This window comes from Triturus cristatus, chromosome 5_2 (assembly GCF_964204655.1).
Source record: "Triturus cristatus chromosome 5_2, aTriCri1.1, whole genome shotgun sequence".
In the NCBI taxonomy this organism is placed as follows: domain Eukaryota; kingdom Metazoa; phylum Chordata; class Amphibia; order Caudata; family Salamandridae; genus Triturus; species Triturus cristatus.
The window spans coordinates 5,992,067-6,136,245 of NC_140588.1; the positions used below are offsets into that span (position 1 = coordinate 5,992,067).

General features: G+C 45.1%; 1 long non-coding RNA gene across 6 annotated transcripts; it reads right to left on the reverse strand.

The window, feature by feature from the left end:
- Positions 1 to 35,128: 35,128 nt before the first annotated feature.
- Positions 35,129 to 99,520, reverse strand: LOC146822579 (uncharacterized). Of its 6 annotated transcripts, XR_014962055.1 has the most exons (9): positions 99,466 to 99,502; positions 99,088 to 99,161; positions 98,732 to 98,995; positions 76,561 to 76,659; positions 76,351 to 76,431; positions 66,234 to 66,332; positions 58,602 to 58,700; positions 58,392 to 58,472; positions 35,129 to 36,627 (listed from the first exon to the last, which is right to left on the reverse strand). It is a non-coding gene; the product is annotated as an uncharacterized LOC146822579 (long non-coding RNA). The 6 variants fall into 6 exon arrangements; XR_014962054.1 differs by having other exon boundaries at positions 98,732 to 98,829; positions 98,938 to 99,520; XR_014962051.1 differs by adding an exon at positions 66,024 to 66,104 and having other exon boundaries at positions 98,732 to 99,520.
- Positions 99,521 to 144,179: the final 44,659 nt, after the last annotated feature.

Sequence of the window (144,179 nt, forward strand, 5' to 3'; positions counted from 1 at the left end):
GTGAAATAAACACAAATATTTTTTATGTATAAATCTGGTTAAAAGGTGTACAGGTAAACCATAGGTTAAGCAATAGATCACGAAAAAAGGGTCAAATCATATCCACATTTCATGAGAAAACATCTATTTCAGTACATTTACACAGAGATATATCTCATTCATGAGAAAATAATCAACTGTATATAACAGATATTGTGAAAATAGATGATGAAGTCGACGTTTCGGTCTTAGGTGGCATCAATCCGTCAGACCATCTTCAGGACAGTTATTATTGCATATAAAAGACCCTTCATGAATTATAGATGTCACACGATATTTTTTATCCAATGCTTTTTTTATCATGGAACAAGCGTTTCTCGCTGTTGCAGATATTCTTTCAATTTTCTGGCAGCGAAAGCATATAGAGGGGAGAATCCTTCCTCGTTTGTTTTCCAAAAGTGTCTTATTTCATTATGGAAGCGCAGGGGTCTATCCAGTTAGAAAAAGCCTTAGGCTTGAGAATGAGATATATCTCTGTGTAAATATACTGAAATAGATGTTTTCTCATGAAATGTGGATATGATTTGACCCTTTTTTCGTGATCTATTGCTTAACCTATGGTTTACCTGTACTCCTTTTAACCAGATTTATACATAAAAAATATTTGTGTTTATTTCACAAAAAAGATTTCCCGTGTTGTGTGCTCTTTATATCTAATGATTGAATCACTTGATTGATATCTCTAATTGGTGTTAATTTCGAAATACACTTATCAACTAATGTCTATTTGAACTATATAACTAGATAGTTTGTTTGAAACGAAATCCCTTGTTGGCACCTTGACCTTTTCAATCCTTAACTGGTAGTCACGTTTGCAGAGTGGTGGAGAAAGAGGGCTGGGCCTCCAACCAATGCTCAGGAATTCCGCTGCGTAGGACTTACAGGAGGTTCCAGGAGGGCTTCTTGGCCCTCAAAGTCCCTCAGGAGTAAAGTGTACTTTATCCTCCAACCAGTACTGTGCCACGAGGCGCGTTTGCAGAGTGGTGGAGAAAGGGGGTGTGCGGCCTCCGAAGACCTCTTAGTAATCCCACTGAGTGGGACTTAATGGAGGTAGCAGGAGGGGTAGTTGGCCCCCAAGGACAACCTTGGGGGACAACTACCCCTCCTATTACCTCCAGTAAGTCCCACACAGCAGCATTGCTAAGTTCTCATTGCAGGCCACGCCCCCCTTTCCCCACTACTGTGCAAACGTGCTCCCTGGTGCGCTTTTGGATGGGGATTAAAGTCCACTTCACTGCTACCTGATACCTCCAGTATGCCCCAGATAGTGGGATTACTGATAGTTGGACACAGGCCATACCCCCATTGTCCACCACTCTGCAAACGTGCCGCCCCTCTCTCGAGGCCGATTTTGGCCCCGGGGACCCCATCTCTTGAGGCATGGCCTCGTTTATTTTATATTTTTTAAATTATTTCTTAGGGAAGGGCATGCACGTGGCCCCCCTTCCCAAGGCCATTTTCGACCCTGGGACCCCATCCCCCGGGGCTTGGCCATTAGTTGTTTTAGATTTATTTTTGGAAGGTGGGGCCACTTTCCTGAGGCCAAGTTTGGCCCCGGGGACCCCATCCCCTGGGGCCCAGCCTTATTTATGTATTTATTACAAAAGGGAGGGGGGTGCGTGGCCCCTCTCCCGGGCCACTTCTGGCCCCAGGGACCGCATCCCCCGGGGCCTGCCCTCACATTAGGGTCCGTGGGGGAAGCCCCAATGCCACAGCGGGAGCCGGCATGGCTTTTGGGCAAGGGGAGCTCCCCTTGCCCAAAAGCAATTATGCTTTGCTTTTTGGAAGTGAGAGCAGGTTTCCTGTTCTCGCTTCCAAGAAGCAAAGCAGTGGTGGTATCGCAGGGCGGGAGCCGTGCTCTATCCCTGCCATAGAAAACAGCAATGTCCCAAGGGTGGTCACCCCGGGACATTGTAGGAGCCGACCCTGGGGGGTGGCGGTCCCCAGGGCCATCGAGGGCTCCAGGAAGGGGGCCGTGCACCCCCCTCCCAACATGTAAATAGCCCCGGGGAGGTGGTTGTCCCCAAGGCCAGGGAGCCACTACGGACCCCCGTATTTACATATTCAATGCCCCGGGGAGGTGGTGGTCCCCGGGGCAGTGTGGGGGGGCTCGAGTGCAGCCTCATGAAAAGCCTGTGAACAAGGAGTTCTCACTCCTAAACGCGTAAGGCTTGCAAATTGTCTGATCAAAGAATGCTGGTTGCCTGCACTTTAATTCATGGATTCCTCTGTTCTATAGTGCGTCTTCGAGCTGGGGATAAATTGTTCAATGTGTGTGTGTGTGTGTGTGTGTGTGTGTGTGTGTGTATGTATATATATATATATATATATATCTCCTAGCGGTCGCCAATAGATAGTTATAGTTAGGACCTATTTTCCATAGGAAATCCGCAACATTCTATTGGGAATTTCTTTGGCGCCGATTGACTAATCTTCACGAAATTCTCCAAACTTTTGGCCAGCTCCGCTCCGCTCCTACCCTGAAAGTTTCGTGGTGATTCGTCAAGCGGGGGCCGAGAAAAAAGGGGGTCCCAAAACGCGTTTTCCCCATGCAATTTCCCATAGGATCTGTTGTCGCAGCTACAGCCCGAACCTGAGGAAATATGAATTTTTATGATCGATTGTGTCCCCTATCTTAGACCCCAACGGCTCCATGTACATACTACAAGTACATGTATGTTCCCTCCACTTCCAGCTATGAAGACGCAAATACATATGCGTCCAACGTTAACATGTCCTCTTTCAGATCCACCATGAATGGATCGAATATTCCGTTCCTAAGTATGCCTTGCCACCATCTTCATATGGTATACTTTTCACGTTTCTCAGTTCTGGCAAGGTAGGCCCTAAATTCTGCCATCGAGCCTTTTCCTGCTTTCTACCTCTGAATGCTCCAGCCTGGACCTGCATCTGTATCCATGACCTTTGTCTTACTTCCTGCGCGGCTAACGGTGCCTGGCCCGGCCTGTTGCCTGCCAAGACTGTATTCAGCCTTCAAGTTATCTGCTCCGCTCCTCGAGAAATACATTCCTGTCTAGTAGTTTAGGTAAACATCCTTCCAGCTACAGAGCAAAGGGCCCGGCCTTACTGTCTCCGTGCAAGTAATTCATGGCTCCTGTTGCCATGGTAGGCCCATGCCCCCTCGCATCTCATGTAGACACGTAGACTCTTATACACGCACTAGTAGTCAGTATAGGATAGCCTCTGCCTGAGAGACCTTTCCTTCCAGATAATACAGTTCCTTAAACACAAGATATTAGATACGATTTGGGATTAGGTTGTTCTGACATCCCAGACTTCTGTCTCCTCATGTAGGGCTAAATGTCAAGTCCCCTTCACCCTCCAGTTACACGTCAAACACACGTCATACTACTGCGCGCACATCTCTGCCAAGTATTTCTGCTGACTTTGCAGGATTCACTTATGGATCCACCCACCTGTGTCATCATCAGAATGACGTTTCTAGTACACGCCCTTATGCACGCCTATTGTAACGCCTTTTTTCATTACGTATGTGTATTCTTATCTCTCTTCTCAGCTGTTACGCCTTCTGCATATGTCTTTACTGTAATGCATTGACTATATATATGACAACCGGTCAAAGTGGCGCTCTATCCCTTCCCGAACCTTAGTGGTGATGGAATACGATTGCCTGGTTCGAACCAATTCCTTTGTAAGGAATAAACCCATTTTAAAACCTCAAATACCACGGATTCTGCCTCTTATTTTTACTGAGCTATTCTTATTGACTTTTACCGCATAAATTAAGTCTAGGTAATTAAATTTACCACATAATTGGCGCCCGAACAGGGACACCTCTCACACCCCACGCCCCGGAGGTGCGTTGCAGACCCGGTCTCCTGCCACAGCCGGACGGACAACTACGCGTACCCGCAGGATTTCCTGTATCTCCCTCAGGCCAACGGAGGTGACTGAGGCTGCGATCAACACCCAGACGAGGCGGTGAGGAGTGCGGAGGATCCCGACCAGAGCCTAGCTGAGAGAGCAAGATCCGAGGTATAAAGAGGCCCACCAGATTCCGAAGTTCCGAAGTAACTAAGTCACGAGTCGAGTCCAGTCCAGGTTGGTCTAGTCCAGACCAGACTTTCCGAGGCCTTCTGTTCCGTTCCGTGCTTCCCGGTGAGTACCGTTGCTGGGGACGCATCTAGACGTGCGCATTGGTTTGTGCCGGTCAAGACGGGTTTGGGTACACAGACCTGGTCTGCACTGTTTCAGCAGTGTATCTGTACTGTTTAGCAGTAATATCTAGTATTATGCAGTTAACTAGTTTTTTCTAATTATTATTGTCCGTTCTAAAATGTTTTAATATGTTTTAAATGTCGTGGTATGAGTGATTGTTCGACCTTCATTATTGTGTTTATTGTATTAATTGTGTTCAAATCCGAGTAAGAACCAAGTAGCAAGGTTCAAGATGCCGTTATTCTCGAAATTAAGACAGATAAAAACTAGAAAAGGGATACTCGAGGAAGCCGTTCCCATTCCACCTAGGGACACTCCAGGGTACTTTATGTACCATAAGCATGGCCTAGATGCCGTATTATATCTCGAATTGTGGGTAGACTACACCAAGGATTTAGTAGAGAAACAGAGATGGCCCGTTGTTGGGACATGGGATGCAGATTGCATCATGAGAGTAGAAGAAGCATTATGGAAAAAGAAAGCCAGACAGTCACAGAAAGATGCCATTGAATTATGGCGTAAAGAATCGCATAGACGCACAGAGAAAGCGCTCAGAAAAGAAGAGAAAAGTAGGGAGGATTCAGACAAAGCCCGAGAAAACGTATTGATTGAGGAAGGTATCCGAATAAAAGCAGAACAAGTAGATAGGCAACGAAACACTCTTATGAGTGGTATGTATCCTCTTCTGGCCGAGGGTTTACCTAAGGCCACCCCGGAAGTACCGAAAGATCTGCCACCTCCATTGCTTCCGACTAAATTGCACCCCAAGACTGCAAAGGACATTTTCCTTTCTTCCTATTTAGATGATGTAGCCCCCGAATATGTTAATGCTCCGCCGCCACGCACACCGCCTGCTAATGGCGCTCGACCCCGAGAAAATCTGTCCCCACTCCCGCAGCAACATACTCCTCCGTCCGTTCAAAACCTTCCGCCCGTTCTTTCACTTCTCCCTGCATCTATTCTTCCTACCTTACACCCAACGAATCCTTTTGGACCTAGCACCTCAGGAGGTGCGACAGGAAGTTTTCATACGCCGCCATCAGTGCGTCGATTGACTTATAGGGATTTAGCACACCAACGTACACCGCAAACAGCGAATTATGACATATTTAAAGAGCCTCTTACAGATTGTAGATATGATCCAGTACCAGGTAAAGACGACAGAATGATGCTATCATCAGTACGTCTACGACGAGTTGCGAACTATTTAATGATACTACCAGGAATGATTGATCATCTAGACAAAATATATCACTTTGTCCAAACAGGGCAAGGTCCTGAGAGTATTGGCGAGGCCATGGCATACCAGAAAGTGGACACGCAGAAACTGTTGTTACGCTTCTTCATAAACTGCCTGATAAGACACAGAGATAGGCCAGGTGTAGACGCGGAAGAAATGAGAGCCCTTAACAAATGGGGCCAGAATATAGCAGACGGAAAACATGATAAACAGAATAGTATAGAAAGTATGTACCGAAGGATCAAAAAAAAAGTAGAACAAATATGTGAAAAAGAACAGCCTGAAAGAGAAACAGATGCAGATAAAACCGAGTCCTCAGGGGATGAGGAACAACTAGAAATGACAACAGGACAATTACAATTACCAGCTAGAGAAACGATAGCTTATGTAGGTAAAGGAAGATCCTTCAATAATCCAATACGTCCGATACGTCCAGAAAGTAAGAGAAGTTTTCAAGCAGCCATGTCAAACCCAAAGACCCCTGAACACTTATTTCAGGCTACTGATAAAATACTTCAAGAACGAATGGGGTACCGTGTACTCGATTCTATGGATGAACAAGAATTAGCCAGGTCAGCAGTACAATGGGCTGACAGTTCTGATAAATATAGTGATGATGCGCTAGCACATACGTTTTTGAATCTTTCACCAGACTAACAGCGATTAGCTGGTATATACATGATACAACATCTCCTCATATTATATAAAGGCCAACACTCCGATCCTGGTCCCCTACCTGATATACTGATAGAACTACTTGTAAATAAATGGAGAGGTCTAGGTACAGATCTAATTAAAGTAATTCTAGAACATCGACACAGATATAGTGCCTTTCTGTGTCCAGAGCACGATCCAGCTCCCTCCATGGAAAGAAAGACGTATTACATAGACAGACAGAATCCCTTACGCGAAGTGCACCCAGTTAGAAACGATGATAATACTTTTAGACGCGTGTTCGTGTACACGCCTATAACTAAAATAGAACTATTGGAAATGAAAAAAGTAGTGCCCAGCCATGACAGAGATCCAGCAGGTTTTCACCGTGAAATAAAAGACATGTTACTCATGGGTGATTATACCTATCCTGACATTATGAAAATATTGAAAGTATTATTGCCTGCCGGTATTTACGAGAAACTCAAAGAAAAAGAGTGGGAGGTGGGAGAACAAAAGATTGATTGGACAGCATTAGAAAACGAAGAAAATACCCGAACTGCAGGCCTAGGGCTTGGAGACAAAACTAAAGCGTTACCAGGATTATTAGTACAAGTGTTGCCACGTTTATTAACTACGAAAAAGGAAGACTGGGGAGCAATCTCAGCTTGCAAACAGAAACCCGATGAAGACACTAGTGATTTTTATTCCCGATTTGAAAAATGTTTTGGTATTAATAGCGGCCTGAAAGCAAGTAGCGATTCATATCCACATCTTTTTGTAACAAAATTAGTCGAGAATTCCTTGCCCCAGGTTAAGAACAGAGTATTAAAGGTAGAGAGCTCTTGGCAAGCTAATACCCCGTCACAAATGTTACAAATGTTACAGTACCACCAGAATAGAATTAGAGAAGAACAAGAACACGAACAAAGACGTATGAAAGACACAAAAATGAAAATGCTCGTCGCCCAGTCAGTTCCAGCTGACAGTCATAAAAAGGGTGCGACACAGTTCAGTAATTCAGCAGTTCTTGTTAAAGGGACATGCAACTATTGTAAACAGCCAGGTCATTATATAAACGATTGTGCAGTTCTGAAACATAATATCTCTACGGGTAAAACCAAGGAGAGACCACGTCCGCCCAGACAGGATCAGATCCAACAACAAGTTCCCCAGAATGTACAGCCTATGCAAGCTGCACAACAGACCGTAGCGGTACCACAGCCACAGCCTAGTGCCGCAACACAAAACACGACACAACAGATGTACCAGTATGCACAAAATGACTATCCAGATTATCAGCGATACACATGAAACAGCCTAGAGAGAGAAGTTGGCTTACCCCTTATAGAGGTACCTGTAGATCAAGAGGGTCCTTATGTACATAGTCAAGTATTAGGGAAGGACAGAAAGTTTTTAATTGATACAGGGGCGAGCAGAACAACTATAAGTCACGACGAGGTTCCAGGGGCACCCCTCTCAGGCTCACAAAATGTTTCCCTTGGATTTTCAGGACAGCCTATTGTAAATGAAGTATCGCAACCTCTGCCTCTTGCAGTTGGTCCATTGACACGGACTACAGATTTATTGCTTACAAAATCATGCCCAGAAAACTTGTTAGGTATAAAGACACTAAAAGCTCTAGGAGCCGTAATATGTTGTTCCCCGGAGGGGGTACGACTATTTTTGCGTGACTTTAAAGGTCACTACGTATTTAGAGACATGGATCATCGGTTACAGAATGTCCCTGCACATTTATGGGCGCAAGGCCCCACTGATGTAGGTTGTATGCATATTACACCATATCGAGTCCCACTCAAAGCAGGAGTGGTATTACCACGAATCCGACAATACAAGTTACCTCCAGATGCTGTAGTGGCTTTGCTGCAAATCATTGACGAGCTCATTGCACAAGGAGTGGTTGTGGAAACGGACTCCAATGTGTGTAATTCTCCTATTATTCCAATTCTTAAACGAACTGATCCAAAAGCACCTCCAGTTTATCGATTAATTATTGATCTGCGCGAATTGAATAAATGCATTGTACCACAATATCCCGTGGTTCCAGATATCTCTTCACTATTGACAGCTATTGACTCAGAAGCAACGTTCTTCACTGTAATTGACCTCAAGAACGCCTTCTTTAGCGTCCCAATTGATCCAGAAAGCCAATATTTGTTTGGATTTAGTTTAAATGGACGAAGCTTCAAATTTGCACGCGCACCTCAAGGATTCACAGAAAGCCCCAGCATCTATAGCCAAGCGCTGAAAAGACAACTTGACAGTATCGACATGCCTGTTAACACTACCCTGCTTCAGTATGTCGATGATCTGCTGATCACCGCCCGAAGCGAACCCGAATGTGAAAAAGCATCACTGACGGTTTTACATTTTCTGGCCGACAAGGGGCACAAGGTGTCCCCTTCGAAGCTGCAATTTTGTGTTCAGCAAGTTGTGTACCTTGGGCACTTGCTGTCCAAGGGGGGGAGACAGCTCACACCTGATCGCATCCAGTTAATTGTAAACATGCCACCACCCAAGACACAAAAGGAGGTGCGGGCCTTCATAGGTCTCACTTCGTACTGTAGACAATGGATTCCCCAATATGCATTTCTAGTAAAGCCACTCATTCAGTTGACAACCCAGGAGGCAGCGACTTCGACTGTCCTCCCTTGGACACAGGCACATACACAAGCTTTTGAAGACTTAAAGAAAGCCTTATGTCAAGCACCTATTTTAGCGACACCATGTTACAGTAAGCCTTTTACACTCTTTGTTACAGAACGCGAAGGTACTGCCTTGTCAGTACTCACTCAGGAACAAGCAGGTTCACACAAGCCGTGTGCTTACTTTTCTAGCACATTAGATCCAGTAGCTCAGGCTCTGCCTACATGCCTGAAATCAGTCGCAGCGACAGCTTTAGCAATCAGACAAAGCGATTCCATAGTATTAGGACATCAATTGACAGTGCAAGTTCCACATTCCGTGGAAGTTCTTTTAAACAGAACTCAGACTCCGCACTTGACTATAGCACGACTGACAGGTTACGAATTAACATTGTTTCAGCCACACATAGAAATCAGACGCTGTAGTACATTAAACCCTGCCACACTTTTGCCATTAAGTGGAACAGACCCATTGGCACATGATTGTATTGAAGTCATTACTATTACGACGAAACCCAGACAAGACTTGACAGACATTCCATTACCAGATCCAGACCTGACACTTTATGTGGATGGTTCATGCATGAGAACAAGTACAGGAGAATTAGTGGCCGCTTACGCAGTCACGACAGACACCGAAGTTATTGAAACGAATTGTATTGACACATTGTCAGCTCAAGCAGCAGAGCTCATCGCTCTGACACAAGCCTGTATTCAAGCCAAAAATAAAAGAGTCAACATATACACAGATTCACGTTATGCATTCGGAGTTGTACACAACTTCGGAGTCCTTTGGCGAGAGAGAGGCTATTTAACTTCTCACGGGGCCAACATTCAACACGGTCCCCTCATTCAAGCTCTGTTAGATGCAATACATCTGCCTACTTCGATATCTATCATGAAGTGCAAGGCTCATACAAAAGTCACCGATATCATTTCCCAGGGTAACGACCTAGCAGACCGAACAGCTAAGCAAACAGCACAGAATCGGATTCATGTAACTGACTTGACAAAGACAATAGTTCCGACACCGACACACTGCATGACAGTTAAGGATCCCGCCCTTGATGTAATTGACATACAGACACATGCTACACCAGAGGAAATCAAGAAATGGACTGAACTAGGGGGGATCCAAACAGATCAGGGATGGATGACGAAGGGAAAATCTACATGGTTTCTCCCCGACTCCATGGTTCAAGTTATCATTAACACAATACACAGTCCAGCACATCTAGGAGAGAAAGCTATGTTAGACAGTATTCAAAACATTTGGTTTAATAAACACTTACGAGCTGCAGCCAAACAGAAAGTCCGTACTTGTATGATTTGTTGTCAGTTCAACCCAGGTAAAGGCGTTCCTGTAGAGCAAGGTGGATTTCAACCTCCTGATCACCCTTTTGAAGTCCTCCAGATGGATTATATCCAGATGGAACGTTGTCGAAGATTCAAATATGTCCTCGTAGTTGTATGCGCTCTTTCCCGTTGGACAGAAGCATATCCAGTCTCAGATTACACTGCCCCGACCACTGCCAAGCAGTTGGTTCGTGAATTCTTCCCACGGTATGGTTTGCCCCGTATCGTGTACTCAGATAATGGCCAACCGTTCTCATCCGAGCTAATGAAACACATTTCACTCCTGTTAGGCTATCAATGGAAATTCCACTGTGTCCGGCATCCCGAGGCAGCAGGTCTCGTGGAACGTCATAACCAGACTCTGAAGATTCGACTCTCTAAAATCTGTAGAGAGAAAGGCGTCGACTGGATAGTAGCCTTACCAGTTGCACTATTTTACATGAGAATGATAGCACATTCTCGAACAGGGCTATCCCCGTACGAGGTGGTCTTCGGTAGGCCACCAAATATGTGGGGGACGCCTATACCTCGTAAAATCACTGATGTTGATTGTAATATGCTGACAGATTACCTTGCTTCCTTGATGTCTGCACTACAATCTTGCCGTTCACAGGTAGCTGCAGCCTTTCCCGACAACACCGAGGTGAAGCCCCATGAAGTGGTTCCCGGAGATCTTGTTTTCATAAGAAACTTCGACAGGAGGAGCCCGCTGGAGCCTCGTTGGCAAGCGCCGAAGTTAGTACTTCTGACGACGAGGACAGCAGTGAAGGTCGAGGGTCGCAAGGGTTGGCTACACTCGAGCCACATCAAGAAATTTCATGGACTACCTTCTGATTTGAACTCTCAGCCCTGCCCCCCTCCACAGACTGATTCAAAACTCCCCCTGGTCGAGAACACTGCTTCCCAAAACTATAAACTGAAACTAAGGTCTAGCAAGTCAGACAATTTGATTGTTTAAGTCCTCTTCTAGGTGAATCGGTTAAATTAGTCTCTGACATGTATCCTCTAGACCGAAATCGAGAGAGAGATAGACAAAAACAGCTCAAGAAACGTGCATATTGTAAATTACTTCATAGTCACTGTATAGTGACATTGTTGATTATGTTTTTTCTAAATCTTCTGATTATTGCTGCAAGTATACTGTTGCACATATACTATCCTATTTTCAAGCGTGCTCATTCTGCTTACAATGTTACTGCCGAACATTCTTTTAGCGAATTACCTTCACATGAGTTGCCTTATAGACTTGCGCTGCGCAATAACACATTCATTAGTATGTTACATCATTCCCATCAGGCCAACAACGCTACAAATTGTTGGATATGTGGCCGACTCCCTCCCTATCAGAAATACAAGGGAGTTCTGCCTCTCTTTCCTTATCCATTCACACACAATGGTTCCTGTGGTGCATGGTTTAGTTTGATTAATTCTTTAGATTCAAATACCGTAGTTTACCAGAGCAACTGGGTATGGGGAAACCTGAACTTAGTTTTGCTTAAAGCCTGCTACCCTAACAAGGAGGGACTTCCCAAAAGGACAGGAACTGATCTAGAAAACGAAGTATATGGATTAGGTAACTTTACACTTAACCTCATGATTCCGAATGTTGAATCTGAAACTGCACTAGTCTTGCCTGCTATGTCCGTATTACCAGTCAAAGGTGAATTATGTGTAAGAAAGAATGGTTCAGTACACCTGGGTCATAGTAAATGTACTACTGTGATCGAATTCAGTGATAAAGGCAAGTCTACATTTAGAGCTTCCCGTCATTCCTACTTCATTTGTGGTCATACCGCATATATACGCTTACCTCTAGATTGGGATGGTACCTGTTACATTGCATTCCTTCTGCCACCTGTTTTCCTAGCCCCTCCTGATTATCATAGAAATACCCATCTAGTACACAATAGACCCCAGAGAGATCTCCCGATTGTCGACTTCACTGAAACAGCATGGGAACAACATACAGACTTCAATAAAGGTCTCTTTCCCTACATAGGAGTTGTCTCTAACAGTAAACTGATACGCAGATTAACCAGAACCCTTGAAGCAGTAGTGAATGAAACTACCTCTGCCCTAGGCAACTTAACAGAGGAGCAGTCTGCGATGCGGATTGTTGTTGTCCAAAATCATCTTGTCCTTGACGTCATCCTGGCCGATAGGGGCAGAGCCTGTAGAGTCATCGGATCAAGTTGCTGTGTTTTCATTCCAGAAAACGCGCCATCCGTATATAAAGCCATAACTCGTCTTCATAAGATTGCAAGCCAGATACATCAGAATCCAGGCACCTGGACATGGTCCGGTTGGTTCTGGAGCGTGTTGTCAGCCTGGGGATGGAAAGTCCTATCCTTCCTAGGTATTGCCCTTCTCATAGTATTCAGTTGCTGCCTGTGTCTACAATGTGGACCAGCGATTTGCGGCCTGTGTGCCACATCATGTATTCCACACTTAAGTTCTCGTTCAAAATCCCGGAAGAAGAAAGAAGAGCAAATTATGTTACATGAACAGATTGATGGATTCCTGAGGATCGATATCTCATGAAGGGTCCGTAGGGGACAAGGAGGGAATGAGGAAATATGAATTTTTATGATCGATTGTGTCCCCTATCTTAGACCCCAACGGCTCCATGTACATACTACAAGTACATGTATGTTCCCTCCACTTCCAGCTATGAAGACGCAAATACATATGCGTCCAACGTTAACATGTCCTCTTTCAGATCCACCATGAATGGATCGAATATTCCGTTCCTAAGTATGCCTTGCCACCGTCTTTATATGGTATACTTTTCACGTTTCTCAGTTCTGGCAAGGTAGGCCCTAAATTCTGCCATCGAGCCTTTTCCTGCTTTCTACCTCTGAATGCTCCAGCCTGGACCTGCATCTGTATCCATGACCTTTGTCTTACTTCCTGCGCGGCTAACGGTGCCTGGCCCGGCCTGTTGCCTGCCAAGACTGTATTCAGCCTTCAAGTTATCTGCTCCGCTCCTCGAGAAATACATTCCTGTCTAGTAGTTTAGGTAAACATCCTTCCAGCTACAGAGCAAAGGGCCCGGCCTTACTGTCTCCGTGCAAGTAATTCATGGCTCCTGTTGCCATGGTAGGCCCATGCCCCCTCGCATCTCATGTAGACACGTAGACGCTTATACACGCACTAGTAGTCAGTATAGGATAGCCTCTGCCTGAGAGACCTTTCCTTCCAGATAATACAGTTCCTTAAACACAAGATATTAGATACGATTTGGGATTAGGTTGTTCTGACATCCCAGACTTCTGTCTCCTCATGTAGGGCTAAATGTCAAGTCCCCTTCACCCTCCAGTTACACGTCAAACACACGTCATACTACTGCGCGCACATCTCTGCCAAGTATTTCTGCTGACTTTGCAGGATTCACTTATGGATCCACCCACCTGTGTCATCATCAGAATGACGTTTCTAGTACACGCCCTTATGCACGCCTATTGTAACGCCTTTTTTCATTACGTATGTGTATTCTTATCTCTCTTCTCAGCTGTTACGCCTTCTGCATATGTCTTTACTGTAATGCATTGACTATATATATGACACAACCTGTCAATAAAGTGGCGCTCTATCCCTTCCCGAACCTTAGTGGTGACGGAATACGATTGCCTGGTTCGAACCAATTCCTTTGTAAGGAATAAACCCATTTTAAAACCTCAAATACCACGGATTCTGCCTCTTATTTTTACTGAGCTATTCTTATTGACTTTTACCGCATAAATTAAGTCTAGGTAATTAAATTTACCACAAACCGCTGAACGGAATGACACCAAATTTGGCAAAGAGGTAGTCCTCAGTTCGGACTCGTGCCTTTTGCATATTTGGTGTGAATCTGTTCAATAGTTCCTGAGAAAATTAGGGTAAAAAAGTTAGTGATATCTATGGCCGCGGAGGATCCGCGGACCCTACCCGCACAGTACGCGAACCCTCCCCGAACGGAGCGCGCACCCTCCCGATCGCACGCTGAATGCTAATTGGCTGTCGAGCGTTTCTACATTCGAAACCAGGAACTGTTGGCGCCCATTTTCTGCCTCAGTAGAAGCGAGGCTGAAGAAGCAAGGGGAATAAGTGCGTAAAACGTAGAAAGGGGGCAGAGTGGAAATACTCTGACCCTCTAGAGGTGCTGCCCCCCCCCCTTTTTTTTAAAAAAAAAGCGGCGAAATGCGCGCACGGTGCGTGCATCCTATCGCGTTGGATGCACGGATTCTCTCGCGGTGGGTGCGCGGATCCACGGCAACGTTTTTTGAAAAACGACAAGAAATCATTGGTTGTATAACAACTTTCTACCCTGAAAGGTAGGGTGTATATTTTTGTTTTTTAAAGGTATGATTGTTATTGATTAACAAAAACAAGCTGATGTGTTGAAAAGTCAAGCACACTTCCTGTCTTGTGTAGGAACATTGTGTGCTGAACTTGTGACCTGTGAGCTCAGTGCAGTGTTCCATGACCTGTTTCTATGGTAACAGGCAGAAGGCAGATTGGGGGAAGGGTTGAAATGTATTTCAGTTGGAAAGGGTTGAAATGTTTAACCAATAGAAATGTGTGTTTGCTTTTGAGTTTATGTGCGAAGGATTGTGATTTGATGTTTACATGTATATGTGTGGAAAATGAAAGGGAAACTGTTTCATTCTTTGCTTTTGCTGAGAGGTGCACAGTGCAGAGATTCTGTACAAGAAAATATGGTGAGTGATTGATCTACTCCTTAATCTACAAAAGAACTTGAAAGATGAGTTATTTAATTGTGAGGGGATGTATGTAGACTATTTTGATTTTAATCAGACTAATGTATTTTTCCTGCTAAAGTGTAGGGAGTACTTTTTTTCTCTACAATGTGTGTGCATGTAGAAACCATTCTGTGATAGGCATTTGTGTTTTTCATGTGTTTGTAGACAGATCACTGTGCAGTTTTTATATTTTGATAGAATTAGAAACCAGTCATTGTTTATGAATTTGTGAAATGAGTTATGTTATATTTCTATACTAAAATGTAGTACTACTTCTAGATGAAGAAATGTGTTTTGATATAGTGCAAGGGATAGTGTTGTTTGTCTAGAATCACACAGTGAGTCTGTGTGCATTTGGGAACCACTTTGAGAGAAGCATTTGGTAACATTGTGTACTTGCTGACAGATAACTGTTTTAAAACATGTTATGTTGTCAAGTTTTAGTAGCATTAGAAGACAGTTATGGCTTATGCTTTCATTAAATGAGTCTGGCTTTGACATAAAAGTGCAGTCCTGAAATATGTAGATTGTGTGCAGTTCCCTTACCACTTGCACTGTAGTGGAAGAGTTTTGGTAAACTGATAGGGATAGTGTTGTGTGTCTAGAATCACACAGTGAGTCTGTGTGCATTTGGGAACCACTGTGAGAGAAGCATTTGGTAACATCATGTATTTGCTGACAGACAACTGTTTTAAAATCTGTCATGTTGTGAAGTTTTAGTAGCATTAGAATCCAGTCTTTGCTTATATGGTGATTAAATGAGTCATGCCTTGACACTGATGTGCTGTACTTAAATATGTAGATTGTGTGCAGTCCTCTTACCCCTTCCACAATAGTGAATGATTTTTGGTAAAGTCCTAGGATAGTGTTGATTGTCTAAAATCACACTGTGAGTGTGTGTGCATTTGGGTAAGGATTGTGAGAGAAGCAATTGGTAACATCGTGTATTTACTGACATAGTAATGAGTTTTGGTAAACTCCTAGGGATAGTGTTGTTTGTCTAGAATCACACTGCGAGTCTGTGTGCATTTGGGAACCACTGTGAGAGAAGTGTTTGGTAAGATCGTGTACTTGCTGACAGATAAGTGTTATAAAACATGTCATGTTGTGAAGTTTTAGTAGGATTAGAATCCAGTCTTTGCTTATGAGTTGATTAAATGAGTCATGCTTTGACACTGATGTGGTGTACTTAAATATGTAGATTGTGTGCAGTACCATTAACTCTTCCAGAGTAGTGAATGAGTTTTGGTAAACTCATAGGGATAGTGGTGCTTGTCTAGAATCACACTGTGAGTCTGTGTGCATTTGGGAACCACTGTGAGAGAATCATTTGGTAACATCATGTATTTGTTGACAGATAACTGTTTTAAAATCTGTCATGTTGTGAAGTTTTAGTAGCATTAGAATCCACTCTTTGCTTATATGTTGATTAAATGAGTCATGCCTTGACACTGATGTGCTGTACTTAAATATGTAGATTGTGTGCAGTCCCCTTACTCCTTCCACAGTAGTGAATGATTTTTGGTAAAGTCCTAGGATAGTGTTGATTGTTTAAATTAACACTGTGAGTCTGTGTGCATTTGGGTAAGGATTGTGAGAGAAGCATTTGGTAACATCGTGTATTTGCTGACAGATAACTGTTGTAAAACCTGTATTGTTGTGAAGTTTTAGTAGCATTAGAAGCCAGTCTTTGCTTATGCGTTGATTAAATTAGTCAGGCATTGACATTAAAGTGTAGTCGTGAAATATGTAGATTGTATGCAGTTCCTTTACCACTTGCACTGTAGTGAATGAGTTTTGGTAAACTCCTAGGTATAGTGGTTGTTGTGTAGAATCACACTGTGAGTCTGTGTGCATTTGAGAACCACTGTGAGAGAGGCATTTGGTAACATCGTGTATTTGCTGACAGATAACTAATTTAAAACCTGTTATATTGTCAAGTTTTAGTAGCATTAGAAGCTAGTCTTTGCTTATGCATTGATAAAATGAGTCAGGGTTTGACACTAAGGTGTAGTACCATGTACTATTCTGTTTACTGTGGCAGAACTGAAAATTTTAAAGTTTTACCTAAGCACTGTCCTAGAAGTAGTCTGATTATTTAGTCAGAATCTAAGTACCAAATAGACTGCTTCAAATGTCTATGCAGTATGCATGTAGTGTTCTAACATACTATACACTTGTCTTTTACACCTTCAATTCCCTAGTCAGTATCCATACACTTCCAGGAAACATCCTGTCACTTCCTTTGCAGTCCTCTAGAGACCCATTCAACAGCATGTACTAATCCATTCATTGTGCCAAAACCCAAACACTTATAAATTCACCCAGACACTCTCTTTCCAGTACTCTAATGATTCAGTCACTGCCTAAGTATTCATGCACAGAGCCAGGTCTTTGCATATGGACTTCTTCAAACCCCTATCCACTATGCATGCAGTCCTCTAAGCACCTACACACTTGTCTTTCACTCCTTCAATTCCCCAGTCAGTATCCGTTCACTTCCAGCAAACACCCTGTCACTCCATTTGCACTCCTCTAGTGACCCATTCAGCATAATGTACTAATCCATTCACTGCGCCAAACCCTAATAAATTCACCCAGGCACTCTCCTTGCAGTACTCTAATCATTCAGTCAGTACCCAAGTACTCATTCAGTGACCCAGGCCTTAATATATGGACTGCTTCAAACCATTATCCACTATACATGCAGTCCTCTAACCACCTACAGAATTGTCTTTCTCACCTTCAATTCCCTAGTCAGTATCCATACACTTTAAGGAAATACCCTGTCACTCCCTTTGCAGTCCTCTACTGACCCATTCAGCATCATGTACTAATCCATTCACTGTGCTAAAACCCAAACACTTATAAATTCACCAAGATACTATCTTTGCAGTACTCTAATCATTCAGTCAGTGCCTAAGTATTCATACACTGAGCCAGGCCTTAGCACATGGACTACTTCAAACCCCTATGCACTATGCATGCAGTCTTCTAACCACCTAGACACTTGTCTTTCACACTTTCAATTTCCTAGTCAGTATCCATACAGTCCAGCACTTGTGACTGCCTTTGCACTCCTCTAGTGAGTCATTCAGTACCAAGTACTAATCCATTCCCTATGCGAAAAGCCTAGCACTAATAAATTCACCTAGGCACTCTCTTTGTTGTAGCCTAATCATTCAGTCAGTACCCAAGTAGTCATGCAGCGAGCCAGGCCTTAGCACATGGACTGCTTTAAATGCCTATGCAGTATTGATGCAGTCCTCTAATCACCTACACAGTTGTGTTTTACACCTTGAATTCCCTAGTTAGTATTCATACTCTAGCAAACACCCTGTCACTCACCCAGTGTGTCTCCTTATAGTACTGTAATCATTTAGTCAGTTAGCATGTAGTCTTTTAGTGAGGTAGGCTTTAGGGCATGAACTGCTTCAAAGTAGTATGCACTATGCATGTAGTGTTTTAACGATCGTCACACTTGTGGTTCAGGGCTATAGTTTCTTAGTCAGTTTTTATATAAAATGTGTTTGTACAGTAATCGGATAGTATAAATTTGAAAGTTATTAATATACATTTATTTGTGATTCTTTTTTACAGATACAGAATAGGAGTGTTTCTCATCCGTTTGCACTCTTCTCGTGCAAGATTGTTTGGATGAAGGGTCCTTCAGTGTATCATCATACTTGCCGTGCCTTACGAGTATTTCTTGTTAGGATCCCCTCGCAACAGAACTCTTTTGCAAATCTTGCACGTGACCAAGGTGGCATTGATCTTTGTTTGCCCCTTGGGAAAAGTAAAAAATTTCCACACCACTGAAGGAAAACGTTGTGGGCGTGGTGCCTTCTGCAAAAAAAAATCCTCAGATTCGGTAAATATTCTAAAGCGGCAACAATTACAGTTTTTGTAAGTTAAACTTATAAAATTTTGTTAGCTGTATACATTTTATATATCTGTGATTTGTTTCTTGTGGTATTTTGTTAAGAATACCATGTTGGGATTTTTTTTAACAATCTTTTTGATTTTGCAGGTCTGTCATCGACATCCGTGGTTCCCACAGGAGTGTTCCGCTTTGTTGTTTTGTATTATGGTTGTTACATTTTGTTTATTAGTTTATTGTTTATATTTATGTTAATAAAAATATAAAGTTTGAAAATAGTTTAACGTTTATATATTTATTATTATAAAAAATAAAGTTTGAAAAAAAATTTGATAATGTTTTTGGTTGTTCTCTTAAGTGCTGTGTGACTCTTTCTTGTTCTTATCACTGTTATTTGATGGAGTCCACCATGGTGTTAAATTTTGGGGCACTTATCGCTGGAATACTAGTGATATCTGCAGTTTGCACCAACTTCTGAATAGTGTGTTAGATTTTTCTGAACTTTACTTCCGTTAAAGTGCTGATAATGAAATAGAGAGTAGCCGTTCCCGTGCAAAAAGACATGAGGTGCACGTTTGCGATTTATTCTAAATACTAAAATCCTGTATTGTATTGCACTGAGGTATTGGCTGCACTTACAGTATACACACGAAATCTATTAAGAAATCTCATTGTATTTATATTGATTGGGAATAGTGCGTCAGCTGCTGGATCTGGACAAGATACACTGCTCAGTTCGTATATTGTTCTGCACACGAAAAAAATCACATCACAACTTTCACAGCAATTGCAATGCAAAACAAATTCCGGCGATAAGACACGTTAGCACCAGGGATTTTACACCTGCTTTCTGCTGGTGTTAAGCAGGACAACTACCTGCACCATGAAGGGGAACACAGCCAAGAGCCACACCAGAACACCCACAGGTGCCATAGAGTAAATGAGCATGATACAGGGATACCCATGAGGGCCAGAAGACTCATCACAACAACTCCAGGACCACCAATGCCCCCCAAACCCATATCTTAGTAAGTGTGTCCCTGTGGTCATTGTCTTAGCATGATAGGCATGAGCCCTGCAACATCACAGTGTGCTGTCACCTCAGGGTTGGCAGTGAGCCTGGATGTGTAGCTACGTACGCATCCTCCTGCATGCACAACTGGCGTGTGCTGGTCTGGGGTTCACAGGTCAGTGCAGGGGTGTGCCTATCCAGCAAGGGGAACGGGGTGTCTCGGACATGTCCGTGTACAGGAAGTGCGGTAAGTGTGTCTCTGTGTTCTGGTGTGGCCTGTTGCAAGAGCTGCAGCAGTCGATGTTGTAAAGTGGCATGCACCACCTCCAAACGGCACTGTGATGTTGTAGTTGGAATGTAGCAGGACATGCGCAAATGGGCATTACAATGGCGTGCCATACGAGTGCACGAGATACAACAGCTCACCGTACAAAAGTGTGGGGGCTCATGTGAGGGAGGAGCAGCCGTTTGGCAACATAACACACAGTGAACTCGACCATGTGCCACATGCTGGCCATCTCATCTATGATGACCACGGTCGCAGACATCTCACAACACCAACAACTGGCCTTTGTACTCATCCTGTATGAATGCAGCGTGGTTTTCACTTATATGCTCGTTCAGTGGTGTGATGTTGGCGGGTTGTGTGACTTGTGCTCCTTGTTGGTGTGTTTCATTTTGGACATTGTTAGTCTATATGTGTGTTGTACTTAATTGTGCATGTGTGCCATTCTGCCCCTCTCCCCCCCTCCCTGCTTCTTCCTCTTCCTAGTGCTGTTGTGCCTATAATTTTGTTGCTGCACGCATAAATACATGTAAACAATAAATTAGAATAGTTCCTTGATTCTTTTAGGTTTGAAAACTTCTCTATTGGTTTCTTTTTAATTTTCCATATGAACCGTTTTTTAAATATTCAACACCACATAGAAGTCAGAAGTGCAATGTATTCTATCAACACACTTTCTAGAACATTCTACAACACGTGCAGGTTAAAAGTTCATCAATTTTTTTAAAACTGAACGATATTTTTTTGTAACATTTTCTTGAATATTTAACGACATGTGCAGGTTAAAAGTTGATGATTGTTTTAAGTTCCAACAGTGCCTTCCAAATGCAAGTAGCAGGTGTGGTTGATCTGAACAAATGTTATCCTATGATATGTACTCCACGTTGAAACTGCTTTTTCTTAACCAATCACAAAGATGCTTTTCCATAAAACTAATTTGCACCCTACTTTTAAAAAAGAATGCTTTTCATGATATCTTTAGAGATAAGTTATAGATAGGAATTGGCATTTAAAAAACCTTTGAAATTCACTGAAAAAACCATAGGTTTCAGGGGCGTTATAATTAGGAATTGGCATTTAAAAAACCTTAGAAATTCACTGAAAAAACCATAGGTTTCAGGGGCGTTATAGTTAGCTGGACATTTCCCTCATACAAAACCCTAGAAATTCCCCTGTTATAGTTAGTTCAACTAACTATAACTCGTGCCCCCGCAATGCACTGCTGATGACGTCACATATTACATCACTCATGACATGGTCAGTGACATCACTCATGACATTACTGATGACATCTCAAATGACATCACTGATGACATCACTGATGACGTTCTCCATGTGATAAATTACCGCATCTTCTCACACCCTAATATAACCTTTGATACACCGACTCAAAATTTCAGACTTCCATTCTCAAAACCATAGATACTCAAAAACCAATATCTACATACCCACTCATTAACTCTTAGGTCTACATACACCCCCACTTATTCACCTGTACAGTCACTCATACTTATAGTCACTCCGTACAAGACTATCATATGCATTTATACACCTACATAGACACTCGCACACCACCAATCATCCATAGAGGTACTCTCACACCTAGTCGTCATGCAAATAATTAATTACACTCCCATTTACTCACCTATGCAGTTATACACACTCCAGTTCAATTACTCCTAAAAATAGTACCACATTCTTACGCTCTTATACAATCATTGATACAAGCACACACTTATCCATACAGCCACTCTCACAATCACACACTCTTACATATACCCACTTATATACTCTTACACGCATATATACTGCCTTTAACATATGTAGTTAGTCACAAATGTACCACTGAGATATACATTCAATCCCTAACACACCCATACATACACTCACTCAACTATACAGTTCATCACAGATGCACTCTTAAAACCATGCACCGATAGAATCACCCACTCACACATCTATGCACAGAGTCACACACAGCCTACGCACACAAACACTCAGGCACCCATACAGATACTCAGACAACCAATCAATAACCCATATAAACCCTCATATAGCTATTCACAAAACCATGCAGCCACTTATACACCAACACACAGACACATACAGACATTCACAGAGTTTAGTCACTAATCTGCAGTAAGATACATTTAATGACTCACTTATAGAGTCAGTTACGCACCTAGAAAATCATCCATTCACACACTTGTACACCCACTCATTCTTCAACAGGTCTTTCAATATATATATTAAACATATTAAAACTTTACAGAAACAAAGACTCACTGGATGACGTCATCAGTGATGTCATCAGTGATGTCATTTCAGATGTCATCAGTGATGTCACTGACCATGTCATGAGTGATGTAATATGTGACGTCATCAGCAGTGCATTGCGGGGGCGAGAGTTATAGTTAGCTGAACTAACTATAACAGGGGAATTTCTAGGGTTTTGTACGAGGGAAATGTCCAGCTAACTATAACGCCCTTGAAACCTATGTTTTTTTCAGTGAATATATATATATATATATATATATATATATATATATATATATATATATATATATATATATATATATATATATATATATATATATATATATATATATATATATATATATATATATATATATATATATATATATATATATATATATACCACCAGAAACCTTCCCTTTCAGAAAGGAACAAGCCCACACATGGTCGCAGGGATATTCTTCTTTTATTCAGTGTCACAGGTGCGGCATGACCGGTTTCGGCTCCATTGCCTTTATCAAATGCCTCCATCACTGTTTCTAGCTAACACTGTCCAATTTAAAATGTAGAGTGCCCCGCTTCAATTGGTGCAGACACTCTAGCAGGCAGGCAGAAGTTTTCCAAACTCGGTGCTCCGAGCTTTCGCGCTGCAGGTACACTTGCGTAAGTACTCTCCCCAGTGGGCGGTTCCTGCAGCTTCGCCTCACCTGCCTGGATGTCATCATGGAGCAAACAGAAGAAGCCCTGGATCATTCATTCAGCCGCCGTTATTCCACAAAATGCCAAAACGCACTGTCCTTGAGTAAGTAATTGCGTTCGTTTGTGTAGTCACAATTTGAATGAATCGGCACAGTTCTTTGGTGATTCGCGGCGGTTCGGCGTTTCCCAATACCATTGAGTCTAACCAAGCTTTGCCACTGCTACCGCCAAACTCTTTTAGAATGGGGGCTCTAAGGTGCGCGTGGCCGCACACCAACATGTACCACCAGAAACCTTCCCTTTCAGAAAGGAACAAGCCCACACATGGTCGCAGGGATATTCTTCTTTTATTCAGTGTCACAGGTGCGGCATGACCGGTTTCGGCTCCATTGCCTTTATCAAATGCCTCCATCACTGTTTCTAGCTAACACTGTCCAATTTAAAATGTAGAGTGCCCCGCTTCAATTGGTGCAGACACTCTAGCAGGCAGGCAGAAGTTTTCCAAACTCGGTGCTCCGAGCTTTCGCGCTGCAGGTACACTTGCGTAAGTACTCTCCCCAGTGGGCGGTTCCTGCAGCTTCGCCTCACCTGCCTGGATGTCATCATGGAGCAAACAGAAGAAGCCCTGGATCATTCATTCAGCCGCCGTTATTCCACAAAATGCCAAAACGCACTGTCCTTGAGTAAGTAATTGCGTTCGTTTGTGTAGTCACAATTTGATTGAATCGGCACAGTTCTTTGGTGATTCGCGGCGGTTCGGCGTTTCCCAATACCATTGAGACTAACCAAGCTTTGCCACTGCTACCGCCAAACTCTTTTAGAATGGGGGCTCTAAGGTGCGCGTGGCCGCACACCAACATGTACCACCAGAAACCTTCCCTTTCAGAAAGGAACAAGCCCACACATGGTCGCAGGGATATTCTTCTTTTATTCAGTGTCACAGGTGCGGCATGACCGGTTTCGGCTCCATTGCCTTTATCAAATGCCTCCATCACTGTTTCTAGCTAACACTGTCCAATTTAAAATGTAGAGTGCCCCACTTCAATTGGTGCAGACACTCTAGCAGGCAGGCAGAAGTTTTCCAAACTCGGTGCTCCGAGCTTTCGCGCTGCAGGTACACTTGCGTAAGTACTCTCCCCAGTGGGCGGTTCCTGCAGCTTCGCCTCACCTGCCTGGATGTCATCATGGAGCAAACAGAAGAAGCCCTGGATCATTCATTCAGCCGCCGTTATTCCACAAAATGCCAAAACGCACTGTCCTTGAGTAAGTAATTGCGTTCGTTTGTGTAGTCACAATTTGATTGAATCGGCACAGTTCTTTGGTGATTCGCGGCGGTTCGGCGTTTCCCAATACCATTGAGACTAACCAAGCTTTGCCACTGCTACCACCAAACTCTTTTAGAATGGGGGCTCTAAGGTGCGCGTGGCCGCACACCAACATGTACCACCAGAAACCTTCCCTTTCAGAAAGGAACAAGCCCACACATGGTCGCAGGGATATTCTTCTTTTATTCAGTGTCACAGGTGCGGCATGACCGGTTTCGGCTCCATTGCCTTTATCAAATGCCTCCATCACTGTTTCTAGCTAACACTGTCCAATTTAAAATGTAGAGTGCCCCGCTTCAATTGGTGCAGACACTCTAGCAGGCAGGCAGAAGTTTTCCAAACTCGGTGCTCCGAGCTTTCGCGCTGCAGGTACACTTGCGTAAGTACTCTCCCCAGTGGGCGGTTCCTGCAGCTTCGCCTCACCTGCCTGGATGTCATCATGGAGCAAACAGAAGAAGCCCTGGATCATTCATTCAGCCGCCGTTATTCCACAAAATGCCAAAACGCACTGTCCTTGAGTAAGTAATTGCGTTCGTTTGTGTAGTCACAATTTGATTGAATCGGCACAGTTCTTTGGTGATTCGCGGCGGTTCGGTGTTTCCCAATACCATTGAGACTAACCAAGCTTTGCCACTGCTACCGCCAAACTCTTTTAGAATGGGGGCTCTAAGGTGCAGGCAGGCAACTATAACTCACGCGACCGCAATCCTCTGCTGAGGATGTCAAATATTACATCACTGTATTTAGACACTTATTTACCCATGTCTTCTTCCATTAATTTTCAGCTATACATATATTACAAATATTTTTTTTTCAGAAAGACACATATTTCATCAGTGATGTAATATTTGACATCATCAGCAGAGGATTGCGGTCGCGTGAGTTATAGTTGCCTGCACTAACTATAACGGGAGAATTTCATTGGTTTTTCACGAGTGAAATGTCCTGCTAACTATAACATGTGTGAAACCTATGGTTTTTTCAGTGAATTTGCAAGGTTTTTTAAATGCTAATTCCTAACTATAACGTGTGTGAAACCTATGGTTTTTTCAGTGAATTTGTACGGTTTTTTAAATGCAATTTTTTTTTTGTTGAGATTTTTGGTAAAAAATTATATCCAACCTATGTATAAAATAATATATGTACTATATCCTGCATTATGGAATGGATAATTTTTTAAAAATTAATGTTTACATACAGTTGTACAGCTGTTTAGATCGCTCAGACCGCGCGGCTTCAGCTACTTTTGTGGCCCCGCCCGCTCTCTCTCCCCGTGGGGCTGCCTCCTGCATTCGGGATTGATTGCTCTTGCCTGGGGCTAGTTCCTCTGCCATCGGAGCGTCGTCTGAGCTGGTGGCTCGGGATTGAGGTTGCTGGGGTTCTGGGAGCTCCTCTGTTCACTTCCGAGGTATCACCAGGAGCATCACCCGGAGCTTAAAGGCTGCGGTGGGAAAAACAAAAGACTAACAGTGCAAGAGTTCAAGAGTTGAAGCAGTCTTAGGCAGGTAAAGAACCGGGGAGGCACTTGAGAGACAGTGGCGGTAGCCTGAATGTGTGCAAGACTTACATTTCCCCTCTTCAGGGCAGCAGGGGCGCTATCGATCAGCAGACGCGCGCAGTGTTATAATCAAGGACAGTTTGTCAGCTGTTCTACACTTGGAATGTTAGGTGGGCTATGCATATCTCCTGAAAAGCTGCCCCAAATATACAGAGATTGCGACAGAGGTGAAATTCATTCCGGGCAGTGCTTATACAGGGTTCAATCTTCATATAAACAGTGCAAGCCCTATATTATATTCTCTGAGGCGGTTAAAATAAATAACGAGGATATTTGCTACTACATGGGGTGCCGCTCGCCGGACTAATTTCTTGGATACTTCGTGGCTGCTGCTTGTCCCTGCCTGGGTCTGCTGAACTTACCGACTTTGCACTTGGGAGGCACTTGGGAGGCACAACATCGCTGATCCGGGACTGCGAGGACCAGGGTGCTCGCTGTTGTTCGATCCAGCACACCTGTGTCCTCTTCCCGGCCCCTCCCCCAGCCAGTTCATTACCTCTCGCGGCCCCCGCTTCGCGGGAGCCGCTCGCCGGACTAATTTCTTGGATACTTCGTGGCTGCTGCTTGTCCCTGCCTGGGTCTGCTGAACTTACCGACTTTGCACTTGGGAGGCACTTGGGAGGCACAACATCGCTGATCCGGGACTGCGAGGACCAGGGTGCTCGCTGTTGTTCGATCCAGCACACCTGTGTCCTCTTCCCGGCCCCTCCCCCTTTCCCAACGCCTTTGTAATTTAAGAGTCCCGCCTATCCACGCCAGCGGAACGCGCCCGGAGCGAAGACCGGGCTAAGAGCGGGCCGTTCGAGGTCTGCGAGGTCTGGTCGGGGCCACCCTCTTCTGTTCTTTTTTCAACATTTCTGTGTTGGAGCCTAATTGTTAAACCATTTATCACTGTATCCCCACAGTTAAGTCAGGGGGTTGCCTTTGTTGTGGTTGTTAAGCAATGTCCACCAGGTTAACACGTAGTATAGCCGCAAATGGCGGTCTCCCAATCAATGGCCCTATGGACGATTTTATCACCCGCACCAACACAGCTATAGACCATGAAATTTCCAAACTTCAGACTCGTGTCTCCCTGGAATTGGCATCCGCTAGGAGACTGTCCCAGGTAATCGATCTGTCAAAAAAATCCTCCCTGGGCCATATAGCCACTGCGGTTACTCCGGCGCGTCCAGCTATCCCCCATTGTGTAGTCACACAGGTTGATGTCCACCATACCCCGTCTTTTCCTTCACTACCCTCTACTTTAGAGCCATCGATTCAGGATAGTGCAGTGAATCTACCCACTATTCCTCTTAAGCAGGATGCTAGTTCTAATTTTTCCATCCCAGCAATGTTTTCACCTAGGTGCACCACTAGCAAAGATAATCAATCTAAAAGAAAATGCACCTCTCGGTCAGCTTACTGTCGTAAGAAGGCTAAAATTGCGGTTGCACAACATCTGAATTTGACTAGCGTTCCGGTTTCTAATCCCATAGGAGGGTGTGTGTTCAGGGAACAACCACATTATGAGGGAGTTAAAGAGGGGACAGTTTCTTCTTTTTCGACTGCCTCTACGGCCACTTTGGCAGAGGATGAGGGCTTACATGCAGAGAGTGAGGAAAGGAATGAAGGGGAATTTATAGGTTTAGTTTGGGAAACTCTTAAGAAACTTCTTTCCCCCCTTGATCTTAGACTCTCACGCATTGAGAATAATTTGCTTGAGATGGAAAAGAGCTTTTTGCTCTGGCCACTCTCGGCCTGAGAAGTCTAGAAAATCAGGGCTTTCCTGCTGCTGAGCCAACACCTCATGTTTCAATTCCTCAAGTCCCGCAATCCTCCGCTCCAGTACCAGCTAATGCACGATCGGTTCCTACATTGGGGACTGTGGGTGTGGATCATAGTTCCACCGCCCCCATACTTAAGGCTCCCAGGCGCCCCACCCCTCAACCATTACTCAAACCCAATGCAGGTGCACCGCATAGACCCCCTCCCAGTGAGGTGGCGTTCCATCCAACCCAGAGCCCTCCTGTCAAGAATAATTTTAGAGGGGGTTACATTGATCTCCCCCCAGAGGCCAATGATTATGTGGTTGTGTTGACGGGTGTCCCTCAGATGGGAAACGGCCAACACGAGAACCACTGGTCTCTGAAGAATAAGATAATGCATTGGCTCAATGCGAATAGACCAATTCCCAATGGACAGAGAAGCAGAATCTTGATGGTACGTAGAATCCCCTGGGTGGGCCCTACAAGGAAATCTAGTCCCGGGGATTGTATAGTGGTGACCTTTGAGGACCCTCATACGGCACACCACATCTGCTCCTGGCCTATTAGCGAAGGTTCTCTTGTTATACCTAGGCCATTGTCCTTTTTTTATCCTCCGCGTCTTAGATATACACGGGAAGAGGACTGGTCTCTAGTACATCACCACAATTGGAGGAGTCATCCCAAAAAATTCCAAGATTCCCCCATAAACTGGAATGGCTTCCCAACCTCGAATAGGTTTGTTGGTCTTGAGGAGGTAGATTGACTCGCATGCCAACCTGCTCCCCAAGTTCCTCTACCACAGGTTTTAGGGCACAATGAATGTTTTCCTGTGTTGATTGAACCTTCTGTTGCTAGCTCTCCAAGCCTAGAGGGAATGCATTGTGTTTTACCTATAGAGGCGGGTTTGAATGCGTCATGTATTTTTGACTCCCAAGCCGTAACGGAACGACTGGACCCACCTTGTATGATTCCCTTGCCTCCAATTCAGAATGTTTCACCAATTAGGAAGTTGCCTGATGTAGAAATGGCTCCCTACCACCACCAGACTGAGCCACTGCCTAGGTTAAATAGAACTACTGCGGGGGTGGTAGGACCTGTGTCCAATTTGGTTACACTAGACAACCCTCTAAGGCAGATCATCTCGGACGACCCCTTGCTAAAGATTATAAGCTGGAATGTGGCAGGGCTCGCCCGCAACTTTGAAATTCCTGAATGGAATGCCTTTTTGGCCCCTTATAACATCTGTCTTTTGCAGGAAACCTGGTGCCTTGAACTTGGGCATAGAGTGGGCTTTACGACCTACTTCGTCCCAGTTTCCCAACAACATGGATGTAAAGGTCGCCCGTCGGGTGGCCTTCTTATATGGGTTAATATCGCACTAGGTTTAAGTGTAAGCCAAAAGTCCACGCATTCCCCCGATCTCCAGAGGATAACCATATTATGCCCAGGGGGTAGGAAGCTAGAAGTTTTTAACCTTTATCTAAGGGGGCCAGGGGCGGATCATCTACTCTATCCTCTACAGGATTAAACAGCGATCTAGCCGCCTGCAGTATTGATTCTTACGTTCTCCTCGCAGGCGACTTCAATTGCTGTTTTGAACCACTGGCTAGGGAGGATATCCTGGACACTTGGGATGAGGACACAAGGAGAGGTATTCCCACCCTAACCCTAGATCCGATTCCCAAATGGTCTCAGAGTGCGGTAGACATCAATGCACTCTGTATGGAACATGACCTAAGACCAACTAACGGACGATCTAAATCGGATCCTTTGGGTGCGCACACCTATAACAGGATGGGTCATTCCTCCAGAATAGATTATGTTATGTTGAATTATAATTTGTGGTCATTCCATTATGATATGGAGGTTATAGCATCTTGTGATAGTGACCACAATCCTCTCTCCTTAACATTGATTCCGCCCTGGCAGGTTGGGAACTCAATTAAGTTTCCCCACAAATGGAAAACCTCTCATGAGCTTGTTCCTTCGTGCTGTGGCAGGCGCCTAAAGTGGGCTAAAGTAGCAGCGGACGAGGAAAGGATGGCACAGGCAGGGACCACTATGCTAGCGGTGGGGCCGCGCCTTGATGCCCTGGGTGCTACCAGTCAAATTGTTTTACCAATATTCACAGAAACCATTGCGGTGTTAAGTGATTTGTTTATTATACCCCAAATCAGCGTGAGGGTTTCTGCGAAAGGTGCTCCTAGGGCAAGAAATAAGTGGTATTCCTCTAAATGTCGGGTTGCTAAGGGGGAACTCATTTCCGCAGTGAAAAGCAAGGATCCAGGCAATATTAGATTGGCGAGGAAACTCTACAAAAAAGTTGTGGCAGAGGCGAAGGAGGCCCATGAATACAGTTTTTGGTGGGATCTAGTGGAGGCAAGCACCAGGAAAGACTCCAAGGGGTTTTGGGATCTGCTGAGAGCTAGGGACAAACCTCTTGATTTCCAGTTTACTTGTAATATTCCTGGTGATGTCTGGTTTGCCCACTTTTCCAAACTGTACTCTGTCCAATGCGGGGTACCCCATCTTAATACGGGTCTTCTCGCCAGCTTATCAGCCGAGATTTCCATTAATGCCTGTCCCTTCAGCACTGAGGAAGTTGAAAGGGCAATCAGCTGTATTGTATCCAATAAGGCTGCTGGACCTGATGGAATTCCGGGCGACCTGCTGAAGAAATATCCATCACTGTGGGGTAGATTAATTGCCTCACTTTTGAATGAGGCTGTGATGGGAGGTTCTCTCCCTGACTCTTGGAGGGGTGCTGAGGTCGTCCCTATTTTTAAAAAAGGCTGTCGGGACGACCCAGCTAACTATCGCCCTATTAGCCTGCTTGACTCAACACAAAAGGTCGTGGGCAAAGTGGTACTAGGCAGGATCTTGCAGTGGGTCGAAGAAAACCAGGTTTTGTCAGATTTCCAGGCAGGTTTCAGATCAGGGATGGGTACCATCGAGCAGACGTTTCGCCTCTTAATGATATATTGGAAAGTGGTTGTGCTGGGTGGGGGCAGCTTGTATTTAGTCTTTATAGACTTGCGAACTGCCTTCGACCTGGTCCCACGAGTCCAATTGTGGAATGTCCTCGGTAGGTTGGGCATACCTCCCTATTTGTTGGCCTTGCTCATAAAGTTTCATGAAAGCAACTTTGCCCAGATTAGATGGGGTACCCAGGGGGAAAAAACATCTCGTATTCCCGTAGATAGGGGCGTCCGCCAGGGGTGTGTGCTTGCCCCCACTCTGTTTTCTCTTTATGTTAACGGAGTGGTGGAGCATCTGCTTCAACAGCCGTCAGATGCACCATCCTTGGCTGGTAGGAAAGTTCCTACGCTCCTTTTTGCGGATGATACCCTCCTAATCTCAAAGTCACCAGTAGGTATCCAAAAGTTGCTTTCTAGCTTTAAGGCCTTTTGTGACATCAAGGGCCTGTCCATAAACATTAGCAAGACCAAATTCCTTGTTCTTAACCCTCCCAGGAAAACTGTTGTTGCTCCCACCTTGGACTCTGTTCCTCTTGATAGAGTCAATGAATTTGACTACCTAGGCATTCGACTCTGTGTCAATATGAGTTGGAAGGCGCACCACCAAAAGGTGTTTCTGACCCATAAGAGGATTACAGGGGCCCTGCTCAAGGAACAACGTGCCTCATTTTTAAAACCTATTGGGGCACTACTAGATATTTATAGGGCAAGGGTGGTGTGTGCAGCATTGTATGGTGCGGAATTGTGGGGCACACAGAGAGTTGACATCTTGACCCACCTTGAAAATAATTTCCACAAAGATCTCATGAAGTTACCCCATAGTACCCCTACAATTCCCCTCTTGCTAGATGCAGGCACACGCCCAATCTGCGAGCAAGCTAGGCTACGTCCCCTTTTATTATGGGCCAGGATATGGAATGTCCCTGAATTGAGTAGTTATGCAGTTGCCCTAAGCGAAATCTTATCCTTACCTGGCTGGCATAAGGTACTCTGGCTCAGGGAGGTTAAGCGACTTCTTTATGAGCTGGGTTTAGGAGATGCTTGGGTCAATAGAACAGCACCTTCAAAACAAATGCTAAAGAAGGCTTACTGGCTTTGGGTGGATAATGAGAGGTTGTGTAACCCTAATCATTGCAAATCTGTTGTCCAGTTTCTGCTAGTTAAGGAGATCCCTTTCAGAGAACCTTACCTGGACTCAATCCATAACCCAGGTGACAGAGCATTATACTTTAAATTCAGGGTGGGTGTTCTTCCCTTAGGATTTCTAACGTCTACTTGGAAACCTCCATTCCAAACTATTCCTTATTGCCCCTTTTGTGACTCAAGGGTTGAGTCCATACCTCATCTGTTGTTTGAGTGCCATGCCTATGTTGTGCCTAGGTCGAGATGGTTGAAGCCTTTATGTAGGAGTCTGGGCACAAGATCATACTTGGAAGCTCTACGCATATTGCGCTCAGATGCCCGTCCCTTCTTTGCCTGCTGTATGGCTAAATTTCTGGGTTGGGCTTGGAGGATAAGAACCGCAAGGAAACAGTTGTTACAGTAATGTGTTTCTGCTTGTTTTGGTTTTTAAAAACTTGGTTATTATTTTATTTTTGTTTCTGTAGGTTTTTATACTGTGTTCGCCAAACTGTTCCTTTTTCTTCTTTTTATTGATGTTTGTATCACTTTTATGATATGTTTTTATGTCGAAATAAAGTTCAATTCATTCATTCATTCATACAGTTGTACATCACAGTTATTATCTTCTACAACTCTTGAAACTTGTATTTTTTTTTAATGCATTTTTTGCCGTGCGCGTACGGTAAGCTGACGCTACGCGCTCCGTACGTCATAAGTACAGTGCGCTTACGTGATACGTACGTGACATACGCGTACATGCATGCGCGTTGCGCGGAAGCAACGTTGCGGTTACGCAGGGGTGTGTAATGCGCATGCGCGAGTGCGTCTTACGTACGCGCTCCGTAAGCACTCCGTAAGCGTCACGTTTGCGCATGCGTACTAAGCTTACGGAGCGCGCACGGTAGGTCATGTGATCCACAAAGAACACTTTTCATTGGTTGAAACTACTTTCAGTTCCAGAAACTTCCCACACCACACCCATTCCCCTCATTACCGTTTGAGATCCCCTAGGAGAAGGAGCTGAATTGACATTGAGATACAATGGCAGAGCAGCAGACCTCTTCTGAGAGTGAGCCTAGCAGCACCATCATCAGACAGAGAAGGAGGAAACAAAAGGATTCTTTTGTGTGGGAGTATTTTACTTTTCCAGAGGGGCAGAAAAAGGTCAATGCTCCATTGGTCACTTGCACACTTTGTGACCGTGTTTTATCTAGAGGAGATCCAAGGAAGAAGTATTCCTTTGGAAATCACTCTATGATGAGACACCTTAGGGATAAACACCCCAGGACCTTTGCTCGACATACTGAAGAAAACTCTTCAGTAAGTCACCGGAGCCCAACCTCAGAAGCTCAGCCGAGTACATCATCGGCAGCTCAGCTGAGCCCTTCCTCTGAGGTGGGAGCATCACCTTCTTCTGCTCCTCTGGACATTAACCCTCGATTTCGGAGGGTTTCAATGAGGTGTACAACGTGTTGTGGTCTTATTGTTTTTGGGGAGACCAGTGTTTCCCTTATTAACAATAAGATAGACCAGCACGTTTGTAGACGCTCATAATATTCCCATTCTTTCTTTCCTCTATCCCTGTATTAATCCAACGGCTCTTTTAAGAGCCAACCTTACCTCCCAATTTTTTTTTATTTTTTTTTAAGCTTTCCTTTTTGAAAAAAATGTTTTGCCGTGTGCGAAAGGGTGTGCTCATAGTGAAAAACCAGAAAAAAAAAATACATAACTTAGCATTTAAAAAACCGTACAAATTCACTGAAAAAACCATAGGTTTCACACACATTATAGTTAGGAATTATCATTTACAAAACCTTGCAAATTCACTTAAAAAACCATAGGTTTCACACATGTTATAGTTAGCTGTACATTTCACTCGTAAAAAACCAATGAAATTCCACGTCATAGTTAGATCAGGTAACTATAACTTGCGCGACCGCAATCCACAATGTGTAATTTCAGATGTCATCATTGATGTCATGAGTGATGTCACTGACCATGTCATGAGTGATGTACTATGTGACGTCATCAGCAGTTTATTGTGGGCGCGCAAGTTATAGTTACCTGATCTAACTATAACGTGGAATTTCATTGGTTTTTTACGAGTGAAATGTACAGCTAACTATAACGTGTGTGAAACCTATGGTTTTTTCAGTGAATATATATATATATATATATATAAATATAATCTACTGGCGGCAGTTAGGACCGTGTTTCCATAGGAAATCTCAAAATTCTATTTTGAATAACTTTGGCGCCGGTTGACGAATCTTCGCGAAATTTTCAAAACTAATGGGGCGCTCCACTCAGCTCCTACCCTGAAAGTCTCGGGGTGATTCGTCAAGCGGGGGCCGAGAAAAAAGGGGGGTCCCAAAACGTGTTTTCCCCATGCATTTTTCCATAGGAACTTTAGTCGAAGGTACAGCCCGAACAGCTGAACAGAATTACTTGAAATTTGGCAGAGAAGTAGTTCTCGGGTCAGGGAAGTGCCTTTTGCAGGTCTGGTGTCAATCTGTTCAGTATTTCCTGAGAAAATAGCATTTAAAAGCATATAAATATCTATACGCGCGCACCGTGCGCGAGCGAAATTCTGATTGGTTGTTAGATGTCAGTCAACATTCGAATCGGTCGAAATCAGGAAGTGTTGGCCGCCATTTTGTCTCTCGCACTGAAAAGGAAAGGGGGAAAAAAGGTGGAAAACGTGAAAAGGGGGCAGGTAAGAGTTCCTGACCCCCTAGCCTTTGTCAGGGGGTCACAGAAGGACCTTTCATTTTTTTTTTTAACAAATCGCGGGGTGCGCGCACGGTAAAAAAAAAAATATATTAAGAAATACTTAACTTAGCATTTAAAAAACCGTACAAATTCACTTAAAAAACCATATAGTTAGGAATTAGCATTTAAAAAACCTTGCAAATTCACTTCAAAAACCATAGGTTTCACACAGGTTATAGTTAGGTGGATATTTCTCTCGTAAAAAACCAATGAAATTCCCCCGTTATAGTTAGTTCAGATAACTATAACTCACGCGACCGCCACTCTATCACAAGGATGATGTCATCAGTGATGTCATGAGTGATACCACTGACCATGTTATGAGTGATGTAATAGGTGAAGTCATCAGCAGTGGATTGCGGGCGCGCGAGTTATAGTTATCTGAACTAACTATAACGGGGGAATTTCATTGGTTTTTTACGAGAGAAATATCCACCTAACTATAACCTGTGTGAAACCTATGACCATGGGTTTCTAGAAGCCGAGTAAATCTGGTATGACAAGAACAAAACAATGACTGACAGAGTGGTGCTCTGGGTGCACTATATAGATCTATTTTTAATCTGGGAAGGATGTGAGGAAGAACTCTAACTCTTCTTAAAATCTTTTATTGAAAATGCATTTCATTTAAATTTCACCCACAACATAAGCCATCAGGAAATTGAATTTCTAGATACATGAGTATATATTAAAAACAAAAAGATCTGTACCACTCTATATCGCAAAGCTACAGCATACAACAGAATTCTGGTGGGGAATAGCGGCCATCCCAGATCACTCCAATGGAGTGTACCCTATGGGGAATTTCTAGGTGCACGGAGAAACTGCCCGGAGAAGGAAGATTTCATGTTACAATTGGACTTAATGTATACCAGATTTTTAGGAAGAGGATATCCAATGGTGGTCCTGGATAATGCGAAATTAAGAGCTATGAACAAGAGGAGAGAGGACCTATTGTATCCTGGACAGCTCACTGGTAAGAAAGAGGAAAGCAAAGATGAATTGAGGTTAATCACACAGTTCAATACCTCCAGTGGTATAGTCAGATATACTTTGCAAGAACATTGGAAAACACTCCGACACAATGAAGATCTAAGATCCTGTACCCAAACCCATCGTAAAACACAATTACTTTGATAAACAAAAACAGAAAAATCCTGTGTATAATTGGCTATGAACGAGTGGGTTCTACAAATGTCATAAATGGATGCCTCAACATAGTTTATTGTATATGATTAATTAAAATCTTTACAAATTTTGAAAAAATAAGAATAAAACAAAATCTTTATATACATGAGTAAAAGCATCCCGTAATGTTACCACCTTAAGGCTTTTTTTTTTTAAAATAAAATCCAACCAACATTGATGGTATCCCTAGGTTATTAGCTAAAGTGCAGGTGCTGAACCATCAGAATGTAATGTTATATTTGCGTTATAAATACATTTTCTAAATACATCTTTTCCATTGGAAATACCGTGATATTGCTTTCAACCTTACAATCAGTGTTTTAAAGACAACAAGCTGGAAAATTAGCAGGCCCTGATAAAAATAACAAATACCTGGAAAAGGGCAAAATGATACAGTAAAATTTAAAATGTATGTTAAAAGCAAGCTTCTGAGGACCTGCTGAATAAATTGTCTCTTAATGAATTTTGCATTAAGTCCGTTTGTTGCATAGATGAGTCAACTAGACATGCCGGCATTCTTCATACATTTTTATTTTCCTCCAGATTAACTTGCCATTAAAGTTTCCTTTCTTCGGCCAGGTATTTTACTTCCCGGCAGGCCAAGATTATAGAGGACCCTTCCATCCAGCATGTCACGTCTTGCCTGCACGTGCGAATATTCAATTAATTAAAAATGCGTTTTAAATACTGTCTCCTCAGATCAATAACTGCTGGGCATGCACATAGGAGGTGAGTTAAAGTTTCCTTAAAAAAGCCACATAATCAACAATGCGCTGCTTGTTGGTTATTTATCCAAGATGGCTGTAGGTCTTTTGAATCGTGCAAGCCCATCCGATAGTCTGAGAAGCTCTTTTTTAAGTGCATGCTAAAATGGATGCAATCATCAGGATGTGGTAACATTCACTGAAGAAAAAAAGAAAAAAGAAATATCAGAGAAAGGATCTCATGTGAGACAACACACATGGTCTATGTCCTTGAATGCCAGTGCTGAAATAGATATATCGGCAGCACCATAAATAAACTAAAACTGCGTATCCTGCAGCACCTAAGAGTGATCAACAACAAAGACTTTACTTATGCCATGGCGAAACATCTTTGGACAGACCACGAAGGAGATTCAAATCATTTATCATTTTATGGAATTGAACACCTATCGTGGAAGATAGGAGGAGGTGACTGTGAACTCATCCATATGGATTATAACGGTTGGCAGGGAGATACCGTCAGAATTAATATGGATGCAGAATTGCACAATTTCTTGTGAATCTCCCATTTCTTGACCACATTGTCTAATAACGTTTGTGCCACACTTGGAGCTTAAATCATTTGCAATGAAATTACAGTATGTGTCTTGTATGATGTCCACGGACTCATTTTGATGCCAGTACTGTACTGATTACACAACTTCAAAGTCACTACAGGTTCCACTCTTCAGTTACTTTACCGATTAAACCTTGTGCACCTTAAGACCTTGGATATCAGTATTTCATTTAACACTATTCCCTCTTTACGATTTTAAGCTCCGACCGCTGTGGAACCTTTAATAGAGAAATATGAGAAACTGCTACTCTCACATCATTTACCAACCCACTGCTTGGTTAAGCACGGTACACTTTAGTATATGATACCGCCCTAAGATTTCTGGCCTGTCTAAATTCATGAACTAAAGGTTACATACATTCTGTAAGCTATTAATCTGTTTACAAAAGTGCACTTCAAATGCATCTTTTTAAACATACCTTTAAATACATCTGGGAATTGATACTCTATCCTTAAGTGAAATATGAATGCACTTTGATAACTTGAGCATTATTACCTTATACAGTACCCTCCCCTTCCTCCTCTCCCCCCCCCACCCCCACTTTTTTAAGGTCACTATGAACTAGTTTGGGACTTTTTACAGAGAAATAGGAGAAACAACTGTTCTCATGTTATGTATAAACTCATTTCCAGGTCAAGCACGGTGCACTTTAACATTTAGTATCTATTGCTGCTGCCTATTGTCTACAACAAGTAATTAAGGGGTATATATACACCCTGCAATTTATTAATGTATTAAGAACAGTGCACTTTCTACATATCTCAAAAAAATATACCCGAGAAAAATATACCCGGGAACAGGCACTTTGTCTTTTATAAATGAGAACTTATATATCTACTAGCCTCTCTCATTGAAGGGGTACATGTTACAAATCAAAAACTAGAAACCATGCACTTCAATATTTCAAACTCCAGAGAGGATATATACTGATAGCTTCGCTTTGGGTTGTCTTAGCTTAACACGATGTACTTTGACATTAATCTTACCTACTTAACTATCAGGATATCTGGCATATACAGTATTGATACAGTCCATTTTCTGCTGATTTGAGCACTCTTTTTTTTTATCACGCATACGTTGTACAAGTTCGACTCCTCTAAATCACCAACAGTCCAGACACTTTATTGTATGTGTTTTCTGTCTAAGCTTTCTCTGTTGGACCGAACTTGTGATTAATCTAATATCAAACTTTTTCAACAACTGAATATATGTTTTTGTGTTATGCTATTTTCTCAGTTTTAAGCCCTGTTTTAGTACATTATACTAATTGTCTTGACTTTATATGTATACATATGTGACATAACATATCCAGGGTACTTTACCATCATTATAGAAAACATCTGACCTATATAATACTTTGTACTTTCCACAGATTAAGTCACATCAATGTCTTTTCATAAGTGCAAATATATGAATTGGGGCTTTATGCAACTTATGCCCACACGGTTATTGTCTTCTATGAGAACAAAAACAAGTCTGTTTCTTTAAAATTTTGGTTTCAATGGTTGTGGGAGGGACCTCTCGAGTCCCTATTGAAAGACAGTCTGTACAGCTCACTTTATGACCCCATCGAAGGCCCCAGGCCGAAACGCGTTAGTCTTTTTCCCCATTTTATGCACATGCACTTTGCTGAAAGTTTATAAAACTTTACAAAAATAAAGACGTTTCTGAAAAGAATTGCGGACCCGTGTGCTTCTCTGACCTGCTCGGTGCTGTTTTCCTGTACCCTTGATAGATGGCGCGCAACATTAAGGAGGGTTGATGCGGGACACGAGTATCTCTATCTATCTATCTAGATAGATACTGGGCACTTGCTTGCAAACTACTATGCACTTGCACGTTTGAATCTGCAAAATAAAAAGGATTTACCTCCACGTTGTGGTCCGTACCTGCTTTGGATCAGAAAAAGGATAGTTTTCACGATTGTGGCTACTATATATGTGTGTATATATATTTCACACTAAAAAAAATAAAGATTAAAGTGACACCCACAGATTTTCACCAGTTATAATTAGCAGAGCTAACTATAACTTGCGCCACCGCCATGCACTGCTTATGCCCTCACATATTACTCACTCATGCCATGTTTTATGACATCACTAATGACATGTAGAATTAATCATTGATGACATCAAGCTTCTTATGTACAGATTACTCTATAAGCCATATTACTCTATAAGCTAGTAGGTCAGGAGATGCCTGTACAGTAAGTACAAAATAGCTCAGAATAATATGAAGCACCATTAATGGCATCACAGAGACAACTCCCTTTGGTGTAGCAAACATGTGTTATGAGCAACATTGACCCTATAACATACACTTCACAGGTAGCCTAGTTCACATTAGCAATTAACCACAGATATATGGGAAACCTCCATTGCACGCGGTATTCTATATGTATATAACTGTTCAGAGAAAGCCAAGTTCCTCCAGATACTCAACGTCTGTTCCAAAATGAATGCCGTACTACGGACAGATTTTATCAGAATCAAACCCCTCACAGTCGGTAAACATACACTGAGAAATTAAGTTGAGATGAGTAGAAAAGTGGGTACTGTAAACAGTGTTTACTCTATGGAGAGAGTTTACTCTGTACCACACTGTTTGCAGGCAGTGCAACTCTCATGAGAAATACCCTACAGAGTATTAAAAGGTATCTACTACGAACCGTGTTCACTCAATACAACACTTGGAAAACAAACACTATTTGCTTAAAATAGTGAATGCCTGAAGGTGGTAACGATTATACTACCTGCAGCCTTCCTACTGTGGTGAAACCTTTATAGATCACTCATCATCTGAAGCAAAAGAAGCACATGTACATAGGTTAGTACGTTATGTAGAAATTGTCAGGCTAATACGATTCTGTCTAATAACTCAAGCTGCTTACAATAGTTAGTATCTGCTAAGTAGAATATTTGCTCTTTTGGAAACTTTTTCTGCAGAACCAATAAACTTGCTTAGAACATGCTGAATACAAGTCGTCAACTGTCATAAGCACACAAACTTGCGTTTCATTACAAAGATTTATAACGTGTTCAATACCTCTACACACCTTAGATGTATTAGGACATGGGTATTTGCAAACAGTTTCCCAGGGGCCATAAAGTTTTCTCTGTAATGTTACAGAGGGAGCATTGATGCTAGCAGGGTGGCGGTCAGGAGGGAGGTTACCAGGGAGGTCCGCGATTTTGGGGTTAGATGTGTACAGGGGAAGAGAAAGATGTACATCTGGAGGCTGAACTGCATGATGTGAAACCAGAAAATCTGGGATTAGTCCCGGCTTCCCCACATTACCACATTGTGTAATTCCAGGCAAATTGTCCACCTTTTTCTTCATTATCTCATATAAGAGGGCCTCAAAATGCATGAATTCAGGATGTGAGTTGTACAAAACCTTTTCTAGTGTTTGATTCAATAAAATATAATGTTATTTATGTATGATAGTAACTTAGGCCACCCAGAGAGTGCACAAAACAACGACTTACCTCTTAGTTCACGATAAGCACTGTTGTCAGGGTTGGGGAGAAGAATGAATGTTTCTGAATTCATGTTTGGAAACTATCACTTTATTAAAAAATATTTCTCAATGCTCTTCTATAATCTGATATACTAAGGTGAAACGGTTCCGCATATTAATAAAATACCTTTTTGAATTTTGAACAGACCTTATTATAGTTTTTTATTTTATTTTTTTTGTCCTCATCAAGCAAAATTCTATGGAGTTTGGAGGAATCAGAGGCCCCCTTTTGTATTCTGTACCACATGTGCCATAGCTTTACGATGTTATATAAGAGGTATAACTAGCCTTGTCCTCAGAGGCCCCTTTTTGTCCAGCTCCAGGCACAAGATTGTTAGGAGAGAGGGGGGAGCCAGCCCTGATGACTACTCAATTCAAGACCCAGCTTGAAATCTTTGTTACCATTGCCTTAATCATTGGACACCCTGTTGTTTTAATTGAATGTATCGTTCCCAAATATTCAAAAATGTATATTTCTTACTCTTTTTCCCTTGATTATCAAGGTTGTATACCCTTAGTATGGAATTGCGATTCTCCTATTAACATGTCTAGAGAAACTGGATTTCATTAAAGACACGGAGGCTATCATTATGCATTAATCCTTTAATGCAGATCACAAGCAGCCGCACTACATCACAAAGAGAAAACAGTTCTAGAATGCGGTGAGCACAAGGTATAAATGGCATGAGACACAAACAGACTGCCTCTTTTAAATGAAGCTAGGTAAGAGAAGTTCAAAGAAGAAATCCAGCTTGATCTTGAGACTGAAGATGGAGAGAGTTCTGAAGCGGGATAAGGAATGCAGCAGGACATCAGGTGGAGCTGTCTGAAAAGAAAGATGAGAATGTAAAATACGTCATGAGCTAACGCAAAAGACAAAATATGAGCATATGCAAAAGTAATCAAGCAAATGATAAAAAATACAGTTCAAGGCTTCTCCGTCCAAGGGAGGGACGGGTGGGATAATGATAGCCTCCGTGTCTTTAATGAAATCCAGATTCTCTAGACATGTTAATAGGAGAATCGCAATTTCATTACTAGACCGGAGGCTACATTATGCATATTGGTAGCCCTGAAGGACAACATCGGACATATGCTCAATAGGTTTACAGTAGTGGTGAGCAAAGGTTGAAGCATTTGACCAATCAGCCGCTTTAAGGATATCCTTTAACTTACCACCTGACCAAAAGGATTTGCTTGCCATAGCAACTCTGAGAGAATGTGCTTGGAATTTAGAGCGGTCAATACCAGATAGTTTCATAACTGATTTGACCCATCTAGCAATGGAGGAGGAAGCAACTAGTTTGAAAGGCTTGACAAAAGAGATTAGGAGTTGAGCATTTAAAGGGCGAAGGTCTTTCATTCTCAAATCGTATTCTTTTTCATACAGTCTACAACACACAACCTTTTGCAAAGATCAAAACGAGGGTAGAAAATAGAGTCTGACATGGTTTTAGTCCTTCTATATATATCGAATTTGACCCCAAACATATCATAATATCTATAAGAAATATCTAGGCATTTGACATCTGAAACTCTACGACAGGAGATTAAACATAAAAGAGTAGAGGCATTTCCTGTTAAGAAAAGGATTATCGGGCCAGGAAGAGAAAAGGTCTAATATAGCTTTAACATCCCACAAGGACTGGTATTTAGGTCTAGGAGGTCTTTTGAGTCTAATGCTTTTCATAACTCTACAAATAATAAAGTTTTTACCTGCCGTCCTATTATTGACAAGCGAATGTCCGGCGGAGATTGCAGATCTATAGCAATTAATGGATCTATAAGATCAGCCCCTATTGAATTGTTCTACTAGAAAGTTAACTATATTGACGGTAGGAGCTTCCATGGGATCCAGGTTCCTTTTTTTCCAAATGTTGTATCTATAGTGTGTTCTGGGAGCCCATGATTCACCGAGGAGAGAGAGAGCTGATGACGAAAGTCCAGACAGTTCATTGGATTGCCTGACACTTTCCAGGCAAGAAGGTTCAAATTCCCTGAAATGATTAGGTGATGATCTTCTCCGTCTGCGTCGGAAACCAGACCCTTGCTCGCTGGGATTAGAAAGGGGATGTCGCAGGACAGTTCCAGAGTTGTCAGGAACCATGCCTGAGAAGGGGGTTATCAGAACCAGAGTGCATTGGTCTATTCTGACCTTCTGTAGGACCCTTTGGATCATAGCAAAGGGAAGGCGTAGCCCTGAAGGTTCGACCAGCATTGTAGAAAGGCATTCACAGCCAGAGCGCCGGGGTCTGGCATCCAGCTGAAATATTTCGGAAGTTGGAAAGTCAATCTGCTGGCAAACAAGTCCACATCCAATGGACCTCAAAAGTGAAACAGAATATTGAAAACATTCACGTTGAGTTTCCAATCTGTAAGGTCTGAAAGGAATCTTGAGTTCCAATCCGCAGAAAGATTCGACTTTCCCAGAAGGTATTCCACCTTCAGAGAGATCTTGTGTTCCAAACAGAACATCCAGAGTTTCTTGGCTAAAGCGGATAGGTCTGCAGATTTGGTACCGCCAAGGCGGTTGATATAAGAGACTGCGGAGATGTTGTCCATCTTCAGAAGAACAGATCTCCCTTGAAGAGAATGTTTGAAACTCATTAGAGCGTACATGCCTGCGGTAAGTTCTAAGAAATTTATATGACGGGAAGATTCTGCGAGAAACCAAGCGCCACCAGTGTTTTGGTCGAGGAGGCGAGCACCCCAACCGTGTAGGCTGGCATCTGGTTCCAGAATAAATTCCGGTGTAGAGCCGAAGATAGCTTTTCCATTCCAAGCATCCAAATTCTCCAGCCACCATGAGAGTTCTGACCTGGCTTCCTGATCTATGGTCACCAAATCGCCGTACCAAAGACCACACCTGAGGGCCTTCGCTTTTGTTCTTTGAACGGCACGGTAATTCAGAGGGCCCGGAAAGATAGCTTGGATGGAAGAGGAAAGTAGGCCTAGAAGTCTGGCTAATTCTCAGAGGGTTAGAGATTCTTGCTTTAAAGCATACCTGATCTCTTTTCGAATTTTTGTAATTTTCTTGGTAGGGAGAAGAAGAAGGCAGTTTGAGGTATCGACAGTGAAGCCCAGAGCAGTAAAGGTTGCAACGTATTTGCCAATAGATTTAATCATGTCCTCTCCGAAGAGGAGCCCTTTAGGGTTATCGGAGGGTTCTTTTTCAGCCAAATGACCCAGTTTTGGGTTAATCTTGGTGAGGATATTTCTCCTTCTTTCGATGTTGAGGCTAGAGTTGGCATTGCCGAGGAGAACCATGGCCCTTTGGCTCCAGCCTCGAATGAGGTTAACATCAAGGGGGGTATTGGAAATATGTGATTCTTCGGCTAGGTCGAGAATCCTTGTGAGTGGTCCAAGGATGTCGAGTAGGCGGTCTTGACAACCTTTGGGAGCTCTCTCTAGACCTTTTCTAGGGTCCTTTCCCAATTTAAATAGAAATTTTATAAGGTCGGGGTCAAGGTTGGGGGTTTGGGAGACCTTATCTTGGATAGAGGGTCTTCGACATTCTGATCTCAGGGTGTTTCTGGTCTCTCTTTCTAGATAGTTTCTAAGCCACCTGGTGCTAAATTTAGAGACGTTTTCTTGAGGGAACCATTTGGAGCTATTGGGGTATGAAATATTGAGGGGGGAGAACATTTCCTGTCCTAGGGGGTTGAGGATAACTTTTTTAGAGGAAGAAGGGGAATCGATGTCAACTGGGTTGTTGAATTCCTGGTCCTGGTCATCTAAATCTAGTACGAATTCATCGTAGGGGTTATCAAAATTTTCTTCCTCCTCCTCGGAGTCAGAGACTGCATCAAACTGCTTTGAATTAGAATTTGTGCCGCTGGGGACACCATTGTCATTTTAGGCGCAATGGCCTCCCATCATAAGTGAGGTGCTACGACCTCCCAAATCAATTAAGGTGCTTCGACCTCCCAAATTGCAGTCAAAGTGGTGATCGCAGTTTTTTGTTTTTTTAATGTGTTTTTACGCTGACTACTGAGATCATCGGGGGAATCACCATGTGGAAGGGAGAGAGATCTTTTAGAGGATAAAACTTCTTTGAAGGTAGAGAGCATACAGGATCTCATTTCTTTTTGTAAGAAAACTTTAAATGAATTATCATCGTGAATGGGAGAGCTGGCAGTAGCCTCATCAGAATCTAAGTCTGACATATTGGGAAAGGCTCTGGTAAGGTTGGCTTTGAAAAGAAATTAACGGATTAAAAAGTTGAATTCTCCCCTTTTTTTTTTTTTTTTTAGTAGTAAGTTTAAGTTCAGAGTTTTTAATTTAAAAAAAAAAATTTTAAGGGGTATTTTTAGGTTAGGGAATGGTATTAATCTGAATACCCTTGAAGCTTGATGGTAAAATATTAGTAAGAATGCCCTGTTTTGATCAGGGTAAGTTAAAGGTGTCAAAATTTGAATTAGCTAAAGGAGCTAAAATAATTATCTTGGTTTTAAATGTCCTCACGAGTTCTCCGGCAGCAGCTGATCATCAAAGCGAAGTAACTGAAGGCTTCGCTCGAGGTCAGCTGCTGCCGGTGAAGAGTTAAAGGAAAGGCCGTAGGGAGCGGCCTGATGTTTTGTCGGCACCGTTGCTAAGGTGCTTTCTTAACTCAGACGGGCTCGCGAGGACGAAGCGAGCGCGTCGAACAAAAGTATCAAGATTGCCCAAAAACTGTTCATGACAACCCAGAAGTGAGTCGACACATGGGGGAAAGGAGTGGAATGGCGGCACGAAGCAGGAGCGTTCGCGCACGGAAAGATCAGGCTCGACCCCCAATCGGGGTGAGAAGATAGAGAAACCACCAAGGGAGGTAGGGAGGGGCGGGGAGGTAAAGCGAGAACCTCAATAGGAAGTCGAGTGAGGGGGTGACGGGGGGGAAGAGACCCAGGGTCACCCACAAGGACGAGGGAGCAAGCAAGCGCCAGTGAGAAATACAGTGGAAAGTGTGAAAAAGACAACTAAAGAAAGATGAGCAATCGAATTGAAAAAACATGGCTAAATTGGCACAATAATCAAAACAATTAGGTAAAGAAGCAAGAGGAGGTGTTACTTATCTGCTTGTGAGCCGCATTTAAAAGAGGCAGTCTGTTTGTGTCTCATGCCATTTATACCTTGTGCTCACCGCATTCTAGAACTGTTTTCTCTTTGTGATGTAGTGCGGCTGCTTGTGATCTGCATTAAAGGATTAATGCATAATGTAGCCTCCGGTCTTGTAATGAAATTTAACCATTCATTGTGTACTGGTGGTGTAGCCTTTATCCGGTTAATACATATCTCCCTTCTGGCCAGCAATATTAATAAGAAGAAGATATTTTCCTGATCTTTATTCAATATGGAATAACTTGTATTTTGAATAATTCCAAAAATAACTGCTTCCATGCTTACCTCTATGGGCTGTTCCAGCACCTCTGAGATAGTCTTACCCGTTTCCAAAATTCCTCCAACTGATTGCAATACATGTGCAGGTCGTCCGCTCTTTCCCCCCCACATTTAGGGCACTTCTTTACCTTATTACTGTTGATCTTTGTCAATCTTTTTGGGGTCCAGTATGATCTGTGTTTCGTAAATAGATGGTTTTTCTTCAGTGGGGCAGATTTTACCACATGCCCAAAGATTGCCATTGAGGTTTGCCAGTAATAGGAGATGTCTAGCCCTGGTAAGGCTTTTCCCCAGATGTCGGTTGGAGCTTTGTATTCTGTTTCCCCAGCTCTTATAAGGGCCCAATACCAAAATGATATTTCCTTCTTGAATGGTTTCGTGTTCAATAACCTTTGCTCAATAGCATCATCCCCTTGTAAATGTTCCTTTATATCCTTTATCCATTTGTTTAATTGATAGTATTTAAATCTCGCTAGCGAGCCCTGAGTTTTTTCCTTTAGGATCCCCCATTCTACAATTTTGTTATTCTCTATTAACTGACCCCAATTCTTTGTTTCCTTCTCTTAAAGTGGTCATTAATCTGTCTTTTACACAGTTGGGGGTTCCTGGGGAGTTCCAAATTGGTGCATACTTGCTGTAGTAGGGGTTTTTTAAGGTCATTCTTATTCCATACCAGGTTATTGCAGCTGATTTCAATGTCTTTAGTTTAATTTTTCTGAAGTATTTGGGGTGTCCAAATTTGTATAGAAAATGGTCTCTGTCTTGACTGATTAAGGCTTTCAAGTACATAGGCCATGCTTCCAATTTGCTCAAAAGTCGCCTTATATTTTTGAACTGGATAGCTCTACAATATTCTAGTATGTCCGGGCTCGCTATTCCTCCCTGCGCTTTATTCCTTCTTAGTTTTTTCCAATCTATTCTTACTCCCTTGGCAGCCCAAATGAAACTGGATATCTCCCCTTGGAGCTTTTTTATCCGTTCTGTCTTAAAATCCAGCGGGATAGAGCTAAATAGGTAAGTACATTTTGGCAGTATACTCATTTTAATTGTTAGATTTTCCTAAAAAAGACAGTTGTAAACCTGTCCAGGCCTTAAGGAGTTTCCTTATGTCTTTATGAATTCTCTCGAAATTCATCTTAGGTATCCTATCTAAATCCTTTATATATTCTATCCCTAGGTATTTTATTTTTTCCTTCACTAATGGGTTTCCAGAGTTTATGTTCCACTCTAGGATTTCCGATTTTGATTGATTTATAAGATATCCTGAGATAACTCCAAACTAGTCTTTAATATCTTCTATCTTTGGGAATGAGTTATTTAGGTCGCCAGTGAAGATCATTAGGTCGTCCGCATACAGCACAACTTTTTTTTCCCAGTCCTGATATTTAAAAGGTATAATCCCCTCTTCTCTTCTCAGAAGACACGCTAAGGGCTCTATATAAAAATTAAAGAGGAGAGGGGAGAGGGGGCACCCTTGCCTCGTGCCTCTCTCTATCTTTTTATTTTCGGTAAGGGCGTCGTTGACCAACACTTTAGCTGTAGGGTTTGTATATATATTTATTGTTGCATTCTCAAAATTGTCACCTAGGTTAAACTTAGCTAGAGTGGCGTTCAAAAAGGGCCAACTAACCCTATCGAACTCTTTTGCAGCGGCAAAAGTTATAACTGCCAATGGTTTAGAATTTTGGATTGCGATATCTATGGTACTGATGAATTCATGCGATAATTCGTATATTTGTCTACCCTTGATGAACCCTTTCTGATTTGGATGAATCAGGGACCCAGCCACTTCCCCTAATCTTTTGGCTAATACCTGTGTATAGATTTTGTAATCCGAGTTTAAAAGAGATATGGGTCTGTATGACTCGCATTTGGCTGGGTCCTTTCCTGGTTTTAATAGAATACTCACTATTGCGTCGTTCCATGATTCTGGGAGATCTTTTTTCCCTAAAAAGATATCGTTTAAAAGTTCTGTCAAGGGGGTTACTAATACTTCCCTCAAATTTAGATACAATTCGTTTGGTAGTGCATCTGGGCCTGCAACTTTTCCTTTCTTTAGGCTTTTTATAGCGTCTAAAATCTCATCTCTGGAGATCTCCTGGTTAAGGTCTATTCTCTGCTCAGGCGACACCACAGGAGTAGTTATTCTATCTAAAAAACCTTATATTTGCTCTTTAGGACTAGATGTTTCTTCCATATACATATATCAAAGAGTTTTGTGTAAATTCTCGCCTGATTTCAGTATCTTCCGAGCAGTGTCCAAGTTGGCCTTCCTTCTGTATCTTTGTAACCTATTTCATATTGATTCAGTTTATGTTTTCCATGCCAGGATTCTCCCACAGCCTTCTCCATATTCATAGTGTGATAATTTACTGGCCTCCCATCTATCCCTAACTATTGTCTCGAGGAAGTCTGCTAGTTCTACCTTTTTCTTTTTTTTTTTTCCTCTCTTACTGTCTTTTCTTGTTCAGTTTTCATTTTCTTAAACTCTTCATCCAGAGTAACAAGATCTTTTTCAATTTGTTTAATGAAGGTCTTTTTCACCTTATTCTTATGTCCTGTGATGTTAATAATTCTCCCCCTAATAAAAGCCTTAAAAGCGTCCCAGGATATTTGTTTTGTTGTGCCTTCTTTGTTCATTTGGAAGAACAATTCGGTCTCCTCTGCCAACTTATCCAAATAGATGTATCTAAGAAGATGCTTTTATCCACTGTCCATCTTTGATTGCAAAAAGAGGTTTTTAACTTTAAGCTAAGTTGCACTGCTGAGTGATCCGAGATGTGTTCTGGTATATGTTCAACCTTCTTTGTACATTCCACTAGGCTTCTGTCAATCAGAAAAAAGTCAATTCTGGAGGCATGACCTAGTCTTTTGTTCTTGAGGGTAAATTTATGATTTTTATTTCCTTTATCCTTCCAAACATCTACAATGCCTAAGTTTTTGATACACATCCCGACCCATTCTCTCATCTCCAGTAAATTGGGGAGGTTTTTTGCTGGATGTCGGTCCTCTTTGGGATTTAATATTATGTTAAAATCCCCACCCGTTATTATTGGTGCTTGGGTTGTCAATAGACAAGAGTATCATTTTTTAAGTGGTTCAGAGTCCTCTATGTTGGGGCCATAGTACCCCACTAGTGTATAAGAGTTGTTATGAACCCTTGCTTTTACAATTACCCATCGACCTTTTTTGTCTATTTCTGCTTTTTCAATAACCGCTTTCAAGGATTTTTTAAATATAATTGCTACGTCTTTTACGTTAGACTCCTGGCTTCTGCATATACAGTGGTCTATCCATCTTTGATTTTTACATATCAGCGCCCATTCTTCCTTTAGTAAATGCGTTTCCTGTAATATGATTATTTCACAATCCATGTTTTTTAAATATTCCAGGATCTTTAATCTCCGTTTTTTTAACCTTAGCCCGTTTGTGTTCCACGTTAAAATGTTAAGGCTCTTTCCCTTGGCATCCTTATCAGCAACTAGCATCTTTTTTTCCCCCGCTATGATCAGCCTGAGGGCTCTCTTCCTCCTCTTGAATTTGCTTTTTGGACTTCCTCCCCCCCCCCCCCACCATTTTGCTCCCCATCTCGTGCTGTACTTTTTTCTTTTTCAACGTTTTCTGGCGTGCAATCTTTACCATATACCTCCACCCCCCCCCCCCCCCCCCCCCGGAGAAGCCTCCTTTTCCTTCATTCTTCTGGGTAGATTTCTGCCCTTTTGAGCTCCTTGCCCTTCAACATATATTAGAGAATTTCCATCTCTCATCGCAATGAACCCATCTTATGCCCTATGGCTCATGTCTTATGTCTTGTGTCTTAGGAGTGATCTTTCTGTTGCAATTTAATTTGTTCAATGAGGCCTTGTACTTCCTTCGGGTCTCTAATGTTGTGCATTTTATTGTCCCACATGATTTTCAGGGAAGCTGGGAAGCGCATTTGAACCGAAGCCCCAAGTGATCTTAATTGTGGCATATGCTGGCCCAATTCCCATTGCCTGTCTTGGGTTATTCTGGATATGTCTGACCTGATCCTACAGGTCCAATCGTCTTTAGAGAATGAACCAGCCTTTAGACTTTCGCTCAGAATTTTCTCCTTCAGGGAGTATGTCATAAAATTGATCAGAATTTTTCTAGGGTTTTTCCTTGGTTTCCCTTTTCTGAAGGGATCTCGATGTATCCTCTGAATGTCTTCCGCAAGGTTGACTGATTTAGTCCAGGGAGTTATCTCTTCTAATAGTTGGATCTTTATATCCTCCCCTTCAATGCCTTCTGGCACATTTAAAATGTTGAGGTGGTTCTTTTCTAGGGATTCCATTCTTTCGCTAATCTCAGTCTCTCTGGTTTTCAGCCTGATTATCTCAACATGGTTTGCCTCAGTCTTCTTGCTTAACAGTTCTACCTCACCTTCCACCTGCGTCACTCTATCTATAAGCGTATTTATTTTTTGATCGAGTGCCTCGCAAGTTTCTTGTATCTTCATCTGATTCCTTTCGGAAATCTCAAAGTTGGCTCTCATCTCCTTCATCATTTCTTCAAGAATGTTTTCTGAATAGGGGCCACTGGAGGGAGTTTGTTCTTGTCTGGTATTCGGGATGCCATCTGTTCCTCCCCCAGGAGCACCACTTTTTGGGTTTTTCCTCCTGTTTCTGGCTCTTGTGTGGAGAGAACTTGATATCTATTACTTGTTACCAGAGCTGAGCTCCCATCCCTTGATTTCTTTGCCATGGTTTTTATTTTTATAACCCATGTCGATGGTGGAGAGAATGCCTGGGGTTTCACTTTTTTAGTGGCAGAGTCGTCCTCCAAGGACTTTGGTCCAGTGCTCCCTTTCTCTGGTTTATTCTCCCTTTCCTGCACCCTAAAGTACGATCTTAGGGACGGGGTGATTTTCTGTGTGTTATTTAGGCCTGATGTTTTTAGGCTTGTACGACTTGCTCTGGACAGCGGAGCCTGCGGCTGCCCTGAAATATGCTTTTTTTTTTTTTGCTCTTATCCCTCTGGGTGATGTATTTGCCAGTACCGGGTTTTTCTCTTTGGTGACTTTTATGTCTGTAGTGGCTGCGTGTAGCCTGGACCCTGTGCTCCCCTTCCCTGTTTTCACTGCCCTTTGACTGTCGGGGAGCTCTAAAAGCACCCCTGGGAATGCCACTGCAGGAGTTTTCCCCTTCTCTGAGATCGTCACTATTAACTTTTTATCTGCACCAAACCCAAAACCAGAGTCCAAGCCTCTTTCTCTTACCGGCTCATGCTGTACTGTGGTCTCCTGTTGTCTTGCGGTAATATGCGTATGATTTCGTTGTGCTCTCCCCTCCAGGGCTATTAGCGTTGTAGGATGGGCCGTTCCTCTTCTCACTCTCTCTCCCAAAGGTTCATCCAACTGACCCCACCTCTCTCCCCCGGAAGGAGATTCTGCACGCAGCTCTCCTGTTGCTGCGGTGTGCCTCGATCGCTTCCACCCACACTCCTGCCGAGCGATGCAGCACTGCCTCGGGCTCCGCTCCCCGATTTCTCCGTTCTCTCCTCCCACGCCAGGATCAGATGTCAGGCCTCATCCGGAGGCTTCACATGGGGTCCGTATGTGCCGCTTGAGCAGCGAAGCAGGGAACGACAGGTCAGCGCACCGGCGGTCCCGTGATCAGCCCAACGGTTGAGTAGATCCCCTGCTTCGCTACTTTTCCGCGTCCGTTTTGCCTCAATAGTATTTTGATCACATCCAATCTTTACCTAATGCATTCCGATTTCACTTCCTTCCTGATGGGGTTCGATTATCGGCGTAGATGGCCATTTCCAATTATTTAGTGTGTCTCAGGGCAGGGAGCTCCCGACCGAACTCCTTAGTCGGCCGCCATCTTCTCCCACTCACTTTTTCTGGCTTGTGAAAAGAAGCTCCAGATCTTATTATAGTTTTAAACATTTGCTGCAAGATGCCTTTAAAAATTAGGTGTTCCTAAAGTTAAGCAGTGAAGGACTACCTAGATACTTTCTTTAACTTAAATTAACCTTTAAATAAAGGCATGTCTGTTTATTCAATATCTTTTTAATGTCAGTGCTGAGTCCAATAAACAGCTGCTCAGTGCTCCAGGAGACTGCATGTAAAGATCAGGAGGGCCACTTGCGGCCCCCTGGCCTTACTTTGAGTATCACTGCATCAGGACCACATGTGTTTTACAGCCATTAGCTGGACACAGGCTGTACAAAATTAGTTAGAGAAAGGAATAATATGGTAGTTACCTGCCTCTATGTAAACAATAAAATAAACTAGCACACTTGTTGGATGATGTTACCAGTGAAGTCATTTGAGATGTCATCAGTGATTTTGTACATGTCATGAGCCATGTAATAAGCAGTGCCTGGTGGGGACTCAAGCTATAGTTAGCTCTGCTAACTAGAACTGGTGAATTTGTCTTTTTTTTTAGTTAAATACATTAACATCACTTTAACCTTTGTTTTTTTTGGGTGAGTTTTAAAGTTGAAAAAACAAAAAACAGATCTTTTCATCAGACCGATCACGTTACATTTACCTTTATAATATAATGATAATAATCCACATTTGTAAAGCGCGAACAATCACCCGTAAGGGTCTCTAGGCGCTGGGGGCCGTCGGGAAGATTAAGCAAGCTATTGCCCAGAGTCACATGGTGCTGGGCTAATCTGGAGCCGGGGATCGAACCGTGATCCCCAGATTCCGGAGTCAGTCGCCCTGGCCGCGGCGCCACACCTCTTCCCTTTTGGTTTTCTCAGTGAATTTCTTGGGTTTATTTAATGTAAAGTAATCTATTAATACCATACATAAAGCCAACTCCCACCTTGCAGCAAGCCCCCATCAGGCAGCCAACCCCAGGCTGCTCGAGGCCTTTCATCACTTGCGGCATGGGATGGCCGGCGGCCTGTCTTGCAGCCAGGACCTGCGTTCAACTCCCTGCAGGCAGCCAAACCCGAGCTGCCCACTGCCTTTGCTCGTGCATGGTATGGGGTTAGCCGTAGGGCCTGTGTTCCAGCCAGGCCCTGCTTCCAACTGCCCTCAGGCAGCCAACCTCACGTAGCGCCCAGCCTTTGGCCATGCGCAAACCCACACAGGTCTCAGCCTTTGCCATGTGCAACATAGGGTTGGCCTTTGAGCCCAGGGACCCCATCTTCTGGGGCCAAAACATATATATTAAGGGGAGGGGGCATGCAGTTGCTCCACGACCCTTAATTGGCCCTGGTGTCCCCATCCCATGGGGCCAAATACAATTACACAGGGAGGAAGGGTTTGCAGCCCTCTTCCCTGTGCCTTAATAGGTCCTGGGGCCAAATACAATACATAATTGAATGGGGTACCACGCAGCATCCTCCCCAAGCCTTCTTGGGCCCTGGGGACCCCATTCTAAGTGGCCCAACTCTATAGGGAGGTGGGCATACAAAACCCCCTCCTGAGCCTAATTAGACCCCAGGGATTCCATCCCTGGGGCCAAACCAATAAAAAAAAAAAAGGAAAGTGGCCATGTGGTCCCCCTCCCCAAGCCATCATGCACTCCTGGGGACTTCCTTCCCAGGGACCAAAATCTATAGGGAGTTGGGCATGCAACACCCCCTCCCGAGCCTAATTAGACCCCGGGGATCCCATCCCCTCGGCCAAACCAATAATAAAAGGGAAGGGGCCATGTGGTCCCCCTCCCCAAGCCTCATTAGGCCTGGGGACGCCATCTCCCAGTGCCATATTCTTTTGAAAGGGGCGGTGGTGCCGGGTGACCCCCTTCTCAAGCCTCATCTGCCCTAGGAACCCCCTAGAGACGTGTGGTCCCCCTACCCAAGCCTCATTCAACCCCGTAGACCCCATCCCCCAGGGATGTATGGGGGCCTGTCTGGCCCTCATCCCTTAGCTTCATCAGGTCCTGGGGTCCCAATCCTCCAGGGCTGTATCTAATTTAAAGGGAAGGAGGACCACTTGGCTCTCCTACCTGAGCCTATTATGGCACCGGGAAACCCATCCCCCAAGGCCAAGTATATTATTTATGGGGAGGGGGACTTGTGGCACGCCTCTCAAGCAGTTTTTGACCCGAGGACTCGACCCCCCAGGGTGCCGTCAATTTATTATGGGTAGGGTGCGTGCAGCCCACCTCCCCCCCACCCCCCCAACCGATTCCCTCCTTTGGGGCCCAATGTGTTAATTAAGTGGATGGGGAGCCTCGTGGCCCCCCTCCTGTAGCCAGTAAAGGGCCCTGGGGATCCCATCCTCTCGGGCCACTACTTAACTTAAAGGGGAGGTGGCCGCATGGCCCCCCTACCCAAGCTGTTTTTTGCTGCTGGCGAACCCATTCCACAGGCCTGGATTAGTTAAAGGTAGGTGACCCAGTATCCACCCAGGGCCCCCAACATGCATAACGGAGGGGGCCCGGGGGGAGCCCTAATGCCCCTGCAGCCCCAGCTGCTCCCTGCATTCTCCGGGAGTTGGCATTGGTCCAGCCCACCGGGAGCAGCTATTTATGCTGCTCCTTTCAGGCAGGAGGAGCAATGTCTTGAGCTGTTTTCCTGACTGCATCACTGTGGGAGCATCTTCATTGCTCATGCCCACTGGTAGAAGACTTTGTGTTGGCTCCCGTTTGGCGGGATGTTTTGAAAATGCTCCTGCCAGGCAGTAGCAAAAACAAGTTTCCCTGCCCGCGCCAGTGCGGGTAGGGAAACTGATGTGTCCCAGGTGTCACTCCCCGGGACTCAGCAATTGAACCAACCCTGGGGGATGGGGTCCCCAGGGCCAATAAAGGCTAAGGGAGAGGTCTGCACAGTCCCCTCCCATTTCTTAAAAGTAGCAGCCCTGGGGGATGGTGTCCCCAGGGCCTTTTAAAGGCTAAGGAATATGGAGGCCATGCGCCTTCCTTCCCCTTCTTAAATACACTGGGACCTGGGGTATGGGGTTCCCGGGGCTGAATGCAGCTTAAGAAGGGGGGCTGTGAGCCCCCCTTCCCTAATTATTTAAATTGAGCCCCGGAGATGGGGTGCCCAGAGCTGAATATGGTTCAGGAGGGCTGCGCAGCCCCTCTTCCCTTTACACATGCTTTGGGCCCCGGGGAAGGGGTCCCGAGGTCAAAAATGATTCAAGGAGGGGGTCATGTGGCCCCCTTCCCCTTATTAAATGATGTGGACCCCGGGGATAGGGTCTTGGGATGGAAATGGGCCCAGGGAGGGATGCCGCGCACCCCCTCCCCTTAATTAATTAATGCGGCTGCAGGCTACGATTTAATTTTTTCAGTCTTGCAGAAGTTCCCATGGGATGGCAACAAAAATTGCTGTTTTATTTATCAATTTTGGCCCCCAGGTCCGTCTTAGTTCCCCCCCATGGGGCCAGGGGGGCAGGGTATACCTACCTTGCTGCCTTATATCACTTTTTTAAAAATAATTTCAGGACAGGGGACTAAGTCCCTGAGTCCTGTAGTGCCTGCCAGCAATATTTTTCTGATGCTGCTGGCAGCCAGTCAGAGCACTCACTCCAGCGGTAATCTGACTCCCGCGGTAGTGAGATGGCCCACTGGAAAAAAGTTCCCTGGGCCAATTAGAACGTTCTATTTTTCTTAAATTGGGTTCAAGGAACTGTCGTGAGAGTCCTCCAAACCCAACTTTCCAGACATACAAAGGTTTTTTAACTTTAATTTCTCGAAAACTACTGAACTGATTTACACAAAATCCCAAAAAGCACAATCTGCATACCAAGGTCTAGCTTCCTGCCAAATTTTGTGCAATTCCGTTCTGCAGTTTTTGCGATATTGCGTCTTAAGAAGTCTATGAAAAATGCATGGGTATTTTGTGTTTTGGGGCCCCCATTTTCTCAATTCCCACTTGATGGATCGCCCCATGCACAAACTAGTCAAAAAGTAGGACATTGTTGGGAAGTTTCGTGCAGAGTCTTGAAACAGGGCCAAAGTTATTAGTAACACAAAAAACTATTTTTCTTTGTAACTGCTGACCGAACTATAACAAGTCGCCACTGGGTAATAAATAAGTATGTACAGTAATTAAATAACTGTTACTAAATTGCCAATTAGTTCATACTTAATTGATAACTAGGAAGCATAGACTTCGAGCTATCGCCAAGAGACCCATTGCAACCTGTCCAGAGTTCCAGGCAGGTACTTGAACACAAGATTGGCGAGGTGGCTGCAGAGGTAATGCTCCTCTGGCAGGACCTTAGAAATGTTTCAGATGTCCCATAGTGGATCTGATTGAGTCAACGGTATTCCCCCAACTTTGCCCATGTGCTAGAAAAGGTTGTGGGTCTGTTCTGAATTCCAGAGGAGATTAAAACTGGAATTTCAGAGTTTCTTCAAACACCTCGGCTTACAACACTGCTGAATCACCTCACAGTGGGCACAAGCCAACGGAAATGTTGAGCACTTCATGCACACCTTAAACAAGGCTCTGAGAATCACTGTTCATGAAGAAGCAGAAACCGAAAGTAGCCTACATCTAATTCCTGCAGGAGTACCAGGATTGTCGAGAAGGTAAAACATCAAACCCCCAGGACGAGGAAAATCAAGAACTAGCCAACATCCCCAGGAGCCAGCACTACAATCTATGACCAAATCCTCAACCCAGCCAGAGACTGAATGACTTGGTATGCAGTCCTGGAAACCAGAATAAAGTGGTGAAGGGACGTAGTGAGCCACCCGGCCACTGCGCCCATGACTCCCGACCCTGATGTAACAAACCCAACCGTCAAGGCCAGGTGCGACTGAGGGTATAAATAAAAGGGGCTGAAGAGTGCTTGGGATCTTTGCCTGTACACGTAGTCACTGTGTCCCCTGTCTTTATTGCTGCCGCCTGTTGCACGTTAGTAACCCAAACTCTAGGCGGCTCTACAAAATGTAATTATGTAACAACTCCGCTTTTGCTAGATACTTCTGTTGCACTACTATGCTTCTTTGACTCCTCAAATATAGACGCTTTACACAAACCACAAACAAGGTATGGTATGCAGGTGCACTATCCTGCTTGGGAGAAGAAAGAATATACCTGATGCTGTAACTTGATATTTGTTGGTAGCGCCATGGTAGGATCAGGTTCTTCAGAGCTGGTAATTGAGTCCACCTCGTTTTGTTAGGAGAGAGAAAGCTCAAGTGGTGGAACGAGTGAGGCTTTCATACACTTACTTCATTAACCCCAGTGAGAAGTGTTTATCTGAATGAAAAACCCGCTAGGAACGGCAAACGAGTTGGGGCTCAGCAAAGAAAGCTGGAGTAAAATGCGCTCATTTAGATGGGCTGGATCCCTACACTGAACAAAAACATTAAGTTATGTTTACAACATTACAGATAACGCCATTATACTGAAGCCATGCAGTTTACAGCTGATTTGTACGTAAAGGTAAGGTCTCTTATTGATGTGACGTTATTCACCGATTTATTTAAAACATTTTAATGTACAACTGAAAACGAGTCTGGAAGTTATGTTTAAATGCAAGCAAATGAGGTGTTTGAATCCCCAATCCAGATACAGTTCTAGAGAAAAATTATGCTTTTCAGTGCTGCCACATTTACCCTGCGCATGATAAATGATACTTCGGGTTTTATATCAGATTATCGTAGACATTTGTATCGTAGACATTTGGAATGTTCTATATGGATATTGCTGCCAAAATATCAGCTAATAAAATATCGGCAAGGCAAGTATGTATCTCTAATGCTCTATCTACCTTCAAGATATGTATTTTGTCAAGGTATGTGTGTGTGTATGTGTGTGTGTGTATAAGCACTATACTTAAAATAAATCATATATATATATATATATATATATATATATATATATATATATCAACTTTGGGTCACAGGAATAATGCCCGCCGCTAGGTATCCCAGTTACTGGTCCCCACCAGTATAGTATTTTCCTCATATATAAAACATTATACTGAGACTTCACAAGCAACAATAACTTCTTCTTGCTTTGTTTCTTTCAAATTTCTTTAGTTCTTTTTTTAATGTTTTGTTTCAGTACAGCATACAGCTTTCAATGCAGCAAACAGCCAACACGTGTTTTGTGAAGCTGCGCTTCTTCAGGGCTGTTACAAACACAAAATTCCGTATGAATATATCTCGTCCAAAAATATGCAATGTAAACAATAAAAACAATTCATTCCTATATGCTCCATAAGAATCTACCTCTCTATCATTTGATATCCTATTTAAGGGCACACCTTGTAATGCATCAAAGAAACATATATCTCCTTCGATAAAAAGAATAGATTTGTTACACCATAACACTGGGCATTGAAATCATGGCAGTAAATATATAAACAGCTGGCTATATGGGAATGAGAACACAATATATGCTAAACAAATGTCACAAAACTCGCTAGGTAATATCTTACATGGTTAAACTCGGTGCTGTCAGTTCTAATAAATCATTCTTGCTCCCTATACTTAATGACCTCCTGTAAGGAACGCCTTATTCATAGTAAAAATCATTTAGGTATATTACCTCTCAATCTATATCTTTGGGTCTTCCTAGTTTCCGACTAGGTCACAGTTTTCTCTTGGTGGTTCATATATATTGTGGTCACTGCAAATTAAAAACAGGGAAGGGATATATGGAGGCAGTTTAGACTCCTATTCACCCAAATCTCCTCTTAACCTTTTAAAGGAAGCCATTTCTCCCCTCTGTTTAGCTTTATGTACATTAAATTCTCACCTCAGATCTATTTTAGCGTCGGTCTTGTCTGTCTTAATCCATATATTCAGTTTATTCAATTTACATTTCGCTCCGTATTGGGTTCCTCTTGATAAGGGTCTGTAATTGGAGAAGAGTCACAATAACCGGTTACATTTAGTATTGATAATTATCAAAATCACATGTAAGGGCTTCTTTTCTCTAAGTCAATTATATTTTTATGTTGAACATTCCTTCGAAAAAATTATCTGATCACTCACCCCTTTACAAGTTACTAGTCTACCTCTTTAGTTATCATATTAAAGCCATTCTACCCAATCTTGCTCTCTATTAATTCTATAATCCTGTTAATTAATTCATGCGCTGTTCAACACATACTTATTTATGCTTCTTTTTAACAAATTGCATCTAAAAAGTAGCAGAGGCATTACACTCTTATTTCTTACGTGACTTATTCTCAGTGCCGCCCATCATTCAATGTATTTTTATCGTAGTGTTCGTTTAAAAAAAAAAACCTATTCAGATTCAATTAAAGTAACGTCATGGTATAAACCGACGTCGCCAAGGCGTTTGCATCTCTACCTAGTACGCTTGTAATAAATGCCTGTTAGTGACCAAACCTCCAGTGGAATTCCATTAAATTGTAACCATTCAGGTTAAGCGTACCCAGGGTTTGTGGATTCCCCTGGAGGGGACCCAGAAATTAGCCAAAATAGAGCTACATTTTGGGTTTTTGGGGAAAAATGGGAAAAAAGTGCTGCAAATGAAAGCGTCTGGGTTTTTCCCTGCAAATGGTATCAAAAAAGGGTTTATGGGGCTGAAATCACCATTTTCCCAGCTTTCAGGGAATGACAGACGTTTGTCAGAAAACCAAAATTGTTTACACCGTTTTGGCATTTTTCTGAGACATAACCTATTTTTGCTATTTTTGGTGCTTTCAACCTCCATCCAGTTAATGGTATACATGGGTATGAAAGCAATTATGGATCCTGGAAAGGTATACATTTTAGAAAAGTAGACACAATTCGGAATTCAGCAAGTGGTCATTTGTGTAGATCCTTCAAGGTTTCTTTATAGAAACGAACAGTTAAATATTGGAAAATTTGAAAATTAGTTGAAAAAAATAGCCTTTTGTGTCAACGTTTTCGCGTGTAACTTCTAATTATGACAGCTCTTTGAAAGCAATATACCGTTACATCTGCTGGACCTTACTGGTTGTGGGGATATATCGAACTTGTAGGTTCACCAAGAACCCGACAAACCCAGAGCCAAATACTGTACCGGGTATATAGCAATTATTCTGGGAAAAAGTATACATGGAAAAATCGGTTTGAAATACACCTATGTATTTCTGAAATAAGAACAACATATAGAGTTTAGAAACAGTAGATATTTGCACATTTCCCAAATTGGAAATACTCATACTAGCATGAGAATTATCGGTCATTTTTCAAAATGACTTCTTTTTTACACAGTCTTTCATTTGAAAGGCAGAAATGCATCGAAAGTCAATAGGTAATAACAGTTGCTTTACAAATCTGAATTACCCTAAGTCTCCCGAGAAAAATGGTGCCTCACTTGTGGGGGTAGGCCTAGTGCCAGCGACAGGAAACGGCGCTAAACACAACATGGTCACACCACAATTTCACAGTGAAAAAGAACCCTTTTTAGGTCTCGGCTAGCGAAGGCTGCGCTTGCGCAGTCTCGCTCGCGAGATTTAATATTTTCTAGTACTGGGGCTTGAACCCGCCCCTGTTCTCCATTGGCTGGCCTCTTAAATGCTGGTCAGCCATTGGAGAAGAGCTTTGTCTGTCGAAACAAACCCCGTCTTTTTCGGATTCGGGGGCGTGTTTTTTCGCTTCTTTCTCTTTTTTTTTAAGGCCCGTCCCTTTTACACTGGTGGGCGTGTTTTTTTATTTATTTTTTTAAGATGGGAAGGGTCGGCCATTTTGTGCGTGGTCAGAACGGAGGACGTAGGGGTGTAAGGGGCTCTGTAGAGAAGATTCGCTTTGTGCCACAAATAACATCTCCGCGTCACTCGACTACACCCTGTATTCCGGCACCAACAAGATGCGGGGAAGCTTCGCATATCGAGACAGAGGCGGGCGCAACCGCGGAGGGTAAGGCTGACCGAAATATCCTGCCTGCTCCTATGTTTCCATTGTGTAAATGCTGTTCCAAAAAAGCGTTTTCAGTTCAATCTGTGGCACCAAGCCACCAGCGCGATCTGTGAGCCGGAGCCAGCGGTATGTCCGCCCCGGAGGCCCAGGCAGGTAGGAGGGGGTGCCGTCGACCCCTCGCGCGCTCCCCGGTATGAGGACCGAGGGCCCTTGTTTGGACAGTGCCTTGCTCTGCTGCTTTGTTTATAGCGCCCTTTGCCATGTGAATAGTGCCCCGGCCGTGGAGGCAGCCGGGCTCTCTAGTCAACAGCGGTCTCTGAACTGCTGGATCACCAAAGAGACAGAACAGAAGATAAAATGCACTTGTCTGCATCAGACACGCACATCAAATATTTATACTCTGGTCAGCAGTCGCAATACATTTATTTTGTACAGCTTCTGTGACCCCTGTTTTTATACTGCAATCAAAATAAAATAAAGCGGAACAGGACCGTAGATGACGTGTGACGTACACTGCACACAGACTGAGGATTCGCGTGTGTGTGTCTATACACTCAGGCACCCGTACACACATACAGTGGTATGCATACAGCAGCGCACGCACACTAACACACATATAGATAGATACACAGCACAGAGTGGGACACGCACACAAACACAGTGGCTCACAAACGCACACACGCAGTAGGCCACATACAGTAACTCGCTGTATACACACACACACACACACACACACACAGTACATCGCGCTCATCGCGAACACACACAGTACATCACGCTCCACATACACATGCACTCAAGGTTAAACGCACACGCATACAATGGCACAGACACAGAGTGGGTCATACACAACAGCAAGGTCAGTAACTGTCAGGTACAAACCCACTTGCAAACAACGTGACTCACAAGCGCAGTAGTACATACCCTCACACTGTTACAAGTAGCACACAGTCTACGATGCAGTGACACATAGACTATTACTATGAAGCACGCACACTTAGACAGACACACTTAGGCACGCGAGCACACCTGATTTCAGATTTGGACGTAGCATTCTCTGCGTTCTGTAGTCTGAGAGGCATTTGACACACACAACCCCCCGCCTTTAGCTCATACACACAGAAGGTGCCAGCGCGGGGCTCCCTCCTATATCTGCCTTAATGCGCTCTTGTTCTGCCAATTACCCTCCGACGGTGCCTGCAGCCCGGAGGGGCACAGCTGGGACCTGCCCCGACGGGCTCGGCACCGACAGCTCCCCTAATCAGCCCGGCCAGCCGGCCACTGCGAGCCGCTCTTTAGCGGGCAGATGGTGTGACTTTGGACACTTTTACCCGCGTTACAGTATTGCATGCCTCCCCGGCAAACTATACCCCTGTTTTCAAGTGGAGGCTGGAGGGCATCTTTCTCATCCTAGAGACTAATTACTACTCTGATCTCTAGCGGTAAGCCACCAGAGTATTCCTCTCTCTCTGGTTAAACCATTCATTCTTTCTCTATCCACTGGCGAAGCTTGAGGCAGGGGCCCTTCATCCCTTAAAGGGTGACCCCATTAAGCCCAAGGAATATCCGTGAGATATCGGAGAGGGGGGGGGGCTCATCACATTTTTGCAGAGGGAGGCATTGTTTTATTTTACACCACTGGCTTGGGGGCTACCTGGCGTATCCCCCGCTTGGCAATGTGTTTCACTCCCAGTAGTACCATTACGATACAAGATTTACAGAAGAAAGGAAAGGAAGGGGCCATTATTTAAGTTGCATTTGCAACAGGTTAACCTAGTGGCATTGTAAATGACAATGCCTTTTATGTTTTAAAAACCAACACGTAAATAAAAGGCTTTGCCATTTATAATACCAATAGCTCAAAATCGTGTGAATGCGAGACCTATTGCATTGTAAATGTGAGTGTATGCACCCCCTGTGAGTGTATGCACCCCCTCTTGGTTTATGCACCCCCTTGAGTGTATGCACCCCGGCTCAGTGGGTTAATGTGTTTGCTGCAGAGGTCTGTGTGTGTGTGTGTATGTGTCTGTATGTGTGTGTGGCTCTGTGTGGGTGGCTTTTTTTGTAGGTGGCTCTATGCGTGGGTGGCTCTGTCTGTGTGTGGGTAACTCTGTGTGTGTGTAGGTGGCTCTGTGTGGGTGGCTCTATTTGTGTGTGGGTTGCTCTATGTGAATAGCTCTGTGTAGGTGGCTCTGTGTTGGTGGCTGTGTGTGTGTGTGTGGGTGGCTTTGTGTGTGTGGTTCTGTGTGGGTGCAAATGCAATAGCTCTCGCATTTGAGAGAGATTAAGCTATTGACATTGTAAATACCAATGCAGTTTCTTTAAATGTTTTAAAAACAATAACATAAACAAAAATAATGTAATGAGCAATGCCAATAGCTCTAACTTTAACAATGCCAAGACCATTGCATTGTAAATGCTTGTTTGGCAAAGTGCCTAGCTGTAGTTTTTGAACCCTAGCTCTGCCATCACCTAGGGAAAACTAGCAAACCTATACATTTTTGAAAACTAGACACCCAAGGAAATCCAGAATGGGGTGACTTGACTCACTCTCACCAGGTTCTGTTAACCAGAATCCCTTGCAAACCTAAAAAATTGTCAAAAAAACCACATGTTCCTCACATTTCTATGGTGGAAAGTTCTGGAATCTGCGTGAATCCACAAAATTCCACCCACCCCGTGTTCCCCAAAATCTTCAGATAAAAATGGTAACTCACTTGTGTGGGTAGACCTAGTGCCCGCAACAGGAAACGGCGCAAAACGCAGCATGAACACACCACAATTTCACAGTAAAAAAACACGCTTTTTTGGCAAAGTGCCTAGCTGTAGTTTTTGAACCCTAGCTCTGCCGGCACTTAAGGAAACCTAGCAAATCTATACATTTTTGAAAACTAGACACCCAGGGGGGAATCCAGGATGGGGTGATTTGACTGGGTTTCACCCGGTTCTGTTACCCAGAATCCCTTGCAAACCTACATAATTATTAAAAAAAACACATTTTCCTCACATTTCTGTGGTGGAAAGTTCTGGAATCTGCATGGATCCTCAAATTTTCACCCACCCCGCGTTCCCCAAAGTCTTCCGATAAAAATGGTACCTCACTCGCGTGGGTGGGTCAAGGACCCGCGACAGGCAAGGGCCCAAAACCTATTGAGGCGACATCAAAATTACCTATCACAAACCAACCTGGTTTTGCAAGGGAGGTCCCATGAGTTTTTGGCCCGGGGCTCAGCGGCCATCTAGGGAAACCTACGAAAGCCACACATTTCTTGAAACTAGACACCCGGGGGAGTCCAGCAAGGTTCGGCTTGCGTGGGTCCCCCAACATTCTCCTACCCAGAATCCCCTCCAAACTTCAAATTTTGCTGAAAAAAATCACTTTTTTCTCAAATTTATGTGTGGGAAAGTTGTGGAATCTGGGTGGATCCACAAATTTCCTCCCACCCAGCGTTCCCCCAGGTCTCCCAATAAAAATGTTACCTCACTTGTGTGGGTAGGCATAGTGGCTGTTACAGGAAATGGCCCAAATCGTACTGTGGAGACTTCAAAATTACCTATAACAAAACGACCTGGTTTGGGGGGGGGGGCACCTGAGATTTTGGCCCCGGGCTCAGCGGCCATCTTGGGAAAGTACCAAACCCAAACATTTCTGAAAAGTAGACACGCGGGGGAGTCCAATGAGGTATGGCTTGGGTGGATCCCCCAATGTTTTCCTACCCAGAATGCCATGCAAACCTCAAATTTAGCTGAAAAAACATTTTCCACATATTTCTGATTGGAATCACCATGCCAGCACAAATGTCCTACCCCACAGCGTTTGCCTGAGTCTCCAGAGTAAAATGATACCTCACTTGTGTGGGTGGGGCAAGGGTCTGTGACTGGGAAGAGCCAAAAACTTTGGGAATAAGGGTATAGCACTAGGAAATTCTAAGCGCTCCATTTAAAAAAAAAAAAAAAATGTAACCAATTCTGCATTGGACAGCCACACAAGAGAGGTCCCGTTTTACTCAGGGCACTAAGGAGAACGCTGTGGGGTAGGACATTTATGCCGACAGGGTGATTCCACACAAACATATGTGGAAAATGTGGGGTTTTTTTCAGCTAAATTTGAGGTTTGCTTGGCATTCTGGGTAGGAAAACGTTGGGGGATCCACGCAAGCCATACCTCATTGGACTCCCCTGGGTGTCTACTTTTCATAAATGTTTGGGTTTGGTACTCTCTTATTGATGTGACGTTATTCACCGATTTATTTAAAACATTTTAATGTACAACTGAAAACGAGTCTGGAAGTTATGTTTAAATGCAAGCAAATGAGGTGTTTGAATCCCCAATCCAGATACAGTTCTAGAGAAAAATTATGCTTTTCAGTGCTGCCGCATTTACCCTGCGCATGATAAATGATACTTCGGGTTTTATATCAGAATATCGTAGACATTTGTATCGTAGACATTTGGAATGTTCTATATGGATATTGCTGCCAAAATATCAGCTAATAAAATATCGGCAAGGCAAGTATGTATCTCTAATGCTCTATCTACCTTCAAGATATGTATTTTGTCAAGGTATGTGTGTGTGTATGTGTGTGTGTGTATAAGCACTATACTTAAAATAAATCATATATATATATATATATATATATATATATATATATATATATATAAACTTTGGGTCACAGGAATAATGCCCGCCGCTAGGTATCCCAGTTACTGGTCCCCACCAGTATAGTATTTTCCTCATATATAAAACATTATACTGAGACTTCACAAGCAACAATAACTTCTTCTTGCTTTGTTTCTTTCAAATTTCTTTAGTTCTTTTTTTAACGTTTTGTTTCAGTACAGCATACAGCTTTCAATGCAGCAAACAGCCAACACGTGTTTTGTGAAGCTGCGCTTCTTCAGGGCTGTTACAAACAGAAAATTCCGTATGAATATATCTCGTCCAAAAATATGCAATGTAAACCATAAAAACAATTCATTCCTATATGCTCCATAACAATCTACCTCTCTATCATTTGATATCCTATTTAAGGGCACACCTTGTAATGCATCAAAGAAACATATATCTCCTTCGATAAAAAGAATAGATTTGTTACACCATAACACTGGGCATTGAAATCATGGCAGTAAATATATAAACAGCTGGCTATATGGGAATGAGAACACAATATATGCTAAACAAATGTCACAAAACTCGCTAGGTAATATCTTACATGGTTAAACTCGGTGCTGTCAGTTCTAATAAATCATTCTTGCTCCCTATACTTAATGACCTCCTGTAAGGAACGCCTTATTCATAGTAAAAATCATTTAGGTATAATACCTCTCAATCTATATCTTTGGGTCTTCCTAGTTTCCGACTAGGTCACAGTTTTCTCTTGGTGGTTCATATATATTGTGGTCACTGCAAATTAAAAACAGGGAAGGGATATATGGAGGCAGTTTAGACTCCTATTCACCCAAATCTCCTCTTAACCTTTTAAAGGAAGCCATTTCTCCCCTCTGTTTAGCTTTATGTACATTAAATTCTCACCTCAGATCTATTCTAGCGTCGGTCTTGTCTGTCTTAATCCATAGATTCAGTTTATTCAATTTACATTTCGCTCCGTATTGGGTTCCTCTTGATAAGGGTCTGTAATTGGAGAAGAGTCACAATAACCGGTTACATTTAGTATTGATAATTATCAAAATCACATGTAAGGGCTTCTTTTCTCTAAGTCAATTATATTTTTATGTTGAACATTCCTTCGAAAAAATTATCTCATCACTCACCCCTTTACAAGTTACTAGTCTACCTCTTTAGTTATCATATTAAAGCCATTCTACCCAATCTTGCTCTCTATTAATTCTATAATCCTGTTAATTAATTCATGCGCTGTTCAACACATACTTATTTATGCTTCTTTTTAACAAATTGCATCTAAAAAGTAGCAGAGGCATTACACTCTTATTTCTTACGTGACTTATTCTCAGTGCCGCCCATCATTCAATGTATTTTTATCGTAGTGTTCGTTTAAAAAAAAAAACCTATTCAGATTCAATTAAAGTAACGTCATGGTATAAACCGACGTCGCCAAGGCGTTTGCATCTCTACCTAGTACGCTTGTAATAAATGCCTGTTAGTGACCAAACCTCCAGTGGAATTCCATTAAATTGTAACCATTCAGGTTAAGCGTACCCAGGGTTTGTGGATTCCCCTGGAGGGGACCCAGAAATTAGCCAAAATAGAGCTACATTTTGGGTTTTTGGGGAAAAATGGGAAAAAAGTGCTGCAAATGAAAGCGTCTGGGTTTTTCCCTGCAAATGGTATCAAAAAAGGGTTTATGGGGCTGAAATCACCATTTTCCCAGCTTTCAGGGAATGACAGACGTTTGTCAGAAAACCAAAATTGTTTACACCGTTTTGGCATTTTTCTGAGACATAACCTATTTTTGCTATTTTTGGTGCTTTCAACCTCCATCCAGTTAATGGTATACATGGGTATGAAAGCAATTATGGATCCTGGAAAGGTATACATTTTAGAAAAGTAGACACAATTCGGAATTCAGCAAGTGGTCATTTGTGTAGATCCTTCAAGGTTTCTTTATAGAAACGAACAGTTAAATATTGGAAAATTTGAAAATTAGTTGAAAAAAATAGCCTTTTGTGTCAACGTTTTCGCGTGTAACTTCTAATTATGACAGCTCTTTGAAAGCAATATACCGTTACATCTGCTGGACCTTACTGGTTGTGGGGATATATCGAACTTGTAGGTTCACCAAGAACCCGACAAACCCAGAGCCAAATACTGTACCGGGTATATAGCAATTATTCTGGGAAAAAGTATACATGGAAAAATCGGTTTGAAATACACCTATGTATTTCTGAAATAAGAACAACATATAGAGTTTAGAAACAGTAGATATTTGCACATTTCCCAAATTGGAAATACTCATACTAGCATGAGAATTATCGGTCATTTTTCAAAATGACTTCTTTTTTACACAGTCTTTCATTTGAAAGGCAGAAATGCATCGAAAGTCAATAGGTAATAACAGTTGCTTTACAAATCTGAATTACCCTAAGTCTCCCGAGAAAAATGGTGCCTCACTTGTGGGGGTAGGCCTAGTGCCAGCGACAGGAAACTGCGCTAAACACAACATGGACACACCACAATTTCACAGTGAAAAAGAACCCTTTTTAGGTCTCGGCTAGCGAAGGCTGCGCTTGCGCAGTCTCGCTCGCGAGATTTAATATTTTCTAGTACTGGGGCTTGAACCCGCCCCTGTTCTCCATTGGCTGGCCTCTTAAATGCTGGTCAGCCATTGGAGAAGAGCTTTGTCTGTCGAAACAAACCCCGTCTTTTTCGGATTCGGGGGCGTGTTTTTTCGCTTCTTTCTCTTTTTTTTTTTAAGGCCCGTCCCTTTTACACTGGTGGGAGTGTTTTTTTATTTATTTTTTTAAGATGGGAAGGGTCGGCCATTTTGTGCGTGGTCGGAACGGAAGACGTAGGGGTGTAAGGGGATCTGTAGAGAAGATTCGCTTTGTGCCACAAATAACATCTCCGCGTCACTCGACTACACCCTGTATTCCGGCACCAACAAGATGCGGGGAAGCTTCGCATATCGAGACAGAGGCGGGCGCAACCGCGGAGGGTAAGGCCGACCGAAATATCCTGCCTGCTCCTATGTTTCCATTGTGTAAATGCTGTTCCAAAAAAGCGTTTTCAGTTCACTCTGTGGCACCAAGCCACCAGCGCGATCTGTGAGCCGGAGCCAGCGGTATGTCCGCCCCAGAGGCCAAGGCAGGTAGGAGGGGGTGCCGTCGACCCCTCGCGCGCTCCCCGGTATGAGGACCGAGGGCCCTTGTTTGGACAGTGCCTTGCTCTGCTGCTTTGTTTATAGCGCCCTTTGCCATGTGAATAGTGCCCCGGCCGTGGAGGCAGCCGGGCTCTCTAGTCAACAGCGGTCTCTGAACTGCTGGATCACCAAAGAGACAGAACAGAAGATAAAATGCACTTGTCTGCATCAGACGCGCACATCAAATATTTATACTCTGGTCAGCAGTCGCAATACATTTATTTTGTACAGCTTCTGTGACACCTGTTTTTATACTGCAATCAAAATAAAATAAAGCGGAACAGGACCGTAGATGACGTGTGACGTACACTGCACACAGACTGAGGATTCGCGTGTGTGTGTCTATACACTCAGGCACCCGTACACACATACAGTGGTATGCATACAGCAGCGCACGCACACTAACACACATATAGATACACAGCACAGAGTGGGACACGCACACAAACACAGTGGCTCACAAACGCACACACGCAGTAGGCCACATACAGTAACTCGCTGTATACACACACACACACACACACACACACACACACAGTACATCGCGCTCATCGCGAACACACACAGTACATCACGCTCCACATACACATGCACTCAAGGTTAAACGCACACGCATACAATGGCACAGACACAGAGTGGGTCACACACAACAGCAAGGTCAGTAACTGTCAGGTACAAACCCACTTGCAAACAGCGTGACTCACAAGCGCAGTAGTACATACCCTCACACTGTTACATGATTAAAGTAGCACACAGTCTACGATGCAGTGACACATAGACTATTACTATGAAGCACGCACACTTAGACAGACACACTTAGGCACGCAAGCACACCTGATTTCAGATTTGGACGTAGCATTCTCTGCGTTCTGTAGTCTGAGAGGCATTTGACACACACAACCCCCCGCCTTTAGCTCATACACACAGAAGGTGCCAGCGCGGGGCTCCCTCCTATATCTGCCTTAATGCGCTCTTGTTCTGCCAATTACCCTCCGACGGTGCCTGCAGCCCGGAGGGGCACAGCTGGGACCTGCCCCGACGGGCTCGGCACCGACAGCTCCCCTAATCAGCCCGGCCAGCCGGCCACTGCGAGCCGCTCTTTAGCGGGCAGATGGTGTGACTTTGGACACTTTTACCCGCGTTACAGTATTGCATGCCTCCCCGGCAAACTATACCCCTGTTTTCAAGTGTAGGCTGGAGGGCATCTTTCTCATCCTAGAGACTAATTACTACTCTGATCTCTAGCGGTAAGCCACCAGAGTATTCCTCTCTCTCTGGTTAAACCATTCATTCTTTCTCTATCCACTGGCGAAGCTTGAGGCAGGGGCCCTTCATCCCTTAAAGGGTGACCCCATTAAGCCCAAGGAATATCCGTGAGATATCGGAGAGGGGGGGGGCTCATCACATTTTTGCAGAGGGAGGCATTGTTTTATTTTACACCACTGGCTTGGGGGCTACCTGGCGTATCCCCCGCTTGGCAATGTGTTTCACTCCCAGTAGTACCATTACGATACAAGATTTACAGAAGAAAGGAAAGGAAGGGGCCATTCTTTAAGTTGCATTTGCAACAGGTTAACCTAGTGGCATTGTAAATGACAATGCCTTTTATGTTTTAAAAACCAACACGTAAATAAAAGGCTTTGCCATTTATAATACCAATAGCTCAAAATCGTGTGAATGCGAGACCTATTGCATTGTAAATGTGAGTGTATGCACCCCCTGTGAGTGTATGCACCCCCTCTTGGTTTATGCACCCCCTTGAGTGTATGCACCCCGGCTCAGTGGGTTAATGTGTTTGCTGCAGAGGTCTCTATGTGTGTGTGTGTGTGTATGTGTCTGTATGTGTGTGTGGCTCTGTGTGGGTGGCTTTTTTTGTAGGTGGCTCTATGCGTGGGTGGCTCTGTCTGTGTGTGGGTGGCTCTATTTGTGTGTGGGTTGCTCTATGTGAATAGCTCTGTGTAGGTGGCTCTGTGTTGGTGGCTGTGTGTGTGTGTGTGGGTGGCTTTGTGTGTGTGGTTCTGTGTGGGTGCAAATGCAATAGCTCTCGCATTTGAGAGAGATTAAGCTATTGACATTGTAAATAACAATGCCGTTTCTTTAAATGTTTTAAAAACAAAAACATAAACAAAAATAATGTCATGAGCAATGCCAATAGCTCTAACTTTAACAATGCCAAGACCATTGCATTGTAAATGCTTGTTTGGCAAAGTGCCTGTGAGAAGTTGGCCTGATGTATGATGTCACTAGTTCTAGTGTATACCTTATATCAGTCCAAATACCCTTATGGTGATTGGTTGTAAAGTCAACCTTATAGACCAGCTATCCTAGTGGTAGCATGGACAAGAGCAGTCTTAGGCTAAACTCTGAATGGCATGTGAAGCCAGCTGTGATACCATATATAATCCCTTGAATACCAAATGAAAGGACACCACAACAGATATATATATAAAATAAAGTGTATTTATTCTAGTCAAACCCTCAGCACTCTTTATGAGATTAGAGGTAAGTACAACACAGTCTTATTTAAGCATACATTAAGTCACACAGGTAAGTAATACAGTTAGGCCCTAGGGGCCACGCAAACCATATACTAAGTAAGTGGTATAAGAACCACTGTCACGGAAATAGAATAGGCCTAGGCCTAGGGAATCGCTGGGGCTACACTACACTAGCGTTAGTTTGGAAGTGGGAGGCCCACGGGATTCGTGTGCAGAGTAGAAACACTCACGCGTAATGCGTAAAAGTCAATAGCAATAGTACAGTTTAGAAAACGGTAGATTTAGGACACTTCCGGAGTAGCTAGGAAGTTGAGACTTGAAAACTAGACACTAGGATAGTCACTATCCTGATGAGCACCGGAGTACCCAAGTTACCTAGCCCACAGGCTGCGGGTGCATAGGGGTGAAGATGCGTCGTTTTCGTCGTCGACTCCTATGGATGCCTGAAGAAAGATGCTGACAGGCAGTCAGTGAAGAGTGTCCGGTGGATCCCAAGGCTGGGATCAAGAAGAGAGGAAACCTGCAAGCAGAAGGGACAGAGTCAAGGTCACTAGCCAGTGACCACGTGGAACCAGGAAGGAACCAGGCGATGTCGTGAAGATTGCAGGTGAAGGTGAAGCTTGTCGCTGCAGCCAGGAGGACCAGGAAGCGTCGAGGACGACCAGGACCAGGAGGCGAGCTGTCCCACGAAGGCTCTTGCTGTCGGCGGCGTCGAAGTTGGACTAGGACTCACCAAGCCTTGGCAAGCGGAACCCACGAAGAACGAAGGACTTGCTTCTGGTGCAGACCAGGAGGGTCTGGGGTGCTTCTTCTTTGCAGAGAAGCGGGAGCCAGTGTGGAGGAGCCAAACCAGCGTAGAAGATTTCAGGGTGCGTCGTCACAAAGGCCACTAGCCAGCGGGCAAGCAACCGGACAGACGCGGCAAGCAGGAAAATGCTGAAGGGCCCCACGCAGGACTCGTGGAGTGTGGGGGGCTGATCTTCGGTGCAGATGGTGCTTGGGGTTGGGGCTTCTCAATCCCCGGTGCACAACTTCGAGGGTACCTCAGAAGCTGCGCTTTAAGTTACTAGCCACTTTTTCCAGGTAGCCGGTCCCACGTCGCTCGTCGCCTCCACGGATCTTAGCTCTGCTGTAGATGTGGATCAGGGTCGGAGAAGTCTGGAAGTCAAGGCTCTGGTCAGGCTCTGCAGTCGGTTCCTCGTAGAACGTGGGCAAAGCAAAGGGTAGTCTCTTGATGGTGCCTGTTTGCACAGGGTAGCCACTCCTTGGCTACAAGGGAGATTCTTCAGTCTTCTTCTTTCGTCGAATGTCGAAGGTCCAGAGTTTCTGTTCAGTTTTGCAGGTTCAGGATAATCTAAAGTCTTGAGGCCCAACTCCCACTCTTATACTAATCTGGGGGGCTGGGATACCTGCTAGGTCACGCCTTATGGGTGGGACCTGGGAGGGGGTGGTTACACCCACTTCCCTTTGTCCAGTTTCGCGCCAGAGCTGGGGCTGGAGTGCCCCAGCGCCGGTTTGAACTGGACTATGCAAGGAACACCTTGTGTGCCCCAGGCAGGTCTCATTCCTTTCAGCCCACCCTGCCCCAATACACTAAAGGCTGTCTGGGGAGGTGCTAGCACCTCCCCAAGCAGGAAACCTATTGTCCAGGCCTCCCTGGCTGGGATCACTCCCAGCTGCAGGAGGTCAGACTTGTGTCGTGGCAGCAGCATCCATTTTGTGATGCTGAGGCTTTCGTCAGAGGCTAACAGTTGAAGTATGATTTTAACATGTCTTTCCCTCTAGAAGGGGGGAATAATATTCTCATGTCCAGAAATGGCATGGGGGTATTATTCCACCGTGTTAGACACCTTACACGACATGTTTCGATAAAGCCAAACCATAGTTACCATAACCGTCTAAGATTATAAGGCACTTTAAGAGTATATGGTAGGCTATATCATAGAACAGCTATAAGGACAAGGTTCCGAAAGCTGCAGACAGGCTCAGCTCATGCTAGAGCACCATCTCACATGTTACCAAGCACTCTGCCTCCAGGATTGTCAAGGCCTGCCATAGGAGTGACTGATAGGTACACCTGTGTCTATATGTAAGTTAGGTATAGGAATACTACACCTAAGCAAGGGGTGATTACACGACCTTGCCCCAGCTGAGTGATCAGCCAGTTGTGTCAAAATGGAAGGCCAGGTCAGGGGTGGCATAATGCATGCTGCAGCCCCTGGTAGGCCTAGGGTACACCTATGCCCTGGGTACCTAGGGTACACTGTACAGGGGCCAATAAGGTGATCCTATCCAAATGGGTTATGCACCTAAAGTACATAGTATTAATTTAGAGAGAGAACAGCAGGGCTGTGGGTCTGATTAGCAGGCCCACAGCCACATCTAAGTCGAAAACCAGTAAAGCAAAAGCAAAAAGTGGGGGTGAACATAGAAAGCAGACCCTACTCTCCTACAGTGCCTAGCTGTAGTTTTTGAACCCTAGCTCTGCCATCACCTAGGGAAAACTAGCAAACCTATACATTTTTGAAAACTAGACTCCCAAGGAAATCCAGAATGGGGTGACTTGACTCACTCTCACCAGGTTCTGTTAACCAGAATCCCTTGCAAACCTAAAAAATTGTCAAAAAAACCACATGTTCCTCACATTTCTATGGTGGAAAGTTCTGGAATCTGCGTGAATCCACAAAATTCCACCCACCCCGTGTTCCCCAAAATCTTCAGATAAAAATGGTAACTCACTTGTGTGGGTAGACCTAGTGCCCGCAACAGGAAACGGCGCAAAACGCAGCATGAACACACCACAATTTCACAGTAAAAAAACACGCTTTTTTGGCAAAGTGCCTAGCTGTAGTTTTTGAACCCTAGCTCTGCCGGCACTTAAGGAAACCTAGCAAATCTATACATTTTTGAAAACTAGACACCCAGGGGGGAATCCAGGATGGGGTGATTTGACTGGGTTTCACCCGGTTCTGTTACCCAGAATCCCTTGCAAACCTACATAATTATTAAAAAAAACACATTTTCCTCACATTTCTGTGGTGGAAAGTTCTGGAATCTGCATGGATCCTCAAATTTTCACCCACCCCGCGTTCCCCAAAGTCTTCCGATAAAAATGGTACCTCACTCGCGTGGGTGGGTCAAGGACCCGCGACAGGCAAGGGCCCAAAACCTATTGAGGCGACATCAAAATTACCTATCACAAACCAACCTGGTTTTGCAAGGGAGGTCCCATGAGTTTTTGGCCCGGGGCTCAGCGGCCATCTAGGGAAACCTACGAAAGCCACACATTTCTTGAAACTAGACACCCGGGGGAGTCCAGCAAGGTTCGGCTTGCGTGGGTCCCCCAACATTCTCCTACCCAGAATCCCCTCCAAACTTCAAATTTTGCTGAAAAAAATCACTTTTTTCTCAAATTTATGTGTGGGAAAGTTGTGGAATCTGGGTGGATCCACAAATTTCCTCCCACCCAGCGTTCCCCCAGGTCTCCCAATAAAAATGTTACCTCACTTGTGTGGGTAGGCATAGTGGCTGTTACAGGAAATGGCCCAAATCGTACTGTGGAGACTTCAAAATTACCTATAACAAAACGACCTGGTTTGGGGGGGGGGCACCTGAGATTTTGGCCCCGGGCTCAGCGGCCATCTTGGGAAAGTACCAAACCCAAACATTTCTGAAAAGTAGACACGCGGGGGAGTCCAATGAGGTATGGCTTGGGTGGATCCCCCAATGTTTTCCTACCCAGAATGCCATGCAAACCTCAAATTTAGCTGAAAAAACATTTTCCACATATTTCTGATTGGAATCACCATGCCAGCACAAATGTCCTACCCCACAGCGTTTGCCTGAGTCTCCAGAGTAAAATGATACCTCACTTGTGTGGGTGGGGCAAGGGTCTGTGACTGGGAAGAGCCAAAAACATTGGGAATAAGGGTATAGCACTAGGAAATTCTAAGCGCTCCATTTAAAAAAAAAAAAAAAATGTAACCAATTCTGCATTGGACAGCCACACAAGAGAGGTCCCGTTTTACTCAGGGCACTAAGGAGAACGCTGTGGGGTAGGACATTTATGCCGACAGGGTGATTCCACACAAACATATGTGGAAAATGTGGGGTTTTTTTCAGCTAAATTTGAGGTTTGCTTGGCATTCTGGGTAGGAAAACGTTGGGGGATCCACGCAAGCCATACCTCATTGGACTCCCCTGGGTGTCTACTTTTCATAAATGTTTGGGTTTGGTACTCTCTTATTGATGTGACGTTATTCACCGATTTATTTAAAACATTTTAATGTACAACTGAAAACGAGTCTGGAAGTTATGTTTAAATGCAAGCAAATGAGGTGTTTGAATCCCCAATCCAGATACAGTTCTAGAGAAAAATTATGCTTTTCAGTGCTGCCGCATTTACCCTGCGCATGATAAATGATACTTCGGGTTTTATATCAGAATATCGTAGACATTTGTATCGTAGACATTTGGAATGTTCTATATGGATATTGCTGCCAAAATATCAGCTAATAAAATATCGGCAAGGCAAGTATGTATCTCTAATGCTCTATCTACCTTCAAGATATGTATTTTGTCAAGGTATGTGTGTGTGTATGTGTGTGTGTGTGTATAAGCACTATACTTAAAATAAATCATATATAAACATAAACTTTGGGTCACAGGAATAATGCCCGCCGCTAGGTATCCCAGTTACTAGTCCCCACCAGTATAGTATTTTCCTCATATATAAAACATTATACTGAGACTTCACAAGCAACAATAACTTCTTCTTGCTTTGTTTCTTTCAAATTTCTTTAGTTCTTTTTTTAACGTTTTGTTTCAGTACAGCATACAGCTTTCAATGCAGCAAACAGCCAACACGTGTTTTGTGAAGCTGCGCTTCTTCAGGGCTGTTACAAACACAAAATTCCGTATGAATATATCTCGTCCAAAAATATGCAATGTAAACCATAAAAACAATTCATTCCTATATGCTCCATAACAATCTACCTCTCTATCATTTGATATCCTATTTAAGGGCACACCTTGTAATGCATCAAAGAAACATATATCTCCTTCGATAAAAAGAATAGATTTGTTACACCATAACACTGGGCATTGAAATCATGGCAGTAAATATATAAACAGCTGGCTATATGGGAATGAGAACACAATATATGCTAAACAAATGTCACAAAACTCGCTAGGTAATATCTTACATGGTTAAACTCGGTGCTGTCAGTTCTAATAAATCATTCTTGCTCCCTATACTTAATGACCTCCTGTAAGGAACGCCTTATTCATAGTAAAAATCATTTAGGTATAATACCTCTCAATCTATATCTTTGGGTCTTCCTAGTTTCCGACTAGGTCACAGTTTTCTCTTGGTGGTTCATATATATTGTGGTCACTGCAAATTAAAAACAGGGAAGGGATATATGGAGGCAGTTTAGACTCCTATTCACCCAAATCTCCTCTTAACCTTTTAAAGGAAGCCATTTCTCCCCTCTGTTTAGCTTTATGTACATTAAATTCTCACCTCAGATCTATTCTAGCGTCGGTCTTGTCTGTCTTAATCCATATATTCAGTTTATTCAATTTACATTTCGCTCCGTATTGGGTTCCTCTTGATAAGGGTCTGTAATTGGAGAAGAGTCACAATAACCGGTTACATTTAGTATTGATAATTATCAAAATCACATGTAAGGGCTTCTTTTCTCTAAGTCAATTATATTTTTATGTTGAACATTCCTTCGAAAAAATTATCTCATCACTCACCCCTTTACAAGTTACTAGTCTACCTCTTTAGTTATCATATTAAAGCCATTCTACCCAATCTTGCTCTCTATTAATTCTATAATCCTGTTAATTAATTCATGCGCTGTTCAACACATACTTATTTATGCTTCTTTTTAACAAATTGCATCTAAAAAGTAGCAGAGGCATTACACTCTTATTTCTTACGTGACTTATTCTCAGTGCCGCCCATCATTCAATGTATTTTTATCGTAGTGTTCGTTTAAAAAAAAAAACCTATTCAGATTCAATTAAAGTAACGTCATGGTATAAACCGACGTCGCCAAGGCGTTTGCATCTCTACCTAGTACGCTTGTAATAAATGCCTGTTAGTGACCAAACCTCCAGTGGAATTCCATTAAATTGTAACCATTCAGGTTAAGCGTACCCAGGGTTTGTGGATTCCCCTGGAGGGGACCCAGAAATTAGCCAAAATAGAGCTACATTTTGGGTTTTTGGGGAAAAATGGGAAAAAAGTGCTGCAAATGAAAGCGTCTGGGTTTTTCCCTGCAAATGGTATCAAAAAAGGGTTTATGGGGCTGAAATCACCATTTTCCCAGCTTTCAGGGAATGACAGACGTTTGTCAGAAAACCAAAATTGTTTACACCGTTTTGGCATTTTTCTGAGACATAACCTATTTTTGCTATTTTTGGTGCTTTCAACCTCCATCCAGTTAATGGTATACATGGGTATGAAAGCAATTATGGATCCTGGAAAGGTATACATTTTAGAAAAGTAGACACAATTCGGAATTCAGCAAGTGGTCATTTGTGTAGATCCTTCAAGGTTTCTTTATAGAAACTAACAGTTAAATATTGGAAAATTTGAAAATTAGTTGAAAAAAATAGCCTTTTGTGTCAACGTTTTCGCGTGTAACTTCTAATTATGACAGCTCTTTGAAAGCAATATACCGTTACATCTGCTGGACCTTACTGGTTGTGGGGATATATAGAACTTGTAGGTTCACCAAGAACCCGACAAACCCAGAGCCAAATACTGTACCGGGTATATAGCAATTATTCTGGGAAAAAGTATACATGGAAAAATCGGTATGAAAGACACCTATGTATCTCTGAAATAAGAACAACATATAGAGTTTAGAAACAGTAGATATTTGCACATTTCCCAAATTGGAAATACTCATACTAGCATGAGAATTATCGGTCATTTTTCAAAATGACTTCTTTTTTACACAGTCTTTCATTTGAAAGGCAGAAATGCATCGAAAGTCAATAGGTAATAACAGTTGCTTTACAAATCTGAATTACCCTAAGTCTCCCGAGAAAAATGGTGCCTCACTTGTGGGGGTAGGCCTAGTGCCAGCGACAGGAAACTGCGCTAAACACAACATGGACACACCACAATTTCACAGTGAAAAAGAACCCTTTTTAGGTCTCGGCTAGCGAAGGCTGCGCTTGCGCAGTCTCGCTCGCGAGATTTAATATTTTCTAGTACTGGGGCTTGAACCCGCCCCTGTTCTCCATTGGCTGGCCTCTTAAATGCTGGTCAGCCATTGGAGAAGAGCTTTGTCTGTCGAAACAAACCCCGTCTTTTTCGGATTCGGGGGCGTGTTTTTTCGCTTCTTTCTCTTTTTTTTTTTAAGGCCCGTCCCTTTTACACTGGTGGGCGTGTTTTTTTATTTATTTTTTTAAGATGGGAAGGGTCGGCCATTTTGTGCGTGGTCGGAACGGAGGACGTAGGGGTGTAAGGGGATCTGTAGAGAAGATTCGCTTTGTGCCACAAATAACATCTCCGCGTCACTCGACTACACCCTGTATTCCGGCACCAACAAGATGCGGGGAAGCTTCGCATATCGAGACCGAGGCGGGCGCAACCGCGGAGGGTAAGGCCGACCGAAATATCCTGCCTGCTCCTATGTTTCCATTGTGTAAATGCTGTTCCAAAAAAGCGTTTTCAGTTCACTCTGTGGCACCAAGCCACCAGCGCGATCTGTGAGCCGGAGCCAGCGGTATGTCCGCCCCAGAGGCCAAGGCAGGTAGGAGGGGGTGCCGTCGACCCCTCGCGCGCTCCCCGGTATGAGGACCGAGGGCCCTTGTTTGGACAGTGCCTTGCTCTGCTGCTTTGTTTATAGCGCCCTTTGCCATGTGAATAGTGCCCCGGCCGTGGAGGCAGCCGGGCTCTCTAGTCAACAGCGGTCTCTGAACTGCTGGATCACCAAAGAGACAGAACAGAAGATAAAATGCACTTGTCTGCATCAGACGCGCACATCAAATATTTATACTCTGGTCAGCAGTCGCAATACATTTATTTTGTACAGCTTCTGTGACACCTGTTTTTATACTGCAATCAAAATAAAATAAAGCGGAACAGGACCGTAGATGACGTGTGACGTACACTGCACACAGACTGAGGATTCGCGTGTGTGTGTCTATACACTCAGGCACCCGTACACACATACAGTGGTATGCATACAGCAGCGCACGCACACTAACACACATATAGATACACAGCACAGAGTGGGACACGCACACAAACACAGTGGCTCACAAACGCACACACGCAGTAGGCCACATACAGTAACTCGCTGTATACACACACACACACACACACACACACAGTACATCGCGCTCATCGCGAACACACACAGTACATCACGCTCCACATACACATGCACTCAAGGTTAAACGCACACGCATACAATGGCACAGACACAGAGTGGGTCACACACAACAGCAAGGTCAGTAACTGTCAGGTACAAACCCACTTGCAAACAGCGTGACTCACAAGCGCAGTAGTACATACCCTCACACTGTTACATGATTAAAGTAGCACACAGTCTACGATGCAGTGACACATAGACTATTACTATGAAGCACGCACACTTAGACAGACACACTTAGGCACGCAAGCACACCTGATTTCAGATTTGGACGTAGCATTCTCTGCGTTCTGTAGTCTGAGAGGCATTTGACACACACAACCCCCCGCCTTTAGCTCATACACACAGAAGGTGCCAGCGCGGGGCTCCCTCCTATATCTGCCTTAATGCGCTCTTGTTCTGCCAATTACCCTCCGACGGTGCCTGCAGCCCGGAGGGGCACAGCTGGGACCTGCCCCGACGGGCTCGGCACCGACAGCTCCCCTAATCAGCCCGGCCAGCCGGCCACTGCGAGCCGCTCTTTAGCGGGCAGATGGTGTGACTTTGGACACTTTTACCCGCGTTACAGTATTGCATGCCTCCCCGGCAAACTATACCCCTGTTTTCAAGTGTAGGCTGGAGGGCATCTTTCTCATCCTAGAGACTAATTACTACTCTGATCTCTAGCGGTAAGCCACCAGAGTATTCCTCTCTCTCTGGTTAAACCATTCATTCTTTCTCTATCCACTGGCGAAGCTTGAGGCAGGGGCCCTTCATCCCTTAAAGGGTGACCCCATTAAGCCCAAGGAATATCCGTGAGATATCGGAGAGGGGGGGGGCTCATCACATTTTTGCAGAGGGAGGCATTGTTTTATTTTACACCACTGGCTTGGGGGCTACCTGGCGTATCCCCCACTTGGCAATGTGTTTCACTCCCAGTAGTACCATTACGATACAAGATTTACAGAAGAAAGGAAAGGAAGGGGCCATTCTTTAAGTTGCATTTGCAACAGGTTAACCTAGTGGCATTGTAAATGACAATGCCTTTTATGTTTTAAAAACCAACACGTAAATAAAAGGCTTTGCCATTTATAATACCAATAGCTCAAAATCGTGTGAATGCGAGACCTATTGCATTGTAAATGTGAGTGTATGCACCCCCTGTGAGTGTATGCACCCCCTCTTGGTTTATGCACCCCCTTGAGTGTATGCACCCCGGCTCAGTGGGTTAATGTGTTTGCTGCAGAGGTCTCTATGTGTGTGTGTGTATGTGTCTGTATGTGTGTGTGGCTCTGTGTGGGTGGCTTTTTTTGTAGGTGGCTCTATGCGTGGGTGGCTCTGTCTGTGTGTGGGTGGCTCTATTTGTGTGTGGGTTGCTCTATGTGAATAGCTCTGTGTAGGTGGCTCTGTGTTGGTGGCTGTGTGTGTGTGTGTGGGTGGCTTTGTGTGTGTGGTTCTGTGTGGGTGCAAATGCAATAGCTCTCGCATTTGAGAGAGATTAAGCTATTGACATTGTAAATAACAATGCCGTTTCTTTAAATGTTTTAAAAACAAAAACATAAACAAAAATAATGTCATGAGCAATGCCAATAGCTCTAACTTTAACAATGCCAAGACCATTGCATTGTAAATGCTTGTTTGGCAAAGTGCCTGTGAGAAGTTGGCCTGATGTATGATGTCACTAGTTCTAGTGTATACCTTATATCAGTCCAAATACCCTTATGGTGATTGGTTGTAAAGTCAACCTTATAGACCAGCTATCCTAGTGGTAGCATGGACAAGAGCAGTCTTAGGCTAAACTCTGAATGGCATGTGAAGCCAGCTGTGATACCATATATAATCCCTTGAATACCAAATGAAAGGACACCACAACAGATATATATATAAAATAAAGTGTATTTATTCTAGTCAAACCCTCAGCACTCTTTATGAGATTAGAGGTAAGTACAACACAGTCTTATTTAAGCATACATTAAGTCACACAGGTAAGTAATACAGTTAGGCCCTAGGGGCCACGCAAACCATATACTAAGTAAGTGGTATAAGAACCACTGTCACGGAAATAGAATAGGCCTAGGCCTAGGGAATCGCTGGGGCTACACTACACTAGCGTTAGTTTGGAAGTGGGAGGCCCACGGGATTCGTGTGCAGAGTAGAAACACTCACGCGTAATGCGTAAAAGTCAATAGCAATAGTACAGTTTAGAAAACGGTAGATTTAGGACACTTCCGGAGTAGCTAGGAAGTTGAGACTTGAAAACTAGACACTAGGATAGTCACTATCCTGATGAGCACCGGAGTACCCAAGTTACCTAGCCCACAGGCTGCGGGTGCATAGGGGTGAAGATGCGTCGTTTTCGTCGTCGACTCCTATGGATGCCTGAAGAAAGATGCTGACAGGCAGTCAGTGAAGAGTGTCCGGTGGATCCCAAGGCTGGGATCAAGAAGAGAGGAAACCTGCAAGCAGAAGGGACAGAGTCAAGGTCACTAGCCAGTGACCACGTGGAACCAGGAAGGAACCAGGCGATGTCGTGAAGATTGCAGGTGAAGGTGAAGCTTGTCGCTGCAGCCAGGAGGACCAGGAAGCGTCGAGGACGACCAGGACCAGGAGGCGAGCTGTCCCACGAAGGCTCTTGCTGTCGGCGGCGTCGAAGTTGGACTAGGACTCACCAAGCCTTGGCAAGCGGAACCCACGAAGAACGAAGGACTTGCTTCTGGTGCAGACCAGGAGGGTCTGGGGTGCTTCTTCTTTGCAGAGAAGCGGGAGCCAGTGTGGAGGAGCCAAACCAGCGTAGAAGATTTCAGGGTGCGTCGTCACAAAGGCCACTAGCCAGCGGGCAAGCAACCGGACAGACGCGGCAAGCAGGAAAATGCTGAAGGGCCCCACGCAGGACTCGTGGAGTGTGGGGGGCTGATCTTCGGTGCAGATGGTGCTTGGGGTTGGGGCTTCTCAATCCCCGGTGCACAACTTCGAGGGTACCTCAGAAGCTGCGCTTTAAGTTACTAGCCACTTTTTCCAGGTAGCCGGTCCCACGTCGCTCGTCGCCTCCACGGATCTTAGCTCTGCTGTAGATGTGGATCAGGGTCGGAGAAGTCTGGAAGTCAAGGCTCTGGTCAGGCTCTGCAGTCGGTTCCTCGTAGAACGTGGGCAAAGCAAAGGGTAGTCTCTTGATGGTGCCTGTTTGCACAGGGTAGCCACTCCTTGGCTACAAGGGAGATTCTTCAGTCTTCTTCTTTCGTCGAATGTCGAAGGTCCAGAGTTTCTGTTCAGTTTTGCAGGTTCAGGATAATCTAAAGTCTTGAGGCCCAACTCCCACTCTTATACTAATCTGGGGGGCTGGGATACCTGCTAGGTCACGCCTTATGGGTGGGACCTGGGAGGGGGTGGTTACACCCACTTCCCTTTGTCCAGTTTCGCGCCAGAGCTGGGGCTGGAGTGCCCCAGCGCCGGTTTGAACTGGACTATGCAAGGAACACCTTGTGTGCCCCAGGCATGTCTCATTCCTTTCAGCCCACCCTGCCCCAATACACTAAAGGCTGTCTGGGGAGGTGCTAGCACCTCCCCAAGCAGGAAACCTATTGTCCAGGCCTCCCTGGCTGGGATCACTCCCAGCTGCAGGAGGTCAGACTTGTGTCGTGGCAGCAGCATCCATTTTGTGATGCTGAGGCTTTCGTCAGAGGCTAACAGTTGAAGTATGATTTTAACATGTCTTTCCCTCTAGAAGGGGGGAATAATATTCTCATGTCCAGAAATGGCATGGGGGTATTATTCCACCGTGTTAGACACCTTACACGACATGTTTCGATAAAGCCAAACCATAGTTACCATAACCGTCTAAGATTATAAGGCACTTTAAGAGTATATGGTAGGCTATATCATAGAACAGCTATAAGGACAAGGTTCCGAAAGCTGCAGACAGGCTCAGCTCATGCTAGAGCACCATCTCACATGTTACCAAGCACTCTGCCTCCAGGATTGTCAAGGCCTGCCATAGGAGTGACTGATAGGTACACCTGTGTCTATATGTAAGTTAGGTATAGGAATACTACACCTAAGCAAGGGGTGATTACACGACCTTGCCCCAGCTGAGTGATCAGCCAGTTGTGTCAAAATGGAAGGCCAGGTCAGGGGTGGCATAATGCATGCTGCAGCCCCTGGTAGGCCTAGGGTACACCTATGCCCTGGGTACCTAGGGTACACTGTACAGGGGCCAATAAGGTGATCCTATCCAAATGGGTTATGCACCTAAAGTACATAGTATTAATTTAGAGAGAGAACAGCAGGGCTGTGGGTCTGATTAGCAGGCCCACAGCCACATCTAAGTCGAAAACCAGTAAAGCAAAAGCAAAAAGTGGGGGTGAACATAGAAAGCAGACCCTACTCTCCTACAGTGCCTAGCTGTAGTTTTTGAACCCTAGCTCTGCCATCACCTAGGGAAAACTAGCAAACCTATATATTTTTGAAAACTAGACACCCAAGGAAATCCAGAATGGGGTGACTTGACTCACTCTCACCAGGTTCTGTTAACCAGAATCCCTTGCAAACCTAAAAAATTGTCAAAAAAACCACATGTTCCTCACATTTCTATGGTGGAAAGTTCTGGAATCTGCGTGAATCCACAAAATTCCACCCACCCCGTGTTCCCCAAAATCTTCAGATAAAAATGGTAACTCACTTGTGTGGGTAGACCTAGTGCCCGCAACAGGAAACGGTGCAAAACGCAGCATGAACACACCACAATTTCACAGTAAAAAAACACGCTTTTTTGGCAAAGTGCCTAGCTGTAGTTTTTGAACCCTAGCTCTGCCGGCACTTAAGGAAACCTAGCAAATCTATACATTTTTGAAAACTAGACACCCAGGGGGGAATCCAGGATGGGGTGATTTGACTGGGTTTCACCCGGTTCTGTTACCCAGAATCCCTTGCAAACCTACATAATTATTAAAAAAAACACATTTTCCTCACATTTCTGTGGTGGAAAGTTCTGGAATCTGCATGGATCCTCAAATTTTCACCCACCCCGCGTTCCCCAAAGTCTTCCGATAAAAATGGTACCTCACTCGCGTGGGTGGGTCAAGGACCCGCGACAGGCAAGGGCCCAAAACCTATTGAGGCGACATCAAAATTACCTATCACAAACCAACCTGGTTTTGCAAGGGAGGTCCCATGAGTTTTTGGCCCGGGGCTCAGCGGCCATCTAGGGAAACCTACGAAAGCCACACATTTCTTGAAACTAGACACCCGGGGGAGTCCAGCAAGGTTCGGCTTGCGTGGGTCCCCCAACATTCTCCTACCCAGAATCCCCTCCAAACTTCAAATTTTGCTGAAAAAAATCACTTTTTTCTCAAATTTATGTGTGGGAAAGCTGTGGAATCTGGGTGGATCCACAAATTTCCTCCCACCCAGCGTTCCCCCAGGTCTCCCAATAAAAATGTTACCTCACTTGTGTGGGTAGGCATAGTGGCTGTTACAGGAAATGGCCCAAATCGTACTGTGGAGACTTCAAAATTACCTATAACAAAACGACCTGGTTTGGGGGGGGGGGCACCTGAGATTTTGGCCCCGGGCTCAGCGGCCATCTTGGGAAAGTACCAAACCCAAACATTTCTGAAAAGTAGACACGCGGGGGAGTCCAATGAGGTATGGCTTGGGTGGATCCCCCAATGTTTTCCTACCCAGAATGCCATGCAAACCTCAAATTTAGCTGAAAAAACATTTTCCACATATTTCTGATTGGAATCACCATGCCAGCACAAATGTCCTACCCCACAGCGTTTGCCTGAGTCTCCAGAGTAAAATGATACCTCACTTGTGTGGGTGGGGCAAGGGTCTGTGACTGGGAAGAGCCAAAAACTTTGGGAATAAGGGTATAGCACTAGGAAATTCTAAGCGCTCCATTTAAAAAAAAAAAAAATGTAACCAATTCTGCATTGGACAGCCACACAAGTGAGGTCCCGTTTTACTCAGGGCACTAAGGAGAATGCTGTGGGGTAGGACATTTATGCCGGCAGGGTGATTCCACACAAACATATGTGGAAAATGTGCTTTTTTTCAGCTAAATTTGAGGTTTGCTTGGCATTCTGGGTAGGAAAACGTTGGGGGATCCACGCAAGCCATACCTCATTGGACTCCCCTGGGTGTCTACTTTTCATAAATGTTTGGGTTTGGTACTCTCCCAAGATGGCCGCCGAGCCCGGGGCCAAAATCTCAGGTGCCCCCCCAAACCAGGTAGTTTTGTTATATGTAATTTTGAAGTCTCCACAGTACGATTTGGGCCATTTCCTGTTGCAGCCACTATGCCTACCCACACAAGTGAGGTACCATTTTTATCGGGAGACCTGGGGGAATGCTGGGTGGGAGGAAATTTGTGGATCCGCTTAGATTCCATAACTTTCCCACACAAAAATTTAAGGAAAAAGTTATTTTTTCCAGCGAAATTTGAGGTTTGCAGGGGATTCTGGGTAAGAGAATGTTGAGGGACCCACACAAGCCATACCTCGCTGTACCCCCCAGGTGTCTAGTTTCCAGAAATGTATGGGTTTGGTAGGTTTTCCTAGATGGCCGCCGAGGCCCGGGCCAAAAACCCATGGGACCCCCTTGCAAAACCAGGTTGGTTTGTGATAGGTAATTTTGATGTCACCTCAATAGGTTTTGGGCCCTTGCTTGTCGCGGGTCTTTGACCCACCCACGCGAGTGAGGTACCATTTTTATCGGGAGACCTGGGGGAACGCTGGGTGGGAGGAAATTGTGGATCCATGCAGATTCCAGAACTTTCCCACACAGAAATTTGAGAAAAAAGTGATTTTTTTCAGCGAAATTTGCAGTTTGCAGGGGATTCTGGGAAGGAGATTGTTGGGGGACCCACATAAGCAATACCTCGCTGGACTCCCCCGGGTGTCTAGTTTCCAGAAATGTGTGTGTTTGCTAGGTTTCCCTAGATGGCCGCCGAGCCCGGGGCCAAAAACCCATTGGACCGCCCCTTGCAATACGAGGTTGGTTTGTTATAGGTAATTTTGATGTCGCATCAATAGGTTTTGGGCCTTTCCCTGCCGCGGATACTTGGCCCATCCACACAAGTGAGGTAACATTTCTATTGGGATACTTGAAGAAATGCTCGGGGATGGAAATTTGTTGTTACTTTCTGCAGCGTGAAAATTTGAGCACAATAACGCAAGGAAAATGTGAGAGTCACATTTTGAGGTTTGCAGGACATTGTGGGTAACAGAACTTGTTGGGATCCACACGAGAGACCACACCATGTACTCCCATGGGTGTTTAGTTTACGACAAAATCTACATTTGGTAGGTTTTTCTTAGATGAAATGTACACCTTGGCAGAGAGACAAAAAAGACAAAGATTACTACACAGCCATCTATTCCTCGAGCACACACAGATACTGGTTGGATTTGGCACGAGGGCGAGTGATTGTTCAGTATACAAAATGTTATCAACAAGAGATTTCACAAAAATTAAATGCACTGTCAATAATTGAAAGGACAAAAAACGGAACCACTGACTCGCAGCTCGTGAGCTGTAAAGCCACGACAAGGCACCAACCACTTTACAGGCCATTCATACACCTTTCATACATGATACAAACAAGACCATTCACACCACCGGGCACAAAACCAACACATTACAACATTCACAAAAAGGGACAAGGTACACCCTGCTTGACAAAAACAGAAAAGACAAATATTTCTGCGCAACCACCTATTCCTCAAGCACACATACATACTGTTTGGATTTGGCACGAGAGTGAGTGATGGTTCAGTATATACAGTTGTATTAACCTGAGATTTCACAAAAATGAAATGCACTGTTAATAATTGGAAGGATGAAAAACGGAACCACTGACTCGCAGCTCGTGAGCTGTAAAGCCACGACAAGGCACCAACCACTTTACAGGCCATTCACACACCTTTCATACATGGTACACACAAGACCATTCACACCACCGGGCACAAAACCAACACATTACAACATTCACAAAAAGGGACAAGGTACACCCTGCTTGACAAAAACAGAAAAGACACATTTTTCTGCGCAACCACCTATTCCTCAAGCACACATACATACTGGTTGGATTTGGCACGAGCGTGAGTGATGGTTCAGTATATACAGTTGTATTAACCTGAGATTTCACAAAAATGAAATGCACTGTTAATAATTGAAAGGATGAAAAACGGAACCACTGACTCGCAGCTCGTGAGCTGTAAAGCCACGACAAGGCACCAACCTCTTTACAGGCCATTCATACACCTTTCATACGTGTCACCCATATAAAACCATTCACACCGCCAGTCGCAGGCCCAGCACATTACAACCCTCACTCCAGCAGACGGCGCCATTCAAGGCCCCATCACTTTCACACGCCCACATTCCTGACACAGCAACCACTCCAGCTCACGGATTGCGTAGAGTGGCGTTTGGCTAGCAGTGTGTGTAGTGACCAGCAGCAAGTCACTACTCGCACACCACCAGCCTGGGGCCAGTCTACCCACACCGCCAGCCAAGAAAAAGTCCACACACACCGCCAGCCGACGCCAGTCCACGCTCACCGCCAGCCAAGCGCCAGTCCACTCTCACCACCTGCCAAGCGCAAGTCCACTCACACCGCCAGCCAAGCACCAGTCCATACACACCGCCAGCCAAGCACCAGTGCACACACATCGCCAGCCAAGCGCCAGTCCACGCACACCGCAAGCCAAGCGCCAGTCCACGCACACCGCCAGCCAAGTGCCAGTCCAGGCACACCGCCAGCCAATCGCCAGTCCACACACACCGCCAGCCAATCGCCAGTCCACACACACCGCCAGCCAAGCGCCAGTCCAGGCACACCGCCAGCCAAGCGCCAGTCCACGCACACCGCCAGCCAAGCGCCAGTCCACGCACACCGCCAGCCAAGCGCCAGTCCACGCACACCGCCAGCCAAGCGCCAATCCAGGCACACCACCAGTCAAGCACCAGCCCACACACACCGCCAGCCAAGCGCTAGTCCAGGAACACCGCCAGCCAAGTGCCAGTCCAGGCACACCGACAGCCAAGCACCAGTCCAGGCACACCGCCAGCCAAGCGCCAGTCCAAACACACCGCCAGCCAAGCACCAGTCCACGCACACCACCAGCCAAGTGCCAGCCTAAACACACCGCCATCACATTTAGGATTTGTTTATACAAAAAAGAAAACGCAAACAAATTGCAAATAGATACAAGTCTACTAACACAAAATCTGAAACTAAATACATTACACAAATGCCAACCTTGAAACTGAACAAAAGATATAAAACAATAGAGACTAGGCAGTTCACTTTACCACTCATGGATGCTCCCAAAAATTATTTTGCGTGTGGTACATTCTAAAACAAGCAGGCACACACAGTCCAAGGTTAGAAGGACACTCGGGGCAGTACATACGAGTCTCCTTCCACATACCTCTTCGCCAACAGACTCTACATCTCCTACTGGGAAAGTCTTTTGAGGGTGTGGAAGGAATGTGATCAGGAAAGTGGCGACATTTCAATCTAGCCACATCCTCCACCACTCCAACTTTAGGAACACTTGCCTGATCCACTAGAACAAGGCTGCCTATTACAGACTCCTGAAACTTAGAAAAATCATCTTTGACTCAGGACAAGAATCCTTGAATACAACAAAAGCATTAAAGGTTGCCAAGTGGAAAAGATGGATAGCCAACTTCTTATACCAAATGTAAGCCTTACAAAGAGCAGCAAAAGGTTCCAACCTCTGATCTACTCTATCAACTCCACCCATGTGCCTATTATAGTCTAAAATACACACAGGTTTGCGCGCTTCAGCAACCTGACCCCAAACAGTCACAGGTGCAGTGCTTTCATCATGGATGGTAGTCAGCATGTAGACATCTCTCCTGTCTGAAAACTTCACAGCTAGAACCATACCATATACTCTTAACCGCATTATAAGTCTATCGCGATACCGTGATAACTTGAGAATGGCTACACAGAACCATATCGTGTTTGGTGTCAAACATGAAGGAATCATACCCCCAGTCCAGCCATGGGCATGAGGGTACGATTCCCCCTTGCTAGAAGGGCGATATGGGAAAAGCGGTAGAATTTAGACACCAATTTAAAAGTGCACAAGTTACACAAAATGGCTACTGCCCGCCACCTACACGACCCGGGCTGGCTGTTGCTGGGGAAAACCCCAGCCTCGCCAACTGGACAATAGGGCTCCTGTGGCAGGGAGGTGCTAGCATCTCCCCAGACAGGATAATGTGGATTGGAACAAGGTGGGTGCACCAAATGTCCTTTCAGAGTTGCACGTAGGCAGCTGCAGAGACCTAATTCTGCATACCCCACTTGGAACCGGTTCAGGGGCATCCTGCCCCTCGCCCAGGCGGGAAACACACAAAGGGGAGAGGGTGTAGCCACCCTTTCCCGCCTCACCTACCATTGGTGGACACTACTCTGGACACTCCCCTAATCTTGGGGATAAAGGTGAATAACGTGGCCCCAGAGCCTTAGATTAATTTGGAACTTCACAGAACCGACCTTCGACGAGCTGCTGCCCAGCTGACTGAAGAAATCTCCCTTGGGATAAAGGAGTTATCCCCCTGCTTGGCAGGCACCTGAAACACTGCAAGTGTCCCAGTTAGAACCTCGCTGCTCTGACGGACTTCGACTTCCAGCACCCTTGAGGTGGGTTTCCAGTGCATCCCAGAGGCCAGTGAGTGTGCTCAACGAGTTTGGGCACCGTGGACCGCGTGGGTGCCGAGATCCCCAATACCCCAGGACACGGCCATCTCTTGCATAGCACACGACCCTGACCAGTGGGGAAGTTGTGCTTTGGTCTGTTTTTGAGCCAACCACTCTACAGCAATTGTGCCAAAGACCAGCGCCCTAGCCCCCTCCGGTGGCCCGTTGGTGCCCTTTTACGCACGCCAAATTGCCGCCTCCCGCAGTCCCTTGTCTCTCGACTTGTGGGCCCTAGCGGAGGTCTATCTCGACAAACAAGAGTTCCCCTGGTTGCTCCAGGCCTGCTCTACAGTCTCTCCAAAGGAGACCTCTTCCAGACCTTGTGGGTCTGCACTGTAGCTGATTTGTTTATTCTTCGTGGGTTGCGGTTGCCAAGGCTTAGTGGATCCAATCCGGACACTAACACCGCAGCGACCCTCATCCGACGTGGGACAGTCGCCCTCCGGAAGCTGGCCTTCCTTGAAGCCTCCCGGAGCCCGTGGCTGCAGATCCAAGCAACAGCACCTCTCACCTGAAGCACCCGACATCGAAGGGCTCCTTGCTTTGAGCCTCCTGGTCACTGTGCCGTGACCCAGACTCTGTCCCCTCTGCTTTCAGGTTCTTCTCTACAATCTTCACATCTTTGATCTTCACGGCATCATCGACGCTTTTGGCTAGCAGTACTTTTGACTATTTTCCTATAGAAAATCAGCCCGTGACCCGACACCAGAATCGAGCTATGCACCCGGCTTCCCTGGGGCAGGTAACAGTGGTACTACGGTACTCTCGAGGTGGTGGGCTCTTCAAAAGCTTAACTCCAAAGTTTTAACTTTGTACTACTGCTAGAAGTATTTTTAATCTGTTTATTTCAAACCGCGACATTCTCCATAGGCTAACATTGAGATCCCGATAGCAGCTCTTTGCACTGCACGCGTCTCCCGTGGGTTCCCTTCCTCATAACTGTGGGTGGATTCTGAAGGGGCAAGCGATCCTGAATTCCCTAGGCATTGCCTGTAGAACTGTCGTGGTTCTTATACCACTATTGTAGTATATGGTTTGGTCCCCCTAGCGGCCCATTGATTTCTGTGCTATTTATTGTGTTTATAAATGCTTGTTTGAAGTGTAACTTTGCCACTAGTCACATAAAGCGACAGTGGGATTCTGTCTAGAATAAATACATATATTTTATATATATACCTGTGTGGGCTACTCTTTCATTTGGTTATTCAAGAGGTTATTATGGTAAAACAATAAGCTTAACACTCCTTCAAGACTTAGCCTGAAGGCTGCTCTCCACAGCTACCACTAGGATAGCTTTATTTAAAGGTTGTCTTAAACCTATCCTCAATAAGAGTCGAATTGGACTGGTGCAAGGTGTCCCTATAACTAGGAACAGCATATATAAACAAAGTAGGTCGCACACTGCTCGTCATACCAGCAAATAGCCCCATAGAACTCTGGATAATGTAGTAGCAACGGTGAGTACGCCTATGCCACGAGTATGTCACTATAATGCCATCCCTGGACACGTGTTTCGAGGTAATTGCCTCTCGTCAGCAGGGAGCAGGTAGGTATGTGGGGTGCCAAGTAGACTGCCAAAATATTAAACGCACCCCGCATACGGTCCTGCTCCCTGCTGACGAGAGGCAATTACCTCGAAACACGTGTCCAGGGATGGCATTTTAAACTTTACACTCGTGGCATAGGTGTACCCGCCGCTGTCACTACATTCTCCAGAATCCTATGGGGCTATTTGCTAGTATGACGAGCGGTGTGCGACCCACTTCGCATTTAGGAACAGCATATGCCAGGCCAACTTCTCACAACCTGTCAGTCCCTTGTAAAGTGGTATCTCAGATACTCAGGGCCGGTAAATTAAATGCTACTTGTTGGCTTGCAGTGCTGTTTGTGCCACCCACCATAGTAGCCTTTCAAACCTGTCTCAGTCCTTTGCCATTGCAGGGCCTGTGTGCGCAGTGTTACTGCCGCTGTGACGTGACACCTAAAGTGTTTGCCACGTCTGTGACCCACTTTTATTGCATGTCAGTCACCCCTAAGGTAGGCCCTAGCTAGCGCTATGGACGGGTGCATTGTAGGTGAAAGGTAGGACATGTACCTTAAGTGTGTGACATGTCCTGGTAGTGACAACCAGCCATTTTGGTTTCTCACTGCTGTGAGGCTTCCCTCTCATAGGAATGCATTGGGGATTCCCTGATAAGTGTTTAAGTGGTAATTCCTGATATGAGAGGAGCAGTGTGGTCAAGTTTGGTATGTTTGGAATAGTAATAATAAATGCTACGCAATGGTGTGCGCAGATTTATTATCACTATTTTAGAAATGCCACTTTTAGAAGTTGGCATTTCTGTGTGCTATGTGTCTGCCTGCCTGATCTGAATTGCATGTCTGGCTCTGGAGTGACAGGGGCTGGTGAGGTGTGTGTGGCTCCAGGGAGGGCAGGTTGAGTCAGCACTAGGCTGAATAGGAGATCTGCATTTGGAGTAGTGGGAGGGGTAGTCCCCGGACCCTGAATAGGTCTGTGCCTGCCTAGGCGAATGCAGGCTCCGCCCCCTGTGGTGTGTCTGATGACTGAGCCCCCACCTGACAAAAGGGAAGAAGAGACCTGTAAACAGATTGCTCCAATACCCCCCAGAACCAGTTGGGAGTGGTTCCCCCAGCCCTGTACCAGGCCAGAACAAAGGAAAATATAGTATAAGTACTGGGCTGTGACCCCATGTTGGTGTTTGTGCTCCCTTGCTACTTGGGGACTGCTGCTGCTGGGCCCGAGGAGGAACCGCCACGAGGGACTGACTCCCTGCTGGAGGGCCCTGTGAGCTGGCCTCTCTCCCAGGACGGAGAAAGTGCTGGGGCTTCGCAGCACTGAGCTGCGACCTATTTAGAGGGAATCCCGGCGTGGGGATTCCCCCGCATTGAGGCCTTGCAAGCGGGAGACTACCCCGCTGTTTTGTGCTCCTGCAAGCAGGAGCCTACCCCGCTGTTTTTTGCTTACGGGAGCGGGAGCCCACCCCGCTTTTGAGTTTACTTACCGGCAGGAGCCCATCCCGCATTTGTGAGCCGGAGAGAGACTCGCAACCAAAAAGGAAGTCAGGCAAGCTGCCTGGTTGTGGGCGGGGCCTCCATCAAGGCCCATGGACCAATTCGGGCGAACAGACTGCCACCGGAGGAAGTCCGGCAATCCTGCTGCCTGGAGGGAGGCAGGGCTCCCGTGCTGGTGAGAGCCCCGCGCGCGTCCAGAGAACCTGCAAGGAAGCCCCCGGACGACCCGACGCGTACCTTAGCCCTGACGGAGACTGTACAAGGAAGGTGTGGCTCCTGTATGCCGGTGCCTTTCTCCCGATGTGAAGGAGAGACTGGAGGAGCCCAGAAGGAGAGCCCGGTGAGTGGGACTTGAATTTGCACAGTTGGGGCAGAGAGAAGTGCCCCGGGAGGAGCCCAGTTGACGGAGCTCCCTTGTACTGATTTCTTTTTGGAAACAATTTGGTAGTTAGAAGTCCCAGAGTGGGGCTTCCACGGCACAGTTGGTGCTAGGGCTAATTTCGTTTGGCCTCATTGTGGGGCCATGAGCATCACAGGAAGGGTCCCAGTGAAGGGGGCTCACCAGGCACAGTTAGTGCTAGTGCTTGCTAATTTTCACAGCTGCACCGCAAGAGCAGGGACAGCTGCAACGTCAGGGGCATTGTTTGGGTCTCTAGAGAGACCAGGGTGGATTGCACCCTCACCCCAGTGGAGCCCTGACATTTTGGACAGAGGGCATTTGAGCCCCAGAGGAAGTCCATTGTGCCTGGGGTCAGGTTTGGTACCTGTGAGTGCCCGGAGTGCGCAAGGCCCTAAGGGAAGGTGATGAATGCACCTAGGGGTGTCACTAAGGTGCCTTCCTAATTGCGATTTATGCATAATGTGTTCTATGCCTAATGTGATGCCGACATAATGCGTTTATGTTGCAGGTGATAATGCTAAGTACAGTATTTTACCAGTAGTCACTGGTTGTGTTTTAAATGTGCTACTAGTGCTTTCTAAAGGTTCTGACAGTGGCCCGATTGACCCTGTCCTGTATATAATCCCCTGTGAATATTGCTTATTGCCAGTTGGCACAGTGTATATATGTGATTATGATTCTAATGTGTTTTGGGTAATACAAAGGCTTTTTTTTTAATATAAGCTTGTGAGGAGTTTCTTTTGTGGTGTGCCTAGTGTGTTGCTGCTGTGTGTGTGTGTTGGCCAAACGCTTTACACATTGCCTCTGGGATAAGCCTGACTGCTCGTGCCAAGCTACCAAGGGGGTGAGCAGGGGCTATCTTCAGCATGTAACTCCCTTGCTCTGACTAGAGTGGTGGTTAGACTAGACTAGAGTGGTGGCCCTGACTGACTTGGTGCTAGAAATCCCATTTCTAACTCCAAGCAACAAGCACAATTTATTGCTAGCTGCTTGTTTCTTCTAATCCTTTTGTTTCTCCCCCAGGGGTGGTAGGGTAACACCCACTGCACTACCTAATACCTGCTATCGCTGCTTTACGCTGGGCTTGAATCACACCATTTTACTTGCATGGCACACGGCAGGCTGCAGATACGATGGTCACCTCTTCGATGAAGGGGGCCCTATCTCTTTCGAGCAGCTTGTGAGAAGCTGGCCTGGTATATGATGTCCACTGCTGTAAGTGAAAGACACACAATTGATGGACGGAATGCAGAACAAATCAAAACATTCACCCCCAGTCAAGAGATCTGGGTTAAATCCATCATTCTTTTGCTCACTATGCTACCCCAGTTTAGACCTGGCCATATGCAAATCAGTCTTGACCCTGTGCCTCATGGGAACAGTCCAGCCCGAACTGCCAAGCCAGGTCCTCCCTGGACCGGAAACAAGCATCCTAGGAACGGTTTCGAGGTTTCACCCCTGTTCAGCCAGGATAGCTTGATTCCAGTGGCACAGTGAGCCCAGGACCCACGTCTGGGCATACCTGGCACACTTAGGGCGAGAAAGCAAAAGACACACAATTGATGGACGGAATGCAGAACAAATCAAAACATTCACCCCCAGTCAAGAGATCTGGGTTAAATCCATCATTCTTTTGCTCACCATGCTACCCCAGTTTAGATCTGGCCATATGCAAATCAGCCTTGACCCTGTGCCTCATGGGAACAGTCCAGCCCGAACTGCCAAGCCAGGTCCTCCCTGGAACGGAAACAAGCATCCTAGGACCGGACTGTAAGTGGGCACCTTGCACCAGTCCAGAAAACCCTTATGGTGATTTAAGAGGTCTTAGACAACCTTAGAAAGCTCTCTAAGTGGTAGCTGTGGATAGCAGCCTTCAGGCTTAGTCCAGAAGGAGTGTAAAGCAGCTTGTTTTACCAGAATGCAATCTTATAGTATAGAGTAAGTGAAAAAGAACCACACCAAGTATTTATAAATATATGCATTTATTATAGAATACTCTAGTATGTTTAAGTATCTCCCACACGGAGATAAACACAATGCAAACAATACTTTAGCACAAAATAAGGCAAATAGCACAAAATACACAGAGGGCCCCAGGGAGGGACCAAACCATATATTAAGAAAGTGGTATAAGAACCACGAATCGAGTCAGGACAATGTCGGGAGGACGTAGAATTGCTGGCGACTCTCAAAACCACCCAAGGTAAGTAGATAGGGACCCCACGGAGAGCCTGTGCAGTGTAGGAACATGACTGCGTGCTCCATACAAGTCTATGTGCAAGTCGCTGTTGGATTTTGAAAGATTTAGGACCCTTCCCAGTGGACCCTGGAAGAACCCCTTTAAAGACAGAAGGTTGGAGAGCAACCCCACCTGTAGATACCTTAGTACTCACGTTACCTACACCAGGGAAGCCGGGTGCATACGTGTGAAGTGGTGTCGGAAACCGCTGTCGAACCCAATGGAGGACATCAGGAAAGTGCCGCTGCTGGAAGAGGAGAAAGTGTCTGTGCAAATCTAAACCTGGATTCTTGAGGAGTACCTGAAAGCAGAGGGGACAGAGTCTATGTCACTCAGTGGTGACCAGGAGACTTGGAAGACAAATGCCCTCCGATGTCGGGTACTTCAGGGAAGATGACGAGGACCTTGACTCTGCAGCTGTGAGGACCAGGCGACGCTGAGGAAGACCAGGAGCTGTGCACGAGCTGTCCCTTGAAGGATGCAGAGTGCTGAGGGGTCGGTGTCCCACGGGAGCACCAACAAGCCTTGGCAAATGGAACCAACGCAGGAATCCAAGAAGGAGAAACATTGGGACCAACAAGGTCCAGGGGACTCACCAAAAGTAGGGGAGTCAGGGCTGGCCTGAGCAATTAGGGGAGTCCAAAAGAAACAAATGTGACCCTCAAGTGGACCCACAGGCCGGAGGCCCTGGAGTCCCCAGAGGACCTCAAGCAGCTCACCAAAAAGATGCAGGCCACGATGCACACAATGTGGTGTGGCTGAAGACTCTGGTCGCTGGAGGTGCTCGAGGTTGGGGCTACTTGGAGCCCGAAGTTTGTCTTCCAAAGAAACCAACAAACCTCTGCAACTGCAAGTTGAACGCCGTGCACAGAGTTTCGGTTATTGCAACCCCCACAAGGGATACTTGCCTCAGACTTGGTTAGAGGGTAGAGTATGCCTCGGGAGCTGTGGAAAACCACCACCTGTGCTGCAGAGCCCATGGAGTCCAGAGGAGCTCAGGATCTGCAGACCGGTCAACTTAGTTGCGGTACCTGCAAATGCAGGAGAGTGACTCCTGCACTCCAAGAGAGATTACTTTGGTTGTCTTTGATACTTCACAGGCCTTGGAAGGTTCCTGTATGATGCACAGACGATGCAACAGACTGGAGGAGAGACAAAGTGGGGCCCAAACAAAGTCCAGTGAAGTCCAGAGTACCCAGGCGGTAAAAGTGCAGTGGTGTCTGATCTGAATCTTATCCCACAAATAATCTAGGGACCTACACCCAGTTAAACCCTTAAGTACCATAGGAAAAGACTTGGGGAGATTCAGGGGAACCTCCCAGGGCAAGGTCTGGACAGCGGGGAAGTTACTCCCATATCCTTTGTCCAGTTTCACGTCAGAGCAGGATCTGATGGCTCCCAGAACTGGTTTGAACTGGACTATGCACAGGGATACCAAATGTACCCCTCATGTGGAATTTCTGGCACTGGCAAGTGCACCCACCCAGCCCAAATACACTAAATCCTGTCTAGGAGGTGGTCACACCTCCCTGTGACAGGATGCCTATTGTTCGAGCTTCCTCTGCGCAAGCTTGGCACAGCAGCAGAAGGGCAAAAATGTGCCTCTGGTCGGCAGCAACCACTTTGTGCTATCTGGGTCTAGGAGGCTGGTACTGGGAACACAGAGCTTAACGGAGGGCTCTTCTAGTGCTTGGAATCATACCTCCCACACCGTTTACTGTGTGGCTGTATGATTCCAACATGTTTGATACCAAACATGATAGGATTTGTTGCAGCCGTTTTCGACATGGTCCTTGCGTAATTATGTGGTGCCCCTCTATATAGTATAAGGCTGCTTCACTGACAACCCGGGAGAATGGACTCCGAAGGCTGCAGGGGTGTCCTGCTCATGCAGGAGCACCCTTTCACTTAGAACCAAGCACCCTGCCTTCAGGATTGTAAAGGCCTGCTATAGGGGTGATGTATAGGTTTTAAGTGCAGTGACCCTTAGATATAGTAAACCTATATCTTTAGTAAGTGGTGCATGCACCAACTTACACAGGCTGCAATGGCAGGCCTGTAGCTCCATTGTGCAAATCTCTCATGGGTGGCATAATGCATGCTTTAGCCCATGGGAGACCTCTGGGGTACCTATGCCCTGGGTACATGGGTGCCATATACTAGGATCTGACAAGGGTACCGCAGTATCCAATCTGGGATTGTACCTAGGTACTAACACAACAGTTTAGGGAGAAAGCAGATAGACTGGGGTCCTGATTAGCAGGATTCCAGTCTGACAAGTCAAAAACAGCATCACATCAAGCAAAAAGTGGAGGGGCCATTGAAGCAGAGCCTACTATACTACATAGCTGCACAAAGATTTTACGTTGTCAGAAACGTAGAGAATGCACTATCTTCAAATTTGCCACTGGCTCACTCATCTGACAATTCGCGCTGGGGCACAGCGCCCACTCACCCCCTTTCACAAATGGATTGTAACCAAGACCTCTGACAGCTGCCTTATAACAGAACTTGAGAATAAAAAACACAGGAGTAAACCCGTTAACCCAGTTGAGACCGGGTGGAGTATATAGCATAAACAACAGTGTCTCAACCGGTAATCATTAGCAAAGACAATTACAAGAAGTGTATAAATCATGTGTGGAAGGGAAAGAAAAGAGGTGAGGCCAAAAGCAGATTTGCAGAATATATGTTGTTATTTGTCAGTAGTTATATCAGCACTACAGTACAATTAAACTTAAAGTAACCATAACAACCAGGTGTGCACTTAACCTGCTAGTGTGGGTGAACGGTGCAGTGACACAACGGTGAAAAAACCGCCGTAAAAACAAGTAGTACTGAGGTCAATGATACAAGACAGATCAACATAAGTCAAGTATTATGATTTAGGCAGAGTTGACTGACCCTGTGGAAACTGGGTTTGCGCTGAGTAGTCAACGGCTTTTCGACCTGTTCAATATCCGGTAATCTTCAGGACGATGGTTACTAAATCATAGATAGTGCTGTACAAAAAGGAGTGGTATAATGTGAAAACGAGAGTTGGGAGGCCCTGGATACAAGAGTTAGTGGGAAAAAGATATAGAGTAGTCAGGTATGGGAATTAAGGCTACCTGAGGGAATAATCCAGATTGCAGGGTTCAAGGACGTGGGCTTGTGGCAAGGAGGTAACTGAAGAGAAAGAAAGGAGGAAATCAAATTGGGTCCTACATTGTTGCGCTAGACTGGAATTGTGGGGCGACAGGGGCAAGGGCAATAAGTACCTGAATACACTCTGGTGGGGGAGCAGTAAATGGATCCTGCAGGTAGACAATGGAATGCTGGATGCAGGTTCGACCTGGAAATAAAACAGGGGGGAGATGAGCGAGCGTCCTAGAGCGTGTGTGATAGCACGGCAGCAGAGAACACTGGGGGACTTGCTTAGGCACTGGAGATACTCTGCCCAGCGTGGAGCAAGATGAATCAGCGTAGGAATACGGCTAAGGAATCTCTGCCAGGCGTGGAGCAAGATGAATCAGCATGGGAATGTGGGAAAGGAATCGCCGCTGTCAAGGGTGTTGGACAGGCCAGACGTCCGAGGGCCCAACCAGGCGCGCTTACAAATAGAGGAATCAGGGGATCGGCAGGAGAACTAAACTCACGGAGGACGAGTGAAGCGTCCGGGACCCAGGTCTAGCGTGCTCAGAGCTGGCCGGTAAAGACTGAGGAGGGCGAAATGTACTGCCGGTCACATGGGCCGGGGAGAACTAGACCAGGAGAATGGAGGTCCAGGCGGGTGCCCCGGGGGGATGGAATAGGAGAAAGCACCAGTAGCAAGATGGGGACTAAAAGAATAAAGACACCGAGAGGTCATGATAATTGGAGCAATAGTAATTCATTTGTTACAATTCGGCAGACATCAATCTAAAATACATTGGGATAAATTCACAACAATTCAACTAAAACAGTGGTTTGAAATTGAATATCGAGAAGTGATAATTGAATGTGCAAAGGTCATGTACTATGACAAACATAGGATACCATACGTATATAATTGGTTGCATTGTAACAAACGTAGAATACTATTGGCATATTAATAGTTCACATGGGAAAAAGGCAATGGATGATAGTTAAACCGGTGGAAGGGAAGGAACGGCAGGGGTGGGAAGGGGGTGGGGGAACCAATACAAGCAACGTGTGCATGTACAAACGGGGGATGACAATCAGTGAAACTGATTGAAAAAGGGGGGGAGAGGGGAATAGGGGTTGGGAGGGAAAGGGATAAAAGGAACAAAACAGTGATTTAAGACAAATACGTAGACGGTCCTATTCAGCATACATTAAAATCCAAGCGGAGTCAAAGACTATTTAAAGACAGAGTAGGCTAGGTCAATGGAGTTAAGATGTTGCAATGACAGAGTTCCATTCATCTAAGGAGTTGAGTCCATTAGCCACAGAGTTGCAGCGGGCGATCCACCTACACTCGCATTTATTCAAAAGAAGGTGCAGATTGCCACCCCGGATAGGGAGTTCCGGGCGGTCAATGACCTGCCATACCAAGTCTGTTTCAGAATGGTTGTGTTCTTTGAAATGTGCCACTAGTGGTGCATTCTCGATGTTGCATCTGATGCGGCTTTTATGTTGGGCACTATGTTGCTTTACCATCTGGGTCGTCTGGCCAATATACAACAAGTTGCAGGAGCAACATATGGCCTAGATGACGGTGGTGAGGCAATTGTAGAATTGTTTGAGTTGGTAAGTGTGATCAGAGGTGGCAAATACTTTTGTGTTGGTGGTAAGATCACAAACTGCACATTTCTGGCATTTGTAGTGGCCAATGATGGGTGGTAGCACCCACATAGATGTAACAGATGGAGTTTTCTTTTCTATTTGTGGCCAGGTAATCATGTGGACCAATTTATCAGAAAGGTTGTTGCCTCTTTTATATGAGAATAAGGGAGTTTCTCTAAAGGGTGCAAGGGTTCAAAGCGTGCATCAGTTTCTCTTGATCACCTTGCTGACCTTGTTGCTCGAGGGAGTGTAAGTGGATACAAAAGGGATGCGTGAGTTGGTGCGTTTGGGTGATGGTGAAAGGAGAACTTCCCTGTGGTTATACCACACGTGTTTAGAAGCCCTGGAGACCAAACTTTTTGGGTATCCCCTGTTGATCAATTTCTCGGAGAGGATGGCCGCCTCTCGGACGTAATCTTTACGCCATTTGCAATTCCTCCTGACAGAGAGGAACTGTCTGTAAGCTAGGCCATCTCTCAGACCATGTGGGTGATAACTAGAATACAATAACCGAGTATTGCGTTCTGTGGATTTTCGGTAAAGGGCAGTACCGATGATGCCGTCTTCTGCATGGAATGTGAGATCAAGGAATGGAAGGTCAATGTTTCTCACGTCTGATGTAAAAGTGAGGTGAGTTTGGCAGTTATTGAGCCAGAAGACAAATGAGGATAGATCATCCTGTGTGCCATGCCAAAGTAAAAGAATTTCATCAATGTAACAACGCCATAAACTAATTTTATTCAGAAAAGGATTTTGGACGAACAAGATGTGTGTGGTCTCGAGGTGGTGTACATAGAGGACGGCAGAGTTGGAAGAAAAACACGTGCCCATCGAGACACCTTTGATCTGGAGGTAAAAGGTGTCCTTGTAAAGGAAATAGTTGTTAGTCAATGCAATGTGCAGGAGGTCCATTATAAACTCAGTAGGGATGCGAATAGGCCTGGGTCGGGTTTCCAAAATTTGTTTTATGACAGCAAGGTCTTCAGTGTGGGGGATGTTGGTGTATAGTGATTCGATGTCAAGGCCCGCCATCAAATCAGTGTCATTGTTAAATGGTAGGTCCTCGATGATGTTGTTAATCAAATGGGTGCTGTCCCTGACGAAGGTGTCCGTCTGTGGGACAAACTCTTTCAAGATAGCGGAAGTGAATTTACCCAGGGGTACCAGAATAGAACCGTAACCTGATACTATGGGTATCCCTTCCGCCGGTTTAACTTTCATCTTTTGCCTTTTTCCCATGTGAACTATTAATATGCCAATAGTATTCTACGTTTGTTACAATGCAACCAATTATATACGTATGGTATCCTATGTTTGTCATAGTACATGACCTTTGCAAAGTCAATTATTATCACTTCTCGGTATTCAATTTCAAACCACTGTTTTAGTTGAATTGTTGTGAATTTATACAAATATATTTTAGATTGATGTCTGCTGAATTGCTAAAAATGTATTACTATTGCTCCAATTATCACGATCTCTTAGTGTCTTTATTCTTTTAGTCCCTATCTTGCTACTGCCGTTTTCTCCTGTTCCATCCCCCCGGGGCACCCGCCTGGACCTCCATTCTCCTGGTCTAGTTCTCCCCGGCTCATGTTACTGGCAATAAATCTTACCTTCCTCAGTCTTTACTGGCCAGCTCTGAGCATGCTTGTCCGAGGTTCCGGACGCTTCACTCGTCCTACGAGAGTTTAATTCTCCCGCCGATCCCCTGATTCCGTCTACTTGTAAGCGCACCTTGTTGCGGCCTCGGACGTCTGGCCCGTCTAACACCCTTGACAGCAGCAATCCTTTCCTGCATTCCTACACTAATTCATCTTGCTCCACGCCGGGCGGCGATTCCTTTCCCGCTTCCTACGCTGATTCATCTTGCTCCACGCTGGACAGAGTATCTCCAGCACCTAGGTAAGACCCCCAATGTTCTCTGCTGCCGTGCTATCACACTAGCTCTAGGACGCTCACTCATCTCCCCCCGTTTTATTTCCAGGTCGAGCCTGCATCTTGCCTTCCATTGTCTACCCGCAGGATCCATTAACTGCTCCCCCACCAGAGTGTATTCATGTACTTACCTCCTTGCCAGACGCCCACGTCCTTGAACCCTGCAATCTGGATTATTCCCTCAGCTAGCCTTAATTCCCATAACTGACTTCTCTATAACTTTTTCCCACCAACTCTTGTATCCAGGGCCTCCCAACTCTTGTTTTCACATTATCCCTCTCCTTTTTATACAGCACTATCTATGATTTAGTAGCCATCGTCCTGAAGATGACCTGATATCGAACAGGTCGAAACGCCGTTGACTAGTCAGCGCAAAATGCGGATCCACGGGGTCAATCCACTCTGCCTAAATCATAATACTTGACTTATGTTGATCTGTCTTGTATCATTGACCTCTGTACTACTTGTTTTTACTGTTTTTCCCGACATTCACGCTGTTTTTTCAACTTTGTGTCACTGCACCGTTCACCCACACTAGCACGTTCAGTGCACACCTGGTTGTTATGGTTACTTTAAGTTGAATTGTACTGTAGTGCTGATAGAACTACTTACAAATAACAACATATATTCTGCAAATCTGCTTTTGGCCTCACCTCTTTTCTTTCCATTCCACAAGTGATTTATACACTTCTTGTAATTGTCTTTGCTAATGATTACCGGTTGAGACACTGTTGTTTATGCTTTATAACAGAACTCAATGCCATTCTTCATTGAGCCATACCAGTTGCAAAAATCTCAGGGCAGAGAAGTTGGGAGCTTGAGCTGGGTGGATGCTGATGCACAAATGGGACAAGATCTATTACAGGGCGAGCCATACGGCACGCAATACTGCTAGCATTGAGACTGCTACTAAATTAGTTACATATTGGTACTTTACCCTAGTGAGACTGCATTGGGGTAACCCTGCATGCAGCGTGGATTGCTGCAGGAGCTGTGAGTCTCCTGTGATACTGCTTCATCTTTTGTGGGACAGCCTCAAGCTTACACTGTACTGCGACGCAATATTAACAGAAATAGACACCTACTTTGACACACAGCTACTCGCTTCCCTGCAAATGGTATCTTAGGGCTTCTGAATGTCCTTACCTTCCCGCTCAAATTCAGCAGGGGGCGCCACATTGGTCTAGCGCTAGAGGGAGCCCTATAAAACATCCTCTCACACTGGGGCACGGAAAAGATTCCACCCACACTGGCCAAATCCGGGAGATACCTATAGAGAGCTTTAGCACCCTGGCATCGCTGTAGGAAAGCAGGATCTGCTTTCATGGTCACCCCCAATTTTTGATGGTGTCTTTAGGTTTTACTGACTAGTCTCACTGGGATCCTGCTAATCGGGACCCCAGTCTCTGTGCTGCTTCCCTAAATTGGACATGGTGAGTACTTAGGTACACTCCAGATTGGCTACTGGTGTACCCTTGTAAGTCCATAGTATATGGTACTAAGGTACCCAGGGCATAGCTAAACCAGGGGTCTCCCATGGGCTGAAGCATGTATTATGCCACATGTATTATGCTACCCATGGGAGACCACTCAAACTGTGAGTACAGGCTTGCCATTGCAGCCTATGTAAGCTGGTGCTAGCACCATGTGCTACCAATATATGTTTCCTTATATCTGAGGTCACTGCACTTAAAACCTATGTCACCCCTAAGGCAGGCCTTTCAATCCTGAAGGCAGGGTGCTTGGTTATAAGTGTGAAGGTGACCCTGCATGAGCAGGACACCCCTACAACATTTGGAGTCCGTTCTTCCGGGTTGTAAGTGCATCAGCCAAAAAGATACATAGAGTGGCCGTGCGTCGTTACGCAATGGCTATCTCTAAACTGGCTGTAACGAACCCTGTCGTGTTTGGTATTAAAACTGTTGAAATCATACCCCCCCACATTTTAAACGGTGTGGGAGTTATGATTCTATTCACGGTAAAGCTCCTCCGAGAGGCCCTCTGGGTTCCCTGTACCAGTCTTCTGAACCCAGAACACAAACTATGGCTGGTGCTGACCAGAGACACGATTCTGCCCTCCTGCTACTGAGTCAAGTTCGAGCAGGGGAAGGCAGGACAATAGGTTTCCTGTCACAGGGAGGTGTGACCATCTCCCAGACAGGACTTAGTGTATTGAGACAGGGTGGGGATGTTAGCCAGCGCCACAAAACTGCTTTGAAGGGCACATTTGGTGCCCTCCTTGCGTACTCCAGTTCAGGGAACCGCTGGCTTTTGCACTGGCACAAAGCTGGACAAAGGACATGGGAGTATCGTCCCTAATGTCCAGCCCCTCCTCTGGCAGGGACCCCTGAATCGTCCCAACCCTTTCCTGTTAAAATTTTTTTATTGATATTTAGCATTTCATATTACAAATGAAGATACCATTGTTACAAAATGACAAGCATGTATAAGAAGTCGAACAGTGATTATAGATCATAGAGGTCACTACATTACGGCATATGTCAAACATTGAGTATAGCACATTAGAGTATTCTGAGCGCTACCCCTTTGCCCAATGCTGTTTCTGTTTGTAAGAGCTTGGTTAGATGAGTTCCCCATGACCATGGAGTAATGGTGTATCTCCCGTCGTTACTTTTACCTGCTGTCATATATGCAGTTTTAAGGAATGCATACCTATTTGAAAAACCATCGGTCTCATAACTGCCGATGAGGAAGATGAGGAAGAACTATCAACATTTTTGGGGGGGGAAGGGGGTAAACTGGGGAGGTTATTGGGAAGCTGCTGGAATGTATAGTGATGTACACCGGTGTGCGGCTGGTTGTGTTTGTCACTCCACAGTGTGGTGTCGTGTATGTGGGGGGGGCATAGTGGATCACCTCAGCGCAGCACATGGGATTATCTGGCGTAGCCTCCACACATCGCTGGCCTTAGACATTAGGGTCTGGTCCGGTGCCTGCCTCTGCTGGTCCCATGGGGGATAGGGCCGGGGTCTGGGATCGGAAGGCCATAGGTGAGTCTGTGTGCACTGTTTCGTGCATTAATTGGTATAATAATTGTGCCCATTCCAGGGATATATGATGTTTGTGAATTCCCTCCTCCCTTAGTACCTCTTCTTCCGCCGCTCCCCATTTTTTAACAGCACCTACCCAAGCTGCGTTAGGGGGTCGCTCCGGGGCCCGCCAATACATGGCTATACCCCTGCTTCGCTAAGAGAATGGCAAGGGATGCAAAGCGGCTTTGTACCTTTTCGGTTTTACGTCCACGGAAGATTCCGAGGGTGCACGCTTCCCATGTGGATATGGTCGTAATGTTTGTCGTCGTGTGGTAAATAATTTAATTACCGGGACTTAATTTGATACAGAATCATAATAAAATAGCTCAGTAAATAAGAGGCAGAATCCGTGGTATTAGAGGTTCGGAATGGGCTTTATTCCAATGGTCGATTCGAATCGGTTGCTCCAAGTTCCATCACCACGAAGGTTCAGGAAGTGAAGTACATACGTTATTGACAATCAATTACTTTTATACAATAGGCTTTACAGTGAAGCAAATACAAGAGGCGTAACAATTGATAGTGTAGATAATATATTCATGCGTAGCAAAAATAGGCGTAACTGGGTGTGATTAAAGAACGTCATCAGATGTGATGTCATAATAGGGTGGTGCTATGAAAGAATTTCGCAATGTCAGCAGAAATACTTGGCAGAAATGCGCGCGCAGCAGCATGACGTGTGATTGACGTGCAACTAGGGGGTGAAGGGGACTTGACATTTAGCTCTACATGTGGCGACAGAAGTCTGAAGGGTCAAGTCAACCTAATCCCAAATCATATCTAACATCCTATGTTTAAAGAACTATGTTATCCAAAAGAGAGGTCTCTTAGAGTAGAATCTTATTCTATACTGACTATACTGACTGTTAGTGCGTGTACAAGCGTCTAAGTGTCTACACTAGATGCGAGGGTAGAAATCTTCCATAATAATAGGGCTATGAATTACTTGCATAAAGACAGAGAAGCCGGGCCTTTTCTCGGTAGCTGGAAGAATGTTTACCTAAACTACTAGACAGGAATGCATCGGGCAGGGAACGGAGCAGATAATTTCGAAGGTGAAATACAGTTTTTGGCAGGCAGCAGGCTGATGTCAGGCTTCGTGAGCCGCGCAGGGAATGAGACAAAGTTCATGGTCACAGATGCAGGCTCAGACTGGAGCTTTCAGAGGCAGAAGGCAAGAAGAGTTCGATGACAGAATCAGGGCCTACTTGCCTGGACTGTAAAATGGCATAAGTGAACCATATAAAGCCGGTGGCCTTTCATACTTAGGAATGGAATATCCGGCCTATTCATGGCGGATCTGAGAGAGGACAGGTTGACGGTGGACGCACATGTGTTTGCGTCTTCATAACTGGAACTGGAGGAAACATACATGTACTTGTGATTTATACATGAAACCGTTGGGGTCCAAGATAGGAGACATAACTGATCAGAAAAATCCATATTTCCACATTCCCTCCTTGTCCCCTACTTGCCCGTTAAGAGATATCAATCTTCATCAATCCATTGATCTGTTCATATAGCATCATTTGTTCTTCTTTCTTCTTCCGTGATGAACGAAATCTTGGTGGTGGAATACACGATGTGGCACACAGACCACAGATCGCTGGTCCACATTGTAGACATAGACAGCAACTGAATAGTACGAGAAGGCCAATACCTAGGAAGGATAGGACCTTCCATCCAAAGGTAGATAATACACTCCAAAACCAACCGGACCAAGTCCAGGTGCCTGGGTTCTGGTGTATCTGGCTTACAATCTTATGAAGGCGAGTTATGGCTTTATATACAGATGGCGAATTTTCTGGTATGAAAATGCAACAGCTTGATCCGATGACCCTACAAGCTCCGCCCCTATCGGCCAGGATGACGTCAAGGACAAGACGATTTTGAAGCACAACAATCCGCATAGCAGACTGCTCTTCTGTTAAATTGCCTAAGGCGGAAATAGTTTTGTTCACTACTGCTTCAAGTGTTCTAGTTAATCTACGTATCAGCTTACTATTGGTAACGGTACCTATATAGGGAAAGAGACCTTTATTGAAATCTGTGTATTTTTCCCATGCTGTTTCAGTATAATCAACTATTGGGAGATCTCTACTTACTCTATTATATACTAAATGAGTATTTCTGTGATAATCAGGAGGAGCTAGGAAAACAGGTGGCAAAAGGAATCCAATGTAGCAAGTACCATCCCAATCCAGAGGCAAACGTACATAGGCCGTCTGACCACATATGAAATAGGAATGGCGGGAAGCTCTAAATGTAGACTTGCCTTGATCACTAAATTCTACTACAGTGGTGCATCTACTATGGCCCATATGTATGGAACCATTCTTTCTTACACATAATTCACCCTTTACTGGAAATATTGACATAGCGGGCACAATTGGAGTAGCTTCGGATTCGACATTTAGGATCATAAGATTAAGCGTAAAATTACCTAATCCATATACTTCATTTTCTAGATCAGTTCCTGTTCTCTGAGGAAGTCCCTCCTTGTTAGGGTAGCAGACTTTAAGTAGAACTAAGTTCAAATTTCCCCATACCCAGTTATCTTGGTAAACTGCAGAATTCGAATCTAGAGAATTAATTAAACTAAACCATGCTCCACAGGAGCCGTTGTGTGTGAACGGGTATGGAAAGAGAGGTAGAATTCCTTTATAATTCTGATAGGGAGGGAGTCGGCCACATATCCAACAATTTGTAGCATTGTTAACCTGATGGGAATGATGTAACATACTAATAAACGTGTTATTGCGCAGCGCAAATCTATAAGACAACTCAAGCGGAGGTAATTCACTAAAAGAATGTTCAGCAGTAATATTATAAACATGTCTAGGAATAGGATAATATATGTGCAACAATATACTTGCAGTAATTATTAAAAGACTTAAGAAAAACAAAATTAATAACGTCACTATGCAATGACTACGCAGTGATTTACAGTACGCCTGTCGTTTCAACATTTTTCCGGTGTTATCTCTATTCAGGTCCAAGGGATACATGTCAGAGACAATTCAACCGCTTCACCTCGGAGAGGACTTAAACAATCAAATTGCTTGACTGATTGGACCTGAGCTTTAGTTTATGATGTTCGGAATTACTCTTTTCAACAAAAGGAAGTTTTGAGTCAATTGGTGAAGACACACGAGGTGTGGTATTCACATCCGAGGGTAGTCCATGAAATTTCTTGATATGACTTGAATGAATCCAACCTTTCCTGCCCTCGATCTTCACGGCTGTCCTTGTGGTGAGCAAGACCAGCTGCGGTGACTTCCACCTAGGTTCCAGTTGAGTCTTTCGATCAAAGTTCCTCACTAGGACCAGGTCGCCTGGGATTACGTCATGGGGTTTCACCTCAGTGTTGTCAGGAAAAGCTGCAGCTACCTGTGAACGACAAGATTGTAGTGCAGACATCAAGGAAGCCAAGTAATCTGTCAGCATATTACAGTCAATATCAGTTATTTTGCGTGGTATAGGCGTCCCCCACATATTTGGTGGTCTGCCAAAGATCACCTCATACGGGGATAGCCCAGTTCGTGAGTGTGCTACCATTCTCATGTAGAAGAGTGCAACTGGTAACGCTACTACCCAGTCGACACCTTTCTCTCTGCATATTTTGGACAATCTAATTTTCAGGATCTGATTATGTCTTTCTACGAGACCTGCTGCCTCGGGGTGTCGGACACAGTGGAATTTCCACTGATAGCCTAACAAGAGTGAAACGTGTTTCATTAATTCGGATGAGAACGGCTGGCCGTTATCTGAGTAGACAACACGTGGTAAACCGTATCGTGGGAAGAATTCTCGAACCAACTGTTTGGCAGTAGTCGGGGCAGTGTAATCTGAAACCGGGTATGCCTCTGTCCAACGGGAAAGAGCACAGACAACTACGAGAACATATTTGAATCCTCGACATCGTTCCATCTGGATATAATCCATCTGGAGGACTTCGAAAGGGTGATCAGGAGGCTGAAATCCACCCTGTTCTACGGGAACGCTTTTTCCTGGGTTGAACTGACAACAGATCATACAGGTACGAACTTTTTGTTTGGCTGCTGCTCGTAAATGTTTATTAAACCAAATGTGTTGAATGCTATCTAGCATAGCTTTTTCTCCTAGATGTGCGGGACTATGTACAGTGTTAATTATAACCTGGACCATTGAATCAGGAAGGAACCACACGGACTTTTCCTTCATCATCCATCCTTGATCCGTTTGGATCCCTCCTAACTCAGTCCATTTCTTTATTTCGTCTGGTGTAGCATGTGTCTGTATATCAATTACGTCAAGAGTAGGATCTTTAATCGTCATGCAATGTGTTGGCGTCAGGACTATTGTCTTTGTCATGTCGGATGTTTGCATTTGAGCAGTTTGTTTAGCTGTTCTGTCAGCTAGATCATTGCCTTGAGAAATGATATCAGTAACTTTCGTATGAGCTTTACATTTCATGATTGATATGGCAGTTGGTAGATGTATTGTATCTAATAAGGCATGAATGAGGGGTCCGTGCTGAATGTGGGCACCGTGGGAAGTTAAATAACCTCTCTCTCGCCACAGCACGCCGAAGTCATGTACAACTCCGAATGCATAACGTGAATCAGTGTATATGTTGACTTTTTTATTTGTGGCTTGAATACAGGCTTGTGTCAGAGCGATGAGCTCTGCGGCTTGAGCTGACAAGGTATTTATGCAATTTGTTTCAATGATTTCAGTATCTGTTGTGACTGCGTAAGCGGCCACTAACTCTCCTGTACTTGTTCTCATACATGAACCATCTACATACAACGTCAGGTCTGGGTCTGACAATGGAACATCGGTTAAGTCTTGTCTGGGTTTCGTCGTGATTGTAATAACTTCAATACAGTCATGGGCTAGTGGGTCTGTTCCGTTTATAGGTAAAAGTGTGGCAGGATTCAATGTGTTACAACGTCTGATTTCTATGTGTGGCTGAAACAATGTTAATTCGTACCCTGTAAGTCGCGCTATAGTCAAGTGTTGTGTTTGCGTTCTATTTACAAGAACCTCTACTGCATGTGGTACTTGAACTGTCAATAGATGTCCTAACACTATAGCATCGCTTTGTCTGATTGCCAAAGCTGTTGCTGCCACTGATTTTAGGCATGCGGGCAAAGCCTGAGCTACGGGATCTAATGTACTAGAAAAATAAGCACACGGTTTGTGTGATCCTGCTTGTTCCTGTGTGAGTACTGACAAGGCAGTACCTTCGCGTTCTGTAACAAAGAGTGTAAACTGTTTATTGTAACATGGTGTTGCTAAAACAGGTGCTTGGCATAAAGCTTTCTTTAGGCTTTCAAAAGCTTGTGTATGTTCCTGAGTCCAAGGGAGAACAGTCGATGTGGCTGCCTCCTGTGTTGTCAATTGAATGAGTGGTTTTGCTAGGAATGCATACTGAGGGATCCACTGCCTACAATATGAAGTGAGGCCTATGAAAGCCCGCACCTCCTTTTGTGTCCTGGGTATTGGCATGTTAGCTATTAACTGAATGCGGTCGGGTGTAAGCTGCCTTCCCTCCTTGGACAGCGAGTGTCCAAGATAAACAACTCGCTGGACACAGAATTGCAGCTTAGAAGGGGACACCTTGTGCCCCTTTTCGGCTAGAAATTGTAAAACTGTCAGTGATGCTTTCTCACATTCATGTTCGCTTCTCGCGGTGATCAGCAGATCATCGACATATTGAAGCAAGGCAGTGTTAACTGGCATGTGGATACTGTCGAGTTCTCGTTTCAGTGCTTGGCTATAGATGCTGGGGCTTTCTGTAAATCCTTGAGGTGCGCGTGAGAATTTAAAGCTGCGTCCATTTAAACTGAATCCGAACAAGTATTGGCTTTCTGGATCTATTGGGACGCTGAAAAAGGCATTCTTGAGATCCATTACAGTAAAGAATGTTGCTTCGGAATCAATAGCTGTCAGTAAGGACGAGATATCTGGGACCACAGGGAATTGTGGCACAATGCATTTGTTTAATTCGCGCAGATCAATAACCAATCGATATACTGGCGGAGCCTTCGGATCTGTTCGTTTAAGAATCGGAATTATCGGTGAATTACATACATTGGAGTCTGTTTCCACAACCACTCCTTGGGCAATGAGTTCGTCAATGATTTGCAGTAAAGCCACTACAGCATCTGGTGGTAACTTGTATTGTCGCATTCGTGGTAGTACCACTCCTGCCTTTAGTGTAACTCGGTATGGTGTAATATTCATGCAACCAACATCAGTAGGGCCTTGTGCCCATAGATGTGTAGGTAAAGTCTGCAGTCGGGGATCCATGTCTCTGGACACATAGTGACCTTTAAAATCACGTAAAAACAATCTTACTCCTTCCGGAGAACAACATATTATAGCTCCTAGAGCTTTCAGTGTTTTTATACCTAACAAGTTTTCTGGACATGATTTAGTAAGCAATAAATCTGTAATTCGGGTCAAAGGTCCTATCGTAAGTGGAAGAGGCTGTGACACTTCATTAACAATAGGTTTTCCTGAAAAACCAAGGGAAATATTTTGTGAGCCTGAGAGGGGTGCCCCTGGAACTTCACTACGTTTTATAGTTGTTCGACTTGCCCCTGTATCAAGTAAAAATTTTCTATCTTGGCCTAATAATTCACTGTGTACATAAGGTCCTTCTTGGTCTACAGGGACCTCGATAAGGGGTAAGTCAACTTCCCTCTCTAGGCTGCTTCATGCGTATCGTTGATAATCAGGATAGTCGTACTGTGCGGTCTGGTACAGCTGTCGTGTCGTGGTTTGTGTGGCAGCAACAGGCAGCGCTGGTGCAGCTGGCACAAACTGTATAGACTGTGGTGGAGCTGGCATGGACTGTGCATGCTGCGGGGCTCCTTGTTCATTCTGATCCTGTCTAGGTGGCCGTGGTCTTTCTTTTGTATTACCTATGGCGATATTATGTTTCAAAACTGGACAATCGTGTACGTAATGACCTGGCTTTTTACAATAATTGCATGTCCCTTTTACAGGTCCTGTTGAATCACCGGAATGTGTCGTACCCTTTTTATGTCCTTCAGCTGGAACTGTCTGGGAGACTAACATTTTCATTTTCGTGTCTTTCATGCGTCTTTGTTCATGTTCTTGTTCCTCTCTAATTCTATTGTGATGATACTGTAACATTTGTAACATTTGTGATGGAGTGTTACCTTGCCAGGTACTCTCGAATTTTAATACTCTATTCTTCACTTGAGGCAAGGAATTTTCAACCAATTTTGTCACAAACAGATGTGGGTATGATTCGCTACTTGCTTTTATGCCACTATTTATACCAAAACATTTTTCAAATCGGGCATAGAAATCACTAGTGTCTTCATCTTGCTTTTGTTTACAGGCTGAAATTGTTCCCCAATCTTCCTTTTTCGTAGTTAATAAGCGTGGCAGTACCTGTACTAGTAAACCTGGTAGTGCTTTAGTTTTATCCCCAAGCCCTGCTCCTGCAGTTCGGGCCTTTTCTTCTGCTTCTAATGCTGACCATTCTATCTTTTGGTCGCCTACCTCCCACTCTTTTTCCCTGAGTTTTTCATAAATGCCAGCAGGCATTAATACCTTTAATATTGTCATAATGTCGGGATAGGTATACTCTCCCATGAGTAACATGTCTTTAATTTCTCGGTGGAAACCTGCTGGGTCTTTGTCATGACTGGGTACCACTTTCTTCATTTCTAACAATTCTATTTTCGATATGGGCGTATATACAAATACGCGCTTAAACTCATTGTCCTCGCCTTTTATTGGGTGTACTTCTCGTAAGGGATTCTGTCTGTCCATGTAATACGTGGTTCTTTCCTTGATGGGCAGTGAGACATGTTCTGGGCATACAAAAAGAATGTACTGCTTTCTTGATTCTAGTATTTCTTTAATTAACTTAGTACCTGAACCTCTCCATCTATTCTTGAGTAATTCAGTCAGTATTTCAGGTAAGGGACCAGGATCTGAATGCTGACTTTGATATAGTATAAGGAGTTGTTGAATCATATAAATCCCAGCTAAACGCTGTTCATCTGGGGTGAGATTCAAAAATGTGTGTGCTACTGTATCATCACCATATTTTCCGGGACTGTCAACCCAATGAACGGCTGACCTGGCTAATTCTTGTTCATCCATAGAATCAAGAAAATGATAATCCCTTCGTTCTCGGAGTAATTTGTCAGCGGCTTGGAACGAATGCTCGTGAGACCTTATATTTATTATAGGTGTTTGGAAATTCCTGTTATTATCCGGATATATCGGACGTATCGGGTCAATAAGACATCTAGTATTATTACAAGATCTTCCTCTACCTACATAGGCTATGGTGTCCGACTGTCCTGTGGGCAGTCCTGATCCTTCCTCCTCGCTTTGTTCGAACTGGTCTACCGCTAATCTTTCTTTGTGTAGGCGTTCTATTTCTTTACGGATCTTTCGGCACATGGCTATTATACAATTTTGCTTATCATGTCTCCCTTCTGATATATTCTGGCTCCATCTGGTAAGAGTTTGCATTGCTTCCGGGTCTACCCCCGGTCGGTCTTGATTTCTGATCACACAATTTACAAGGAAACGTAACAGTTCCCCCTGTATCTCCACTTTCTGGTATTCCATAGCTCTGTTAATACACTCAGGATCTCGTCCTGTTTGGACAAAATGATATATATTATCTAGATGTGTAGTCATTCCTGGTAACTTCCCTAAATACACTGCGGCTCGTCTGATACGTAATGACGCCATGATCATTTCGTCCTCTTTGCCGGGCACAGGGTCATATCTACAATCTACAAGAAGTTCCTTAAGCGTACGGGCATTTATGAGTTTGGGGGTACGTGAATGTGCTGACTCTTGAAAGGTAAGTTTATTTATTCTGGGTGGCGTAGAAAAAATGTTGGTAGCACCTCCCGTAGCTCCGTCTGGGGTATCGGGTGTGAAAGGATTCGTTGAACGCGATACCGCAATTATAGGTGTGGACACAGCTATAGAAGTAGCTGTGGGAGCAGATGTAGAAACAGATGTGCTTGCCGGGACTTGTGTCAGGATTTGTGGCTGTAGAGATACAGATACTGGATCTTGGCGTTGAACCTCCCTGGCAGGCGGTCTATGTGGGGCGGGATTAGCGTACTCGGGAACTGCGTCATCTAAATATGAGGAAAGAAAAACATCTTCTGCGGTTCTAGGATGCCCCTTAGGATGTACTTTTATTGGAAACAATGGGGGTGGCAAGTCTTTTGGTATTTCCGGAGTAGCCTTAGGTAATCCCTCGGCCAGGAGGGGATACATACCATTCATAAGGGCATTTCTTTGTCTGTCTATTTGTTCTGATTTCACTCGTGTACCTTCTTCAATTAATAGATTTTCTCGGACTTTATTTGAATTCTCTCTATTTTTCTCTTCCTGTCGGAGTGCTTTTTCTGTACGTCTATGAGATTCTTTACGCCATAACTCAATGGCGTCTTTCTGTGACTGTCTGACTTTCCTTTTCCATAACTCCTCCTCTACTTTCATGATGCACTCTGCATCCCAGGTCCCAGCTGCGGGCCACCTCTGACTTTTTGGTAATTCCTTGGTGTAGTCTACCCATAAATCAAGAAATAATATGGCGTCTAAGCCATGTTTATGATACATGAAGTACCCTGGAGTGTCCCTAGGAGGAATAGGAACGGCTTCTTCGAGTACCCCTTTTCTTGTTGTGATCTGTCTTAATTTCGAAAAGAGCGGCATATTGAAAACTGATCTGATACTTGATTTTGAACAAACTTAATACAGTAAACACAATAATAAACAGTCATTCATACCACAATATGCAGAACGTACTTAAAACATTTAACATTTAACATTTAACTGAGCAACAATAATGATGACGATCTAAGGAAAACTTAATCACTAAACATAATACTCGACTTTAACTGAATTATTCTGAATTTATATACTTGATATACTAGATATACTGCTAAACAGTACAGATACACTGCTGAAACAGTGCAGACCGGATTTGTGTACCCAAACCCGTCTTGACCGGCACAACCTATGTGCACGTCAGAACGCCTCCCCAGTAATGGTACTCACCGGGTAGCTCGGAAACGGAAGGCCTCGGAAACTGAACTGAACTTGAACCGGACTGGACTCGACTCGAAACTTCGGAAACTGGACTCGACTCGGGACTTCGGGAACTGGTGGGCCTCTTTATACCTCGGATCTTGCTCTCTCAGCTAGGCTCTGGTCGGGATACTTCGCACTTCTCACCGCCTCGTCTGGGTGTTGATCGCAGCCTCAGTCGCCCCCGCTTGACCGGAGGGAGATACAGGAAATCCTGCTGGTACGCGTTGTTGTCCGTCCAGCTGTGGCAGGAGACCGGGCCTGCAACGCACCGCCGGCGCGTGAGATGAGAAAGTGTCCCTGTTCGGGCGCCATTCATGTGGTAAATAATTTAATTACCGGGACTTAATTTGATACAGAATCATAATAAAATAGCTCAGTAAATAAGAGGCAGAATCCGTGGTATTAGAGGTTCGGAATGGGCTTTATTCCAATGGTCGATTCGAATCGGTTGCTCCAAGTTCCATCACCACGAAGGTTCAGGAAGTGAAGTACATACGTTATTGACAATCAATTACTTTTATACAATAGGCTTTACAGTGAAGCAAATACAAGAGGCGTAACAATTGATAGTGTAGATAATATATTCATGCGTAGCAAAAATAGGCGTAACTGGGTGTGATTAAAGAACGTCATCAGATGTGATGTCATAATAGGGTGGTGCTATGAAAGAATTTCGCAATGTCAGCAGAAATACTTGGCAGAAATGCGCGCGCAGCAGCATGACGTGTGATTGACGTGCAACTAGGGGGTGAAGGGGACTTGACATTTAGCTCTACATGTGGCGACAGAAGTCTGAAGGGTCAAGTCAACCTAATCCCAAATCATATCTAACATCCTATGTTTAAAGAACTATGTTATCCAAAAGAGAGGTCTCTTAGAGTAGAATCTTATTCTATACTGACTATACTGACTGTTAGTGCGTGTACAAGCGTCTAAGTGTCTACACTAGATGCGAGGGTAGAAATCTTCCATAATAATAGGGCTATGAATTACTTGCATAAAGACAGAGAAGCCGGGCCTTTTCTCGGTAGCTGGAAGAATGTTTACCTAAACTACTAGACAGGAATGCATCGGGCAGGGAACGGAGCAGATAATTTCGAAGGTGAAATACAGTTTTTGGCAGGCAGCAGGCTGATGTCAGGCTTCGTGAGCCGCGCAGGGAATGAGACAAAGTTCATGGTCACAGATGCAGGCTCAGACTGGAGCTTTCAGAGGCAGAAGGCAAGAAGAGTTCGATGACAGAATCAGGGCCTACTTGCCTGGACTGTAAAATGGCATAAGTGAACCATATAAAGCCGGTGGCCTTTCATACTTAGGAATGGAATATCCGGCCTATTCATGGCGGATCTGAGAGAGGACAGGTTGACGGTGGACGCACATGTGTTTGCGTCTTCATAACTGGAACTGGAGGAAACATACATGTACTTGTGATTTATACATGAAACCGTTGGGGTCCAAGATAGGGGACATAACTGATCAGAAAAATCCATATTTCCACAGTCGCCCGGAGCGTTTGGTGTATTGTGTCCCAGTACCGTTGGACGGTGGGGCAATCCCAAAACATGTGCTTGAAGTCCGCCTCAGGGGTCTGGCAACGGGGGCATGCAAAGTGATTATCGGGGTAAAAACGGTGAAGGCGGTGTGGTGTGAGTTATGCTCTGTGGAGAATATTGAATTGAATGTTTTTGAAACGCGCGTTCCGGGAAACCTTTTTTGGGTACCCTAATGCCTTCTCCCATTCTTTATCATTAAATACCCGTCCTATTTCATTTTCCCATACCTTCCACAATGAGTGTAGAGGACTGACGGTTAGCTCCCGAACAGCTTTATAGAGTAACCAAGTGTCTACCCACTCCCATACGCAGAATTGCATGTAGCACTGGGTGTGTAGGGTGTTCCTCCTCATTTAGGTCCCAGTATTGGCGGCCACTGTCTAAGAGTTGTCTGTGTAGTAGGAATTAGCCCTGTGGGAGGTCATAAGTTCCAACTAGTTGGGCGTACGTCAGCAGCTGTCCGTCTTAGAACAAATATTCCATTTCTGTGATTGAGTGTTCAGTCCACACTTGAACGGTTCGGGTGGTGTAGTATTTATCCTATCGGGGGAACCCTGCCAATGGGAGTAGGGGTGAGTATAGGGGCTTCTCTTCAGACATTCGGTGGATTTTCAGCATGCACGTGCGGGCTATGGACACCTGCAAGGGGTAAATACGGATTGGCTTGGTACCTGGCATGAGCAATCTCCGGATCGCTGGGAAAAGTACATGGCCTTCTTCAATAATTGTTTCTCCTATTTGACACTCTGCGGTCCAGTGCGATAACCACTGGAGTTGAGCCGCTAGGAAGTATGCCTCAAAGGATTGTGCTCCCAGCCCTCCTTGATGTGTGGGTAAATATAGTGTAGTTAAGGCTATCCTACGTCGACCTCCTCCCCATATCAATGTAGTAAGCAGTGTATTCAGCTCCTGGAAGAATGAGAGCAGTGGTATCACCGGGTAGTTGGTGAAGTGGTAAAGTAGTCTGGGGACAATGATCATTTTGGCAAGGGTTACTCGCCCGATGGGGGCTAAGAGCAACGTTTTCCAGAAGCCCACCGCCATTGGTATCCCCGCCAACACCTGACGGTGGTTCCCTTCGTATTGGTCTTCGAGTGAGTGGTACAATTTCACCCCTTGATACCGAGGCGCCGCAGCACTCCAGGCAATTTTCTGAGTTCCGATTGATAAATTGAGTGGGGCAAAGTGGGGGCTCAATGGGTAGCTCGTGGACATATCCTAATCGACTTTGAGGCCTGAGGCCTCTGCAAAGTCCCACAATGTCGTCCATATGGGAACGTGGTCGCATGTGACGTCCCGGACATAGATCAAGAGGTCATCTGCATATAATGATACACAGTGTACCGTGTCTATCGGGATACCCCATGTCTCGCCCTCCCGATGCAAGCATATCGCCAGGGGTTCTACTGCCAGGGCAAACATGATGGACAGGGGGCACCCCTGTCTTGTACCTCGTTCTATCGGGAATGGGGCAGAAATAGATTTGCCTATTCTCACCCGCAAAGTTAGGCCTGTGTAAATGAGTCGTGTATACGCCATCAGTGTAGGTCCTATATTTATTCTGTGGAGGACAGCAAATAGATAGGGCCATGAAAAAGTGTCAAAGGTTTTTTCAAGATCTAGAATTAGGCATGCCGCGTTGGGGAACTGCGTACTTGCCCTGTCTTGAACATGGAACAGCCTGCGTAGGCTCTGAGAGGTGTTACGACCTGGGACAAACCCGCATTGTTCTGGGTAGACCAACGGTGTAGGTATTTGGGTATAACAGTCTGCCAAGGTTTTCCCTAGTATTTTACAGTCTGCATTTAGCAATGTTATTGGTCTGTATGAAGCGGGGAGTGTTGGGTCTCTGTGTGGTTTTGGGAATGTGACTAGGATCGATTCCCTAAGTGAGCCTGGGAGCTCTCCCCTTTTCTGCGCGTCTTCATACATGGCTACAACCCGGGGAACCAGGTGAGCTGAGAAGGTGCTATGGTATTCTAATTGAAAGCCGTCCATTCCTGGTGCTTTGTTGCGCGCTAATGCTCTGATTGCTTGGGCGATGTCTGGGGATGTGATTCTCGCTACTAAGGCTTTTTTGTCTGCGGATGAGATGTGGGGAATGAGCAATGGGCGGAGGAATTGGGTTATCGTGCGGTGGTCTCCCTACATTGGGGCCTGATAGATACCCGAGTAATAGTCGTAAAAAAAAACCTCTAAATATCTGCTTGCTAGTGTCGGGGTGGGGGGGGGAGGGTCCCAGTCTGGTCTATGATTTATGTGATTGGTTTTAGATCTGTGTTTTGCTTGGCTAACTGCGCCAGAAGTGTCCCGGCTCTATTACCTTCTTTATGCATCTTGGCAGCATATACCCTAAAGTTATATTTGCGTAAATCCCTCATGGCCTCTGCATGGGAAGTCTTGGCTGCTGCCACCTGAGCTAGAGTGGCTTCACCCCTATCCGTTTGTTTTGTTAAAGCCTCTAATGCTGTTTATGCGCTCTGTAATGACCGTTCGAGTGTTCAACGTACCCCCACTATTTGTTGTATGCGATGCCCTCTGGAGACAAATTTTAATGCACTCAATTCTATCAGTCTGGACGTTGCAGTGCCAGTGTTTAGTATGAAGTGGTCTCGGATATAATCCCCGTGTTCATGGCGAAACACTTGATCTGTGAGGCAGTCTCGCGGTAGTTTCCAGGTGGGTACGTGGGGGTGAGGTGGTTTCCACCGGAGGGTCACTATGTGGGCGTCGTGATCTGATAGTATTCTGCCTAAGTTGTCTGTGTGCTGGACTCTGGGGAGTATTGTTGTGGAGCAGAGAAATCTATCTAGCCGCACTCGTAAATTGTGTGGGATGGAGTGGAAGGAATACAGCTTAGTGTCAGGGTTCCGTTCCCGCCACGCATCCGCTAATGCCCAGTGTTTTACCCATGTGCGAAACTGGTCTGTCTGTTTGTGTGCGGGTGACTGCGCTGACAGGGGGTGGGATCGATCTAAGTGAAGGGCCAGGGTGCAGTTGTAATCACCCCCTAGGAGCCATGGGCTCAAGGCGTATGGGGTTAACACACCTGTAAGGTGATTCCAGAATTTGCTTTGCTCTACATTAGGGTTGTATATCAATCAATCAATCAATCAAAGCTTTATTTCGATAAAAGACATATCATAAAAGCATACAAATTTGTTATGGAGAATAAAATAACTAAGATTAGAACAGATAAAAGATAAAAAGAATATTGTTGCAAAGGGAGCAATCATAAAATGAGGGGTACATTGCTACACCAAACATTTCTACCCCCCGCAGGAACACTCGACAGTCTAAAAAACAACCATAAAGAAATAAGTTTAAAAAAAATATCATATCGAAGAGTGCAGAGACCTAAATCTAATAATCCATGACCAGCCAAAAAATGTGGCCACACCACATACCAGCAGTGCACTGGTTCTGGCTGTAAAATTCTAAGTGCAACACGATAGTTCGCAGTGCCCAACTGCCTACAGACGGGACTCAGCCATCTTGCTCAAGGGTTTTTATAGGCAGGGCACTCGAACAAAAGGTGCGCTATAGTTTCAACCTCCCCGTTGCAACATGGGCAATTTGCAATAGTTTGATAGGGGGGTTTCCATTTACTAGAAAACTCGCGAGTAGGGGGTGTGCCAAACCTAAACTGGGTGTAGAGTGTCCTATCTCTAGGTTTCTGAATAAAATCAAAATAGTGCTCCAGCCTAACCACCTGTTTATGTAGATAGAAATCCCCAGTCAAACTACCTAAGTTGGGAGTACTATACTCCAGGTTATCTATCCAGGTCCAATAGGCCTTCTTAAGATCGGCCCTGCTCAAATGTTTTCCAAACTCCCAATCTTCTCTTAGACCCATTGAACAAAAGGCTTTTTTAACATTGGACAACCAATCAATCCTATGTGAGCCCGTCAGGCTCATCACTTCTTTTAGGCCATCAACATATTTGGATAGCTCGGGGGTACGACATAGGCGGGCCCAAAGAAGCAAGTGACGTAGTCTAGCAAGATCCCTAAATGAGCGCCTGCCCATGTCGCTCATCAGGGGCTTAAGAGGAGTGCCCCTTGGAAGCGAGAATAGTCCCTAAGTAATTTATTTTCAGATCTTGAAATTTCATCGACCTTGTCGAAGCCCCAAAGTTCGGCACCATAAAGTGCCGAACTAACCGCTTTAGCAGCATAAATCACAAGGGCAGGAGCGATGGGCCTGCTCTGTGAAGAGCGATGTTCCTTCCCAATTGCTCCCGTAACCCGCTTGTGATTCAAAAGCATTTTATCAATGTGGGGTCTCCAACTTAGTCTATCAGAGATTCTAATTCCAAGATAATCGAAAGTGTTAACAAGCTCTAGCGGAACACCATCCAGAGTAGGAGTTATTTTAAGGGATCTGCAGGGGTTAAACGAGAGAAGTTTGGTCTTCGAAGTGTTTATGGTCAAGCCTCTCAATCTACAGAACAACTTGAACCTATCCAAAAGTCTTTGCAACCCTGCCGGTGTTTTAGAAATGAGCAGGGTGTCATCGGCAAAGAGTAGGGCAGGAACTTTGTCACCCGCCAGGGTCGGGGCATCAGCTGGAGTTTCCCGCAGGAAACTTACCATCCCATTCACGTACAAAGAGAATAGGGTGGGGGCCATAACACAGCCCTGGCGGACTCCCCTATTAACCGGGATTTTATCAGTTTTCTGTTCCTGAGAACCCCACCTCACCCAGGCATAATTGCCCTCATGGAGACGAATCAAAAGGTCTAGGATAGGCAACGAAACACCCATTTCCTTCAAGACCACCCACAAGCGATCGCGGGGGACTAGGTCAAAGGCAGTCTTTAAATCTCTAAATGCCAAATAAAGACTGCCCTTGCCAATCGAGACCACCTTCCAATATAAAAGAAGGAGCCTAAAGACCTGGTCAATAGTACCCGTGTTTGCCCTGAAACCCGCTTGGTAGTCTGACAGAATGTTATTATCGCTGACCCATGTCAAAATTCTCTCTAGCAAGACCCTGCCAACTATCTTCTGACCAGCATCAATAAGGCTGATGGGTCGGTAGTTGGCAGGGTCTCCCCTAAGTCCTTTCCTAAATATTGGGATCACCTCCGCCCCCTTCCATGATTCTGGGACGGGGGATCCTTTAAGAAGGGCGTTAAGCACGATGGTGAAATACCTGGCCCACTCTTGGGGATCAGCTTGGAACAGATCACCAGGGAGACCATCTAGTCTGGAAGCCTTGGCTGGAGCTATTTTATTAATAGCAGCCAAAACTTCAGGTTCCACAAAAGGATCATATGCCTCTATAAGAGAAGATGACATAAAAAAAAACTGAAAAGTCTCCTGGGGTATGAGCGACATCCCCGGAATAGAGTTTTTTTAAATGGTCGAACCACTCCTGGTTCGTAATATGATTGGGGATTGTATCGGAGTCCTGGTCTTTGGACTTCCTGAACAGTTTTCAAAAGGCATTCCCGTCTTTTGCTAGACTGGCAGCCTTTAAATCTATTACAAAACGGTTAGATACCGGAGGGTCAAAGGGAACAGTTTTAAGACCGCACAGGATTATATCCCCAGATAAAGTATTATAAACACTAAGAACCCTGAGGTCTAAAATTACAAAAAGGGAAAAGAAGAAAGGTGAAAAGGTGGTGTGTGAATGAGAAACAAAAGCCCAATTCACCTAGTGAAAGGGCAATCCCTTTAAGGACGTAATCCCTCACTCACCCTGGGTGACATGCTTCATCATATGGGATTCTCCTCCCAGAGAAAAATCCTAGTTTCTCTGGGGGCTACAACCCCCTCTATGAGAGGGAGGAGCTCAGGGATGTTTTGATTTTGCACTAAAGGATGGACTAAATCCACATATGAAGAGCTAGGTGTGAGTGAGGGGTTAAGTGCTAATGAAATGATAGTGCAGTGAAAGTGTGTTAAAACTAGTCACGGGACGGCAAGGAGGAATCTCTTGACACCACCGTACCGATGCTAGATTAAAAATGTGAACACCACTAGTTCAATATAACCAATGGTGCAATGCAAAAGACAACGGTCGACATGTTTCAGCCAAGGCGCCTAAATAGGCTCGGCTTTCATCAGGACCTAGATAGCTACTGCAAAAAGGAAAGAATTGTGTGAGAACTACACAACAAAGGATACCGTGAACACCCCAGAGTTGCTTGTCGGGTGTACGTCACCTTTACAATTCAAACATCACCTAGACAAAAGAGAATCAGTGTAAGAAAAAGTTGGTTCCAAATGCTAAGTAATGAAAATATAAGAATGTGATAACTTTAAGCATTGGCCACTCACCCGTGAAAACTGGGTGGGAAATTGACCTCCACCTGGCAACCGCTCAGGAAGGAACACCGCTCTGAAAGAAGATGTAAGACTACTGAGGAATGGGGTACTTACATCTCATGAGCGAGTGTGATGAACATGTGAACTATTGAAAAGCACCCCCAATAATATGGGGTGTGTCCCCCAGGCACTGGCTAAAGGCCGCGAGTGCGGTTTTTAACTTATTAGTAGAAGTAGTTCATCACAAGTTGAGTTGTTTTCAAAGTGAAGCTTTTATTGTTTTCTATTCGTTCATAGAAAAACAATTGGCAGTTTTAATCCTTGGATGACGGTAATTCCGTTGTAATTTACAATTACATGATCATTCCCATAATCGTTCCCAATGCATTTCGGCAGAACATGCCTTCATCAGGGGAGATCTATAAGCAATTATATACATCATGAATATACGATATTTATACTGAACGAGGATATAATACAATATATGTGATTAAGAAAAATGGTGAAACGCGAGTTGTTAGAAAAGCGTCGAGTGACGATAGAATCATGACACGGAAAAATGGTGGTGGTGAAAGCTGAGTGACTGACACGGTAGCAGTGGAAAAGTATAGACGAGTGCTCGTGAGTAAACGGTAAAAGGTAATAGAGTGTAACTGATGTGTTGTAATGCTAACGAATAACGGGTTGTGGAGTGTAAAAAATAATGGGGTGTGACTAACGTGTATGTGATGTTAACGAATAGCTTTCACCAGGAACAAAAACATAGGGGAAATTCTACAACAAACGCAATCAACCATCCAACAAACAGCAAAAGGCACAATCCCATGCCTTAACTGCAATAACTGTCATAACATCATTAAAGGTACGCACATAACACATCCATTGAAAGGACACAAAATCAAAATCAGAACAACAGCTACATGTGACACTTCCAACGTCATATACATGCTCAAATGCCCCTGCGGCATGGTTTATGTTGGTCAAACCGATCGAAAAATCAAAGTCAGATTAAACGAACACAAGTCCAACATAAGAAACAAACAATTGAAGTCATCAGTTGCCCAACATTTCACGGAAGCAAAACACTCAGTAAGCCAATTAAAATTCTGCATCTTGGAAACCATCGAGAAAAAAGAAGGGAGAGATAACCACAACTTTCTCCTACAACGAGAAAATCATTGGATCTACCTATTGAACTCCATGAAGCCGAAAGGAATGAATGATCGCACGGAATTTTCCCGTTACCTCTAACATATCATCTCCAAATACTCATAGAAGCCTTACCCATCAACATTGTTTCATCCTAATCATGTTCTGTTAAAAAATGTTGTCACTGCCTTAAAGCATGTCACCTTCTTTCTTCAGCCAGTCTTTCCCTCTTTCTTCACCTTTTTATCCCTTAACTCCTTAATACTTTCTTAACACTAATCCATGTCAGAAACTCGCTTCAATCTTCATTGTCTTTTTGTATGTCTCCACGTTTTAATTGTCACCTTTTAACTTCATTTTCCACGCTTGTATTTTCACATATCTCAACCTTCTCGTACGTTTTTAGTCCTTCTTCTAGTTTACACTACCATCCACCATTTGACATATAGTCTGTTTTAACTCTCCGATATATTACCTACATCACGTGATCACGCCTCCGTTTTTTAAAATCCACCCACCAATCCCGACTACCACTTCACCACTGAATCTACGCACCTGAATCCCGTATACTCGGTAAGAGAATACTCACATAGTCATCGGCGCATACTGTAACTTATTTTCCTGCATGTTTAGCAACATTGTTTCTACACGTTAACTCCTACAGCTTCACATTAGCCGCATGAAATCTCACGACTATTATCGGCACAATCCGCAACGATGCTATAACTTTCTACTAACAATCAAAGGCACTCCGCACTTTTCGCTATTCGTTAACATCACATACACGTTAGTCACACCCCATTATTTTTTACACTCCACAACCCGTTATTCGTTAGCATTACAACACATCAGTTACACTCTATTACCTTTTACCGTTTACTCACGAGCACTCGTCTATACTTTTCCACTGCTACCGTGTCAGTCACTCAGCTTTCACCACCACCATTTTTCCGTGTCATGATTCTATCGTCACTCGACGCTTTTCTAACAACTCGCGTTTCACCATTTTTCTTAATCACATATATTGTATTATATCCTCGTTCAGTATAAATATCGTATATTCATGATGTATATAATTGCTTATAGATCTCCCCTGATGAAGGCATGTTCTGCCCAAATGCATCGGGAACGATTATGGGAATGATCATGTAATTGTAAATTACAACGGAATTACCGTCATCCAAGGATTAAAACTGCCAATTGTTTTTCTATGAACGAATAGAAAACAATAAAAGCTTCGCTTTGAAAACAACTCAACTTGTGATGAACTACTTCTACTAATAAGTTAAAAACCGCACTCGCGGCCTTTAGCCAGTGCCTGGGGGACACACCCCATATTATTGGGGGTGCTTTTCAATGTTTCTATTTACACTCCATCTCGGAGAGTGATACCCCGTGAGCACGGTGCAACCTCGAAAACTTTGGGAAACTTCAGGAAGTGCGCGTACTACCCTTCTCTTTAAACATGTGAACTAAACATCTAATAGCGAGGGAAACTGACAGAATCACTGAATGCACAAAGTGCTAGTTAATACAAAAAACAGGTTCACCAACATGTTCTTATTGTGAAAGAACCAAAACAAGACCACCACATGTCATGTAAGACTAAGTATGGTGAGTCTGTGTGTTTAAACAAAGAGCGAATAAGCTCAAAGTAACTGTGCCTCGTTTACATCAAAATCGTAACGAGTGACCAGACGTACCTATAAAAGATTGTAAAACTACCGCCTTTGAAAAATCATAGTATGAACTAAAAAGGAAAGAAAAAGGGCGGTGTGCACACAGCATCAGAGGTTATCGAGACGCCTACCTCTCCGTCGGGGAACCGGGCCGGAATGAGCCTGCAGCCGGAGGTCCCACGGGACTGGACAGTGTCTCGTAAAGAAAGATTGTGTCATCAGGATTGGGCCAATAGGAGGACCCGTTTGAAAACCACCGAATGGGTAGAACCAATCAATGGTGCTCTACCGCCCGTGTGCAGGTTGCCACGGTGACGGGTATGCAGCCGACGATTGAGTTTAAGCTGTCAAAAAATGTAGGAATGCACGCCACTGGTAATTAAGTGAATGAATGACAGCGCTCATTACCATGGTGTGAGAGTTGAGCTATGGAGTGAGGGAAGCGAAATGCGTGTCACTCACTCTGTAAAACATAATATTCCCAAATCGCAGAATCAAAGTAAGCTCATGCTATTGAGCTGAAGCTTCGTTTCTAAATCCAACACGGAGGAGAGCTAGTTAATACTTTGGAACACAAAAGTACAATACGGTGTGGTCGTTCCTCTACCAAACTTACTAACCACTTTCTAGCGGTCAATCATGTTCCCAATGACCTGCACTGGACCGTCCTTGACAAACCTTTCATACCACCCCATCTGACAGATTGCTCTTCCTTTCTGTTTAAACGCGAGCAAAGGTGGGTGTACAAGCTTAACACGCACGTTCAAGGACTAAATGACGATATTCCATGGCTGTCCCTATGAATTTCGCATTACAAGTCTACTCTTTGGCCCCATCTTTCACACTCTGCATATGGGAATAACCTATAGGGTATACTTCATGATTCGTTGCTGCTTTTCGTATTCTGCGGCTTCCTTGTTGGGCCACCTAACATTTGCCCCTATGTCTTACATACTTAGACTGCCAGTCAACATTGACTTTTTCTATTCTCCCTCGACAGTCTACTGCTGTCTTGCTTTCCCCAGACATCCATAGTTCATGGCATCAGAGCACGCTTTGTTTTCTTTTCCTTTCCACCCACTTTTAAGTTTAAAATTTTGCAAAGATTTTTCTCTGCGGAGCTAGTGCTTTTTTAACTAGGTTCCTCCATGTTGTATTTAAATGAATTGTTGCCCAAGCCTAATAGCATGAGTTTATATTCATCTCTCGATGTGGGCTTTATTTCACGGAGCGACTCTCCTCATGGAGCTAGTGTCGTATTAACTAGCTCTCCTCCGTGTTGGATTTAGAAACGAAGCTTCAGCTCAATAGCATGAGCTTACTTTGATTCTGCGATTTGGGAATATTATGTTTTACAGAGTGAGTGACACGCATTTCGCTTCCCTCACTCCATAGCTCAACTCTCACACCATGGTAATGAGCGCTGTCATTCATTCACTTAATTACCAGTGGCGCGCATTCCTACATTTTTTGACAGCTTAAACTCAATCGTCGGCTGCATACCCGTCACCGTGGCAACCTGCACACGGGCGGTAGAGCACCATTGATTGGTTCTACCCATTCGGTGGTTTTCAAACGGGTCCTCCTATTGGCCCAATCCTGATGACACAATCTTTCTTTACGAGACACTGTCCAGTCCCGCGGGACCTCCGGCTGCAGGCTCATTCCGGCTCGGTTCCCCGACGGAGAGGTAGGCGTCTCGATAACCTCTGATGCTGTGTGCACACCGCCCTTTTTCTTTCCTTTTTAGTTCATACTATGATTTTTCAAAGGCGGTAGTTTTACAATCTTTTATAGGTACGTCTGGTCACTCGTTACGATTTTGATGTAAACGAGGCACAGTTACTTTGAGCTTATTCGCTCTTTGTTTAAACACACAGACTCACCATACTTAGTCTTACATGACATGTGGTGGTCTTGTTTTGGTTCTTTCACAATAAGAACATGTTGGTGAACCTGTTTTTTGTATTAACTAGCACTTTGTGCATTCAGTGATTCTGTCAGTTTCCCTCGCTATTAGATGTTTAGTTCACATGTTTATCACACTCGCTCATGAGATGTAAGTACCCCATTCCTCAGTAGTCTTACATCTTCTTTCAGAGCGGTGTTCCTTCCTGAGCGGTTGCCAGGTGGAGGTCAATTTCCCACCCAGTTTTCACGGGTGAGTGGCCAATGCTTAAAGTTATCACATTCTTATATTTTCATTACTTAGCATTTGGAACCAACTTTTTCTTACACTGATTCTCTTTTGTCTAGGTGATGTTTGAATTGTAAAGGTGACGTACACCCGACAAGCAACTCTGGGGTGTTCACGGTATCCTTTGTTGTGTAGTTCTCACACAATTCTTTCCTTTTTGCAGTAGCTATCTAGGTCCTGATGAAAGCCGAGCCTATTTAGGCGCCTTGGCTGAAACATGTCGACCGTTGTCTTTTGCATTGCACCATTGGTTATATTGAACTAGTGGTGCTCACATTTTTAATCTAGCATCGGTACGGTGGTGTCAAGAGATTCCTCCTTGCCGTCCCGTGACTAGTTTTAACACACTTTCACTGCACTATCATTTCATTAGCACTGCACCCCTCACTCACACCTAGCTCTTCATATGTGGATTTAGTCCATCCTTTAGTGCAAAATCAAAACATCCCTGAGCTCCTCCCTCTCATAGAGGGGGTTGTAGCCCCCAGAGAAACTAGGATTTTTCTCTGGGAGGAGAATCCCATATGATGAAGCATGTCACCCAGGGTGAGTGAGGGATTACGTCCTTAAAGGGATTGCCCTTTCACTAGGTGAATTGGGCTTTTGTTTCTCATTCACACACCACCTTTTCACCTTTCTTCTTTTCCCTTTTTGTAATTTTAGACCTCAGGGTTCTTAGTTTTTATAAGCCTTTAAATCTAACCAAAAGGATTCTTCCCAGGCACGCTTAGCTCTTAGTACTGTCTTTTTATAGTCCTTCCTAGCGCTTTGCACCAAATGGCAATCGCGTTTTTTAACAGCAGCTATCAGGATACATTTTTTTTGTCTACACTCCGAGTTATACCATGAACACGAAGCTTTATGGGACTTGTTGGAGTTACTAAAAGTTGATGATGCCACAAAAAAGAGCCCATTAACTCTACTGTCTCTAGGTAGATATTCCCAATATTAGGGGGTCCACCCACAACGCTACATACTATCTGTAGTTCCGTGGTTTTAGCCAACGGGACATTTTTTATAGTATTCAGTTTTTGAGCGTCACAGACAATTTTCGGCCATTTCAAATACCTCCTGCAGTTAGAAGGAACTACCTCTTTTGAAGATATGATTCGATCAGAACCAAGATGAGAGGAATCAGAAGACCAAGGATTCTTCATAGACAAACATAAAGAATTATGATCACTTTCAATGGTAGGAACTATAACCAGATCTACTAAATATCTCCATAATCTGCGATCAATTATAATATAATCAATTCGAGATGGGCATGATGCTCTATTGAAGGTATTGGCACCAGGGATATCAGAAGGCATTCTGCCGTTAGCAGCTCTTAGGCCAAATTCAAGTGTTAGAGCATTCATTTGGATAGCCTGCTGGTCCACTTCTTAATTGGCGGTAAAGTCAGGGACGGTATGCCCCACCTGGCATCCTCAACCTCTATCTCAAGCAAATCTTCTGATGCCAAAGGTTCAAAGGTGCAGTTCATATCCCCCGCCACCAAGATTAGAGAGTCAGGCGGACAGGAGGTAAGTTCGTCACCCAAAGCTGTAACAAGTGGCGACTTCTGACTACCCTTCGTACCTCTGACATAACCATTAAAAAGCTCAATGACAGGACCACCTCTAGTCCCTACCAATGTTTGCCGCATCAAATCCGAGGATATACTCTCATGATGTTTTACCCTACAATTAAGGTTAATACTAACCCAGACAATGAGGCCCCCCGAAGTTCGCCCACGGCCAATAGAAGTTGCTGGTAAGAAAAAACAAGTAAAGCCGGACTTATATAATGGCACTAGACTCCAAGTCTCCTGAAAAATACATATATCGTGTTCTTCAATGTCATTATTCCAGTCTGGCAACAACAATTTGTTACATAAACCCGCAATGTTCCATGAGATTATTTTAAGATTTAAAGTGGAGAGCGTTAAGATATCACCAACATGATCAAACATTTCACATGGTAAAGAATCACTACATCCATCAACATTATTCTCACAGATAGTGCGGGGTAAGACAATGTTGTTATGGGGTTGAGCTAATGGGATAACAATATTAGAGTTCGCAGCTAAAGATACAGGAGTAAGTCAATCATTGTTGTCAAGAATGGATGGACCCACTTTCAGCAAATCTGGTTCTAAACCCCTCGATATTAATGGTTCGACAAGAGGAAAACGTCTAAACTGGATAGGCGAAGAGCCTGGGGAAGAAGTTCTGAATTCGAGTGCCAAGAGACCCTCAGCCAATGGGTGGCTGGCCAAGGTAAGTTTGATAGTATCAGTAGAATTATCTTCAGGTCTATACCTTTGGGCTCTGACTATATCCTTCCTTATTAAGGACCGGCAGCCCCTGACATGGTGAATCCAATGTGTAACCTTGTTTATAAGAGAACCTTCATCTTCTCTTCCCGTAAAGGTAGGAACACGAACCATAAAAACAGTAGACTGCTTGGGGACATTAGGGACCTGGTTCTTAGAGAAGGGAAAGGAGGAACAAGGCTCAGAAATGTTACTAGATGGTTTAGCCAGTCTGGATAAATTTGTCGTGCTGGAAATCAGACTAGGCTTCATAATTGGATTAGGAGGGTAAACCCTCGTGTTGACTATTTGCCTTGTGTCTTTCTTACCGTGGCTAGATGGAGTAGCATGGGGGAACTCATTGCCAGTGTGATTTGAGAGTAAGAAATGGGATTGTGAAGATGGTGTCAAAGGAGGAGGGCCTCCTAAGCTGGGGTAAAGAGTATTCGGGTTTGATTTTTTAACAATAGTCAGCAATTCTTGAATCAATAACTTCATCTCGCCAACTTCTTGCCTAAGGGAAGCAATAGTTTCCATGACATCAGATGTTTCCCTTCCACCCACATCAGGGAGCTTCCCCACCACACCCCTAAGAGCCGTAGCTCGTGGTTCTAGTTCCTTAACTTGTTCAGGCTCATCTGATACATCAAGAGTATCAGCCAAGACCGCATAGCGGTTTGCACAAACTTCGACTAATGGTTCAAGGGGTATGTGATTATTACCAACTAAAGTAGTATTAGGGTCGGGAGAAGCTACCTCAGGGAAAATCACATTTTCACATATATCTTCATTACTAGAAGCTAGATGATGAGATGGCAATTTACAAAACATTTGTGGAATTGTCACAGAGCGGAGTGGACTTTTGCTCAAACACACATCTGTGCCTGCATTATTCAAAAATGAATGTTGAGCAGAATCAAGAATCACTTCACAGTCATAAACCAATGACTCGTTACGGTCCATTGTGCCAGTAGAAATTTGTTTCTTAGTAGTCTTCCTTGCCTCTTTCCTTTTGGCAGCCCCACCGATGTTACTTAGGGCTCCACCAGTTGCATCTGGCAATTTCCTTTTTCCCATTATAAACAAAAGCTCTAAGAAAGGACAATACTACACCCGCCACCAAGAACAGCGTCTATCACAAAACCTCACTGATAACTGGACTCTATGGATGCAATGGCCCTCACATACAACAATAAAGTACCTCTCTCTGCGGTCATATACAGCTGGGGGTGATAATCACGAAGCACACTTGGAAGAGGTGTGGCCCAGCCCAGCCTCAGTCAGCCCCTGACGGCCACAGACGGCCCGCCCTTGTCCCGGGCTTCTCCCGGCGCGTCCCGCGGGACGAGGATCCAAACAGTCCTTTATGCGCCTCCTGGCGCTTACAGATGGCGTTTGCGGCATCCTCGCCGCAATCAGGGGTGATGGGAAATGTAGTCCCAGTATGGCGGAGCCAAGCCCGGCCAAGGAAAGCGGCGGAGCAAAACCTGGCCCGGAATTCTGCCCCAAGCAGAAAGCAGAAAGCCGCTGCAGCTGCAGGAAAGCAGGTAAGCCAGGGATCACGGGTAGATCACGGGTAGAGGCTCGGCGGAGTCAAACCCGGCCAAGCGGGAGCAGAGCCCGGCCAGCGGTTCAGCCCCCAGCAAGATAGATGTTCTCTCCTAGACTCAGTGTGTAGAATAAAACGTTAATGTTGGCGGAGTGTGCCTCTCAGGGTCCCGAGTCCAGGTATTACTGCACCTTCTCACTGGGGTGTTACGTGAATAAAAATGGACGATTTTTCTCTCCTTCTCTCACCATTATAATTTCTAAGTGTTCGATGTTAAAAATAATGGAAGCGGCCCCTCTCGTTCTCAGCTAAGTGCTGGCGCCGCCTGTGGCTGCTGACACAGAGCTCCTCCCACGGCCCCTCACCGCCCGCCAGCCAGCACGATACTCTTAAGAGTTTATATAGAACCAAAGAACAGCTCTCAAAGAAAGTCCTACCGTGCCTTACAGACTTGGCGGAAATGTGCAGTGTAGCGCTTGGTAGTCCGTTGCTGCCCCTATTCCACACTCCACACTGGCCGTCCTGGCTCTCTTAGCTCCTTAGACACTTTAAGGGCTGATTCACCAGCGCGATCCTCTATCCTCCAACTCCGTGGGTCTCCCGCCTTGCGAGTCCACTGGCGACTTCAGCTTCAGCCTTGTCGCTGATAACATGCGGATAACCCGCTGATAACACGCCGATAGTTTGTATCTGCACTCCGGGGGGGGGAGGGGGGGAGGGGGGGGGGAGGCAGCAAGGGACCGCTACCTTGAAGCCTCAAATCCGCTTCACGCGCCGGTAATTCCTTCTGAACGTCGAACGCGTAGCGCTCGCTTCACTGGAGCCGCGTCTCGCTGCTAGCTGTTACGGCCGCATCATCCCGGAAGCCGTGAAATAAGGAAGGGGGAGGGGTGTATATGCTCCCTAACAGCATAGGTTAGCCGTCTAACAATCCCTTTGATAAGGTATATCGTCCTTCTTTGTCTATATTGCGCGTCTGTTCCTTAAAAGGGATCCCGGGCCTAATCCAAATTAGGGAGCCGAATATGTGGTAGCACATATAGTACCCCGCCATTTCCTACGCAGGCGATCCACCTCTATCGCTGTCAGGTGTGTCTCCTGTAGGAAAGCTATCTGTGCCTGTTGCCTTTTTACATATGGGTTGGCGGCATATCGCTTATGTGCTGTGTGCATACCCTTGACTTTTAATGTGATAAGCTTTACGTCTGAGTTAGGGATTTTGGTGGTCATGTCGGTTAGTATCTAAGCGTATGATGTCCCACTGGGCCCCCGCGTCCCCCCTCCACCACACCTCTCACTCATATACATGTCCCAGTGCTGCTTGTATACTCCGCAGGGGGTAATTGGGGAACTTGAGGAAAGGTGGAAGGTAGAACTGAACCATGGGAAACATTCCCAACTTGTGGGACCTATCGCTCGGGGCAATACGTCCAAACTACACATCGTGTACTGTCTTTAGTTCATTATTTAAGGGGGTGACTGTGCGTCTTTGCCAGCAGCTGACGCTACGGCTGCCCACCATTAGATGGTTGACTAGGGAAGCCTATGGTTAATATGTCCCCATCACCTCCCATACGTGGTATCTCAGTCCGATATACAGTCCAATAATGTTCAGGATACCTTACCATGGAATCCCCCTTATTCATGTCCGCGTTCTCTAACTGGATATTTAGATCACATAGGATACGTCATCCCGTGGTCGCGTCACAGCCGAGTTATTGTCATATCAGCGTGTCTGCCGTTTGAGGAGTCACCATCGGAGGTGTGACTGAGCCATCTCGGGAAGTTTCGCATCGCTGACTTCCTCCTCTGAGGTGAAGATATGTGGGCCCTTTTCTCCGTCTGAACTTTCCCTCATCGATCCCACCACTGCGGCCGCGTGCAGTGCTTTCCTGCGTTCCGCTGTGATTTGCTCCAGGTCGGGAGAGTTTTTTGCGGAGAGATCAGAGCTTGGGCTCAGTTGTGTGAGGGTGACTCTTCTGTACTGCCGCCGTTGACGTTCAGAGGGTCGATGACTGCGTGTGTTCCCGCTGCCACCATGGTTTGCTAACCTTTGTTCCACCCATGCGCCCGCATCGGCTGGGTCAGTAAAGAAGTGTGTAGTTCCATCATGCATGATTTTGAGGCGGGCAGGGAATAAAAGAGCATACTGTATGTTCTTTTGGCGTAGGGTATGTTTGACTGCTAGGAACGTGGCCCTTTGTTGCTGGACAATACGGGAGTAGTCTGGGAATAACATGACTTGCTTGTCTTCCACTCGCTGCAGGCCATTTTGTCTAGCTGCCCAGAGGACAGTCTTGATAATGGAGCAGTTTCAATAGGAACGGCCGGGGTGATGATCCTGAGGGGGGCCTGCGGGCTGGGACCCAGTGGGCTCTCTCTACAAAGAAGAAGGGCGTCAAGTCTTTCGCTTGGGTGAACGTTTTGATCCAGGCTTTGATTTAATGAATAGGGTTAGATCCTTCCGCCCCCTCCGGTAGATTCAGGATGCGAATATTGCTATGGTGGGATCGCCCTTCTAAGTCATCAGCCTTGTTTTCTAGGATCTTTACCCTAGTTTGCAGGTCTTTCAGGGCATCATGGTGTGACTGCACTTGCAGTTCTATGATTTGGAGCATCTTTTCCACTTGTTTAACTTTGTCTGCCAGCTTCCTGTGGTCATCTCGGAGCAGGTTGAGGTCTGTGGCCAATTCTCCAAATCTGTTTTCCATAGTCACTCTCGAGTGCTCAATTGCCGCCAAGACTTTGTCCAGTTTATCGGACATGGACGCTGTGTGGGAGGGTTCCTCTTCCGGCTGAGTGGCAGTGGGGTCCAGGGTAGTCAACTTCATGTTCACCGGTGCCTACACCGCTCCCGTTACACGTTGGCGTCCCATGTTGTCTTTGTAATATGTTGCTGGATGGTCTTTGAGCTGAGCCCAGGCGACGTATGGCTAGGTGGTGGCAGACCAGGATCCCTGTTCGGGTTCGTTGACGTCCTACCCAGTTTGTTGGGTTTCAGCTGTCACAAATGATATCTCTGGCACCGGGTGTCTACTTCTTGGTATTTGCCGCCCTACTGGGCTTTTTGGGAACTGATTTGTGCCTGCGGCGGCGCAGGGCCATCAACTGCACCGGATTCCCCAAAGATGGGAGGGGGAAGACGTATATTGCTATGTACCCCTGACGATATAGCTGGGTAAAGCCTCTCGGTCCTTAGGGCAGGGGTATTCAATCTGTGGGGCACGACCCCCAGGTGGGCCCTGGAGGCATGGGAAGGGTGTAGCGCTCTTCATTTGCTAAAGAAAACGGCCCAGGCGGTTGATTCCGGTAGTTAACATGTTTTCCCTGGAGTGTTATTCAGGGACTCTCCTCTGCTGGGAAATCGAAGCAAGACAGACAGATAAACACACCTTTCTACGAGTGTATTGCTGGCCTGAAAGAAATGCAAATGTGCACAACCAGTTAATCTGCAAATGTAAAGGATTTGCAGATTAACTTGTTGTGCACATTTGCATTTCTTTCAGGCTAGCAGCACACTGACAAAAAGGTGTGTTTAGTTGTCTGCCTAACTTTGATTTCTCTGGACAGGAGAGTTCTGCTACAGTTAATTGAGCAAATCGCTTTTTTGAGTGGTAGTGCACAGAGTTTACTGAGCTGTGAAGTGCTTGCTTTTAATAGTTATTGTATTTACATAGTGCTTACTATCCCTGAGAATGTGTTGAAGGGACAGTTATGTAAAAACAATTGCATTCCATAGGGACTGGTTATTACTAAAATCTATCTATGGGTCTTATTTCCAATGAAATGGTGTAGGGCAGCTCTGCAAGTATTTTTGCTGCACTGCCCTATGTAAATTCAAAAGTACAGGAATGGACTGTATTTATAAGATACAGTGCACTCCTGTCCTTTCTGCCGGCGCACAATTTGGTGCCTAGCGCCAATGCAGGCACCCTTGCACCATGGTGCAAGGGTGTTTGCATTGAGGGCAGGATTGTTTTTGTGCACAATGCACGTCTTCCTGCGCAATAGAAAGAGGAAACAATTGAAGAGAAATAAAGATATTTCTCCTTGCTACGCATCCCCTGGGGCAGGGTGCAGTTTTGACCCATCCTCAGGTTTACAGATCCTTGTAAATCTGGGAATGTGTCACAACCCATTGGTAAACAAACTGCAACACCCATGAAATGCCCCCCCCACGCAATGTAAGACAACGTACCAACTTGCTCTGCGTTGCCTTACACCAATCCATTATTCCTAGCTGGACCGCAATAATTAACGCCTCTCTCTGGCAGGGATCGATTCCTGACTCTTTGAAAGCTGGCCAAGTCATCCCCATATTGAAAAAGCCGTCGCTGGATCCAGCCTCCCCCGACAACTTCAGACCTATTTCCAACATCCCTCTCTTAGCTAAAGTGTTGGAGAAGTGTGTGCAACTGCAGCTAAGACAACACATCAACAACTTCCACCTACTCAATGACTTCCAATCTGGATTCAGACCGGGACACAGCACTGAAACCACCATGCTCCACATCGTCGATGATGCCCTCCAAGCCCTTGACCAAGGCAAAACTTGTCTCCTAATCCTCCTAGATCTATCCTCGGCTTTCGACACGGTCAACCATGGAAAGTTACTCGAGCGCCTCCAACTCAGGATGGGATTAGATGGCTCTGTCCTAAAATGGTTTAGATCCCTCCTCCAAAACCGATCCCAGAGAGTCCTAATCAACGGCAACCTGTCCTCTCCCTCTCCGGTCACGGTTGGAGTCCCTCAAGGATCAACGCTGTCCCCCACCCTCTTCAACCTTTACTTAGAACCTCTTGCCGAAGTCCTACACACTGCAAATATCTCCTACCACATGTACTCTGACGACACTCAGATCTATATCAAAATCTCATCCCTCGAGGAGATTCTCTTCCTGAATGAGACCCTGAAGCTGACCGTTTAATGGCTCGCCTCCAATCAACTCAAACTGAACGCTTAATCCATATCTGAATTTCTTCTAATCTCCACTCCTAAAACTGACCCTGAAATTCAGATATGGATTAAGGCCATCATAGCCTTAAATTGCCCACCGACCATTGTGGACTCGGCCAAATCACTGGGAATAACCCTGGACTGCAATTTGAACATGCGGAACCACATCAACTCGATGGCCAAATCAGCCAGATTCCACCTGAGCTACCTTTGGAAACTGAAACCTTTCCTTGATGCTCCCGACCTAAAAATGGCAGTCCAAGCACTAGTCATCTCTAGGCTGGAATATGGCTGTTCTACCCTTTCGGGCTTACCCAAGATCTCCCTGGCTCCCTTAAAAGCTTGCTTCAGTGTGGCCGCCAGACTTCTTACAGGCACAAGGAAATTCGACCACATTTCTCCACACCTGAAAGTGCTGAATTGGCTTCCTCTCGAGGCCAGAATACAGCTTAAGCTGGCATGCATCAAACATAAGGCGTTACACTCAAACTCCCCTGCATATCTTGCACAGAAACTCGTGGTATCCGGAGGAATAAGAAACTCACGGTCCGCCAGAGACCTCCTACTCCAGCCGGCACGCTTTCGGAAAAAAAAAAACTTACAATCGGGCTTTCGCTGGGGCCGCACCACGAATATGCAACTCTCTCCCACCCACCATCAGAAGAATCCCCTCTCTTGCACGCTTCAAAAAGGAGGCCAAATTCTTCCTTATGGGCAAATTCCTCGCTTAAACTTGACCTTCAACCGTCACAGAGACCCTGATCAACAAAAGGCTTTTGCCTCCCTCTGATGACCTACCCACCTCTCCATGTAACCTGGGACCTTGTCCTGAGTAACTGTAATGTAAACTGTACATTGTTATCGCTCCATCCCTATGTACCCGGCACCCTGCCCCCTCCCTATTGTTGGTATACTTTATTATTTCATGCCTTTTGTACAACTCTATGACTCTGTAAAGCGCTCTGATACCCTAACGGGTCAAGTTCGCGCTCTATAAAACACAACAATAAATAAATAATAAATAATGCACCAACTTGCGCTGCGTTGCCTTACACCATATCTAGGAGGCCATGAAAAGCCACCCAAAGGGACCTTTCGTGACCTCGTAGATATGGGGCTGCTCTCTGCGCAACCAGAGCGTCATAAAAAATTATGCACCAGCAGCACAAGGGGCTTATAAATAAGCCCCTATATTTTGGAAGCAGCCAGTATATATTTGGATGCACCATTTTATCGTAGAACATTTTGCACATTTTGTAGAGGTCTGTTTTATACTGTGTGTAATGCAAGTATAAAATGGCGACTTAAATAGTCAGTGCTTTCTGTCGCAGGCTGTGACCTCATAGCACTAACAAATACACAAGTCACTATTCTCAACTGCACCAACCACGATTTAATTCTGTGGCGCTCTACTTTCACACAGACTTTTGCAATGCATTAACTAATAGAGGCTTCCTAATTTATTATATTGCATTTCCCACTGAGTAACAACTTTTTCAAATGTATTTATTATTCATTGAAGCTGCCCGTTATTTTTTATGTAGCTACCTGATGGTGAAAGAGCTAAAAAACGTACGTATGTTTTAATTACGATAAATTTTGTTCAGCTATCTCCAGTTACATGCAGCTGTAAATGCCAAACTGTCAGCATCCCATTAAATATACCATGGTTTTCCTCTAATGCCGTGCAATAACGTTGCAGCCCATGCATTACAGCTATTATACAAGGGCCACTGGAATTATGTGATTGTGCGGCTGTAGCAATTTTAGCATAATCATAAATTTGCCGCATTTTCCACATAATCCATCATCTGCCGCATAATCTGCTAATTTTAAAACAAAAAAATGTATTTACTCAAAAGGTTTAAAAGTTACTAAAAATCAGCAACAGGTGTTGCCGCTCTGTAGAAGGCTCTTTGGAAAGCTGCTCTGGTCACATTTTTGTTGCTTATTGCTATATTTTGGTGTTAAACTGGTACTAATGAGGTGCAACCACAGATTGACCGTTTCTCTGGAGAACATTTATGGTTGTGAATGATAAGGACTACGAGGTTTTAGAATTGTTTTATGGGAGGGGGTCCTTACGCCTAATACATTTTGATGGGGGGGTCTTGGCATCAAAATGTTTGAAGACCACTGCCTTAGGGTGATTGCAGCCCTTCCGTGTGGTGTCGCGGTATGGTCTCGCCACTGCGTTGTTTCCGTTGGTGTCGGTGAAGGCCCAGGCTTCGCCTCGAGCGTCGCTGTCCGCTTGGCTTGTCCAATTAAGAAGCGCTCATTCAGGCCTGCTCATTGCGCACCTCGCGGCCTGGCGTCGTGCAGAATGGGTCTTCCCAGTGGGTCAAAGCAGCTTTCCGCAGTCAGGACAGACCCGGTTCCCCTTGACTTCCCTCCCTCCGCGCCCCGAGTCCCGGTGCTGTGCGGGGGTAGGCCGCACTTCGATGCACTGGTGGGCAGGAAGCGGCGGGTGAGCAGGGCTCTCGTCTTCACTGATCCGCCATGCGCCGCACAATTGAGTGCCGTGTCCTCAAAGGCTTAAGGGCCTGTGGAGGGGAGGGGGGGGGGGGGGGGGGGGTAGGCAGCAAACTCCTCAGCGATGCTTTCCCAACCCCGGCAATGGATCCAGCTCATTCCCCTGTGGGGAGCCTATGTAGCGCCGGTCTTGAAGGGATCCGGAGTTTCACCCTCCCCTGGGCCGATCTTGGGTCGATATGTCGCCCAGCTGCTGGAGGCAGAAGGCGGCTTTCGGGCGATCTCTTCCCAACCCAGAACGGTCCGCCCTGCTTGCAGGTTACTGCCGGTTATGGTGTGGTATAGACGATGGGCTAGGCCTGAGCGAGTCAGCGTGGTTGGTCGATGAGGCCTGCCGCAACTGGGAGACTCAGTCCATCCCGACCTCCTGCCCCGTGCCTTGGGTCCCAGCGCCGTGTGGGGGGGTCGCGGCGTTTTGTTGCGTTGGGGGCACGGGGAGAAGCAATGCTGGCCCAGACCACGTCTCACGCCGGAGGCAGGCAATGAATCCCCCGGGTCAGCCCACTGTGCGGAGGCTTGTCGGTGCCCAGTCTGCCAGAGGTTATGGCCACTTCCCAGGGTCACGCCGCTTGCAAGCTACGCTCTCACGTGCCCTGTGTGGAGCGTCAGGGACATTGGGGTGGTGCTGTTCCTGGTGTGGTGGTAATTGCTGGGGATCCTCCGCCCTGGCCTGCCGAATCCTTCAGTGCTGAGGAAAGCCGTTAGTGCCGGGTGGGCGCCGCCATGTTGGCCTCGTTGCACGGTGAGTGTTTGGGTCTTTTGCACTGCGGGTGCCACGTCCCGCCCCGCAATCCAGACTTTAGAGTGATCGCAGGGAATCTGCGGCTCCTCCGATGTTGGTTTCAGCAGGGTTTGGGGTGATTACGGCATAGATGATTGCCGATTACACAGGCTGCCGTGCGGAGCACTAGGAGAGCATGTCCGCCATCTTGGCTGGCTTGGCCACGCCCCCGTCCCAACCCTTTCCTAAGGGTACTTAAGGACTTCACTGTGGGTGGGTCCCTAGATTCGTTGTGGGACAAGATTCAGATCCAAAACCACTTCATCTTTAACCATCTGGGCACTCTGGACTTCGCTTTGGGAACCGAGTCTCCAACTAGGAAGACTCCAGCTGCTCCTGGTCTTGTCGTCCTGCAAGTCTGTGCAACGTCTCTGCCTGTGCTCCATACAGGTTCTTCACAGGGCCTGTGGACATCCAAGACACCCGAAGGAATCTTCCTTGGAGTGAAGAGACCGCAGGCACCGCAACAAAGCCGACCGGTCTGCTGTTCCTGAGCTCCTACGAACTCCGTAAGGTTCAGCAACAGAGGTGTGGTTCTGCAACTTCCTCAAGGACTGCACTGTCTTCATAGCAAGTTTGAAGTCAGTATCCCTCGTTGGAACCGCTGGAGCAGTACCCCTGTGTACTCCTTTGACTTGCCATTGCCAAGGCTTGTTGACTGTCTCCTCTAGAGAACGTCTTGCTGCAAGAAGCTCCAGCCGCAAGCATCTCCTGCAGCCAAGATCTTCGCCTGCACGGCATCCTTTGCACCATGGACCTTCATCCTTTGGTGAGCTGCTAAAGGTCCTCTTGTGCATTCGGCCCATGGGTCTTCTTGAAGGTCTTCTTTGGCTCCAGTGGGCTTCCCTGCTTGCTCGGGCCTGCTCGGACTTACCTGCACGTGGTGAGTTACTTGGACCTTGCTGGTCCCGACAATGCACCTTTCTCAAGACTACGTTGTTTGCCACTGCCAAGGCTTGTTGGTGCCCCTGCAGGACACTGACCTCTTGGCTCTCGACATCCGACATGGGACAGCTTGTGCACTGCTCCTGGTCTTCCTTTGCGTCACCTGGTCTGTACAGCTGCAACTTTAAGGGCACTGTCAACTCTCCTGCATCTCCATCCGTGGCCATCCGTCTTCCGTGCATCCTGGTCACTCCTGAGTGGCATTGACTCTGTCCTCTCTGCTTGCAGGTACCTCTCATCTTGAATCCACCTTTGGGTTCCACCGGACACTTTCATTTTCTTTGCCAGCTGCATGTTTTCTGAAGTTCTCCATTTGGCCTATGGCGGTTTCCGACGTCACTTCGCACCTATGCACCTGGCCTCCCTGGTGTAGATATCCTGGTTCCTGGGGGATCCATGGGTGGAGGGATTATACAACCTTCCATCTTCCACAGGGTTTCTTCAGGGTCCGCTGGGAAGCGTCCTTCTTCTTTAAAATTGCAACTGCCACTTACCCATTGACTTCTATTGAGCACACTGTTGTATTCCCACTCTGCACACGGTTTTCGTGAAGTTCCTAGATACTCACCTTGGGTGGTTCCTTGGGTCCCTTACTCTTCTACGTCTTCTGGGTCCATTCTTAAGTCGTTCGCATTCCACTATTTTAGTATATGGTTTGGTATCCCCCTCAAGACTACTGTGTATTAGTGCTGCTTAAGTAATCTATTGTTTATATCTCCACCTAGGAGATACTGCAATGGGTTAGTGAGTGTTAATAAACAACCATTTTGTATAACTACACTGTGTGGCTCTTTTTAACTTTTCACTATGATTAAGTACTGGTAAAACAACAGCTTTACACTCCTTCTGGACTAAGCCTGAAGGCTGCTCTCCACAGCTACCACTTAGATAGCTTTCTAAGGATGTCTAAGACAAACAAAATCACCATACAGTTTGTCTGGATTAGTGTAGGGTGCTAGCTACACTTACATAAGTGAGCACCATATACTAAGCCAGCCTCCTACAATTGCCCTTCTCTCTGCAGAGTTTCAGGAGGTGACCTGTACCAGATAACTACGCATGGCAGACACCTTAGTGAGAGACAGACACCTTAGTGAGAGACAGGGAGGAAGCCCGAGGTAGACAAATGAGTGACGATTAATGCTTCGTTCTTACAGTGGACCTAGAAGTGAGTACTCTAGAGGAGGAGTGGGGTGGAGGATGGTAGATTGTTTGCTTTCATTGATATTGATTTGCTTTATTATTGAAGAGAGCACTCGCTTACAGTTTTTCTTGTTTGTATTATTGAAATGCAATAAAACGTTTTTTTTTTTTTGTTTTTTTACAGAGTTTCATATAGCGCGAACTTGACCCGAATCGGGTATCAGAGCGCTTTACATAGCACCAGTTAAGCTACATGAGAACACAGATTAAGTGATTTGCCCAGAATCACCGGATGTTCAGCGTCATTGCCGAGACTCAAACCTAGTTCCCCTGATTCGACGTTGACCGCCTTAGCCGTTAGGCCAACTCCTCTCCCCATTTGAACCTAAATGAGCCAAAGCTCGCAACGGACATAGTTCTGTTAAATTCAGTGACAAAATTGAGTTTGGTTGTTCTTTTAGAAGATAATGTTGTCCGATACAAGCATTCGGTACGGAGGGACATAACAGAAACCACCTGTTCCCGAATTAATCGTATTTAAAAAGGTAGCAAGTCAGGACCAGTGGCATTCCGGGGGCGGTTTTGGGGGAAGCACCCCCCTCCACCTTGCTCTTACCTGCGGGCATCATGGGCGGCAAACGCAGGAACCGCCACAGGCGGCTAAATGTCTAGCTGCGCCACTAGTCTGGACCATCACTTCCCACTGAAAATGCAAACGTCCCAGTGCCTGCAGGTCTTCATTGTTGGGAACCGACAGTGAGGCATTGTCCTGCACAGAACTTCGTTGGTGATGCCGTTCCTCCATTCCTCCATTCCAGCTGCTCTCTGCCTTTAGCACTGCAGTAGCAGCCTGTCTACCTTGATCTAGTGACGGTACCTGAACCAGCTGCATTGGACTCTGCAAGTATGTTAAACGTCAGAAGTCACACAAACCGATTTTTAGGTCGAGCCTAGCAGCACGCCTGCGCTGCGATGCTTCTTGTCTCTACTCTGTGTGGGTCTGACTCCTCCCACGCATTGGATTGGCTTTTGCGTGCGTCTTTCTATAATGAAAGCAAGCAAATGGCTGAAGGAGGGTGCATGTCAAACCTCTTTTGAAAGGTTCACTCCCATGGCGTTTTGCCTGTGGGAGCAAGCAGCGGCGCGCAGGACGGCAGCTGCAGTGTTTCCTTGTCTCCTGTGCGCCACTCCCCCTTGTTTACTTTCTGCCATCACTTGTCACAAAACAGGTGAGGAAAAACGCATTTTTATTTGAATATATAATTCTTGCATTATGTTTTACAAACAATAATTAACTGTGGTAAATGCCAAGCACGGCCGCCGCGCTACGCTCGCATAACTTTACTTACGCATAACTTTACTTTCATTTCCTTTTTCCTTAGCAAAGTGAGCACGGCACAGATTATGTGGCATTACAGCCGAGAACGAGCGGCACA